This window comes from Protomyctophum parallelum (assembly GCF_964188405.1).
Source record: "Protomyctophum parallelum genome assembly, chromosome: 2".
NCBI lineage: Eukaryota > Metazoa > Chordata > Actinopteri > Myctophiformes > Myctophidae > Protomyctophum > Protomyctophum parallelum.
This window is the reverse complement of record NC_139699.1, coordinates 18056568-18188646: the sequence shown is the minus strand read 5'-3', so window position 1 is coordinate 18188646 and position 132079 is coordinate 18056568. Positions and strand designations below refer to the sequence as shown.

General features: G+C 40.9%; 1 protein-coding gene across 5 annotated transcripts; it reads left to right on the top strand.

Moving 5' to 3' along the window:
• The first annotated feature begins 13228 nt into the window (after positions 1-13228).
• Positions 13229-83806, top strand: LOC310854999 (inositol hexakisphosphate and diphosphoinositol-pentakisphosphate kinase 2-like). Of its 5 annotated transcripts, none has more exons than XM_083759810.1 (31): positions 13229-13347; positions 16211-16824; positions 18209-18404; positions 20174-20264; positions 20654-20739; positions 25195-25349; positions 33727-33828; positions 37685-37846; positions 38634-38755; positions 40525-40626; positions 42536-42622; positions 43060-43135; positions 43305-43414; positions 43938-44023; positions 44975-45100; positions 48786-48907; positions 49465-49647; positions 50542-50683; positions 53644-53867; positions 55064-55191; positions 58663-58777; positions 60433-60540; positions 61245-61361; positions 62013-62153; positions 62980-63073; positions 65267-65392; positions 70079-70141; positions 75552-75740; positions 78574-78711; positions 79042-79155; positions 80166-83806. In XM_083759810.1, exons 2-31 carry the CDS (start codon positions 16678-16680, stop codon positions 80783-80785), a joined length of 4272 nt encoding a protein of 1423 aa, XP_083615936.1. In that variant the 5' UTR covers positions 13229-13347; positions 16211-16677; the 3' UTR covers positions 80786-83806. The 5 variants fall into 5 exon arrangements, with proteins under 5 accessions (XP_083615936.1, XP_083615938.1, XP_083615937.1 ...); XM_083759812.1 differs by lacking the exon at positions 75552-75740 and adding an exon at positions 68925-69002; XM_083759811.1 differs by lacking the exon at positions 70079-70141.
• Positions 83807-132079: the final 48273 nt, after the last annotated feature.

The following is a 132079-nucleotide window of genomic DNA, read 5'->3' as shown; positions in this document are numbered from 1 at the left end:
TTAGCCTGTGATGTACTCTGTATACGCCCAAGACCATGACGTCTGCATGGATTCTGGGACGCTCCAGGAATGGAGAGAATGTTACATTTACAGGTTTGTGGTTTCGGCGTGTTGGTGCAGCCGCAGCCAGGTGTTTGATTTCGACGTGAATGGTGTAATTGAACTACATGAACTGAAGTTCACAGAGCTTTGGCCGCATGCACAAACAATTTCCACACTGCAAAGTGGTGGCAGAAAAGCACAGTCAAATCCTCAGTGGTAATTGAACTCGGAGAGTGTACTCTGTAATTATTACGACAAAGGGGAACACATGCAATCACCACCGGGGCAGGGGTTGATAGATCCGTGAGACACATGGATCGAAAGCATTTCAGAGCTCAACGACTTTTGTCGTCGCAGGCGCAGCATTATATGGTAGAAATTAGAATACAATGTCAGTCTCATAATGTTCTTCTTCACAGCATGATCAATTAAATTACCTTACCGGGTGGCACGCCCCAAAGGTTGTACACTGTCTGATCTCTCCCTCTACGTCTCCCTGCGACCGTGTGTGTGTGTGTGTGTGTGTGTGTGTGTGTGTGCGTGTGCGTGCGTGTGCGCATGTGTGCGTGTGTCACATAACACAAACACACACATTTACCAATTACCATACACAATTTTTTCATCCATCCATCCATCTTCAACCGCTTATCCGTAGTCGGGTCGCGGGGGCAACAGCTCCACCAGAGTGCTCCAGACTTCCCTCTCCAGAGCAACAGACTTCCTCCTGGGGGATTCCGAGATGTTCCCAGGCCGGAGTCGATGTGTTTCCTCCAACTGCGCCTTGGTCTGCTACACACACAGGCTAAACAATAATATGCCAAGGCTTACGACAGTTGTGGAAGGGGGTCTCCTCCCAGTGGGACGTGCGTCGAGGACCTCCCTAGGGAAGCGCCCGAGAGGCATCCTATCCAGATGTATCTGGATAGGATGCCTCTCGGGCAATATATATACAACAATACTCCAAAATGGTACACTAACAATAACCAGGTACAAGAGGGGACACAGAGGCCCATGCCTTTGGCCTGGCAGAGAAGAGGTTTCTTCACTGCACATCTCCATACTAAATGGTTTAGGATGTATTTACACGTTATAGAAGTCATACTGTATGAAGGGACGAGTAATGTCCAATACTCTACTTTAATTAAATCCCCTGCCACAGTGGCCGTGCACAGTCCATTTATGTGGAGTGTCCATTTATGTGTACCCTTTCAGAATTATAACTGTGTGGACTGGATTTAAACTGCACCTACTGTACAGTACAGTAACTCCACCATTTACAAAAGAAACTGCATTTCAACCTGAAGCTTGTTTCACTCAAAGCAACCACTTGTTTCCCACTATCTTAAGTATCCCACTTGACATAGTGATTGACATCCAGCTACTAATGTGCAGATGTCAGGGTTTCAGTTTGATCTCAGGGGATTCGTAGACATTTAACAGTATTCATATGCTCTTTGCACAACAAAGAGCACATTCAGTTCACATACTGGGCAGCCCTGCATTGGTTTGAACTTTGAAGTCTGTGCAATACGGTGAATCCTTCCCTTGTGCTGGCAGCTCTCCCTCTCTTTCTCTCTCTCTCTTTCTCTCTCTCTCTCTCTCTCTCTCTCTCTCTCTCTCTCTCTCTCTCTGGGGAGGGGCCTAGTATACTTTACAACAAAAAATAATCATGAATGCAGTATCCGATCTACCCCAAATTTGAATCACACATTGGAGGGCCTCTAAAACAAAACGGACACCACGGGTGCCACAAATGCTACAAATGTCTGTTCGTTTGTTGCGGAAACATGAGTTTATCACTAAGGTATACAAAATGATCTCGTGAGTCATTTGAAATTGACGGATAAACAGGGATATTGCTTGCATATTGTTTGCCTGTAATTTGATTTGCTTAAAAACATAGTGGGCAGGGTCCATTTCTTAGTTGCCGTGTGGGTGGACAGTGGGTGGATGTTGGGTCATCGGACATCTCAAATGGGACATGCACATGCGTTATAACTTATATGCAGCATGGGAAGCAGCCTGAAAAATGTCACCCTAAACCGAGGTGGACATCACGGCAAGATATGCCTATAGGGATACTATTGTGGAGACTGTACGTCGACGGAGGACAGCACAGTGGACGGTGAATATCACAAGCATAACATGCGCTGATGCCAGACACTTCAGAAACCGCTGCCTAACAACACATGCAATTTGCACTCGTGGCCCCTTGGGAGGCAATGGGAGCACCATAATTGGGACTTTTGGTCAAACCGGCGCCGGTGTGACGTGGATGCGAGGGTCGTGTTGCAGCCCGAAACTCTAGTATCTATTTATTTAGTATGAAAGCAACATCCAATGTCCAAATTGGAATGGCACGTTGAGGGGCCTCTATAGAGTGCACCTCCAAAAGTCCTCCTCTTCTCTTCGTCGTGTCTTGCTGGCTGCAACCCATGAATGACACAGGCCTGGGTAGGCCACCCAACCCGACAAAGACCTTCGCCCCGGCGATGAGCACCCTTTTTCTAGTTCAGTTTCCAGTTCAGCTGGGTACGGCACTTTGAGGGCTATTGTGTGGAGGTGTGCTGGTTCCACATTTGCATGTGTAGCGAAGCAGCTGTGTGGCCCTTTTTCTATTGTTAAGGTTAAGGTTAAGGTTTTAGTGCTTTCACAGCTCTCCTTTTCACACCTCGGGGTTACTCGGAGTTAAAGGCAAGTCTATTATCCTGGTGGCTCTGATTTCCAAGTCTTATAGTATCCAGTTTTAAAGGTTTATATGCCGTAACTACAATCGCAATATTGTTAAAGTGTTGGATTATGATGTACTGTAGGGCCAGGACTATAGGCTACCTGGTAATGTACCTACCGAATCCCAGGTGTAAACCCTGCTTCCCAGTGAAGGAACAATCCTTTAGTAGTTCAGTAGTTCCTGTGTGGAGCTGTGGGTCAGGATATCCTTTCAGTTAATTCTTTCTATGCCCGCTAGGTGATAGCATAAGCACAGCTAAGCCTTGCCACGATTCACTCCCCATTGTAAGGACCCGCTGTTTCATTTCCGGGTTATCAGTGAGGTGGGGGCTTTTGTCATGAGCAGTGATCAGCAACATTAGCGCATACTCCTTAGCTCTCATCAGAAAGTTCGGTCAGAACATTTTTCACTGTGATTACTCCTGCTTCACATTTCAATTGATTTATTTGACTGACTGGTTGTTCTGCATAAAGTTCCTTTGTAATTTATCCTGATTTATAATGTTGTGTTTGATGTATTGTTTTTGACTGTATTTTGTTTATTGTAACCTCGGTTACATTGAAAATGAGGGCTTGCCCTCATTTTCGCAAATCGCAAATTACGCAAATCGGCATACACTATGTCCATAGTCATGTGATCAACACGGATCTGTCCGCTTTCCCATATTCCATCCCGATTGGCTAAGATTGCCTTCCAAAGTTTACAGGATTTTCTATTTTGCTTCTGCTTCTCCCTCACGCTTTCACTCGTTCTCTGTCTCCATCACTCACTCTTACTCTTTTCCTATATCTCCCCAAACCGTCTCACTCTTAATTACGTCTGCCTCATTCTCTCTCTCACTCTTTCTGACCCTCTCATGCTCTCTGATTCATTCTGTCTCACTTACTTGGCCTATCACTCTTTCTCTCTCTCCCCCTCATTCTCTGCCTCACTCTTTGTCTCAAGTTGAATGTTTGCTTGGCTGTCTGAACAGCAATGTGCATAAACTTGCCTGAAAATATTATGGAACTAGAAAAAGTGCCCTTCTGGGCACAGGTCTCCACCAGGAGGATAGGAATATTTAGGAGTAATATAAACATGTTTTTTGTTTGTTTGTTCCAATCTTTGCCAATCAGGATGGAATATGGGAAATGGTGCAGATCCGTGTTGATGGCACGCATGCACAATCCACCTGTTGGTGGCGCTATAACAGGGCAATGTGAAATGGGTGGGCTATATTCCTCAGCCTAGTAGGAAAGTGCGTGAAAGATTTCACATGAAATTGCACGCTGCGTTCATGATTTGAGGTTTTTTGTTCAAAACAGGCCAATCCTGCAAAATTTGAAAGCCAATGTTAGCCAATTAGGATGGAATATGAAATATCAGACACATCCGTCTTGAGCACATGACTATGGAGATACTGTGTAACGATTTGCGGGATTTTTGGACAAAATCTGTAGGTGTACTGTGCAAAAACTTGTTTTGCACAAAGCGGCCTCCTGGTGGCGCTATAACAGGCCGTTCTGGAAATTTTGGGGCAGAGGTTCATCGTTGGCATCCAGGGAGTGTGTGTGCAAAATGTGGCATCGACCGGGTTAACGGTGGCCGAGATTAGCTTCTAACGGACGGACGGACGGACACACGGACGGACGGACGGAGTGCAAAACATACTCTCTCCCCATGCCTTCGGCCTGGTGGAGACAATTATAATGAGAGCATAACAGAAACACTGTCAAAAGGCAGACACAAGGCCCAGGCCGTAGCGTAACGGTCTGGGCACCGGACTGGTGATCCAGTCGCGGTGTGCCGCGGGTTCGACTCCCGGACCCGACACGGCCTTTACCGCATGTCATCCCCCCATCTCTCTCCCGTTTCCTGTCAGCCTACTTTCTATCCTTTAAAAAAATCAATAAAGGCGTAAGCCGCAAAAAAATATCTTAAAAAAAAAAAAAAAAGGCAGACACAATTGTTTTCTCAGTTTCACCGTATGACACCATAGTTTGAGACATTATAAAATAGGTCAGGACTTAAGTTAAGTTAATGAGAGCTTTTCTTGAGAGCATATTGAGTTTGTTTCCTCACAAGTGGAATTATATGACACTGTCTTTCTGTTGGTGATTTTTCATGCATACGCCAAAGAGTTCTATAAGCTTACTCACCTACTTCTGTATATTGAAACTTTTCATGGAAGTTACTTAATTCTCACTCTAAAAATAAATGCGTGAAAGTAGTTTCTGCTACTTACCTCATCATATTTATTTTGGAAAGGAGATTTTCACGCAAACTTGGAGGCGTCATGGAAAAACAAATAGTTGCATGAAGTGACGCTTTGAGAGTGTTTAGCCTACTTTATATTCAAGCTAACAGCATTATAAATCAGGCTTCTATCTTGGCCTGTATTTACGGGAACACGCCGGAAAGGCATGTTTTGCAAGAACACTGCAAACGTTACGTAATATTCAAGGTATATGATTGGTTGATGAATATAGCACAAGGTGTGTGTTACTTTTTGGGAAAAATAACATACAGCATGATATATTGTATCAGGACAGAATATAGTTAAAGGGGGTGTGAAGGCGGTCTCTTTAGTGATTGGAAAATACATCTTCGGGTCAGGATAGGATACCAGTTTCACCCAATCAGGAGAGAGAACACCATAAAGATTATTTATCAGCTTCAGATTTATAGTGTTCCAGGTCCAATTTTGTCTGTCTTTTCTTTTGTCCAATTGTTTGTTTGTTTGTTAGTTTGTTTGTTTTCGCTTACAAAACATTTAAAACAAATTCAAAGTCATTAAAACATGTGACCCCAGGGGCTTAAGAAGTGGCCTAATATGCCACTTTGAATATTATTCTATTCTCCAAGAACATCTAAGATTACATCAACATTGGAAATGCATATCTGTTACAAATAAAATAATAAAATTATATATGGACAAAATAACAAGAAAACATAAGCAGAAGAAAATCTATTACTACCAAATGCACTTGTTTATTCTGTATACCGTATGATTTCTCTAGCTCCTGATTGGATCAAATTGGCATTGTGACTTGAAAAAGTCATTTATAATTACTAAAGAGCTAGAGAAAGTCCCCACCTTTTTGAGTGGTGCAACCACTCCTACAACCAGCAATCTCCGTTTATATCATGAGCACGAGTGGTGTGCGCATGCGTGAAATTGGAACACGGGGTAATGCTGCGTGCGTGCATCTATTAATACCAGTAGGGGGTGCCAGAAACAGAGAGAGGGGTAGTGCTGAGAGAGAGAGCGAGAGAGAGAGAGAGAGAGAGAGAGAGAGAGAGAGAGAGAGGAATTGCACCACTCGGTTCACACAGGTGTGATTTTTTATTTTAGGCTGTGTATTTATCCATACTTTTGTATGTGAACATGAATGATCGAATTAATGTTTATCTATCTGAGCCTGTTTCAGGGGACGTGTTGCTGAAGGAACACTATTTCCTTATGTCAGAGCACAGAACAGACATTCTCCTACTTCAGCAGAGCTGTATAGCTCTGATAAAAGACCAATGTCTGCTACCCACCATGCAGCCAGACAACTGGCAGCCTGCCTTTACTAGAGCAATAGAATCATTAACCACTGCATGCACTATATGGGCATAACTCTATATAGGTGGTGTATTGTGGTGTGGCATGGTGCACAAACACAGGGAGTGCAGTGCCAGGTATCGAGTCGGTCAGACCCACGGTTCTCCAGAACCACCACAAAAGGCTCTGGTCAGGCTCTGCCAGTGGGCCTAATGAGGCCAACTCCTTTCACCTGTGCATTTTCCAGCTTCTGCCTCAGCCAATTGAGGCTCAACCAATCAGGCTCTGCCAGTTGGCCCAACTGATTGCCAAGTATACTTTTCACTTTGCAGTCTTCACACACACAGGCACATACACAGATATCCATGTGGGACACCGGCTGACAGTAAAAATGGGTGCTATGGCATTGGCAACGTATATCATTAGGTTCCCAAGTTGCATCGTTACCAAGTAGGCCGGTGGCCGACTGCGACGGGCACATACAGGTCTAGTAATACCAAAATTAGGGACATTTAATGCATTGAATGTAATGCTTGTTACCTGTGACATTATGTTTTATTTCATGATCAATAAAGATATAAATCAATCGTTCCATTTTGACAATGAGTTAAATAAACCCCCCACAATTGACTATCATAATGCGTGTATCTGTCAGGGGGCACTGCTCTGTCAGTTATTAGGACTAGGGTAGGATCACTACACACACTGCTCTGTCAGTTATTAGGACTAGGGTAGGATCACTACACACACTGCTCTGTCAGTTATTAGGACTAGGGTAGGATCACTACACACACTGCTCTGTCAGTTATTAGGACTAGGGTAGGATCACTACACACACTGCTCTGTCAGTTATTAGGACTAGGGTATATGATCTGAAGTGTCCCACAATGTCAAAGGGTCTTTCTACTGTACTGTCGCATGTGTTTCATATTATTGTGTGTGTGTGTGTGTGTGTGTGTGTGTGTGTGTGTGCGTGCACACGTGCGTGCGTGTCTGTTTCCATCAGCTGGACAGTTTGACATTTTGGTGGGAACTAAGCTCTGGGAACTTTTCTCTCCACATCCTTCAATATTTAACACGAGTATAGCCAGCCAATGGTCTTCTTAGAAAGCCAGTAGCCTACTGGGACAACTCCAAGACAGCGTTGTGCATGAACCAATCATTGCACCAGGGGCCAGGCATCAGATCAGCCAATCAGTGACTACGGTTGGTAGGGGTTACGGAGTTGGGGAAATCCATTATGCATAATGAGGCTCCTTGTCCTGGCCTAAACCCTGCTGTATGTTCCAGTCCAGAGTGTTGGAGCACTCCTGCTAGTGGCAAATGGAAGCCATATGTGAGCTGCTGCCTATAGAGGGCCTTTGTGAACTCAAGTTGTTAAGAGGAGAGAGAGAGAGAAGATATGAATCATATTAAAGAACTTTGGCGTAAAATAAACTCCCAAAGTGGGCAAGTGGCTGCTACCTCAAGCTCATTCCAGGGGTAAAACTACTAATGCACTAAATGCAGTACTATTCTGGACCAAATACGCATGTGTCTGACACTATGAAGCACTTTAATAAGTCGCCTCAACTAGATCATTCTTCAACAGGGGCCCAGGACCCCCTAGGGGTTCCTCAGAGTTACTACAGAGGGTACGCTGGAACCTAGCATCCCTATAGGAAGATCTGGCTCACAACACCTTGCGTTGGAAGCTTGGAGTAAACTAAACTAAAGTCTGAAATAAACAAAAAACATGAATTTAGCCTACTCAAGTCAACACTGATGATAGATACTGCTGTAAAAAACAAGAGGGTAAAACTCATTTTGCTCCTATGCCACTGAAATGTGGAATGTACGCCCTACCAACAGCCATTAAGAAATGTGAATCCCTAGAAGAACTTCCTATAAGACACAGACCAAGGTAGGTTGAAATGTGGTGAAGTAACCTTATACTGTATTTTCTACCAGAAAAGGAGTTGGAGTTCCTTGGAGTTCAGACAATTCAGCGTAGGGAGATATTTTTTACTTTTGAGGAATGTTTATGTTGAAATAAACTTAAATCGAATCTGAATGCCCAACCTTTTGTTCTAAAAACACAATGTGTTTTATTTCACAGCATAGGCTATATGTGTTGGATGATTTTACTTTTTTACATTTCTATCATATTGTTGTGGACTGAATTATGTGGTGGACTGGAGGCGAGTGGTAATGATGCCACAACAACAAGGTTTCCAGGATGGATTCACAGGATGTTTACTTGTCAGAACTCAGAACGTCTGCAGAGTTACAGAACTTGGCACAAATAACGGCAGGTATAGTTAAACTCACACTCTTTGCATAAGTCCTTCTTTGGTTGTCGGTCCGTGGTTCTCAGGCAGAGATGGAGGAGGAATCACTCAGACGTCCATACACATAGAAAACCGGAAAACAATACACTAAACTGGCGGGCTCAACCGAAACTACCCAGAACCCTCTGAGGCTAAGATCGGCCAATCAGAACACATTAGACTTAGTAACGACACACACGATAGGCTTACAGCCTTACAATAGCAAGGCACAGGATGGCAGTTCCCTCGTTACACCACCCCCCTTCTAGACTGCTGAGTCCCTTCAGCATCTTCAGGTCGACCAGCACAAATCAATACACTATGCAAAAATAGAACACAAGGCATGCAATGCAATACTTATAAGACTCTTTGCTTAATTCAACACAAATGTCTTCATTCAAAACCAATGTCCGTTACAGTGTCACTATAAAAAAACTCAAAAGGTCTATGACACAGTAGTTAACTCGAGCAGGCATGGTTGTCTCCTTGTCTGACGCAAAGCTCGAGTCAGAGGCGAACGCAGGCTGAGACGATCACTGGAAGGTACAGGCGGGGTCAATTCACTGGTGGCCACAGGCTGGGTTGATTCACTGGTGGCCACAGGCTGGGTTGATTCACTGGTGGCCACAGGCTGGGTTGATTCACTGGTGGCCGCAGGCTGGGTTGATTCACTGGTGGCCGCAGGCTGGGTTGATTCACTGGTGGCCGCAGGCTGGGTTGATTCACTGGTGGCCGCAGGCTGGGTTGATTCACTGGTGGATGACGACTTGATCTTGTCTCTCCGATGACGCCGACGCACAGCAGGTCTGGTGCGGCTCCATACTGCTGGGGTGGCAGGATCGGTGTCTTCACTGGATGTGAACAGTTCCCGAAGGCGAGTGAGCAAGTCTGGTGCACTTACTTGCTTCAGGTCAGGAGCCGTATGTTGCATAGGGAGCTCATCTGCTGACGATGATTGCCCAGTGGAGGTGTCTGGGTGTTCCTCCATGGTTTCTATGAGAATCTCCACACCGTTGCCGACCGACAGGTTGGCGATTCGGATGGGCACCGTTTGCCCACAATGGCACTGCCTGAGGATACGTCTGCAAGGCCAGCCGGCTCCAGCACTGCTGTTACCCCAGGTTTAGGGTTCTCCACAATGCACTCGCTATGTGGTGGGAGGGTCGAAGGTTCCATTAGAAACAATCTGGACCGCATAGCTGGGTGTACTTGCGAGTTGTAGCTGCCCAATTTGATCTCGGAGTTGTTTGATTTCATCTGCCATCTGTGCTTTATTATCCCTGAGTCGTTTAATTTCTTTAAGTACTCCCTCCTGCGGTGGTGTGGCTGCTGGTGGGGTTGCCATCATTTCAGGATTCTCGTCTGCCCAGGAAATGCGTTGGACCTTCCCTCTCCCTTCAGAATCTCGGCACAGGGTCGCCCTATAGCTGTGTTCAGGGCTTCCACTAGCGTTTGAGCTTCGATGAGTGTGGGGGGATCTTTGTTCATGACTTCATAGGCAACCCGCTGGTTTCCGAGTCCCTTCAGGAAAGCGTCAGCTGCCAGATGGTCCTGCATCACTAGGTCAACCCCAGGGTAGGCCAGAGTGACAAGTCGGCGGACTTATTCTGCAAATTCAGCAAAGGACTCCTTCTGCTGACGGAGTTCGCTGAGGCAGTGGCGAACAGTGGAGGACAGGTCAGATCGACCATAGCGTTGCTTTAGTTGTTCAGTGAGGAGTATATAGTCTTCTCTCTGATATTCTGGTAGGGAACAGATGAAACGCATCGCAGAGCCCCTCAGTCGTTCATGGAGCTTATCCAACCTCTCCATGGTGCTCCACCCTAGTTTCTGAGCCATTCTCTTAAATGGCATGAAGAATGAGCTCCAGTCATCAGTTCCATCAAAGGGGGCAAGGAGCTTTGTGTTGGAGCAGCATGACTGAGGTCTGGCATAGGGCTGGTTGCCACTGGGGCCACCTTGCTGTAGGCTGGGGGTTCCAGGGGTAAAGTCTGTTGTTGACTTGACTGGTGTGTGGAGTATTCCGGCTGACAGGAGATGTGGCTGTGTTTGGCTGCGCAGCACCACCTCCTCTGGGTGTACGTCGGCGGGCACCTTGATCAAGGCTGGTGTACTCCACATTCCACTGTCTATCAGGGGCTGAGTTGCGTGAGCGTTGACGGATGACCTCCAGTTCTGGAGCGAAGTCTGGGTTATCTCCAGTTGTCAGGTTTGATGCCTCATATCTATCGATGGTAATGAAAGAATCACCAGAGCGTGGAGTAGCAGAAAGGGAGGGAGTATGTCCTGTTGCTCCGAGGTCACTAAATTGGCGGGCTCAACCGAAACTACCCAGAACCCTCTGAGGCTAAGATCCAATGAGAACACATTAGACTTAGTAACTACACACACGATAGGCTTACAGCCTTACAGTAGCAAGGCACAGGATGGCAGTTCCCTCGTTACAATATGTTTATATGGTTATTAGTAACATGTCATACATACTGTAGGTGGGTTGGTGAGAAATCTAATTGAATAAAAACTACCTAAATGGGCAGAGAGATATTCAACCCAGGGTTACCCATGCAGCACCCCAGACTGTTTTCAAAGAATAAAGTACAACAATATACTATTTAGTATTTACATACCTTCTGGTATTCGCCTCTGGATGCCAGGGCCTGTTCTAGGTCAGGTGCAGAGAGTGTTAGAGAGACTTACTTAGACTTCGAGCCGATTTATACTCCTATTTTACCGCTGTTTCGGCGCTGTAGTGCCGAAATGATTTTGGCTCGTCAGAAATTTTCAGTAGTATCGAAGAGCCGACTTTAGGACGGTACCCGCCCCCCCCCCCCCCCCCCCCCCCCCCCGAACCGACTTTTATTCGGCTCTAAAATAGGAGTATGAATCGGCCCTTAGTGTTAGAGAGGCAGGGCCTGCACTTTTGGACAAAAATAGCAAAAATATCAGATCTACAAGATCACAACACGTTGCGCTGCGACCTGGTTCAAGAGTTATAAGGCGAAAAGGCATTAATTTTAATAATTATTATGAACCTCCCCTCCAATAAGTGTTGTGACTGTAGCTCCGACGGTTTCTGAGAGAAAAATACTTGTGGTGAGTTTTCACATTTTCCCATGTAAGTGGATGGGTATTTTGAATGCACTAATAAATAAATAATTAATCAATAATTTGTAAGAATGCCAGAATTGTACCTCTCAGTCCCGGCATAGTAGTTCCGGAGTGGTTCCAACGGATTGTGTGTCCCTGGTCTTTCCCTAGTGGGTCTGATTACTGGGACGTAATTCGGGACTTGATCACCCCGGCTGGGTCACCCGAGTGAGGGGTATGATGTTCGCGAGACCCTAAACCCCGATGACCTTGGGATACATCACTGAGGATACGTCCCAGGCCAATTGCATCCATGCGATGTATTTTCGTTCTGGGGTATTCTATTTATAGTGACTCATAGGAATAGACTATTATGTGACAACCAAGTCTGCATGGTGACCACCGGAGAGACGGGTGACAGCCTGAATGTAGACGGCACCCCGGGAGCAGTATGGGTTAGCGCCCCAGCCTGCATCCTCCGTGAGGAGGAAGCCCAAACCTTCGATGAGGCCTTTAGGAGGTCCATTCGAGCCAAGTGGTGGAGCCTGCAGAACCATTGCGGCTCAAGAATCCACCACTCCTGAATGAAGTGTCTGGTGCTGGGAGTCTGGTACAACGCACAGGTCCTCGCTGTACTCCTGGTGAGACCTTGGGATACATCACTGAGGATACGTCCCAGTTGCATGCCTGTCATTGTATTTTCTGTGAATTAACTCACAGTTTAACTAGGCCATTTCATTATCATTTTCATCTCTGGACTGGGACCCCAAAACATGGTTACAATATTTTACAACAGTAGCTACTTATATTTTGTTATTTAAAGCTGTGATTATTTATTTAAGAAGCACTGTTTTGAACCAATGTTCGCCAATGTTATCCTTAACCTTTAAGCTAAAATAATTATGACCGGGGACTTAAAATCATTTTTTAATTGATGGCCTTCATGCCCTGGCACTTGGCCTTGTGCCCTCAAAAAGTTGACCACACTAAAGGCCAAGTGGCCTTGCCCCTAAAAGGATGAAATTCCAGGCCTGGTTGCATCCATGCATGTATTTTCGTTCTGTAAAATTAAAAAAGGTCTTCGTTAAGACCTCCATATTATTATGGTCAATGCCTGTGTGAAAAGTGGGAGTGATTGGTGCAGGCAGTGAAGAGCTATGGAAGTGTTTCTGACAAAATTCAAAGCGAAAGGTTTCCCAGTTGATTTGATTATTATTAGGCCTATATTGTTCGAAAGTCCATGGTGTTGGCATGCCTGATTGTGAGCGGAAGAGGGCGCCAAAGATCTTTTACTTGCGGTGGTTGTCATTCAATTGTGGACATAATGTAGACATCGTTCCCCTATTGGCTTAAACGCTCTGAGGTCACGCCTTCTTGAACTAGATAGTCATTTTCAATTGGCTGAATTCCACAATGATCTTTTCAATTCGAACTTCAACTGGGGAAATAAAATAAAAAATAAAAACAAGGTTGGTTTCACAGCAAGCTGTCGAGAGAGAGAGAGAGAGAGAGAGAGAGAGAGAGAGAGAGAGAGAGAGAGAGAGAGAGAGAGAGAGAGAGAGAGAGAGAGAGAGAGAGAGAGAGAGAGAGAGAGAGAGAGAGAGAGAGAGAGAGCGCGAGAGAATGTCAACACAACAAGCAGCCGGCTCGCGGTAAGTTACAGTGATTTTTCCACATTCTTCTCATTTCAGGTCGTCTGTCAGTCATCCAGACCACACCATCTAGACTCAGCCTGTCCGACACAACATTATGCAGAGCAACACAAACTCCGAATGAGCTGCAAATACACATAAAATGGCTCTGACTGAAAGACTTGTTTACACAGCCGAGGCAGCAGCTCCACTCAATGCTAAGCTAACGTGAGGTGAGCTAATCTGGCATATCCTCTTCAATGTGTATAATATATTTATAAATATATTACTACACTTAACATTTCCCCCACATGCAAATTATGCTTTATATGGAATGATACCCAATGTTGGTAAAGATGCACGCACTCACACACACACACACACACACACACACACACACACACACACACACACACACACACACACACACACACACACACACACACACACACACACACACACACACACACACACACACACACACACAATTATGTAATTACCATCATTCTATTTTTCATGGGGAAATAAAATAATCTTCAACCTTACATCAACTGGGGACAAAATTGCAATCTGCTGTTTATTGAACAGAGCTGGTGTTTGTAGTTGATTTGATACTCTCTAATGCTGTCAGTTTATTGAACAGAGCTGGTGTTTATGTAGTTGATTTGAGAATCTCTAATGCTATCAGTTTATTTAACAGAGCTGGTGTTTGTAGTTGATTTGAGAATCTCTAATGCTATCAGTTGCAGTTCTGCAATCTACTATAACTACTCATATCACCTCAATCCGTCATGCATATCGTTCTCAATGGAAGAAAAAACAAAACAGCTGCAACTGCATGCATCCTTAAGGAGCAGTCTATATCATGCAGTAATTATTCCAAGTGTTTTAAAAGTACCAAATGCTTGAACTGTCTGCAGCGACAGCCGGTTTAATGGCTCATAAACAGAAGGTCACGCTTCACTCAGAGGGCCATGCTAGCCATAGTAAACAGGTGTAATAGAGGAGGGTAAGCTTCGGGCTGCAAAGCTGCCCAGTAATCCACTTAAGCATGTAAACAGTTTTACTTAAACCCATTTAGACCTAAGTTCGATTCTGCAAATGTCTTTCAGAAAAAAACCTGTTTTCTATATCAGTGGTTCTCAATAAACTATTTCATGTCAAGGACCCCCAAAATTGTACTCGACGCCCATCTGAAAATATGTTGTTCCAGGGACTCCCCAGAAGCAAAGATTTGAGCTAAAAACGTACGCTCTGAAAGAATATATATTCAAAGATTTCTGCCGCATTTTCTCGATTTAAAAAATAAATAGCAATTTACAATTTAGGCATTTAGCAGACGCTCTTGATCCAGAGCGACATACATAGCAGATCTACAAGCTGGTAACGCGGCACTCGGACTTGGTGCCGCGCTACGAGCTTGTAGATCTGCTATTTTTCAATAGCTAAAGTATAACATAATCCTTGAAACTCCAAAATGTGTTCCCGTCCAGAATGGGTTACATAAAGTCTCTACGCCGAGATGAGGGGGAGAGAGAAACTTTCATCACTGCACGAAAGTTTCAAGAGACATTTAATTATTGGAATTGTCAAACCCCATGTCGAGCATTTGGAAGCCGTGATGCCGCACTACGAGCTTGTAGGCTATTTTTGAAAAATCGTAAAATGTGGCCCAAATGTTTGAATATATTATTTTAGAGCGAACATTTTTAACTCAAATCTTTGCTATTTTTGAAAAATCTTAAAAATGTGGCGCAAATCTTTGAATATATATTCTTTCAAAGTGAATGTTTTTAAATCAGGTCTAAATGGATTAAGATGAAGAGCGTCTGCAGAGAGCTCTATGTTTAGGACGCTCTGAAACATTGTTTTTTCCACATTGTGACCTTTTGATGCCGTGTGTGTGTAGTGGTGTTATATTCCCCAATACTATTGCCGCTCTCTGTGTGAGTGTTTTGTTCAGCTGTTATTTGACCCATCCGTCGCATGATAGTACAACCAACTCTGTATTCATAGCGTGCGCTTCAAGTCAATGTTTAGCTAGCTTTTTATTTATTTATAATTTTTACACAATCAGGAATAGAAGAACAGTGCTGGTCACGTCATGTTATGTCAGAGAGCATGTCACAGCAAGCAACATTGATTTCACTGCACAGTACACACACACATAGATACTGTATGGCATGTTCCTCCACATGCCTTACTTACTGTACACACTCGTGATGAATCTCCTCGCTGTCATGTGTATGTTCATGCGTATCGGACGGACAGTGTTGATTTTGACAGGAAAATCTTGATTTAGTTTTAGTCATAGTCTTTTGCATACATTTTCATTTAGTTTTAGTCGACGGAAATGTTTTAGTTTTAGTTTTAGTCAACTAAATATAATATTTTAGTCAACTGTGGGCTCTGAGATCGACTATTTTCAATTTCAGCAAGTCTTCTCTTCTCCCTAACATTTTAGTCTAGTCTTTATTTGTTGACAAAAGTGTCAATATAATCATATACAGTATATAGTCATAGTTTTAGTCATCATAGCTTCATTTATATCTTTCGTTTTTATTCAGTTTTCATCAGTGAAAAAAGGTAATCAACGGATATTTTTCGTCTGTAGTTTTAGTCGGCAAAATCAACACTAGTATCGGAGGAGACGCGTGGCTGACCAGCTGTAGGCGTAGGCAGAGAATGTACAGTACATGATGGGGAATAAGCTTAACGACTACACTTGGAGAAGAGGGGGGGAAAATGTGAGGGGAAAATGACAATGAAACAGAATAAAACTGACAATGAAGCTTATTTATTTAGGAAGGGTCATCGAAACAACGAACCAGTGAAATTAAAACCTATTATTATAATGTTTTTCTGACGCTTGTGTCTTTTCTAGGACTGCTGTCATCAGATAGTTGGAGTCATTACACCTCTAGCTTGCTTCTGAAAGATGCCGTTGGAGTAACCCAAGCCCGTAATCTAAGATGGAACCTGACGACGAATGAGACACTGTAGGAGCGACGACAGCACCCCAGAGAGGCCTCACCGTTATCAGCACCGTCATCACTCCCTCTCTCATCTCATCTCCTGTGAAGTTTTTAACGTATAACCCCCTTGAATCCCCTGTCCGCCCGTGCATAAGCACTACTCTCCTCCCCCAAAAAGCCTTTATCGTTTTCCCTCCTCTGCTACTGGCCAACATCCACCTCCCTCGGATTTTTAAACCCAGCCCTGTCTCCCATGCAGGCCTTCTCCAAGTGAAAACCCCCTTAAACCGCCCTCCCCCCCCCCCCCCCGGCAGTGTGTTTGGTGGCGTGCCATGGAGCGGTGGGATCCTGAAGGCCGCTGTCGTCGGGGACTGTGATGTCAGAGGCCGACGGGCCGGGCGAGAGCCAGCGGCGTGGCGCTCCCAGATTCTTCGTGGGCTGCGAGGACGATGACAGCGAGGGTCTGGAGGACAGTATGAGGACGGACATGGAGGTGTACGAGGAGGAGGACGACACTGACTCGGTACGGCGGGACGGACTTTCTGTTTTTTCTTTTTTTATTGTTGCTTTCTTGCTATATACAGTGGTTCCCAAACTTTTTCATGTCAAGGACCCCCAAAATAATACTCATTAGCCTGCGGACCCCCCCATTTGAAAATACATGCCAAGGACCCCCTTGAGAGAAGATCTTTACGGCTCTAGGGCCCCCCGGTTTGACCTAGGGCCCCCTATTTATTAATGGCATTTCTATCTCTGGGACCCCCAATAATTACATGTTGTAAAATTAATGTTGATGTAACTCTGAGAGTTATTTGTACATTCTCTGAGTTACAGACCCATAAGGGTCCATTTGGTTCCTAATTATCATTTATTATCACCCTTGTCATTATCAAGGACCATCCTTTATTGTGCATTTGAGACACTGAACCACCATTTGATTAGTTTTAGCCTCTCTGACCCAAAACTTGCTGTATTGATGTTGGTACCATTAGTAGAGACAACAGGCAAACGTTGATCAAAATGACAATTATTCTACATTCTCTAAATTGTACAATAATGTAACTCTTGAGAGCGTAAAATGAAACCAAAGAGTCTATAAGGGTTAATTTGGTTACCAACTCCATCATTTAGCTGGGGACCACTTGGAACCCCCTCAAGGACCACTAGTTGAAAACCAATGAAATGTATCGCTGTTGTCAGGCAGAAACATGTTATCTCCATATTCTAACTTTTTGTTCATCTAAATTGCTTTTGCGATTTGCTAAACAACGTTAAACTAATGCCCTACGTGATCATACTACAGCGTCACACAAAAGCATCAAAAGTATCAAAAGTGCCTTGTAGATCTGCTACTTTTGAATTTTAATTTGAATCCAAACTGTTTTTGAATCTACACAGTATAGCATGGTGTTCTCTTTTAGCAGGCTGCAGATGTATCAAACTCCTGGCATGAGCAGCTGTAGATGGCACTTTTGTTGAGATTGCATTAGCTTGCCTCTCTCTCTCTCTCTCTCTCTCTCTCGAAGGCGACTCTCTCTCTCTCTCTCTCTCTCTCTCTCGAAGGCGACTCTTTCATAATACTGTAGTCCGGGAGTACACTAGGTCTGTCTGCACTCTGCTGTAATGCATTCACAAAAACATAGTAATAACATAGTTGTCATTGACGGATTGGGACAATATTCACTGTAATCCATTCCTGGCTGATTGCTGTAGCGGTTTGCAAGAGTGGCTTCACCCTAAAAAACGTCCTAACATTTTAAAATAGTTCAACTAGCCAGTCTACAGCGACACGTTGTGAGCTTGTTAGATCAGTTATTTGAACTATTTTAAAATGTCTTAGAATAGTAAAAGAATGGCAAATAAGTGTGTGTGTGTGTGTGTGTGTGTGTGTGTGTGTGTGTGTCCAGCCCCCAGAGCGGCAGATCGTCATGGGGATCTGCTGCATGATGAAGAAGTCCAAGTCCAAGCCGATGACCCAGATCCTGGAGAGGCTGTGCAGGTTTGAGTACATCACCGTGGTCATCTTCCCAGAGGACGTGATCCTCAACGAGCCTGTGGACAAATGGCCTCTGTGTGACTGCCTCATCTCCTTCCACTCCAAAGGTGGCACGCACGCACGCACGCACACACGCACGCACGCACGCACGCACGCACGCACGCACGCACGCACGCACGCACGCACGCACGCACACACACACACACACACACACACACACACACACACACACTCATTGCATAATCACAATACAAACAACTTATAAGTATTGTGCTGCCATGCGTTGGGAATGTGCAAAAAAGCACAGGCCAATGAACTGACATTGTCACAATGTAGTGTTTAACACAAAGAATGTGCCTCATGGAAGGCATTCAATTCATAATAAACAATTGCTTGGCCATGCATGCCATGCACGCATACACACAATGTAGTGTCTGTCTGATGACAGTTACATTCTGTCTGACTACAGAATGCCACTCTGTTTGCTTTGGGACTTTTTTTAAAATACTTTTAGTGTATGTGTATGAAAGTAAGAACGTTCTCACCCCTCCTTCTGTTGAGATCTAATTTAAATGTGATCCCCTTTTCGGGTATTTGTTGAGGCTTTAAGCTGCCATAAGCAATAATATGTCAACATTTGTATTACTTATTTTATTATTTTTTTTGGTATTCAGAGAGCCAGCAATGAGTAAAACGCTCCCAATTTTTTGAGTGGTGCAACCACTCCCTTACGGAGCTATGTGTGTGGCTGCCTGGGTCTGAGCACGAAAACAGCACGGTTGGTTTTCACCACCTGTGCGCAACCTAACACACACACACACACAAACACACACGCACATATTAACTGCATATATGATGATTTCGGGTGTGCCAGTACAGTACAGTGACAGTACAGTAGAGGGTACAGTAGATGGACCCCCAGGCGGTAACTCTGTCATTTCTCAACCGTTTGGGACGCGGGTCGGCACGCCGGAATCGGCCCGGCCCCCCGGCCGTGTTCCTGGGGGTCTGGATGTTCCGGGGACCACCAGGGACCCACACATGGTAACTCTGTCATTGCTCTACCGTTTGGGATGCGGGGTGGCTCACCGGAACTGGCCCGGCATCCTGGGTGCGTTCCTGGAACCCCCACATGGAGTTGCACCACTCACTTCACATGGGTGTGATTTTTGGTCTCTGACTCATCTAGGGGCTGCAATTTGCATTCAAAGATTTTCCTAGAAGCTTTAATTGTCATTGGTCGATTTGCCTGTCTACTTCCTGATTGGTTAGTCATTTCGACCAGGTTTATTCCGACCAATGACAAAGCTTCTAGGAAGATCTTTGAATGCAGATTGCGGCCCCTAGATTTTGGGAGCGTTTTACTCATTGCAGGCTGTCTGAATACCAAAAAATAAATATAAAAAAGGTCATAACATTTTTGACAGTATTGCTTATAGCTTATAGTGCTAAAAAACCCCGGCATGAAATGAAAAATGTTGTATTTAAAGGACAACTTTAGTTTTTTTCTACCAAGGTTCATGTTTTAGGTTGTTTTTGGAGAAAGTAAAAGATGAAAAAAAAAAACTGCATTTGCTGCTTTCTTTTGTTTTAGGGATTGTAGCTGTTTTTGACAGGGGGGCGGGGGAAGTCGAGCACTGGGCTAAATATGTATTTCTTTACAAAAAATTATAGCCATTTAGTTTTGTATTATTTACTATAGTCCTACTAGACCCCAATAAATTACATCTGGCCACAGAAGATCACGAAAAAAAACAAAAACAGCATGAAATAAAAATGTTTGTATTTAATTATTTAAATATCATATGGATGGTCAGGCTGGATTAGTTTTGAGTTTTTACTAAAACACTTGAATTGTTCTGCCACATTGTTCTAGGATTCCCGCTGGATAAGGCTGTGAGTTATGCCAAACTCCGAAACCCTCTACTCATCAATGACCTAAATATGCAGTATTTCATACAGGACAGGTACAGTATGACCATAATAACTATGTACAACAGCTGCTCTTGTTCTTTTTGTTTGACCTGTACCTAATTTATAATTGCACCTAATTGTACCTAATTTATACTTGATCTTAATTATATAACTAACTATTTATGAGTAAATAGTATAATGCACCAACCTGAGACCTATATCCTATACAAACATACAGAACCTGGCAATAACAATGCTTTAGTTTCTGATTGGGCCCCACAACAGGAGATACTTTGCTGTACATCAAAATGGGCGAAAATAGCACATCTACAAGCTGGGAACACAGCGGGGTCGCATTGCTGCACGTTGTGAGCTTGTAGATCTGCTTTCTTCGCACAGTCACAAACATTGCGGTGTGTGTGTGTGTGACTTTCTATTTTAGGAGGGAAGTGTATCGTATCCTGCAAGAAGAGGGGATTGATCTGCCACGCTATGCTGTGTTGAACCGTGACCCAGATAACCCAGACGGTCAGTCAATATGGCATTGTTTACCAGGCATGCTATTGTTTCGGCCTTTGGCACATAACTCACTCACTCAGCCATTTTGTTCACGCTGTTCATTTAAAAGGCAGTAGGTTAAAATGTGTGTGTTAATACTTTTTTTTTGCCGGGGAATTGGCGCTAGAGTGCCAGCAGATGTGGCAGATTTTACTCTGAAAAGCCCCTGCCTTCCGTCCCCCCCGTCCCCCCCCAAAATAAAAAAACGGGAGACATAATCTTCCGTTCTTACCTCACGCTGGCCACGCTAAAGTCTCTCTAGAAGCGTTCATATTCTAAACGAGAGGCATGTTGAAGTCAGAAATGAAGACCGAACATTGTTCCTTCTGGTCAAAATCTAGAGAGTTCTCTAGATTAGGAGATACGAGCCGATGTGGAGTTTGCTTTGGAGTTGCCCAAACTGCAAGTGCACATTTGAATGAGGAGTCTGCTATAAACACAGCATGAGATACAGTACATAGCTAGATAGCTATAAACACTATTCCCGGTCGGTGGACTTCAAAATAAGATATATATATTTTCTTTTATTAAATATTATTCTCTGGTATCGGTATTCGGTATCGGTATCGGCTAACACAGAAATTGTGGTATCGGGATCGGATCGGAAACGAAAAAGGTGTATCGGGACATCCCTACAAAAAACTAAAAAAAAAAAAAATTATATCAATAAAAAAAGACCTAAAGACACGTCCTTAGCACCCCGTGGTTTTGATTCTAAAGACGTGTAAACACGTCCAATGCATACTTAAGGTCATTACACACTGGCGAATTAGCGACGCGATGCGAATAAGCAATCTAAAAAATGCTAATTATTTCCCCTGGCGAATTTAGTCGCGTCTGTACACATATAAATGCGACGCGTATTGTGCGATTTATATTCGCCAGCCCTCCACTCCAATCTCCTCTCCTCTCCTCTCCTCCTCCTCTCCTCTCCTCCTCCACTCCACTCCTCTTCTCCTGCGTTATGTGACTTGTCTCCCGTCCCATGGTCAGCATGCACCTCGATCCTCACTATTGGTGTGCAGCGTGCGCTAATACCTCTTTTGTTTGTATTGGTATATCCTACTATCCTTTCCACCACTTCTTGTCTTCTTCACTACCGTGATGTGGAGTCCAGAGTCATTTGGGATCGACGGCCGGTCGGCTGCTCACCCTTGCCGTCGATAAAATAAAATTATAAATAGGGGGATTTGGGATAATTTGGGACACCTTTTGGTAATTTGGTAATTAAACTGAGAAAAAGCAATGCATGACACTAAATTGGGTTTATATGATTATTATTGACTGTTTAATATGTTTAAGTTAAATATATTTAATAACAAATAATAGTTTAGTCCCTACAGCTTCTGAAACAAGCTGTCACATATTTTTAAGATGTAGCATTTTCATGTAAAATAAGCCACCTGATCAGCTTGATCAGCTAAGATGGGCCACCGTTTTTTTTAGCCTTGCTTTTTAAAGTTGAACAGCCAATGGATGCACATGATTCTCGCTACAAGTGTACTTGACATAAAACAGCCTATGGTTGTTATGGCGGGAGATGCAATGCATCACATCTTATGACGCAACAGATGAAATAATATCAGTCATATATGACTACTCAGGGTAAATGCCAGTTGAAAGCAATCTCAGTTGTCAATAGCCGACTTATTTTTTTTATTTTCAGCTAAAATGGGCCACTCAAGCGGCAAAGAAAAACAGTCATTTCTGATTTAAAATAAATCACACCCATGTGAAGTGAGGGGTGCTCTTTTCATCGTACATTATCCATTCATTGTCAATGGGAATTTAGTCTTTGTGTAGGACAGAAATCGCCGATTTGCTCAGACACATGACGTAAATTCTCCATTCATTGTGAATGGCATTTCATGTTTGTGTTAGGACAAAAATCGACACTATAGCTGAATATAGGAGGGGCTACCCACAATAATGTCACTAGCCCTACATTGTAATAATAAAACCAGTAAGACACCCTGAGAGCAAGAAGCGAGCGTGCATGCATCCGCCTGGGTGACAGCAGACTGCTGGGTGAGCGCTGGCACTTTGGCATGGGGGGATCAGATCAACATATGGAATTAATTCTGTACTGGCCATAAATGGAGCGTGTCTTTCTTGAGCGTACAGATGAGGTCAGATCAACATAATGGAATGTCAGAACGGGTCAGCTCCATATATGGAGATCTACGGGTGGCAGCGGGGGCAGTGTCTTGAGTGTACATGGTGTGATGAGGGCCCAGGTAGGGCCGGCCCTTAATTTTTGGGCCCATTGAGGACTTTAGTTTTTGCTGGCTGCCGGGTGTGGCTGCACTAATAACTTACCCAGGGGGCAAAGGGGGTTGACCTGCATTTGTCATAACATACAAAGTTGTCCACCAGAAATAATATCTATGACCCAGTAGGATCACAACCTATATGGACAACCTGGTCAATTGTTGGGAGAAAGTCCAATATGGCGAGGTAGAAGGAAGCTTCTGGCCAATTCCAAAGTTCAAAATTTTAATTCTGGATCATAAAAAAATACTGATTTGACACCGAGATCACCCATATCAGACAATCATACAAGTGATGGCTGCCATCTTGAAAAATGGCGGCCATCTTGAATATTCAATGACAATTTTCAATTATGCAAAAGACACTTCAAAGTACTATACCGTATATGGTAAATTAGTCTGAAATATCATATTATATCCATCATTCATAAGAAAACAGTTGTTGCTGGTGGCCATTTTGAAAAATGGCTGCCATGGTCCCACCATAAAAAATAGACCAATCAAATCAATTGTTTTGTCAAGTACAGCTGTGTCAAGACATATGTGCTGTGTGCACATGATGTGCAGCATTGGCTGTTAAAACTCAAAGGTCTAGGAGGCAGAAACCTTATAGCTGGCTCATTTTACCTGATGGTCCACTTTACCTGAGACCACCCTACATACAGACCAAAGTTTGGCGGAGCCCGTTGCTCGCTGTTGCCGTTGCTCGCTGTTAGCACACGCACACCCATGTGCCATGTCCACGCACACGCACACGCACGCACACGCGAGCGCACGCACACGCGAGCGCACACACAACCAACAGAGGAGGGAGGTGTGCAACAGTGTGTGCTGCTGCGCTATCCCGACCTGCGTAGCCGGACCGGCTGCTGCTCTGTTGCACACCCATGTGCCATGTCCACGGCACGCACGCACACGCAAGCGCACACACACCCAACAGAGTTGTAGGAGGGGAGGTGTGCAACAGTGTGTGCTGCTGCGCTATCCCGAATGTCTGCAAAATTCGACACCAGAGCGAACAAATAAAGAGCGAAAACTGTCGCATTTTCGCACATTCGAACATTCGCCACTGATGTGGAAGCTTGCATTGACTTCAATTGGTTTAAAAAAAAATGCGAATTATTCGCACGAATAAATCGCGTCGCCAATTTGCCAGTGTGTAATGACCTTAAGTGTTAAATAGCACTGTATTCTGAAAGCCTATAGTCATAGTCACAGTTTTAGGTGATGAGGTAACCACCGAAACGGTATGACTAGGCTTTGAGTGTTGTTCAGTTACACAAGTCTCCCCATCTCTCCAGTTCTTTGGTAAACAAAAAATACATTTTCAGGTCAGGATTCCATTTCACCCTTTGCTAAAGCCCACCCGCTCGTCTGGCAAGCCGTGCTTCTTCTCACCCATTGACATGAATTGAATATGACTTTAGGAGCAAGAGCTTCAAAATCTCTTCTAAATCTATTCGACAAGGCCTGCAGTATAGGCTACTGAAGCCTGAAGCACATGAGCACATTATCTCCCATGGCCAAGTGGAGAGTACTGCTACTTGAATGAATGGTAGACATTTTGGTCTCCCATGCTGGAGACCCAAGTTATGATTTCCGGCTTTATTCCGGACTCTGGCTGACATTATCCAGACGAGAAAGACAATGTAAAGTTAGTCTTCTTCGTTTTAAAGAGTGTGACTGCGAAGGAAAGCAGCCTCATGCCAGCCTTTTGTCCCTGCAACTTCCTCTTGAAGTCCTGAAGCTATAATTTTAAGAAACCGTGGTTTATTCAGGTCTCGGTATAAATACAGTGTCTTAACCCATTTAGGAGTAGGACTGAAACCAGATTCTACAAAATGTCTTCTAAATCATCACCGTTTTCTGAAAATGATCTATTTCATGTCAAGGGCCCCAAACATTATATGTAATTGGCTGCCGACCCCCATCATCATGAAATAGAGAAATAAACCTGATGAAATAGAGAAATAAACCTGATGAAATAGAGAAATAAACCTGATGAAATAGAGAAATAAATCTGATGAAATAGAGACCGTTCTACCTTTTATGATGTTGATTTAAGCTGGTAACGTGTGTGTGTGTGTGTGTGTGTGTGTGTGTGTGTGTGTGTGTGTGTGTGTGTGTGTGTGCACATGCATGTGTGTGCTGTCAGAGTGTAACCTGGTGGAAGGAGAGGACCAGGTGGAGGTGAATGGAGAGGTGTTCCCCAAGCCTTTCGTGGAGAAGCCTGTGTGTGCAGAGGACCACAACGTCTACATCTACTATCCCACCTCAGCTGGAGGCGGCAGCCAGCGTCTCTTCAGAAAGGTCTGTGCGTGCTTCCCTACGTCGGCTTAGTGCTGGGTAGCCTGGCCCAGCCAGCGTGCTTTCTGGTCTAGAGGGGCCGGTAGCCTGGCCCAGCCAGCGTGCTTTCTGGTCTAGAGGGGCCGGTAGCCTGGCCCAGCCAATGTGCTTTCTTGTCTAGAGGGGCGGGTTAGCCTGGCCCAGCCAGCGTGCTTTCTGGTCTAGAGGGGCGGGTAGCCTGGCCCAGCCAAGCACGCTTTCTGTTCTAGAGGGGCGGGTTAGCCTGGTCCAGCCAAGTACGCTTTCTGGTCTAGAGGGGCGGGTTAGCCTGGCCCAGCCAGTGTGCTTTCTGGTCTAGAGGGGAGGGTAACCTGGCACAGCCAGTGTGCTTTCTGGTCTAGAGGGGCGGGTTAGCCTGGCCCAGCCAAGCGCGCTTTCTGGTCTAGAGGGGCGGGTAGCCTGGCCCAGCCAGCGTGCTTTCTGGTCTAGAGGGGTGGGTAGCCTGGCACAGCCAGTGTGCTTTCTGGTCTAGAGGGGCGGGTAGCCTGGCACAGCCAGTGTGCTTTCTGGTCTAGAGGGGCGGGTAGCCTGGCCCAGCCAGTGTGCTTTCTGGTCTAGAGGGGCGGGTAGCCTGGCCCAGCCAGCGTGCTTTCTGGTCTAGAGGGGCGGGTAGCCTGGCCCAGCCAGCGTGCTTTCTGGTCTAGAGGGGCGGGTTAGCTTGGCCCAGCCAGTGTGCTTTCTGGTCTAGAGGGGCGGGTAGCCTGGCCCAGCCAGTGTGCTTTCTGGTCTAGAGGGGCGGGTAGCCTGGCCCAGCCAGTGTGCTTTCTGGTCTAGAGGGGCGGGTAGCCTGGCCCAGCCAGTGTGCTTTCTGGTCTAGAGGGGTGGGTAGCCTGGCCCAGACAGTGTGCTTTCTGGTCTAGAGGGGTGGGCGTACATGGAGCGCCTGCTGGAGAATATTGGTTCACCAATCACCAAACTATGGCAGATGTACAAGCTCGCAGCGCAGTACGAAGTTCTCGTGTTAATAGAAAAGAATCCTATTCTCGTTTCTGAGCAGCCCTCATTTCTGAGCAGCCCTCCTTGTGACACAATTTAGACAATTTAGGCATTTAGCCAACGCAGAACAAATAAAGAAGATGGCATTTTATCATGAGCATTCAGGACCAATTATATGAAGATATATGTATGGCAAGAATGTGAAAATGAATGGTCCAGTAAAATGTCCCTGACGGTGACTGTCCTATCTATCCTTGCTTGCATGTGGCTTGGCCCCGCTGTCACTACAAGATAAGACAACAGAGAATGGACAGCCAATCAGCCCAGTAAATCACACAAGTTAACTGCTGCACAGCAGACGCTAAACAACGCCCTACTGCCACACTATTATGTTGAGATAAGAATAACTTGGGGGGGCAGGGTGCCGCCTCACAGCTAGAAGGTGCTGGGTTCGATTCCCGCTGGGGGGCGTGCTCTCCACAGGGGGGGTTGGAGCTACGTCCAACCTGTCAGGTGAAAAGACTCATGCTTGGACTCCTCATGCATTGAAGAAAGCATGAGGTCAGTCCATTGTTCTCCCAATGTTGGCAGAGGGAGTCTAGTGCCCTGGATTACATTGGATAATTGACACTGGGTGAAAGAAATGGGTTACAAAAATTGTGGGATAAAAATGCAGAGAGATAAGACTGAAGAATACCTTTTATTAATGTCCACTCACATGGAAATTGTGTCAAGTCTCACAGTAGCCAGTTAACCACTTCAAACCACTTCTACTGTATGTGGTTGAATGGAGTCGCTCAGGGCTCTGTACTAGTTTATTTTCTGTTTTCTGTCATTGTGGAGAAAGCTTGTGCTAAAAATAGCCACTGCCAGCTTTTCAATCTATTTTCTGCAAAAGCTCTCCCCACAATACGGATACTGGGGTTTAAGTGGTTATAAACAGGCAGCCTATATGCCTCTACCAATAAAATCCTAAAAATGTTACATTTTCATTACATATACCGGTAATGTAAATGTACTCTATTGTCTGCCTGTTTTTAGTTTTGTGGGGACTGGGGATGTAAATTAGTATCTTTGCTAAATCCGGTGTATTTGCATTACATTGATTGTATTGTTCATTAATATGCGGTGTTAGCTCACAACGCAGCGTGACACGTTGTGAGCTTGAAGCTTGTAAATCTGCTATTTTCAGCAAGTGTTTTTTTACTGTTTTTTTCTTTCTTTTTTTCACCAAATAATGAAAGAACAGAAATCAAATAAAAATAAATAAAAACAAAAAACATAACAAAAACAAAGACAACAAAAGAAACCCAAAGGTATTGAAATGCATTTTAGTCGACTAAATCAACTGTAGATTTAGTCAACTAAAGTTTTATGATATTTAGTCGACTAAAACTACACTAACACTAAAGCATTCCCGGTGACTAAAATGTGACTGAAACTAAATGAAAACTATTCAAGATACTATGACTAAAACTAAAAATCTGCTGCCAAAAACAACACTGGTGGGGAGGAAGGAGATTAATTAATACTGTCAATGATTCAAACGAGGGGACACAGCCTTTTGGTTGTGAATGTACACAGATTGTACACAGTGAATGTTAGCAGCCCAATAATAATACCTGAAGTTTGGAAGGCTCAGTCCACCCTCAGCTCTAATTCTCTGCAGTAAAGGCAATCTGATTCTTGGGGTTTTACCTTCCCAAATAAAGGATGAAATCATAGAGTCTAATTTAGTAAAAAACGATTTTGGGAGGAATATTGGGAGACATTGGAAAAGATACAAGTACCTAGGTAATATGTTCATTTTAACAGTCTGTACTCTGCCAGCCAGGGAAAGAGGCAGAGCATTCCACCTCTGGAGGTCAGTCTTGACCCTGGTTGTCAATGCAGTGAAATTTTGTTCAAGAAGAGAGCCAAAAGATTGGGTTATATTTATACCCAAATATTTGAAGCCATTGTTTGCCACATGGAAAGATTGGAGAGACTGGGAAACATCACGGGCCAGTTCATTAATCGGGAAACACTCACTTTTTTGTAAATTTAGTTTGTAACCAGAGAAGCTTCCAAATGTGTCAAGAAGGGATAAAATGTGTGGAATACTGGGAACAGGGTCAGATATGTAGAGTAACAAGTCGTCCGCATAGAGGGACACTCTGTGCTCAATACCCCCTCTCCTCACCCCAGAAAACAGAGTTTCAGCTTTTAACGCTCAATGGCAGCGGCAAACAGCAAAGGGGATAAGGGGCATCCCTGGCGTGTCCCACGTGTGAGTGAAAAAAATGTTGATCGACAGTTGTTTGTTGCGACACAGGCCTGCGGGTTAGTGTAAAGCAAGCGTATCCATGACAGGATCCTTTCCCCAAAGCCAAACCTCTCTAGAGTAAGGAACAAGTACCTTAATTCCACCCTGTCAAAGGCCTTTTCCGCGTCTAATGAGATTACCACTTCCGGTTCGATCTCTGAACTAGGGGAGTTGATGATGCTCAGTAGTCTACGGACATTAGCAAAAGAGTGGCGATTCTTTATGAAGCCCGTCTGATCTTCAGATATTACCGTGGGAAGAACCGTTTCCAGTCTACCCGCTAGCACTTTAGCCAATATTTTTACATCCACATTGAGAAGTGAAATTGGACGATACGAAGAGCAGCAAGTGGGATCTTTATCCTTTTTAAGAAGTAAAGAAATGGATGCCTGTGTAAGGGTCGGTGGTAGCACACCCTCTTGTAACGAGTCCTCAAACATTTCTAGAAGCAGAGGAGCCAGCTGGTCTGTGAATTTCTTAAAAAATTCTACCGAAAAGCCGTCAGGGCCCGGAGACTTCCCACTTTGCATCAGCCGGATAGCTGATATAATCTCTCCAAGCGCCAGAGGTCGATCTAGACCACGACAATCCTCTGAGGAAATCTTGGGAATAGTTTGTTTTGAGAAAAACTCTAGCATAGTCGAGTTGTCCTCCGGCGCCTGGGACGTATAGAGTTGGGAGTAAAATGTCTTAAAAGTGTCATTTATTAATTTGGGATCTGTAGTCAGTGATTCTGAACTGTCACGAATCTGGGAAATTGATTGTGAGGCCGATCTACTCTTTAACTGGTGAGCGAGAAGACGCCCCGCTTTGTCCCCATGCTCATACAAAGTACCACGAGATCTGAGGAGAAGCCGCTCTGCATCCCTAGTTGTTAAAAGGTTGTATTCTGTCTGGTACGCAACTCTGTCCTTGTAAAGCTCCGGGGTCGGACCAATGGCATAATGATAGTCAATATCAGTGATAAGAGCTAACAGTTCTCTTTGTCTAACGAGACGAAGCTTGTTGGCATGTGCCGTATACGAAATTATTACTCCCCTGATATTTGCCTTTAATGTCTCCCATAGTAATGAGGGTGAAGTTTCACTGTTCTTGTTAGTCATAAGGAAGACGTCTATAGCTTGTGAGATAGTACTGCAAAACTCATCAGACGAGAGTAGAGAAACATCCAACCTCCAAACCCGAGTCTCCTTGGGCCTAGACCTAAAGGTTAGATCGAGGATTACAGGGGCATGGTCAGAGACGGTTATAGCAGAGTAGTCTGCTGAGACCAGGGATGGCAGCAAAACCCTATCAAGAAAGAAATAGTCTATGCGTGTGTACGAATGGTGGACATGACTAAAAAAAAAGAACTTTTTTACCGTTGGGTGTAGAAATCTCCATGGATCGATGCAGCCACACTGGTTCATAAAGGTAGAAAAGGTTTTAGACATCTTTGAGGGCACGGCTACTCTGGTACTAGACCTGTCAAGAAGATTGTCTATAAAACAATTCAGATCACCGGCCAGTATCAGGTGGTGAGTGTTCAAATTTGGTAGGTTAGACAGAAATCTTTTCATAAAGACAACATCATCCCAATTAGGTGCATATACGTTAACAAGAACAACAGGGGTCTGATATAATGAGCCGGTTACAATGACAAAGCGACCAGACGAGTCTGAGACAACGTCAGTAGAAGTAAACTGTACATTCTTATTAATCAATATAGCTGTCCCACGTGTTTTGGTGTCAAATTTGGAATGAAAAATCTGACCAATCCATGGTCTAGAAAGCCTTATTTGATCCGCAGTACGTAAATGGGTTTCTTGTAGAAATATAATGTCAGCTTTAAATTTCTTGATGTGGTCGAAAACCTTAGCTCGTTTAACAGTTCCATTTATACCTCCAACATTCCAGGAAAAGAACCTGACTGCATTTCCTCAGTCAGTCAGTCATAGTGTAGTGTTATAAGGGTGTGCAGATCTCTCAACAGTGCCATACCACAATGAGTAACGGTGCGAAAAATTACATGTCAATGTAAAGGTCGATACAGGAGCCAAGCTAATACCATGAAAAAGAGAAAACATTAAATAAAAGACTAAATCAAAAACATTGTTGTTGGGCCCAGCCACGTTTTCCTCAAAGCCACCCACTCCCACCCCCCACCCACCCCTTTCCAAACTCAAAAACCCCTGAAAAAACAAACTCAAAAGGACCCCTTCCGGTCCTGTGGAGGCCATTCAGGATAGACCACCCTCTAACTACTTTCACCATAACCCACAAACATTAAACATTATATTATCCCTATATTAAGTGTATCCAGATTAAATAAATCAATGAGTTTAACCGAAATCCTATAGGCTTCCTATAAGGAAGCCAAAAGCTTGATAGCAAGGAATAAATAATAAAATAAAGAGAAACCAAAACCACCCAACAGCAAAACCTGTCAGTCTGTCAATCAACGAATTGAGACGAATTAAATCAAATCAAAGCCTCCTGCAAGGGAGATAAGTTTGTCACTTGTAACAAAATAAAGAAAGAAACTAAAAATACTGACAACAAAACTCGTCAGACTCGTTAATGAGTTGAGGCAAATTGAACCCGCCCGAAGGACAGACACAGGCATCAAATAATGATTGAGAACCATCAGGACAACCAGACAACAGGGCCAACGCACGATAGCAATAATATCAGCCCGATCAATAGCTCCAATAAACGCTCTATTCGTTCATAAGGTAATAAATAATAATATATAAAGATAAGTAGTGATTAAGTATACTGATAACTTAATCTATCAGAGAACAAACAAAAGAAAAAGAAGGGCGTTTCGTTATTAGGTTGAAAGCCGTCTGACCGACCGAGCCCACACACCAGCAACCCCAAGTACAAATGGCATCAATTATCTGCCAAAATTGCCAGTGATAGTATCATTAACCTGAAATAAACGATAAAATTATAAAAATAAATAAAATAAATAAAAAATAAGAAAGATGAACACACACACACACACATACCTTCGATAGAGTATACCTTGTAGATATATATATAAAAAAGATAAAACGAATAGCATATATATATATATAATATATTGACACTATTACAGCATGCATGCACAACCGAGTGCACACACATCAGGCCTAATTAGATTCAGTCAAACATCTTCAGTGAAGGTTTTAACATTGATCTATGCCGCCGCCCAGTGGAGACCAATTGGCATTGAAGAGCTAATGTAACGTGGGAGCCCAATGGTGTGCAATGGCTTCGTCTGAGTCTGTATAACGTTTTTACATTGATCTATGCCGCCGCCTAGTGGAAACCAATTGGCATTGAATGACTAATGTGCAGTGGGGGGTATAATGACGTACACGTTTAAACAAATTAATGATGTTGTTCGTTGTGCCAGATCGGTCATGCATGCACGCCACAAAACCAATAGAAACAATACAATCACAAAGAAAGAGAACAAAAGGGAGGTTTGACCCTAGCTAACAGCATGATCACTGATAGAAAATAAAATAAATAAACAATATGGTAGGAGGTTCATAGGTGGGAAAATAATAATAATAATAATACACAACGATTGAGAAGATGATGTAAAATAAAATTAAAAATATCTATCAGTACAAAATATATACATATACATACATACATGCACAAGCACATACACACACACACACACACACACACACACACACACACACACACACACACACACACACACACACACACACACACACACACACACACACACACACACACACACACACACACACACAAAAGTGCAAGCATACACAAGGACACATGCATACATATTATATGACAACAATAATAAGAGTCCATGAAAGAAAAAGAGAGAACAAATACAATGAAATAAGGAGGCTAACAAATATAATGTCCATCAGAGGTGGGGTGCATGTATATGCGCGACCAGTCTACCAGAATACTCTCGATCTACTCACGTCAAGACCCAGTGTTCCGGCGCGTCCCGATAACAAACGGCAGTGATATGTGACTAATCGTCAGATGCAGAGCCACCACAACCGGAGTCCTTTCTGTAGTTCTGGATGAAGCTTGTGGCCACCAGGGGGGATTGAAGCCACTTCTTCTCACCGCCCGGGAGGCTTATGCGTAGTCTTGCAGGGAATAATAGAGACGGACGGAGACCCATTTTGTAGAGAACAGCCATCTGGGTTTTGTATTCTCCGCGTTGCTGCAGCACGTCCGCTGTAAAATCCTCGTAGAATCTTATTTTGTGGCCGTTGTATTCCAAGGAGCCACGCTTACGTGCCTCTCGCATTACCAGTTCCTTGAGTTGGAAATGATGAAAGCAAACGAGGACGGTGCGAGGCCTATCCTTGGAGCCGGGTGTAGCAGCACCGGTGCGATGAGCTCTGCACAGCTCAGGGGGTTTTGGCAACACATCCGCTCCCAGAACATCCATAAACATTTGAGAGAAAAAGGTTGTTGGACGTGTCCCCTCCCCCAACGATTCTGGTAGTCCCACGACGCGGACATTGGACCTCCTGCTATGTCCCTCTAGACTGGACAGCTTTGTCTTCATCCATTGGTTGTCCTGTAGTAGCTTAGCATTAGCCGCTTCAAGCTGCTCAAAACGTTGTGCAATCGTCTCGGTGTTGGTTTCGAGACTCCTTATGCTCTCACCTTGGTTGACCACAGTGGCTTTCATACTGTCTATTTTCTTCTCCAGGGTGGTAAACGCTGATTTAATGTCCCCCGTGAGTGCTTCTCTGTGTTGGTCTAGCAATGCAGCTATTTGGGCCATAGTCACAGGACCCGAACGGGCCGGAACCGGCGTAGTAGTCATGGCGGCTGTGTTGTCGTCGTCACCCGCCGGCTTCTCACTCACGTTGGGGTGTTTGCTTCTCTTTTTCCCCGTTCCCGACATGTCGGCTATGTTAGAGGCTTCGATTTACTCACGAAAAAATAACTTTTGATGAGCGATATATAGGGCTAAAATAGGATAATAAACTGTGTTTGATGGGAGCGGTGAAACGTGCGTCTACTCCGACATCCTGCGCATGCGCTCTCACGCGTGTCATTCTTGTTTGTGCTTTTTTTCTCCCCCTTCTCTCGCTGGGCTAATGCTGGCCGCTTGCTCAGATTGGGAGCCGTAGCAGTGTGTACTCACCAGAGAGCAACGTGCGGAAGACGGGCTCCTACATCTATGAAGAGTTCATGCCCACCGACGGCACAGACGTCAAGGTACAGATAGAGGACATTATGACGGTTCTGATAGAAGGTACAGATAGAGGACATTATGAGGGTTCTGATAGAAGGTACAGAGGACATTATGAGGGTTCTGATAGAAGGTATAGAGGACATTAAGAGGGTTCTGATAGAAGGTACAGAGGACATTATGAGGGTTCTGATAGAAGGTACAGAGGACATTATGAGGGTTCTGATAGAAGGTACAGATAGAGGACATTATGAGGGTTCTGATAGAAGGTATAGATGACATTATGAGGGTTCTGATAGAAGGTACAGATAGAGGACATTATGAGGGTTCTGATAGAAGGTACAGAGGACATTATGAGGGTTCTGATAGAAGGTACAGAGGACATTATGAGGGTTCTGATAGAAGGTACAGAGGACATTATGAGGGTTCTGATAGAAGGTACAGAGGACATTATGAGGGTTCTGATAGAAGGTACAGAGGACATTATGAGGGTTCTGATAGAAGGTACAGAGGACATTATGAGGGTTTTTGCGAACGCAGTGAGCCACTTACTATGACAGCAAGGGCTGAATGTCTGTGTGTCTGTGTGTGTGTCTGTGTGTCTGTCCCGCTGTTACACCACCCGCCCGCCACCAGAGGGCGCAGCTGTAGCACACACACACACACACACACACACAGGGCGCAGCTGTAGCACACACACACACAAGAGCTGCGTTCGCTTCCCGCGTTTGCGCGTCTTACTTGTGATAGAAGGTACAGAGGACATTATGAGGGTTCTGATAGAAGGTACAGAGGACATTATGAGGGTTCTGATAGAAGGTACAGAGGACATTATGAGGGTTCTGATAGAAGGTACAGAGGACATTATGAGGGCCAAATCATACAAAAATCATAAAAAAAGCATATAAAAATAATCATACAAATATTTGTATATGATTTCTTTAATGATTTTTAATGATTTTTTATATGATTTTTTAATGCTTTTTTATGTGCTTTTTGCATGCTTATTACAGCCGTGCGTTGCTTATTGCAATCGTAGGTTGTTTATTGCAGCCGTGGGTTGCTTATTACAGCCATAGGTTTATATGATTTTCTTATGTGATCACTATATATATATATATATATATATATATATAAATATTAAAAATATGAAAATATAAAAAACATAAAAAACATAAAAAGCATACAAAAATCATATAACAAAATCATAAAACTATATTTATATGATTTCTTTTATGATTTTTTATGGTTTTTCATAAGATTTTTTATATGGCTTATTCCAGCCATAGGTTGCTTATTCTAGCCGTAGGTTGCTTATTACAGCCAGATGTTGCTTATTGTATCCCTGTGTTACTTATTACAGCCGTGGGTTGCTTATTCCATCCGTAGGTTGCTTATTACAGCCTTGGGTTGCTTATTACAGCTGTGGGTTGCGTATTACAGCTGTGGGTTGCTTATTACAGCCTTGGGTTGCTTATTACAGCCGTGCGTTGCTTATTGCAATCGTAGGTTGTTTATTGCAGCCGTGGGTTGCTTATTACAGCCGTAGGTTGCTTATTACAGCCTTGGGTTGCTTATTACAGCCTTGGGTTGCTTATTACAGCCTTGGGTTGCTTATTACAGCAGTGGGTTGCTTATTACAGCCTTGGGTTGCTTATTACAGCCTTGGGTTGCTTATTACAGCCTTGGGTTGCTTATTACAGCAGTGGGTTGCTTATTACAGCAGTGGGTTGCTTATTACAGCAGTGGGTTGCTTATTACAGCCTGGGGTTGCTTATTACAGCAGTGGGTTGCTTATTACAGCCTGGGGTTGCTTATTACAGCAGTGGGTTGCTTATTACAGCCTTGGGTTGCTTATTACAGCCTTGGGTTGCTTATTACAGCCTGGGGTTGCTTATTACAGCCTTGGGTTGCTTATTACAGCCTTGGGTTGCTTATTACAGCCGTAGGTTGCTTATTACAGCCTTGGGTTGCTTATTACAGCCTTGGGTTGCTTATTACAGCAGTGGGTTGCTTATTACAGCCTTGGGTTGCTTATTACAGCCTTGGGTTGCTTATTACAGCCGTAGGTTGCTTATTACAGCCTTGGGTTGCTTATTACAGCCTTGGGTTGCTTATTACAGCCGTAGGTTGCTTATTACAGCCTTGGGTTGCTTATTACAGCCGTAGGTTGCTTATTACAGCCTTGGGTTGCTTATTACAGCCGTAGGTTGCTTATTACAGCCTTGGGTTGCTTATTACAGCCTTGGGTTGCTTATTACAGCCGTAGGTTGCTTATTACAGCCTTGGGTTGCTTATTACAGCCGTAGGTTGCTTATTACAGCCGTAGGTTGCTTATTACAGCCTTGGGTTGCTTATTACAGCCTTGGGTTGCTTATTACAGCCGTAGGTTGCTTATTACAGCCTTGGGTTGCTTATTACAGCCTTGGGTTGCTTATTACAGCCTTGGGTTGCTTATTACAGCCGTAGGTTGCTTATTACAGCCGTAGGTTGCTTATTACAGCCTTGGGTTGCTTATTACAGCCGTAGGTTGCTTATTACAGCTGTAGGTTGCTTATTACAGCCTTGGGTTGTTTATTACAGCCGTAGGTTGCTTATTACAGCCGTAGGTTGCTTATTACAGCAGTGGGTTGCGTATTGCAGCTGTAGGTTGCTTATTACAGCCGTGCGTTGCTTATTACAGCCGTAGCTTGCTTATTACAGCTGTAGGTTGCTTATTGCAATCGTAGGTTGTTTATTGCAGCCGTGGGTTGCTTATTACAGCCGTAAGTTGCTTATTACAGCCATAGGTTTATATGATGATTATGTGATCACTATATATATATATATATATATATATATTAAGGCTGTCAAAAATAACGCGTTAATGGCATTAATCAATTGCGTTAAAATATTTAACGCAATTAACGCATGTTAGTGTTCCCCCTAACATGCGCCCGTGCGCGCGGCTCAGGAACGTCCAGAGCATAACAAATCTGTCACTGTGTACACAGCGGAGATAATGCACAACTCCAGGTACGAACCAAAACACTGACTGAAGCTGATTCACGACTAACTATCTCCAGACTAGTCCTGCAGTCCCGCAATGAAGGAGAGACAATCTCGCCTCTCACTACAGTCCACTACAATGCCATTCTAGCCTTAAAACCTACATTTATATGTTATTCAATAATTACTTTAGCGCAAAATATAGGCTTTTCTAAACCAAGCCCTGTTTCCAAAAATGCTTATGTGCCATTATTGTATTTTGTGAATTTCAATTAACTATAGTCTACAGTTTAACCCATTGCTTCTCAGCTATTTTAATTTCAAGGACCCCCAAATTAAATTGATAGAAAGTAGCCTAGGCCATTTTATTATGATTTTCATCTCTGGACTGGGACCCCAGTCTCCATTCATCCATCCATCCATCTTCAACCGCTTATCCCTAGTCGGGTCGCGGGGGCAACAGCTCCACCAGAGTGTTCCAGACTTCCCTCTCCAGAGCAACATTAGTGACTTCCTCCTGGGGGACCGCAGTCTACATGGCCAAAAGCCAGTGTTGATTTAACTCAAAGTGTAGGCTAGGCCTACAAATGCTCACATCACATCATGTCTATACTAAATGCATTAGAAAACAAAAAACATTCAAAAACGAATGTATATCCGCTTTCTGTCATTTATATTTCCATTTCCACAACAATAAACAGGAAAACATGGCATATTTTGGACATAGTTCGAATGGTGATTAATCATGATTAAATTAATTTTGAAGCTGTGATTAATCTGATTACATTTTTTAATAATTTGACAGCCCTAATATATATATATATATATATATATAGATATTATAGATATCATTGATTACATAAAACATGGTGTGTGTGCGTGCGTGACCTCCAGGTGTACACTGTGGGTCCTGACTATGCCCATGCCGAGGCCAGGAAGTCTCCTGCGTTGGACGGGAAGGTGGAACGGGACAGCGAGGGGAAGGAGATCCGCTACCCAGTCATGTTGACGGCCATGGAGAAACTGGTGGCCCGCAAGGTCTGCATGGCCTTTAAGGTAAGATCCATTTTATTTTTACCCTATAAACTATTTAATATACGGTAGGTAGGGTTTTGCACACTCATAATTCGTAATTCACGTTCCAATTTTGGAGCTCTGGCTCATGGACTAAAAACCGGGCCGGTTCAACAATGGTGGGGAAAAGGGCTGTGAGCTTGTAGATCTGCTGTTTTGGAATATCCAAAGTTGGTCAAATGATTGTGATGATGCTATATTAATGTTTGGAGTCATTTTAAATTCGACTTAGGCTTTTGTGTTTCACCCCCGTTTTTAAGTTGCTTAATTTAATATTTCAATGTTTGATATTTATTTTATCTGACAAACCCAGACTCCATTTTAACCCCTGGAACCTGGATGTTTTTTTGTTTGTTTTATGTAGGCTGGCAGTCTTTGGTTAAGCATTATGTTATACTTTAGCTATTGAAACATAGCAGATCTACAAGCTCATAGCATGCCACCGAGTGCCGCGCTACGAGCTTGTAGGTCTGCTATTTTTGAAAAATGAGTGCATCATAAGTAAAAAAGAAAATTAGTGCAGATCTTTTAATATATTCGTTCACAGCAAACGTTTTTAACTCATATCTTTGCTTCTGGGGGGTCCCTGGAACAACATATTTTCAGATGGTGGTCGGCGGCCGATTGTATATAATGTTTGGGGGTCCTTGACAGGAAATAGTAGATAGATAGAAACCACTGACATAGAAACAGGTTTTTCAGAAAAATACATTTTGTAGAGGTCTAATGGGTTAATACTAAAAGAAGTCATCACCTGTCCTCACCGCAGCAAACTGTGTGTGGATTTGACCTCCTTCGAGCCAACGGACACTCCTACGTGTGTGATGTCAACGGCTTCAGTTTTGTGAAGAACTCCATGAAGTACTACGACGACTGCGCCAAGATCTTGGGGTACCTTTATCTATCCTTGCTCTATGTTCTACACTGGGGGATCTATAGCCCTGTCTCTATAATCCTGGGACAGGCATTTCATTGACAAATCATCTTCACCCTTTTTGGGGGTCTTTATGTGTGTAATATGTGGTTTTAGATATTTTATATTTTGGCAGTGAGCCCAGTGTCTCTGATGTCATGGACACTGGGCTCACTTACTTCCTGGACTACAGCAAGGACTGTATAAAGAGGACAGGAAGCGAAGACCGTAAGGGCGCCGCCATGTTGCTCACATGGTGCTCCATGGAAGGAAAGAAACATGCGCAATGGGCTTTATGCAGCCAACACTTCCGCGTTCAGCTTCCTTGGTCTGCAACTGCGCATGTTTCTTTCCTTCCATGGAGCACCATGTGAGCGCCCGTACGGTCTTCGCTTCTTGTCCTCTTTAGACAGTCCTTGGACTACAGCAAGGAAGCTCTTAGAAGGAAGTGAAGTGGTCACGTGACTGGGCTGCGCCATGACACTTTCATGGACACTTTCATGGGAGCCAAACTCACACCGGTAGTGCAATGAATACATGGCAGTGAATGGAGCCGGCTGGACCAGCTCATAACAAACATTATTCATGAACGATTGCAAGCTTTGTCATATAATTGGTTCAGGAATATGAAAGAAGACATAAGTGATATCACACGTTTTTTCCGAGTGGTTGTTTTTCGACTTAATAACTATTTATTTTTATTGAGGTATTTATAGAAGAGCACATAGTAAGTTTTCTGCCTGGGCTGCTCTCTGCTCTTTGAAAAAATAAATCACATTAAGTAGTATGCACATCAAAAAATAAGACAGCCTAAAATAACGTGTTATATATACAAGTAAGACGCGCAAACGCGTGAAGCGAACGCAGCTTGTGTGTGTGTGGTTGTGTGTGCGTGTGTGTGTGTGTGTGTGTGTGTGTGTGTGTGTGTGTGTGTGCTACAGCTGCGCCCTGTGTGTGTGTGTGTGCTACAGCTGCGCCCTCTGGTGGCGGGCGGGTGGTGTAACAGTGGGACAGACACACACACAGACATTCAGCCCTTGCTGTCATAGTAAGTGGCTCACTGCGTTCGCAATTATTTTATTTTCCAGAAGCGATCACTTTACAAAAGGTCTCAGTCATTCATAAATAATGTTTGTTCATGAGCTGGTCACTGAGCTCTCATTGACTCCAGTGCATTCTGCCGAACTTCCGGGTGTAGTTTGGCTCCCGTGAAAGTGTCCATGAAAGTGTCATGGCGCAGCCCAGTCACGTGACCACTTCACTTCCTTCTAAGAGCTTCCTTGGGACTACAGGTCTCAGTAAGACAGCCCTCCCCCTGTCAGGGAGGAGCAGTGCACCAAAGCATTATGGGAATTGTAGTCCAGGAAGTAAGTGAACGTCATTAACATATATTTTTTGTCCCTTTAATCTGTATAAAAACAGCTGGGTGAAATTCAATGAAATATTATTTCTATGTCCCTGCCCATGCTCTTTTAACCACTTTCGTTGTGAGCTTGTACGTATATCTGCAACGTATAACATTATTAAATATACAGGCATGTCCTGTTTTGGACTTTTGACCATTTTTTTTACAAAGCCTAAAAGGAAACCAGAAATGTAAATGTTTCAATGTCCATTGCCACAAAAAAAACTGAATTAAATCATGGCAACCCCTATCTGCATGCATGCATGGTGTTTGGTCTTTCTTGCCGAACGGAACATACAAGGTTCTATTTATTTGGCTCCATTGTTTTTCTGTGTTCATTAGTAACATCGTGATGCGAGAGCTGGCCCCTCAGTTCCAGATTCCCTGGTCCATCCCTACAGAGGCCGAAGACATCCCCATCGTCCCCACAACCTCTGGGACAATGTGAGTAGAGCAGTGTTGATTTCGTCGACTAAAACTAAAACGAAAAATGTTCGTCGACTACCTTTTTTCACTGACCAAAACTTAATGGAAACTAAATGAAAACTAAGCTATGATATACTGACAATTTCCTCAACAAATATCAACTAGAATAAAATGTTAGGAAGGGACTAGTCGACAAGAAATCCAGTATAAGTCATTTTACACTTAGTTGCATGCTGAAAATATCCGATCTATAAGATCACAACGCGTCGCAGTGCGGTAAAAACGGTCATTTCGACGGCATCAAGGCCCGCCAAAATACATTTAGTCGACTAAATCAACTGTAGATTTAGTCGACTAAAGTCTTATGATATTTAGTCGATTAAAACTAGACTAACACTAAAACATTCCAGGTGACTAAAATGTGACTGAAACTAAATGAAAACTATTGAGACTATGACTAAAACTAAAATCTAACAACACTGGAGTAGAGGTAGAGAAAGAGAGACATACATAAGAGGAGGATCATTGAGACCATGTTTCACTGTGGTCGGTGACGGATACCGAACTTGGTGACAATAATTTGAAACTGTGGTGATTGTGTATTGGCCAGGGCATAGCAGTAGGCACAGTGTTCTGGTTACACAGAAAAATCGGCCATTCATTTTTCCCCATAGAGATTTACAAAAATATTATATATCAATTATTTTAAGCCTAGAATCTTTGATTCTGTGGGAAAATGAATACCGCTAAACAAAGGGTATTTATTAAATGTAGTCTATCATATAATTAAATATTCATTTTTTTTCACAGAATCAAAGGTTTTATGGCCATGATTCACCAGGATCCTGGATGGCTTGATTCTAGTCGTAAAATGATTTATATAATTATTTTAATAAATCTCTATGGGAAAAATGAATGGCCTATTTTTCAGTGGTAGGGCCCCGCACACCATTCTTTAGGAAAAGGAATACTTTATTGCAAGGAAGACAACGTTTCGATCTCAATAGATATAGTATAAAATGGTTCATTTTATTGGCCCTGTACCCACTGTGGAGGTGCGTGTAAATAGGTATGCTCTATTTTTCAGTGGAACCAGAAATCCACGCCCGCTCCTATACCTTATATATCTACTGCGCTGCTGGTTTAAGCCTGTATTCTGTAGCTTGTTTGCAGAAACGTCCTCCATTTTAAGCATTGTCTACTGTCATGGCTCTTGGGGACTTTTCTCTTCTATCACAACGAGCCTTATTATGGGCCAAGCATGTGAACAAACCCATACATCTCAATGAAGTTACACACTAATGTCTGTAAATACACCAGAACAAGCACAACAAAGTGAAGTCAAATTCAGTCCCAAGTTTGTATTCATTTTGGCAGTTGTATGAGTTCACCCCCTTCACTTCCTTTACCTGCTTGTTGATGACCAGTACAGGGGAGGGGGAGGGGGCCCATCCTGTTCCTCTGGCTGGGTCACCACAGCTGATACCGATCTTCATGTGGTTATCTCGGCATCATGTGATGAAGCCCTCCCAACGGTCTTCTGTACTCCTCTGTACACACAAAATAATGTCTCTAAGTGAAGACAACATGATTCTCGCTGGAAATTGGTCATTGAAAATACATAAACAAGTGTTACACATCAGTAGCTTTACATTTTGCCTAAAACTACACTTGGATTGTTAGAGCGGCGCGATTACATACAAAGTCAATGCAAAGACGAGAATTGCGCGAACGGGCGCAATTATTATTTGCCAAATAAGTAATAAATGTGGCCTTGAGCCCAAATTCAGAAATTGCGAGGAGAGCGGTCCATTCATTCTTTTTTTCCATGACGTTAAATATAGACAATCCAATTAACAATCTCTTGTTGATTAGATTTCTTCAGTTAAATCTTGCTCTGGCATACTTTGTGGTTCTTCCCTTTTAGGATGGAGCTGCGTTGTGTCATCGCTATAATCCGACATGGAGACAGGACGCCCAAACAGAAGATGAAGATGGAAGTGCGGAACCCCATGTAAGGCTCTTCCCCAGACATGAGTCCATCATTCAGTGTTTTAACCCATTTTGGGCGGGAACCCCTTTTGGTGTTTTAAACATATGTTATAATTTAGCTATTGAAAAATAGCAGATCTACAATGTCATAGCGGGTCACCAAGTGGTGTGCTACGAGCTTGTAGGTCTGCTATTTTTTTACTTGAATCTTTTTTAACGTTTTAACTCAAATCTTTGCTTCTGGGGGGTCCCTGGAACATCATATTTTGAGATTGGGGAATGTCAATACCCACAGAATTATATGTAATTCTGTGGGTATTGACATGAAATAGTTTGAGAACCGCTGATATAGAAACACAGGTTTTTTTGAAAACTGTCAAGATTTAGAAGCCATTTTGTAGAATCAGTTCTCAGGTCTAAATGGGGTGTGATTTTGAACCCTGTCTCTCTTTCAATCAGGTTCTTTGATCTGTTCGAAAAATACGGCGGATACAAAACGGGGAAGTTGAAGCTTAAGAAGCCAAAGCAACTACAGGTACCTGCAAGGGACATAAATGTTGATACTTCGTAATAGTATAGCATATTATCCTCCGATAAATGATACAACTGACATAGAAACACATTCGTGATTTAGAAAGCATTTTGTAGAATAATGACTCGGGTCTAAATGGGTGAAACGTGTGCCATGTGTTTGTTCTCACCAGGAGGTGCTGGACATTACTCGGCTGCTGTTGGCAGAACTGGGGCAGCACAACGACTGTGAGATCGAGGAGAAGAAGTCCAAACTGGAGCAGTTGAAAACGGTTCTGGAGATGTGAGTGACGGCCGGGTGAACCTCTGCCTTCTGACCCATTTCAAGATCTGTCAGAGATTCAGTGTTGCAGATGGATTGAAAGATAAACTAGAAACAAGATGTTGGACTGTTTGACTTGATTTCTATATTGAAGTAGCTATAAGCTTTAAGGGGGTATTCAGACAGCCAGCAATGAGTAAAACACATCTAGGAGCCACAATCTGCATTCAAGGATTTTCCTAGAAGCTTTGTCATTGGTCGAAAAATAAACCCTGCAGAAAGTTTCTAGGAATATCTTTGAATGCAGATTGCGGCCCCTAGATGTGTCACAGAGAGTCTGAATACTGTCCGAATACCCCAAAAAATAAAAAGGTCATTACATTTTTGAGAAATACTGAAAAAATATTGCTTATAGAAGCTTTTTAGAAAACTTTCAGGATTTAGAAGACATTTTGTAGAATCTAGTGTCAGCTCTAAATGTATTAAAGCCAGCCCTGTGTGTGTCTGTACTAATGGCTTCGTACTGTATGTCATTTAAATGCAGGTATGGTCACTTCTCCGGGATCAACAGGAAAGTGCAGCTCACCTACCTGCCCCATGGGCAGCCCAAAACATCCAGCGAGGAGGAAGGTAGAATGAAATCAACTTGACATTAATGACATTAACACATTGAGTGTCGCCTGGTGGACAAAAGTGGCGGTGCTTGGGTGTCGGGTGTTTTCAGGCTATAGAGAGTATGCACATGCATGCTTTTCCCATCAGGACACGCCCCCCTCATCTAGACTGAGTGGCAAAACATTGAGCAGCATGGAGTGTTGGAGTTTGGAAGCGCTCGTTGGAAATGACTCAACCGTCCTGCGTATCACCTGTTTCTAAATGTCACATAATGCAGGAGGCAGCAAAATGTTGTTATTGAAAACAAGCACTTTCAAACTCTGACACTTAGAAAAATAATCAAATGCAGGGCATTTCTTGACAGAAAGTAGCTCATAACGTTTCTATGGTGGATTTTTATGAAACACAAACTTTGCAGATAGAAAGAGAATAATTCAAGCTTTTCGTACAGCTGCAATGTTGGTGAGTTTAACATTGTTTAATGCAATCAGACAGGACTTTTCTGTTTGGATGAATGGGCTGTCAATGCCAGAAAGTAGTTTTTTGCGTTCCCGCATTACTTCCAGGTACGATGATGTCACGCGCATACCCTCAATTCCACTGTAACTCACGTCCGGTTTTGGCTTCCATCTTTAATGCTAAAGTATTAGCGTTATTGCTACCGAGCTAAAATAAGGCCAATCCTTGCTCTAGAAAATGCCAATGTTCCCATCGCGCTCACCGGATAATCAGAAAATGTGTGTGTGTGTGTGTGTGTGTGTGTGTGTGTGTGTGTGTGTGTGTGTGTGTGTGTGTGTGTGTGTGTGTGTGTGTGTGTGTGTGTGTGTGTGTGTGTGTGTGTGTGTGTGTGTGTGTGTGTGTGTGTGTGTGTGTGTGTGTGTGTGTGTGTGTGTGTGTGTGTGTGTGTGTGTGTGTGTGTGTGTGTGTGTGTGTGTGTGTGTGTGTGTGTGTGTGTGTGTGTGTCAGACACGCGTAAGGAGGAGCCGTCCCTGCTGCTGGTGCTGAAGTGGGGTGGTGAGCTCACTCCTGCTGGGAGAGTACAGGCCGAAGAGCTGGGGAGAGCCTTCCGCTGTATGTACCCTGGAGGACAAGGTGAGGCTCGCTTCCACGCACGCACGCTTCCACGCACACATCAACGCACGCACACGCCCCTGGATTCAGCTTTGGGCGCAGCACGCCCCACCACTGTTGAAATAATATGACCGCCGTCCGCCATTATTATCTTATTATCTTAACGATGGAAGACCGTTCCATCTCATGTCTTTTAGAAGCTAGTTATTATTTTGCTCTATGAGTATGGACACGCACGCACACACACTGGTATTACTATAGTTGTGAGGTCAGCAATGTTTTCGGCTATTTTTATACATTTATTTTTATCTCATAGGGTCCAGAAAAGTTGTTATCACAAGGTAGATTTCTCAAGTTCTGCTATAATTGTGGCGACAACATGGCCCTCATAATATATTATAGTAAAACCATCGTGCACGCACACACGCACACACACACGCACACACACACACACACACACACACACACACACGCACACACACACACACACACACACACACACTCACCACGTATGTGGCCAGCAATGAAAATATAAGTAATTCTGTACTGTAATAATGGAGTGAGATGACATTGTGATGTATGCTCCTAACCGCTGTTAGAAGTACACCATAATCCCAGTACAAAAACATCCTCCAGGCTGTTTATTATCACTGTTATGTAATAGTTACTGTAGCAGCTGTGGGCTCCAGCTGGACCTGTTTTTAGAAATATGCGTAATACTTAACTAACAGGAGAACACCAAATTGCTGACTATAGCTCCCCAGTTAGCAATCCAGAGTTGGCATAATATATTATACAGACAGTGAAGCTTGGATGAACCTGCTTAAAAAAAAGCAGTGTCATGATGTTGTGTTTTTCTAAAGCGCTGATGTGATTAAAATGCGCAAGTAGGCCTGTGTTTTGTCGCGCTGTTCCAGCTGCAAGCTTCTCTGCCAAAATGGGACATCCGCTGTATCAGGACCATGTGCCTCCCATCACGTCCCACCACTTCATATTGAATTGTGTCGCAGTCGCATCCAATTGCAATTCAAGGGATTTAAAAATAATCTCATATCAGTGTTGTTTTTGACAGCAATTTTTATTTTATTTTTTAGTCATAGTCTCTTGGAATAGTTTTCCATCTAGTTTTAGTCACATCTTAGTCACCTGGAATGTGTTAGGGTTTAGTCTAGTTTTAGTCGACTGAATCTACAGTTGATTTAGTCGACTAAAATTCATTTTGGCATGCCTTGATGCCGTCGTAAGGACCCCTGGGGGTCCCCGGACCCCACTTTGGGAACCACTGGACTAGAGGTTTTAAGTGGCTACCCCAAAACCCAGTGCATGCATTCCTTTGGAGTGAGCCCATGGTTGTGTGTTGGACTGGCAGCTTGCCTGTTGTACTGTATTATGTATCATTCCTTTGGAGTGAGCCCATGGTTGTGTGTTGGACTGGCAGCTTGCCTGTTGTACTGTATTATGTATCATTCCTTTGGAGTGAGCCCATGGTTGTGTGTTGGACTGGCAGCTAGCCTGTTGTACTGTATTATGTATCATTCCTTTGGAGTGAGCCCATGGTTGTGTGTTGGACTGGCAGCTTGCCTGTTGTACTGTATTATGTATCATTCCTTTGGAGTGAGCCCATGGTTGTGTGTTGGACTGGCAGCTTGCCTGTTGTACTGTATTATGTATCATTCCTTTGGAGTGAGCCCATGGTTGTGTGGTGGACTGGCAGCTTGCCTGTTGTACTGTATTATGCCACCACACTCGGTGCTGAGAGCAGCCACTCATCCATATAAGGTCAAACTCATCAGTAGGAACTTGAGCACGACGGGAGGCAGTGGAGGGAGAACGTCGGGGACTTGGGCCAAAAAATGATCTTCTGTTCGGTCATAATGCACTTCTATTACAGTAGATCCACAGAAGGAAATGTTGTTGAGATGGTTTATGAATTGGCAGCAAAGTGAGGCTGCAGTTATTGATTATTTTCTTAGTTACCGGTATTCTTAGATGTCTTAGTTATTCCATCGATAACCTTTTCGATTAATCAAACAATGGAGAACGAGAAGCACATTGTTTGATATTCTTTTTTTTTTGCAGCAAATAGATGGTAAATGATGCATTCTCATGATGTATATAGCAGCACCTTTATTCAAAAATGCTCTAGAGAATATGCATTTCATTCACCCACACACACACACACACACACACACACACTCCAACGGCAGAGGAAACTATGCAAGGCACCGACCTGCTCATCGGAAGCAATTAGGGGTCTTGCTCAAGGACACTTCGATACTAACTCTGGGAGAGACAGTGGGACAGGGGAAGAACCGCTTGTAGATCGGCTATTCTTTAGTGAAGAGACTGTACTGGTCTGTACTGTACTGGTCCGTAAAATCGACTGGTTCAGTTGTTGCACACTTAGAGCAAAAGCATCCCTCATGTGTTTCATATCAGGTTCCAGGGTGTGTTTTGATCTCCAGCCGAGACATTTACAGTATACACACAAACAACAAAGCTGTTCTGATCATCCTCTCACACAAACAACAAAGCTCCCTCTGCACTGCTGTTCTGATCATCCTCTCACACAAACACACACACCTCCCTTTGTAGCACCGCTGTTAGAATTCTCTCACGGACGTCCACTTAACTTCCCACCGCACAGCATACTGACTCACCCGAGAGCTGGCCTGATCTGAGTTGCCGTAGCAACAAGGCAAAAGACAAAAAGCACGTTCCTGTGTTCAGTGGTGGAAACTAACTGGGCAATTTATGCTACAGCAGATATTAGAGAACTAAAACACATTAAACACACATAAACAAGAACGGTCGTACAGTAGACTTAGACATGGTCACAAGCAGTGTTGATTTCGTTGGCTAAAACTAAGACGAAAAATGTTCGTCGACTACCTTTTTTCACTGACGAAAACTAAATGGAAACGAAATAAAAACTAAACTATGATGACTAAAACTAAGACTAAATATACTGACAATTTCGTCAAAAATTTTTTTAGGAAGGAACTAGTGGACAAGAGATCCAGTATAAGTCATTTTACACTTGGTTGCATGGTGAAAATAGCCGATCTACAAGCTCACAACGAGTTTTGCTGCGACACGTTGTGAGCTTGTAGATCGGCTAAGTGTAAAAACAGTCATTACGACGGCATCAAGGCCCGCCAAAATACATTTTAGTCGACTAAATCAACCGTAGATTTTGTCGACTAAAATCTTATGATATTTAGTCGACTAAATCTAGACTAACACTAAAACATTCCAGGTGACTAAAATGTGACTGAAACTAAATGAAAACTATTGAAGATACTATGACTAAAACTAAAGTTATAATGATAACTATAGTATAGTAATAATTAGCAGAAGTGTCCCCAGCAGCAAGGCTACAACAACCACCCACCCACCTCCATAATCATAGACAGCAGACCACCACCATACCTAAGTACATTTACTCAAATACTGTACTTAAAAGCACATTTTTTAGATATTATTTTACTTGAGTATGTCCATTTTGTCATTGCTTTATACTTTTACTCTGCTACATCACCAAGGCACATATTGTATCGTTTTACTCCCCTACAGTATTATTGGAAAGCCTTCATTCCAAATCACTGTGTAGATTTGGATTATTATTACAAAACATACGTTAACCAATTAAGCCCTATTTTATATTTGGTCTATTAACACATGTCCTGCCTGTCCTCCCTCGCAGGAGACTATGCTGGCTTCCCTGGCTGCGGGCTGCTACGACTACACAGCACCTACAGACACGACCTCAAGATCTACGCCTCAGAGGAAGGCAGGGTGCAGATGACCGCGGCAGCCTTCGCCAAGGTAGACTGACACGGCACCCATCAGTCAGTCAGTCAGTCAGTCGTGTGTGTGTGTGTGTGTGTGTGTGTGTGTGTGTGTGTGTGTGTGCGTGTGCGTGTGCGTGTGCGTGTGCGTGTGCGCGTGCGCGCGTGCGTGCGCGTGCGTGCGCGTGTTTGTGGGTGTGCTATTTGGAAGCCTGGGCCATGCACATAACCGGCCATGAGTGACCTAACAATAGCTGGCATGACAAAGAGCAAAGCCCAAACAACTTGCCAAATTATGCTCTGTTTCGGCTGTAATTTGCGGATTCAAATAAAGTGTGTGTGTGCGTGCGTGCGTGTGATACAGGGTTTGCTGGCAAAGCCAAACAACTTGCCAAATTGTGCTCTGTTTGGGCTGTTCTAGGCAGTGTGTCTGTGTGGAGGAGAAGAATGACGGGAGGTGCCATGTGTATTCTTAGGTGCCCATGAACTGTCAACCCTGTTATATTGGTTTCCTTGTGAAATTAATTGTAATTTGCGGATTCAAATAAAGAATGTGTGTGTCCGTTGCGCGTGCGTCTGCGTGTGCGTGTACAGGGTCTGCTGGCTCTGGAGGGCGAGCTGACTCCCATCCTGGTCCAGATGGTGAAGAGTGCCAACATGAACGGCCTGCTGGACAACGACTCTGACTCTCTGACCAGCACCCAGCACCGCGTCAAGGCCCAGCTCCACGACATAATGCAGAGAGACCGCCCCTTCACAGAGGACGACTATGACAGGGTAAGGCTCAGCTGCATGAGGAGGACTATGACAGGGTAAGGCCCAGCTGCATGAGGAGGACTATGACAGGGTAAGGCCGTGTGTGTGTGTGTGTGTGTGTGTGTGTGTGTGTGTGTGCGCGCGCGCATGTGCGTGTGCGTGCTGGTGTTTGTGCAGAAGGCTCTGTCAGGTTGTTGGTGTAAATAGGAATGTGTCCTCAGTCAACACGAGGTTGAATGTTGTCCAGAAAGTGACAGGTCGATTGAGGTCTGGGTGATAATATTATGCTCTATAACAGCAGCAAATTTTAGTTTTAGTCATAGTCTCTTGAATAGTTTTCATTTAGTTTTAGTCACCTGGAATGTTTAGTGTTAGTCTAGTTTCAGTCCACTAAATGTCATAAGATTTTAGTCGACTAAATCTACAGTTAATTTAGTCGACAAAAATGTGTTTTGGTGGGCCATGATGCCGTTGCACTCTGTTGCACTCTCTCCTTTTCTCACTCCTCTGGATGCCTGCTTTGATGGCAAGCCTCCATTTGTCAACAGCTAGAGCTTCCCCCTTGGAACCCCCTCTAGGACCCCTGGGGGTCACCACACTCGGGAAGGGGGGAGGGGGGGGATCAATCATGACCATTATGTGTTTTAGTAGGTGGCCACGAATAGGCCAAAACATGGCAATTAACCTCAAAAGACCGCAAAAATAAATAAATAAAAGAATCACAAAAATGTCACCTGTGCATGTGTGACAGCTCTCCCCACAGTATCAGCTTCTGGCTAGAGGAAAGACTGTGTGCGTGCCTGCGTGTATATATTCATATATATACTGTATATATCTCTCAGTTTGAATGGGTCAATGTTCAGTTCATTATGATGAGTTATCCTGTTTTGTCGTGTTGTCTTCCTTCCCTCCCAGCTGGCGCCGACCTGCTGTGCATCTCTGGTGAACTCCATGAAGATAGTCCAGAACCCAGTGGCCACGTGTGACCAGGTCTACACCCTCATTCAGAGCCTCACCTCCCAGATACGCAAAAGAATGGAGGACCCCAAATCTGCTGGTGGGGAAAATTCCTCTCTCACACTCTTTAAAACGGGATTAGTAATGTACCGGTAATGCTAACCACATGAACCCTGCGTATAGCGTCAATCACAATCAGCGCCGGGATTCCTTCAATCCGGGAAAAAAACGGAGAAATATTTTTGCTAGCTTACCTTGCTCTCGATTTCATTTATACGATAAATGATCCAAAAAGCGTTCATATTTTGAACGAGAGGTGGATGAGGAGCAGAAATGATGCGCATAGTATATCCATCAGATCAAAACCACGGAGATGAGCAGATGCGAGGCATTCTTTCTTTCTGCCTCGCTAACAGCTAAGTGAACGGGACGCTAATATGAAGGAAGAGCAAAGCGTATGGTGGCCTGGCTTAAGCCCAACACACACCGGCTCCGTCCGACGCGACGCGGCGCGACACGTTGTCGCGCGGCGACGCCTGGAAAATAGAACTGGTTCTATCGGCGCGTCAGGCGAGGCGGCTGTTTTGACGCGCGGTGTTCGCAGACGGTGTGGGAGGCCCTTTAGAGGCTCACTCAAAAATAAAAAAGGAAGAAATTCAGAATATTCTTCTCTCGCCTGATATCATTGAGGATTCGTACACACGTCCATAGCATCCGTTGATTGGATTCCCTATGACGTTTCCAGACGTCCTACGGATGGAATGTGTTAAGGCAAGACATGGCAGGTGAAATCATGACTTTTCAATTTTTAGATTTTGTGCTATTTTGCTTACTATACATTTTTTCTTTCAAACTAAAGCAACATAAACATCCACCCTCTCTATTTTCCTGATTGGTTGTGGCTTCAAATAAAACGTTTTGGAATATTACAATACAAATCTTTAAAGGCCGTTTTCTCAAAATGAGTTTTCCTCATACGTGGGACAAATAATCTACACTTCAGTTGCACTCACATACACCAAACTTTCCATTATTCATAACTATATTCTGCAGGAATTTACAGAAGGGTTTGTTGATATTAGCCTGATTTCCATCACATTTTATTCTTAAAAACATGGCGAAAATGGTGCTTTTTATGCCTGTTGACACTATTTTCTGATTTGTGGAGTGATAATTAGAGATATCTAAAATCCTCTCTGTAATTAGTTTTTTTCTCATTATGTCAACAAAATGAAACAATACTTTTGCACCTGGCTTTATCCGATCTTCAGATTTATCGTCCCGATGCAAATTGGAGATGTTTCATTCAGTTATTAGTTAACTTTTTTCCCCTATTCACCTGTAGTGTCTCACCTTAAAATAGTTCAAATAGCCGATCTACAAGCTCACAACGTGTAGATGTAGATCGGCTAGTCGAACTATTTTGAAAGGATTTTCAAAATAGTAAAAAATGGCAAATAAGTTTAGGGATAAGGGTGGTGCAAGATAGAGCCCTAAATGTGCAATGGATAAAAGGGGAAATGGTCAGCAGTGAATGACTCCTCCTGAAATTGCATTTACCTCCTGATAGATGATTTTTCAGGCTAGTTTAGAAAGAAACCAGTGATTTGCAGGTGTCAGGGCAGCAGAGTAGTAGAATGAGAATGTCCCCATGTTTCATGGTTTAAGTCAGTGGTTTTCAACCCTTTTCATGTCGAGGCCCATTATTTGAGCCACAGACGGACCACCATTTGATGAGATTTAGCCTCTCAGACCCCAAACTAAACAATATGTTCACATGTATTGATGTTGGTACCATTAGGAGAGAAAACAGGCAAACGATCAAAACAACAATTCCTCTGCATTTTCTAATTGTGTAGAATTAACTTAAGTCATGCAGATGTTGAACAATAATGTAACTCTTGAGAGCGTAAAATGTAATGTTTAACTCTCAAGAGTTAAAGATGGTCCCCGGACCACTGGTTGAAAACCACTGCTTTAAGTGGTTAAGCTTGCCTCAGAGAGTCTGTGTGTTGTAAGTAGCTTACATGTACACATAGTATTGTATCATTAACTAATTTACCAGCAACAGCACCATCTGCTGGTGGCTCAGGGCACCATCCAGTCATTTAATAGGCAGAAGGCAGAATCTATTCTGAAAGCCATTTCACTCGGAAACCGAGAATCAGGAAGTGAAAATCAGCTACGTAACATGTCCCGTGATTGTCATTTTAATCCACCCAAAACATACTTTTTGTAACCGAGGATCATAATCGTTTTGAGAAATGAGTTGCAAATCAAGCTCGTTTTGACCCAAAAATCCATCAGTGTCCTTTATGTCACTGGTTCCCAAACACTGGGTCACGGACCAAGCATTTTTATGGGTCCCTTTATTTTTTTGTGGTTTCTTATTATTACTAGAGCGGGGTTCCCGTGGGAGCCTGAGCCTGAGCTTTTGTGGCGGTTCTGTACAACCGTGCTTATCACCTACTCAACACCGACATGCACTTATATCGTGATGTCAGAAGTTATGTCAGCGGTATCCCCTTTTATACCCATATATGGAGTTCTTTGTCAGGCATGCCCAAAGATGTCAGAATGATGTTGGAAGTCGGTGGACGAACCCGTATTTAGGCATGCCCAAATATGGAGTCTGGCCCGGGCAAAGGCCTTGTGATGTCATCTATGGCCCGGGCAGAGGCCTTTTGTGGCGGTTGTTCTGGACAACTGTGTGCCTGACCGACTCAACACCGGGCACTGCACTCCCTGTGGGGAACACGTGTGTCGAATTTGAAGTTGGTGGGACGAACTGTTCTCGAGTTATGTGGATTACAGACGTACACACAGAGACTTTTTCCCCCAGTAATTTCATGAAGAAATCAACGAGAAATCAAATAAATTCCATAAATTAGAAAACAAAAATGTTTAAGAAGTAGTGGAAATAGCCGAGCTTGTTATTTTCACTAGTTTGGGTCCCAGGGAGAGAGAGATCTGTCTCTTTTCGGGTCCCGCCAGGGTAAAAAAGTTTGGGAACCGCCGCTTTACGGTTGTCCGTGTTGTGTTTTGTTCCTGTGCTTGCAGACATCCAGCTGTACCACAGCGAGACCCTGGAGCTGATGCTGCAGCGCTGGTCCAAGCTGGAGAGGGACTTCCGCATGAAGAGCGGCCGCTACGACATCAGCAAGGTCCCCGACATCTACGACTGCGTGAAGTACGACGTCATCCACAACTCCACCCTGGGCCTGGAGGACACGATGGAGCTGTTCCGACTGTCCCACGCTCTGGCCGACATCGTCATCCCACAGGTATTAGTCAGGGGATATTTAACACTTTTTCTGCCCGCTAGGTGGTAGCATAAGCACAGCTGAGCTGTGTCAGAGCATTAGATATAGACAGAGTTACGCAAACTGCGTTCACTTCATGGAGCTTCAGTCCAATGGCGGCTCTCCTACATAGACTTCTATTGAGAATGGCGACAACCAACTGGGTCCTGGACCGGAAGTAGACAGACATGCATTAGACTCAGGCAACAGCCCAGCTTAAATCCCTTTATTTTAGATTGTTTTTTAGTAATAGTACAACATAAACATTAAAGAGACTTTAGTTGTTACTGTACAGTACTTTAAAACAGTTATCATGTTGCACACATGCTTAAAATAGCTCTTATTTGCGCCACCCTCGTTGAAAACAATGTATTTCCAACTCCAGCTTGTCTCAGTTTTGGCCGCATGAACAGCGCTCGAGCGCTCTGTTTCCGCTCCCTCAATATCGTAACTCTTCTATTAGATGGCTCTGAGCTGTGCCAGGCATATAGGCTCCCATTCTAATGAGACTCTGTTTAATTTCCGGGTTATCAGGGAGGTGTGGGGCTGTTGTTGTGAGGAGCTGTGATCATTAGCATTACCTCAAACTGTGTTTACCTCTCGTCAGAAACGGTTAGTTGTCCGGAGCGATGCGAGACAAAGTCACGAATTAAATCCGATCATCTGCTCAACATGGACAGCACTTGAAGCATTTCAGGGGTGAACCCTAGATACATGTCAGTGATCACAACAGCTGAAACGGTCCAGCGAGGTCGCCAATTTTTCTTATTGAGCTCCAAAAACATTGATGTTTTGTATGATCAACTGAATTTGAGCTCAATTCCAATGCAATGAGTTTTTTCCAGGTCCCGGCTCTATGCCGGGACCTGGACTATAACCGGTGTGTTCACATTTTTACAAAAAAAAGATAAGTTACAAAAATAATAATAATCAGTATAAAAGTACATTTTCGTCCAATGTCGTGTCAAACTATAGGGTTTTTATGCTTCTGAACCCATTCCAAGCATTAGTTTTGCACACAAAAAAAACTCCTTGGGCTAAATTCGGCCATATCCAAATGTGCTGACCTCATCACATTTGTGGCTGTATGGCCACAACGTCTATGTCCGTTATGATACAGAGACCGCCTTTTTAATGTTCCTTCCAGCGTGTCTCACAAGCTTTCTAATTCTCTCCAGGAATATGGCATCAACACGGTGGAGAAGCTGGACATAGCGTACGCCTACTGTCTCCCGCTGGTCAGGAAGATCCAACTGGACCTCCAGAGGACCCACGAGGACGAGTCTGTCAACAAACTGCACCCTCTGTGAGTCACCGAACACCGCTCAAAAATAAATGAGTGAATGAATAGGTTATGTGATAACTATATTTCCACACTCACTACCATAGGGCCACATTGCATATTACTGTCGTAGCAAAAATAGCCGATCTAAAAGTTTTAGATCAGCTATATTTGAATTGAAATCCTGAATAATTTAGCTACCCGTATATTACCAAATAGTAGCCCGGGCTGTTAATATGCAAAATCGATTCGGACCCCGGGCGTTTATAAGGAGCCGGGCCGTTATTTGCAGAAGGCTGTTATTTATTTTTGCACCGGCCTGCACAAGGCCATTATTTGGTTTCAGTATAAACATACAGTAACATGTAGTGCAAATATTGTCTGGAACTGGTATTACCGTAATCATAATAAAAAAAAACAAAGCTACAGTACATACAGTAAAGCATAGTATACTGTATAGGGGAACCCTGACTGTACCAATCTCAATGCTACCAATACTCATCATCCTCCTCCAATTTAGTGCAACAATATTGTCTATACAATATTGTCAACGCGTCGAGCCTCGGCGCGTTGTGAGGTTGTAACTTGTAGGTCTGCTATTTCTTTGCACACCAGCCACAGCTTTTTGCACCGGTCTGCACCTGGCCATCATTTGGTTACATACAGCTCCATGCAGTCATCTTATTTTAGTATGGTAAACAATAAAAATGGCAGGCAATGCATTTTGATTTAATTGTAAGAGGGAGCGTATCAACACACAGGTGTAACCACTACATGTTCTGATTGAGCATGGGGAAGCAGCGGACAAATAAATGATTTAATTATAAACTAGGCCTACGTACCGGTAGATTGCAATTGAATTATTATAGGCCATAATTTATAGGCCTACACTACACATAGCCTACTGTAGTACTGTGTGTAGTCAAGTGTCTAAACCCCACAGGTTACTGTTACAGGCGATAGAAAATGTAATGTCAAGCAGAGCCATGCAGTGCACGTGAACTGGCTTGAGCATATGCCGATGTTGACATCTCACTCCATATAATTTAATAAAAGCAAATTTACACTTCACGGATTATAGGCCATTTGGAATTAGAACAATCGGTTGAAGATTGCCCGAGAATAGCACGATTTAAATATCAACTATTTTGTTGCGCTATGAGGACTTCATGGTGGCGGTGTTTTATAGTACTATACTTGTGAGGACCTGGCTGGCTCCGCTTGAATTCATGAGTGGCGCTGGCGCACGCTGCGCACCGAAAATGGATGATCTTCAAGCTCACAAAGCGCTGTCATGCAACAACAGCTTGTAGATACACAGATGTCAATAAACATTTCACAGAATATATACCACTTTGAATTAAAACAATTGGTTGTGCATAGGCTGCAGGGCGGCACTTATAGCCTAGATAAGAAACTATAGCCTAGATTTGTTTTATGGATGTGGAGGACTGGTGTTGCTGTTGTGAGGTATGTGGCGTGCGGAGATCTGCAAACTCAACACGGTGAACACGCATATAATAATATAAACTAGAAAAAGTGCCCTTCCGGGAACAGGTCTCCACCAGGTTATCCACAGATCCGTGCAGTTAGAGGTAAAAACACTTTTCGGCCAGTTATAGCGCCACCTTGAGGCTGAGTTGAAATTGTTCATGTGGCATTTCGTCCTCGGCCTAGTGGGAATGTGGGTGCACAATTTCACGGAAATCACGCGATGTGTTCATGATTTGCAGCATTTTGTTTGAAACTGAGCACTCCTGTGAACTTTGGAAGCCAATCTTAACCAATCAGGATGGAGTCTGATAAATCTGAAAGACCCGTTTCGTTGAATGGCTCTAGAGAGACTGTGTACCAATTTGCGTGATGTTTGGACAAAATCTGTAGGTGTACTGTGCAAAAACGTGTTTTTCACAAAGCGGCCTCCTGGTGGCGCTATAACAGGCCGTTCTGGAAAGTTTGGGGCAGAGGTTCATGGTTGGCATCCAGGGAGTGTGTGTGCAAAATATGGCATTGAAAAACTTGTTTTGCACAAAGCGGCCTCCTGGTGGCGCTATAACAGGCCGTTCTGGAAAGTTTGGGGCAGAGGTTCATGGTTGGCATCCAGGGAGTGTGTGTGCAAAATATGGCATCGACCGGGTTAATGGTGGCCGAGATTAGCTGTTCACGGACACACACACGGACACACACACGGACACACACGCGGACGGACGGAGTGCAAAACATACTCTCCCCACATGCCTTCGGCCTGGTGGAGACAATGAGGGCTGAGGCTGATTAAATTAGCAAATAACAGCCCATGGGCCGTTATATGGAGTTATTACGCAAAATGGTGTCAGAACCTGGGCCGTTATTAGGTAGTGGGCGGCTATTTGAGCATGGACTGTTATTTGGTAATATACGGTATTTCTTTATTGGAATCCTTAAAAGTAATATTTTCATTTAATTTCAATGACTTTCAAATGCCTTTGAATACAGTTATGTTAACTTTATGAACTAAATACAAATACATTGGACATAAAAAGGACAATAAAATTTTAATACTACTCATTAAGCTACTAATTTAGAGTACTAAGTAATTAAAGCGGGTCATGTTTGCATGCTTCAAATTGTAACAGCTGAAATCAATAATATATAAGTTTCCCGATATTAACTTGAAGGCCACATTAAGTGAAGGTGGGGGCTGCATGTGGCCCCCGGGCCGCCAGTTGTCCATGTATTCAGTATTTTAGCTGTGACGTGAGCGCCCCCTCCTGAGATACTTCCGGGTCCTACTTTTGTGTCGCTTTTGTGTCCCCATGGAGTTATACTGTGACGCTCCGTCTGACTAAATCTGAGATGAAAACAACCACGAAAGTCTCATTTTACCGCTTTCCTCGCAACAACAAAGCTGCGCTGCTCTCCAAAATCTGGCTGTGACAGGCCGTCTGCCCCACATGGAATACTATCGCCATTTTATTTGATTGTGTCAACTAAATCCTCATTAATGCAAACTAGATTCAACATACTCAAGCCTGCACACATTGTAAATATCCCCCGAAATATTTTACCGAGCAAATGGACTCAATAATAATGATAATAATAGTCTTTATTGTCTCCACATCATATATTTTTGTTGTCATGGACACTTGTACAAAACATTAATAATTCTACTCGAGTTGGAAGCATTAAGACCCATTTTAACCCTCTATGGCTTCCTTTCTGAAAAATAACGTCAATTTAAAAAGATTCACGCGTTTAGATATTCTATTTACAATGGGATGCGGACGGGAGCTGGTGCCACTTGGACCCGGACGTAACGTAGCACTACAAAATGACGTCGGACTTAAATACTGAATTGTCTAGGACCTGGCTAAGATATGCATGCATTAACTTCATGGCAAGATGACAGCCGTATGCATTTGGTCTATTGAATATTCAAACATGAGTATTCTGAACATTTTGCCCAACATCAACGATGAACGTTTTAGTTTTTTTTCTTTTTTTCTCTGTGGTCAGATATTCTCGTGGAGTGATGTCCCCTGGACGCCACGTCAGGACACGCCTCTATTTCACCAGCGAGAGCCACGTCCACTCACTGCTCAGCATCTTCCGCTACGGAGGCCTTCTAGACGTGAGGACTCGCCACACACTGTCCCACACAGGACTGACCACACACTGTCCCACACAGGACTGACCACACACTGTCCCACACAGGACTGACCACACACTGTCCCACACAGGACTGACCACACACTGTCCCACACAGGACTGACCACACACTGTCCCACACACTGTCCCACACAGGACTGACCACACACTGTCCCACACACTGTCCCACACAGGACTGACAACACTGTCCCACACAGGACTGACCACACACTGTCCCACACAGGACTGACAACACTGTCCCACACAGGACTGACCACACACTGTCCCACACACTGTCCCACACAGGACTGACCACACACTGTCCCACACAGGACTGACCACGCACTGTCCCACACACTGTCCCACACTGGACTGACCACGCACTGTCCCACACACTGTCCCACACTGGACTGACCACACACTGTCCCACACACTGTCCCACACACTGTCCCACACTGGACTGACCACACACTGTCCCACACACTGTCCCACACACTGTCCCACACTGGACTGACCACACACTGTCCCACACAGGACTGACCACACACTGTCCCACACAGGACTGACCACACACTGTCCCACACACTGTCCTAAACAGGACTGACCACACACTGTCCCACACAGGACTGACCACACACTGTCCCACACACTGTCCTAAACAGGACTGACCACACACTGTCCCACACAGGACTGACCACACACTGTCCCACACAGGACTGACCACACACTGTCCCACACAGGACTGACCACACACTGTCCCACACAGGACTGACCACACACTGTCCCACACAGGACTGACCACACAGGACTGACCACACACTGTCCCACACAGGACTGACCACACACTGTCCCACACAGGACTGACCACACACTGTCCCACACACTGTCCTAAACAGGACTGACCACACACTGTCCCACACAGGACTGACCACACACTGTCCCACACAGGACTGACCACACACTGTCCCACACAGGACTGACCACACACTGTCCCACACACTGTCCCACACAGGACTGACCACACACTGTCCCACACACTGTCCCACACAGGACTGACCACACACTGTCCCACACAGGACTGACCACACACTGTCCCACACAGGACTGACCACACACTGTCCCACACAGGACTGACCACACACTGTCCCACACAGGACTGACCACACACTGTCCCACACAGCCATGGATGGATAGATGGATAGATAGATCTGCAGACCCCCATTTGTACAACTCTAGCAGTGATTTTATTTGATTCATTTATATTGTAAAATCATTGTTAATTTAACTCTGAGTCTGAGAGTGTACACAAGGAATCTGGTTCCACTCTCAGAGTTACAGTCCCACAAGGGTCCATTTGATTCCCAACTATAATTTTGCTGTGGGGGGCCCCCTGTAACCTTCTCAAGGATGGGTCCATTTGGTTCCATTTGTACACTCTCAGAGTTACAGACGTCCCACAAGGGTCCATTTGGTTCCTCCTAACTACAGTATAACTCCCTCAAGGACCCCTGGGGGTCCCCGGACCCCACTTTGAGAACCACGGCTGTAGATCATGTGTGCCCACACATTTTTTACGTGTGTGTGTGTGTGTGTGTGTGTGTGTGTGTGTGTGTGTGTGTGCGCGTGCGCACGCGTCAGGAGGAGAAGGACCAGCAGTGGAAGCGTGCCATGGATTACCTCAGCGCCGTGTCCGAACTCAACTACATGACTCAGATAGTAATCATGTTGTATGAGGACAACAATAAGGTAGTTGTTTTCGCCAGATATTTGTACCGTGTGTGTGTGTGTGTGTGTGCATTGACCTAGAGTGATCGTGTACCACACACACAAGTCCTGAGTAGAACTGGTACCAAGAGCATGGAGGCCACACCCCGTTATTCCGACCAGTTCCTTTCCCCTCCCATCAGCCTGATGGATTTTCACTTTTCCGATTACAATTTCTGTGTTAGCCGATACCGAATACCGATACCAGAGAATAATATATATAATAATAAAAATATATAAATATCTTATTTTGAAGTCCACCGACTGGGAATAGTGTTTGCTATCTACAGTAGCTATATATCTTGTGTTGTGTTTATAGCAGACTCCTCACTCAAATGTGCACTTGCAGTTTGGGCAACTCCAAAGCAAACTCCACATGCCCCAACATTTTATTTACCTGCCATAGTGTCAACCTCTTACCCCTGTGTCGGATCGGTGGTTAGACTGGCATATTCACCGATAGGGGCCGATCCGACATCTCTAAATTTCAAATAAAAGAAATAGCAAAAGTCCCACCAGCGTTACTTTAGCTGCTTTCATGTGACGCCGAGTATGATCCAGTAGGGAGTTAACTTAGTGGGGGGACACACACCAAAAGTTTAAATATAGAGATACATGATTTCTGGCCCGGCGGCGAGGATATTTCCAGCTGATTGCCCAGCCCTCCATTGTCTTTGTCCCCTCAGGAAGTGTCCTCGGAGGAACGTTTCCACGTGGAGCTGCACTTCAGCCCTGGTGTTAAAGGTGTGGAAGACGAGGACAACGCTCCCACTGGCTTTGGATTCAGGCCTGCTTCTTCTGAGGTAACGCTTCACATAGGAAATACATTCATACATGTCTATACATTAGAACAGTGGAGTAAAGTGGATTCAGGCCTGCTTCTTCTGAGGTAACACTTTCAATCACATAGGAAATACATTCATACATGTCTATGCATTAGTACACTGGAGTGGAGTAAAGTGGATTCAGGCCTGCTTCTTCTGAGGTAACACTTTGAATCACATAGAAATACAGTCATTCATGTATACATTTGATGAGGTCAGTGTCGTGATCTTCAGCTTGACGGACTGACTGACATGAGGCGTTACTGACTGACATGCAGGTTTTCATAGTAAACTGCGACCTGTGGTCTTTTTGTTAAAGGGGAGCAACGTTATTTAGGGCATAGAGCACCAAAGTCTGACATCACTGCCATTATTTCGTCTTAGTTTTTGTCATCATAGCTTAGTTTTCATTTAGTGTCCATGTAGTTTTCCTCAGTGAAAAAAGGTAGTCGACGAACATTTCTCTTCTTGGTTTTAGTCGAGGGAATCAACACTGGGTAGGATCTGGTAGAATCTGACATGGGTAGGTACAGCAGCGTATGACCTACTGTATGCTGTCCTATGGTTTATTCATGAACGCTTATTGTCATATTAGCCCTGCACTATTGTGTTTGTCGTTGTTGTCTTTAGAACGGGCAGAAGCAGACTGATCGCGGCAGCCTGGAGAACCTGTCGTGTGACGAAACAGACAGGGCCGTTCCACTGTCTGAACCCATCGGCATACAGAGGCGCTCCCCGCTCGTACGCAACCGCAAGACCGGTTCTATGGAGGTAAGGCCGAATGGCACCGCCGTTCACAGTAATGTAAGACCGGTTCTATGGAGGTAAGGCCGAATGGCACCGCCGTTCACAGTAATGTAAGACTGGTTCTATGGAGGTAAGGCCGAATGGCACCGCCGTTCACAGTAATGTAAGACCGGTTCTATGGAGGTAAGGCCGAATGGCACCGCCGTTCACAGTAATGTAAGACCGGTTCTATGGAGGTAAGGCCGAATGGCACCGCTGTTCACAGTAATGTAAGACCGGTTCTATGGAGGTAAGGCCGAATGGCACCGCCGTTCACAGTAATGTAAGACTGGTTCTATGGAGGTAAGGCCGAATGGCACCGCCGTTCACAGTAATGTAAGACCGGTTCTATGGAGGTAAGGCCGAATGGCACCGCCGTTCACAGTAATGTAAGACCGGTTCTATGGAGGTAAGGCCGAATGGCACCGCCGTTCACAGTAAGGTATACGTAAGCCATCATTCACACTCTGCTTCTCACGACATGAATTATAATCATTCAATTTTGAACGTTTAGTTACTGGTATGATGTCATGATTTGACGGCACGGCGTGCTGTCATGGACATTTAAATCTCCACGAGGAGATCTGTCGATTATGTTTTCCTTGACCTTGATCGTCTTTTCACAGCAGCCTCCTGATCATTCATATAAATAATTACCTGTCCGTCCATTCAACAACAACAACACATTGCCCAGCCCTAGTTTGAATGTATTTTGCATCTCTTGTTCGTTCGTTCTTTCTTTCTTTCTTTCTTTCTTTCTTTCTTTCTTTCTTTCTTTCTTTCTTTCTGCGTGCGTGCGTGTGTGTGTCAGGTCCTGTCAGAGATATCGTCCTCCAAGACGGCCAGTTACCGTCTCTTCCCCTCCTGCCCACGTCAGTCCCCTGAGATGAAGCAGAGTGGTCTAGGTATGTAATCTGTGTTGTTTTTGGCAGCAAAATGTGATTTTAGTTTTAGTCATAGTTCTCATTTAGTTTCAGTCACATTTTAGTCACCTGGCATGTTTTAGTGTTAGTCTAGTTTTAGTCGACTAAAATGTCACACGATTTTAGTCGACTAAATCTACAGTTGATTTAGTCGACTAAAATGTATTTTGGCGGGCCTTGATGCCGTCGTAATGGCTGATTTTACACTTGCTGAAAATTGTCGATCTACAAGCTCACAACGCGTCGCGCTGCGATGCGTTGTGAAAAAAGGTAGTCGACGAACATTTTTCGTCATAGTATTAGTCGACGAAAACAACACTGCATGCAATCTGTAGTCTGTGCTGTCGACCCCAGCAAGCCCCAAATAACAGCAACTAATCTTTAGAAACAAGACCCTTTTTCTTCTTTTCTTTTTTTTTGCAGAAAAAGAAGCCCAAAGTCGCTTATAATAACAGAGATGGCAACAGTGCCAGAGCATTGTTTGGATGACTGCATGCTGTGTGGCATGCACACTTAACCCTTCCCTCTCCCTCCCACAGTGCGCACACACACTGGCCTCAGTTACATGCACAAAATGTATTCAGAATGAATGAATCCATTCCAAACAGAGATTCATACCCGACTGTTTACATGGAACCTGAATAAGTATTCCTATTCCTCAATTGTTTACATGACCAAAGCATTCATTCGGAATATAACTTTGGACTATAGAGATGGCCAACCCATAACCGTTATCCCTTAAGAAATGAATAACACTATTACAACTACTATCTGATCAAATAAAATAAAAATATATTTTGAAGCGCAGTCCCTGCAACCACACGCAACCTCGACTCCACCCAAAACAGCCCAGAACAAAAAAACACACATGAAGCGGGTGAGATAAGTGGTGTTTGGGAAAGTTGCGCAACGTTGGATGGTCTAAAAGGATATATATGCGATATATCAGCGTGGTCAATGGCGAGGGTTTTCAGGAGTTGCTGCCTTCCAAAGGTTCTGGGTTCCATCCCTAGTATAACCCTGATCAGTCGAGTACGAGTCCGACCTACTGTTGGACGGCACTCGTCAGTCACCACAGAGAGCTATTTGATAATTACGTGCCACTATATTGACGAAGAGTGCACGTTAATTCATCCGTCAGTCAGCCGTCACACAGAATTTGCCCGACAGACACAGACAATTCCTGGTAGGTAAACTCAACGATGCAGTGGAGGCTTGGGGACTACTGGGAAAGTGTGCATGTGTTCACAACAACTCACGCCAATTCCCCCGCCTAGGTGGACTGGGACACAGTTACATGTTTCACCCATACACTGCAATTGGCAATGGCACTGTAATTCGCAGATGGGTTTGTAAATAGCGCATTTTATTATGGGGGGCAAAAAACTGGTGTATTTGTCTTTTTTTAATGGGTAAAACTTTCTGCACGCATAAAATTTCTCCAAATGGCCATCCCTCCTTGGACATGGGCAAAAAACACTATAGTCTACTAAGGGCAGACATTTGTAAAATATTTCATGTTTTCCACACTCCCAGTAGCATTCGGAATAAAGTGTTTATATGGTAGATCTATACCGATTCAAACGGTATATACCACCCCTCCAGACCGGAATGAAAGTTGGGATATTCTTCTATTCTAATTGAGGTGTTTACATCAGCATTTTTATTATGATGTCTGGAATGAATCCATTCATTCCGAATGAATTTCTGCATGTAAATGGGGCCACTGTAGCATCAAAAAGATGCCAAATGCCACCACGAGTGGTAGTCGTCTCTTCCTGGTTTTATAGACAGCTGGTGGATGGAAAATGAAGCTTGCGTGCAGCTTCCACTTGCCACGGCGGGGGCAAGTGGTAGCTGTCTAAAAACCAGGTGGAGACTCCTGAAAATAGCCGATCTACAAGCTCACAACTCGTCGCAGCGTGACGCATTGTGATCTGGTAGATCGGCTATTTTCAGCATGCAATTTTAGTCTAGTTTACATCTCTCGACGAAATTGTCAATACATTTGGTCTTAGTTTTAGTCACCATAGCCTAGTTTTCATGTAGTTTCCATTTTGTTTTCGTCAGTGGAAAAAAGGTAGTCGACGAACATTTTTCGTCATAGTTTTAGACAACGAAATTGACACTTGCTTAGTTGACGCCCATATCTGTCTTGTATTGCACCCTCAACAGGCTCCCAGTGTGCCGGCCTCTTCAGCACCACTGTCCTCGGGGGCTCCTCCAGCGCCCCCAACCTGCAGGACTACGCACGCACACACCGCAAAAAGTTCTCCTCCGGAAATCTGTCCTATCGAGACGGTATGTCGTTTTGAGATCCTAGTTTGCTCACCATTTATTAGCCCATAGAGACTCACAAGACATTTTGCTTTTGAGTGTTCCATTTTTTAGGCAGCTATTTGTATGTTTATTTTAATCATTTTTTTGGGGGGCCTTTTTCACTAAGGAAGTGTTTATCTCTCTGTGTAAATGTGTTGTCGCAAACCATTTCAGCCGAATGAATACTCATAGTCTTTTGAATAGTTTTCAATTTAGTTTTTGTCACATTTTAGTCACCTGGAATGTGTTAGTGTTAGTCTAGTTTTAGTCGACTAAATGTCATGAGATTTTAGTCGACTAAATCTACAGTTATACAGTCGACTAAAATGTATTTTGGCGGCCCTTGATGTCGTCGAAATGACTGATTTTACACTTGCTGAAAATAGCCGATCTACAAGCCGATCTACAAGCTGATCTACAAGCGCCATGTTGTGAGCTTGTAGATCTGCTATTTTCAGCATGTAACCAAGCGTAAAAAGACTTATACTGGATCTCTTGTCCACTAGTCCCTTCCTAACATTTTAGTCTAGTGTTTATTTGTCAACAAAATCGTAAATATATTTACTCTTAGTTTTAGTCATTGCAGCTTAGTTTTCATGTAGTTTCCATTTAGTTTTCGGCAGTGAAAAAAGGTAGTCGACGAACATTTTTCGTCATAGTTTTAGTCAACGAAATCAACACTGCTGGCCCGCAACAGGCCTTCTAAAATGTTCCAGAGTCCAGACATTCTGACTAATCCCTGTGTGCCTGTGTCTGGGAGGATCATGCGCTACTATCAGACAGGACTGCATTGGAGAAGAGAAGAGGAAGATACTGTTCACTTGTTCAGAGATGGAAGATATTAAATTATGCTCCACTACTTTAAAGTTATTTTCAGAATGCAGTGTAATATTATGTCGTTGGTTACCGTCGGGGGGGGGGGGGGGGGGGGGGGGGGGGGGGGGGGGGGGGGACACCCTTGTATGTCCAAAACGGTTGCTTTTCAGGATTAAAATTAAACAAAAAAAAAACATAAAAAGGGGAAATATGGACATGTCAGGTTTCTGCTCGACAGCAGTGTGTGTGTGTGTGTGTGTGTGTGTACTGTACACATCGTTGCTGTGTATGTTTGTGTGTATATATATTACTGTATACAGTAAATTATCAAATCAATCTATGATTATCGATATATTGTGTTTCATGACCTTTATAAAATGAACGTAACGTAACTGTTATTGTCATAACGTTCATTTTAAATCCATACAATTCATCGACAGTGGTTTTCTCTTCTATGTTGAATGAAGATGAATTGACCTCGTAGTGCTCAAGAGCCCAATCATCTCTACTTCTAACGTCAGAGAATCCTGTACCATATTCTAGCGTTTAAAATCAGAATGTAGAGACGCGTCCCCATTTTTCCTACCCGATTTCTCACCAGTGAGGGGTGGGAGGGCGAGGACCCTGTATGCAGATTCAAATACACTGCCTTATTTACTACAACACAAACAACCTTTACAACTGTTTTAGTTGCCTAAAGGTTCAAGATTCATAACTTGTAATATGGCTGTTTGTATTCTTTTAGGAAAAATATAAAAAGATACTCATGGAAAGGCTATATTATTTCATATTGACCCTATAAGCAATTTAGTATCATTTATGTAAGGTTTTGCCCACTGAAATGGTACCTCGTCAGATAATCCCCACACTACAACAACTTCCGTGAACTGTCCGATTTCACTGTAGTAGCCAAAGTAACACCAAAGTAGTAGTAGTTGTTTTGAATTAGCAAACTGGACTTTTGTACTGAATGTTTCCTTTATCCTCGTGCTGCACTTCTGTTTTCCCGTCCCGTTGTCCTTCCAAGTTCCAAGCCGTCATGGCGTCCAGACGACCCCTTCAGCCCCTCACTGTCACTGGTGTGAAATTGGGTAGGCAAAACTGTAGTGGATAAGGGCCTTGAGGTTTTCTACCCAGGTTTTGCTGCTCTGATGGCATCATAGCACACAGTTAACACTCATGGCGCCAAATTCGCTTCGGAAACCCGTCAGTTGACGGGTTAAGTTTTAACCCCAAAGGTCGCCATACCCGTCAGATGGCGGGTTGTAAGGTTTATATCAATTCCAAGCAGTCGAAGCTCAACACTAACCTTTCGTGTCACCCAGGCTCCCATCACAATGATCAATGCGCGCCCACTCCATAAGGATCCACTCATTGTCGTTTCTTTGCGGCTCGTTTTCTCAGAAGAATACTCCAAAGTTGTTTTAAGTCCAATCCGCCCAACGTTCAGATGTAAATAGTGATTTCTGATCGCATCGTGCCCGACATATTACTGCTTGTGGTGAAAACTAAGACATGTCGGCTGCTGCTCGTATTACTTTTTCCTCCTCCTCTCGCTGTGCAGGGCTGTGTGCCCCAGAAGTAGTTCCGGAAGTAGTACACCAGGAAAGTGTTAGAAACTCTTCTGTTGCCTGATCTTCTCCATCGTTAGGTTAATTTCTCATGTCTGTTGCATCATCCAGTGTTAATGTGCCACTTTGTGTTCAGAATGTGTTCGCCACCAGACTATCCCATACACATCCCGATACGTTGTGTGAGTTAAGCTCTGTTCAAAAAGAAAAGTAAAAGGGCAGGTACAAAAGCAGATGCATTGCAAAGAAAAGCAAGGCACCTTTGTACCACAATTTAAAACGGTAAACGGTATCCGTGAAGTGTCAGCCTTCATAAATATTCTATCAAATGACTTTTTGCCAGCCAGTGGCAGCAAATTTTGATTTTAGTTTTAGTCATAGTCTCTTGAATAGTTTTCCATTTAGTTTTAGTCACATTTTAGTTACCTGGAATGTCTTAGTGTTAGTCTAGTTTTAGTCGACTAAATATCATAGGATTCTAAATCTACAGTTGATTAGACTAAATCTACAGTTGATTTAGTCGACTAAAATGTATTTTGGCGGGCCTTGATGCCGTCGTAATGACTGTTTTTACACTTGCTGAAAATAGCCGATCTACTTGTAATAGCCCATCTGAAAATAGCTACACACGAGTCCGCGACGCGTTGTGAGCTTGTAGATCGGCTATTTTCAGCATGCAACTAAGTGTAAAATGACTTATGCTGGATTTCTTGTCCACTAGTCCCTTCCTAACATTTTAGTCTAGTTTTTATCTGTTGACCAAATTGTCAGTATAATATACTGACAATTTTGTCAACAAATAAAAAATCGTAGTCTTAGTTTTAGTCATAATAGCTTTCATTTAGTTTCCATTTAGTTTTCGTCAGTGTAAAATTTGAGTCGACGAACATCTTTCGTCATGGTTTTAGTCGACAAAAACAACACTGTTGCCAGCAGATAGCTGAGCTATATTCACACCCACAGTTTAATTTCCGGTAACGATACACACTCCTAGTACTGTTTTTCATTTGAATCTTTCTGCATTTAGAAACCATTCATAAAACTGAAATATTCAGTTAAGCATTAAATGTAACAGAAACATCCTACAGTAGTTTTAACATTTTGTCTGTTGTCATGTTGTCCACTAGGTGTCAGTGTGGTATCATGCAGACATTTTGAGCCGCCTGTTGGTCGTCATCGTCCATCATTTCAAATGTGTCCCTCTGGTACTGTAGTCCCTCTGGTACTGTAGTCCCTCTGGTACTGTAGTCCCTGTAGTGACATTAGTATGATGATATGTTTGTGTTTGAATGCGTTCTGGTCTGTGAATGTATATTGTTTGGCCATGTGTTTGTCTGCTAGAAGCTATCTAGTCTATCTTGATGTCATTTCCAGTTTAAAGTCTAGACCACTGGTGGAAGTTAGTGACTGAATAGTCTACGGTACTTTTGTGCAAGTCGGTAGTGGTTAAGACCCATGTGGGGAACAGATGCAACCATGGTAATCACACTTGTTTTTTTTTGTTGCTTTTGTTTTTGTTTTTGTTTTTACCTGTATCTCCAAAATCAAAATCATCACCAAAACCTCAATATCATTGTCATTTCATTTTGTCAATGAGTCAGATTTAAAGTAAACTCATCTGGGAGAGTTGGTGCCAGAAATGCCGGTCAGCCTCTCTCCTCTAAAGCCCGATGTATAGTTTCATGCCAGAAATAGCAGCTCACAATGTCTTGTGTGCTGCTGTGACGCTAATTGCGTACCCATTTTCGGTGTGCGGCTCCTCGCTCTTCACAACGTATAACTCTGGCCTTAACCCACTCTGTGGATCTGCAAAAAAAAAAAAAATGAAAATGTGTCGCAAATTTGGAATATATATTATTTCAGAGCGAACATTTTTAACTTGAATGTTTGCTTCTGGGGGTGCGAGGGGGCTCCATGGAACAACATCTGTTCAGATGGGGGTCCGCGGCCAAATACAGACCATTCTGGGGGTCCTTGACATGAAATATTCAGCACCACTCTCATATTGAAACATAGGTGTTGACGTCAGGGCTAAATGGGGCAACTCTTGCTGCCTCCAGGCCAAACAGTCCCAGTTGTTTTGTAGCTACACACAACGGAACGCCACACACAGTCATATCTTCCTCTTTAGATCACCCGCTTTGTTGAATGTACCTTTCTGATCTTAGCACTGTTGCGTGCGTTTCATAACGTAGGAATAGCGGGCAGGAGAGACAGTTTTACTGGTCCAGCAGCCACTGTGACACATGGTAACACAAGTGAACTTTTTTTATTTCCTCAGAGTTGTTGTCTATGCCGGCAGTAAAACGATTTTCTGTGTCGTTTGCAAACCATCCGACTAATGGTACGTCTGCTTCTTTCAAGTATCTTTCCTCCTCTTTCACCTCCCTCTGTCTTGTATGTCTTAACACTTTATATATTATTTCTCGTGGTTACACTACCATGGCCCCTCGAGCATTCCTGGTTTTCAGTCTCTTAATTTTTTGTCTTTATTTCCCCCCCATTAAACTTGGACTCTTAAGGCTAATTCATATTTCATCGCACGACACGTTGTGCCGCTAAACAAAAATGGCATATTTTAATGTAAACTGATTGTGTACAGTACGTCGCTGTTGTTGGCGTCTGGCCTTATAGTCGTTTAAGTCGGGAATCATTTTTTTGTCGAGCCACGCTCATCAGAAGTGTTGTGTGACGAAATACCAATTAGCCTTCACTTGTCTTAACACTGCCTGGCATTCTGTTTGTAACCAGGGTTCCCACCGCTCATGGAATAGGATGGAGTTTATAGACGGCACCTTTACAAAGCCTTCACTTTATCAGGAATCTGCTTGGAATGGTTTTTTTTGTTTCGTCCATTTTGTTTTACGCATTGCATTTCCTTAGCTGCTTGGTGCACAGTGGCTACTTCCCATAACAAGGCGATTCAAGTTTACTACATAATTCTGAATGTTTTCTTTTTTGGTGTTTTCAAAGTACTGCTTAAGAATGAGCTCTATATATACTGTATATCAAGTAGGAGGAAATAAATCTAAATGTTTTGCTTTGGCGTAAGCTGAGGCTGTGATCCCAGTTTGGACTTGGAATTAGATTTCCCCTAAAAACTATTTTGGTCTTTTAAAAAAAATGGATGGGATAAATTTATCAGTATGCAATTTCATTATTGGGTGAAGGGTGGGAACCCTGTGTAACATACTGGCATAAATTAGTAAATTTATCTCCATCACCCACTAATGGAGTATTCTTGGGTGGATAGATGTGCATACATAATATCATCTCAGATGTATGCATATGAACCATCTTTACTGCATATGTGAATGAAATCCATCGGTGAGAACACCACCACAGCAGCACACCCATGTTAACCCTTACCCTGTTTATTCCCTGTTTTAGATCAATCCTAATCTATTAGAACAGTGGTTTGCAACCCTTTTTGTGTCAAGGCCCACTATTTATTGGGCATTTGAGCCACGGACCACCATTCGATTAGATCTAGCCTCTCAGACTTTGAACTTTGAATATTTTGTTGGCAAACGATCAAAATAACAATTATTCTACATTCTCTAACCGTGTAGACTTATTGTAAATTAAGTAATGCAGATGTTTAACGCTCTCTCACTCTTGAGAGCTTGAAATGAAACCAAATGGACCCGTACAGGGTTTCATTGTACGCAAGAGCAAAAAAATCTCTAGGGGTCCATTTGGTTACCAACTCTGTGTCATTTAGCTGGGGACCACCTGGAACCCCCTCAAGGACCACTGGTTGAGAACCACTGTATTAGAAGGACAACAGCCGTGCTGACCGAGGACTCTCACCGTATAGAACTGTTTGATCATTTGAACCACTTCAGACCTATTAGCTCTATGCTTTTATGAGGAATAGCATAACTAGCTTATTTACAAGCTCACACAACAACACATCGCATAACATTGTGAGCTTTTAGATTGATTGTTTTCGCTATTATTTTTGGTAGATAAAAAAAAAAGAAGTTTGGCTACGATGGCATGTCCAAAGTAGGGACACCAGGTCAAAGTGGCTAATAACTGAATACTGTCATACTGTAGTCTTGATAAAACACCAGGTCAAAGTGGCTAATAACTGAATACTGTCATACTGTAGTATTGATAAAACAAAGTGGCTTATAACTGAATAAACGTTTTCTGTCATACTGTAGTCTTGATAAAACAAAGTGGCTAATAACTGAATAATATAATAACTGAATAAACGCTTTCTGTCATACTGTAGTCTTGACAAAACAAAGTGGCTAATAACTGAATAAACGCTTTCTGTCATACTGTAGTCTTGATAAAACAGGGAAAGGGTTAAAGCATCGTTTGTCCATTCCCCTACAGTAGGCTCTGTCTGTCATGAACTGGAATGAATGTGAAAAAATATTTCCTTTTCTTTGTAAAAGGCATATATATATATTATGCTTTAATGCTCTTCAACATTTTCAGTTCAAACAAAGGGCAATTGTTGAAGTTAGTAAATGATTAACTTCAACACAGGATGTTTCTAATAGCAATGCTTTTATTGATTCCATAATATGTATAGTTGGAGGGTTTTTATAGTTGTGTGGTGAACCTAAAGGTTATTAGGCTCATTTATACTTTGACACATTTTTCTTTTTCTCAGGAAAAAAAGTTATTTTCAGAAAGGATCCCTGTCGTACCACAAAAAGTTGAAATTAGGCTTGAGGCAACACCCGTTTCTTTGCTTCCATCTTCTTTCAAGTTCTCCTGGAAGGTTGGCCGGCGCTTCCTTAGCCTTGGAGTCAAATGGAATGGTTCCAAAAGGCATGCATGAGCGATGATGGCTGATCCCATGATGGTGCATTTTGTGGATTGAATGAGACACGGGCAGTTCTTTTACCGATATTATGGAAACACCTGTTGCTTTCTTTGTTCTTTGCTGTGTTGGGATTTGTGTGTGTGTGTGTGTGTGTGTGTGTGTGTGTGTGTGTGTGTGTGTGTGTGTGTGTGTGTGTGTGTGTGTGTGTGTGTGTGTGTGTGTGTGTGTGTGTGTGTGTGTGTGTGTGTGTGTGTGTGTGTGTGTGTGTGTGTGTGTGTGTGTGTGTGTGTGTGTGTGTGTGTGTGTGTGTGTGTGTGTGTGCGTGCGTGCGTTTTTCTTTTTTTCACCCAGCATTCCAGTTGAATGCAACTGTGAGAGCTGTCATAATGAGCAGAGTGAGGAAATATAAAAGCCAATACCCCCAAAATGCTTTAAGCAGATTATTAACCCTGTTATATATTTTTCCCCATTAATATTAGGAATAGTACCACAAGTCACATGGTCTTAAATGATATGACGCAAAGCATCCTCATTGTGATTCATATCATTCATTCTAGTAGATGATGTATTTCCATCTAGCTGGTGGACTTTGACAGCTATAAAGGTCATGTGTCTAAAGCGCCCCAACGCCACCTGAAACGCTCCACGTGGCAACAAGCATCCTGTGAACGACTAACGCAGTCTGTCGCTGTTTTTGGATTGGAGAGTATGGCGCAGCGATACTCTGCGTTACAGACAGTACGTAGTGTACTGTACTGCAGTATATGTACAGTAGTATGCGCGTGGTCGACACGTGTACTGTACCGGCCTCACAATCTGGTGTATTGCCACGTTTTTGGAGAATGTGTTCACATATCTCACACTCACTCCTCTGCAGAGTCTCTCTGTATCACGTCGTACAAAGTGTTGTCCTGGGAACATTTTGAGGCTCCAACCTTTTGTTTCGTTTAGCCCTAGATACTGTGGAGGAGCGACGTGTCATGGTCTGTACCACAGTGGCTCTGGCTTTAGGAGAGACGTGTCATGGTCTGTACCACAGTGTGGCTCTGGCTTTAGGAGAGACGTGTCATGGTCTGTACCACAGTGTGGCTCTGGCTTTAGGAGGACGTGTCATGGTCTGTACCACAGTGTGGCTCTGGCTTTAGGAGAGACGTGTCATGGTCTGTACCACAGTGTGGCTCTGGCTTTAGGAGGACGTGTCATGGTCTGTACCACAGTGTGGCTCTGGCTTTAGGAGGATGTGTCATGGTCTGTACCACAGTGGCTCTGGCTTTAGGAGGACGTGTCATGGTCTGTACCACAGTGTGGCTCTGGCTTTAGGAGGATGTGTCATGGTCTGTACCACAGTGGCTCTGGCTTTAGGAGGACGTGTCATGGTCTGTACCACAGTGTGGCTCTGGCTTTAGGAGGACGTGTCATGGTCTGTACCACAGTGGCTCTGGCTTTAGGAGGACGTGTCATGGTCTTTACCACAGTGGCTCTGGCTTTAGGAGGATGTGTCATGGTCTGTACCACAGTGTGGCTCTGGCTTTAGGAGGACGTGTCATGGTCTGTACCACAGTGTGGCTCTGGCTTTAGGAGAGACGTGTCATGGTCTGTACCACAGTGGCTCTGGCTTTAGGAGGACGTGTCATGGTCTGTACCACAGTGTGGCTCTGGCTTTAGGAGGATGTGTCATGGTCTGTACCACAGTGTGGCTCTGGCTTTAGGAGGACGTGTCATGGTCTGTACCACAGTGTGGCTCTGGCTTTAGGAGGACGTGTCATCGTCTGTACCACAGTGTGTCTCTAGCTTTAGGAGGATGTGTCATGGTCTGTACCACAGTGTGGCTCTGGCTTTAGGAGGACGTGTCATGGTCTGTACCACAGTGTGGCTCTGGCTTTAGGAGGACGTGTCATGGTCTGTACCACAGTGTGGCTCTAGCTTTAGGAGGACGTAACATGGTCTGTAACTCTGTACCACAGTGTGGCTCTGGCTTTAGGAGGACGTGTCATGGTCTGTACCACAGTGTGGCTCTAGCTTTAGGAGGACGTAACATGGTCTGTAACTCTGTACCACAGTGTGGCTCTGGCTTTAGGAGAGACGTGTCATGGTCTGTACCACAGTGTGGCTCTGGCTTTAGGAGAGACGTGTCATGGTCTGTACCACAGTGTGGCTCTGGCTTTTTGCTTGTGGCAGAGAATGTGTTGCAGGGAGTGCTGGTTGTTGTTGTTGTTGGGGGGGGGGGGGGGATTGCAGTGAACAGTGTTTTCTTTGAATGTGTCCATTTATTTTTTTATTCGGCATCTGGGTGGTTTGGCCTGAACGTATTGGAACATGCTGTTTGATAGCTGGGGATGGGGATTAGCTGTGGGCTGCTTTTCTTGACTTTCCCTCCTCCCGCCTCTCACTCACACACACACACACACACACACACACACCGACCCCCCTGCTCTGTCCAAAATGACAGGTCCTCTCCTGCTACCCCACCCCACACCTCTTCCCCTCGTCTCTATCATACCTTGTCTCAACAAGTTCCCTCCCACCTTGCCATCAGCTTATAATAATCTATTGCAGTGGTTCTCAAACATTAAAGAAATAATAATAATTCAAAGACCCCCCCCCCCCCCATAACTCGTGAGTGTGTACAACAGGAACCAAAATATGGACCAGAGTCCATTTTTGGTTCAATGTGTACACTTCTCAGTGACCGACCCTGTAAAGATGATCCATTTATAGACCCTCAATGAACCATGAGAGGGTCCCTGGAGGCCCCCACTTTGAGAACCACTGATCTACTGGCCCCTCACATCATCATCATCATCATCATCATCATCATCATCATCATCATCATCATCATCATCCTATTTCTCCAGCCAGCGTATGTCTTCTATCTCTTCATCTCTTTTGCACCTCCTCTCTTCCTCCATCACCTCCTCCTCCACTGCTCTGTCCTTCCTTCCTCGCTCTCCCTCTTCTCCCCCAGAGCCCCTGGAGGAGCACCACGTGGCCCAGCTGTTGAGGCGTTTCTCCACAGACCTCAGCCTGGGCGGGGGGCACGGGCAGCTCTCGCTGGACGGGGCGCTGGCCCACCACCTCCACCAGTGCTCCTACCACCTCCGCCTCTTCCGAAACTGGCTCATCTCCGGCCAGGACCCTCTAGAGTACCTCTACGGTCAGCCCCCCCCCCCCCCCCCCCCCCCTCACCCCACCCCACCCCCCCCTGGCCCTCCCTCCCGCCGCTCCCTCCATAACCGCCTTGCCTTCAAGCGCCTTTTCAGAAAAAAAAGAGCACTGCTGCTCCTGGTTTTTATAGTTTGGACTGTGCTTCTGCTGCGGGTTGATTCCTATATCTGCTTTGCATTTGATATTTCTGCATGCTTGCCTTGCCTGATACTTTGGTTATACAGGTTGGAGTTTCATTTTCTTTTTAGCTTTTCGGAGCAGTTGCGTAGCTCTAGTTTGACGTTCGTTCCAACACTACGGTGTCTGCCCCCCATACTACTAATATTTAACACTTTATGTGTTTTATTCATAAATGTACGTGTAACCGAGGCTCAGTCTAAATCAAGAGCCTGATATGGTCTGGGAATTACAGCCGAGAGGTCCCACCTTAGTTCAGTAGTAAGGGATAGAAATGGGAGCTCTTGAGGCAGGCTATATGGGTTCAATAGTCAAAGGTGAGTAAGTCACAACTAAAGTTCCAAAGCTTAATTCTACTGGTAAACCTGCTAGGCGTATATTTATAATGTTGCGATGTTAGAGGTGATTTATAATGTCGCGATGTCAGAGGTGACATCACCTCTGACACCACGGTTGTGATGTCGGAGCGACACTTCGTTCCTTCGTAACAGTACGCCCTACTTTAATCGATCATACTAAACTACAGCATCACAAAAGCATCCAAAGTAGCAGATCCGCAAGCTCCAAGTGTGGCGTAAAGAGACACATTTTGAGCTTGTAGATTTGTACTATTTATGAATCTGAGGAACAGCTGGACACCGACAGACGATTTAAACCTTCACTGGCGTTGTAGGTAATTAGTTATTAGTTAGGCAATTTCCCAGGGGATATTGAAACTGACTTTCCTAGAAAAGCACAGCATTTTTTATTTATTTTATTTTATTTTGTACTTTTGCGAGTCATCCATTCACCTGGGGCTGTAATCTGCCCGCATGCACCTTTTCTCCTCTTTCTTTCTGTCATAAACACTCATACTCATTACTACTCAGTACCCCCACAGCTCTATGACCATGCCATATACGGTAGCTGCTAAATTCTGTGTTCCCCTGCGCACTCTTTTCTCATGGGTTCATACTGCGAAAACAGATAGATAGATAGATGGATACAGTAGTTGATTGTCGTGGAAGATACTGAGTTTTTTCCCACACTGACAATTCCTAGTCTTGATGATGGAACCTTTTGTTGGATGTAAAATCAGTATGCGGTAATTCAGATGGAAACCATTCGTCTCGGCGACCTTCCAATCCTTTCATTTATGGTCGCTCGTGTCTCACTCCTACTGTAACATAGCAGATCTGCAAGGTCATCCACGACACATTTGGGATCGGTTAGATTAGGCATTTTCAGTGCGTCGGTCTTAAAAACGCTCTCATGACAAATGTTTGGTCTGAACTAGGCTTTAGCCTGCAGGGAAGATGGACATGTCTCTATACAGTACAGAGTGCTCCTAATAGTGTGAATGTGGTTTGCTCTCCTAACATACCCTAACTGGCATGTGATGTTTGCTTGTGTTTTTGTAACCCACTACTCGCATCTTGAGTGGCTTTGCAAAGTATAATCCGCTTCTAATTTCTTTATTTTTGAATATAATTTGGCTCCGAAATAGGGCTGCACAATTATGGCTAAATGATTTTCACGTTTCATGATTATTAATACCATCTACTGTTAACAAAGACTTTTGTTGGAAAAAAATATAACATTATTTTCTTAATGTCTTTGTAGTTCATTATGCTTATCGTTGTAATATCTTTGGTTCAATTATATAGTATGTAAAGGCCGCTGTGATTTTATTGTAACTGGGAGCCTGGTGAATGAGGAGATGGGTTTGTAGTTCTGGTTATTAACCTCTTAAACCCAGACCTGAGTTGGCTCTGTACTTCTACGCTAAATCTCTTAACCGATCAACCCTCAGGCGTTGTGAGCGTCTGTAGATCGGCTATTTGTGGTGAATGTTCCACCCAGAGCAGGGGGTTCAACCCTTGAGTACTGGTGGTGAGGAGACAACAATGTTTGAAGGAATCGCCATGTTTCACGATTACGTCATTGTGAAACATAAAAATTGATTAATTGTGCAGCCCTACACCGAGGCATGGTTTGATGTTTTGTGGCCGTAAAAACAGCTCTTGGTGGTACATGTGACATTTGCATGTACAGTAATATTTAACTAACAGGAGGAAGAACTGCCTTTCAGTAAACCTATTGGACCTTTGCTGTGGGCAGAGACGAGCTTTGACTGCATTATGGTGCTGTTACAGCCCGCCGTGTGTGATGGTGTTTGGTTTGACTAGAAAGGGCTGCTTGAAAGACAAAACGGTATGTTTGGGAGATCTGCTTGCCTTTGCAAATACCGAAGCTTGACGTGTTCGAGGCTTTAGACTTACTGGAGTGAGATGTGCACACCCGCTAGCCTTTGATAATATGGTTTTAAGAGGGGACATCTAGTGTGCTTTTGTGCTTTTGTGCCTGTGTGTAGTTGAAACCATAGCAGGGGCTGGCAGGGATCCACAAATGCGGCTAGCAATTTTGTGAAAGTCTTGTCATGTTTTTTTTGTTTTTTTTCAGCAGTTCCCAAGTGGTCCCAAGGTGAGATTGTAGATGGGGGGGGGGGGGGGGACTACTGTAAAGAGGTCCTTCTGTACAGGATCAGACGCCGCACTGTGTGATGGGTGGCATTTGGGCATAAGATTCTTCCTGTTTCTCCATGCTGTATAAAGACCAGTCTTAACTGAGGGCTGTTGGGCCTGTGGCTTTCTCCTCTGCTGCAGGCTTCGAGGGCTGTTCCATGGTGCCCTCCATCTATCCCCTGGAGACCCTGCACAACTCGCTATCGCTCAAAAAGGTCTCCGACTTCCTCACCGACGTGTGCGCCAACGCAGGCGACGCACACGCCAGGACGACACGAGGTAGGGAGCTGGCACCAAAAAATAAAGTGAACCTTGGAGCGCCGATCAAGCAATGCCCGATTGTTGGATCCGATTGCTAGACCACCCATTACCAATGTTTTTTGACCAATGTTTTTGCCAAATAGCTCACAGTGTGACACAATGCAACGCGTTGTGAACTTTTATATTGCCTAATTATCGATCTACAAGCTTTATAATGACATGTTATGTTATAATCAGATTGAAGGTGTCTAAAGTCGGGACACATTGGCTGCATAATATCCATTACCCACCATTACAGCACTCGATGAGCTCTGTATTTTAACGAGTGTTTCCTGGTCTTCCCTACAGCTCTCTCTGCCATGTTTGACAGCCAGAACCAGCCGTCCGTGGACTCGTTCATCCCCCAGAGAATCCTCTCATCCTCCTGCTCCCTCCGATCGCGCACCGATAGACCACCTTGGTGTAAGTCTCATCACAGGCATCTCCAGACTCACCTCAATAGTATGTATTAGTTGCCTAAAGGGCCTTGCAAACGTGAAGCGAGGAACGCAGGTGTTGTTGCCTGGGTCAACACAGGTCTCCTCCAGGTCTGTTGAAGAGGGGCGCAACAACGCAAGCGTAAAAAAAAGCTAAACAGAATCCAGGTCTGGTGAGTCGCGTGAGTCGCATGCAACAAATTCACGGGACCTTCTCCGCGCAAAAACGCAGGTCTCATTGGAAATGAACTATAGGCACGTTTTATCGCTCCCCGTTTGCAAGGCCCTTAATGCCTCGATCTGTCACTGATATGTTGTCACGTCATCTCATAATCTACCTCACTTCAGTAGCACCCAGATATAGCACACACACACAGTATCTATCCATTCTCTGTGTCAGCGGTCCCCAAACATTTTTGGCCGTGCAACCCCTGTTATCTCCTGACCTAGCTGACACACCCCCCGGCCCCAACCCTCGGTCTTGTTGTATTTGGCCAAAAATGATTTAAAAGAAAATATATGATTATGACAAATAATCACAGAATGTCACTGCACTGAGAGACATGCAGCTGCTGTACTGTATACTTCCACAGCTGCTCTATACATCTCGTTACAACAGTGTTTTACTGGATTTTGTGTTAAATAACACCATACTGTAAAACCACCATTACCCTTTTCCATGTAACGCACCCCCTAGCACTAGCATGACTGAAGTAAAATGAGACACAAGTAACATGTGCTTAAATTCATATTTATAAAATGTTTTAGATGTCAAACATGTCTGAGATGACAGAATGATGATGATGGTCATGGAACGGGAACCTTCTGAAAGCTTCATGGGCAAAGATAATAAACTTCAAAATCTAAAGAAACTGTCAAAATGACCTCTCAGACATGCTAGTGCTAGAGGGTGTTCACGCACCACAAGGGGAGCACGCACGCGCCACAGTTTGGGAACCCCTTGCTCTGTGTGACCATGTGTTCCTGTCCCTGCAGACAGCAGCGGTCCGTCCAGCACAGTGTCCAGTGCAGGGCCGTCCTCTCCCACCACCACCGCCGACACGTCGCCGCGTTTCAGCTTCACCCCGCAGAGCAGCGAAGACCACGGCTGCTCCTCCTCCCAACCGGCGCTTCCTCCTGCCTCTTCGCACGCGCCCGATCCGTCGTACTGCTGCCCTGACGTCTCTGCCCCGAGCAGCCCCTTCGGAAACACGCAGGCTCCCGAGGGCCGCGAGGACCCCGCAGCCTGCCGATGGCCCGCCAGCTATAGACGTGGGCAGGAGGAGCCCGAGAACGGCAGCGCGACGATGGAGGCCCGCTGTGTGGAGGCCAGTCTGCGGATACCCTGCTCCACGCTGGCCGAGCTGTCCCTGGGCCGCATGGAGGGCTACTGCGGCCCGCCCAGCTCTCTCCCCGTGCTGCTGGAGCTCAGGGAGAGCGGCAGCGAGGCGGGCTCCAGCTCTCAGACCCCCCAGTCGCCCGAGGGGCCCGACGAGTTGTTCTTTGACACACAGGAGTTTGTGGAGCTGTGCGGGGAGGAGGGCAGCCCGGACAGCCCGCCGCCCAATTCCGGAACGCCACTGGATATTGGAGCCAATCACAGGGCAGAGCTCTAGGTCCTATAATAGGGCCTGTGGACGTGCACTGCCCGCAGTGCCCGGGAACCTGGAACTAACAGAGAATCGAAGGCAAGCACTTTCTACAAGTCTACATATTTCACGGCAAAAATGGTCCTCTGGTTAATTGGTTCCTCGTGACACAAAGAACTTTTTTTCTGCGCTGAATTGTGGGCCGCGAGGCGCTGCGGTGCCAGGAAGTGGACTGGACAGGGTCTTTTGGTACCGAGTCACGGTTCGGCGCCTCAAAGCTCATGCTTTCTCTAGCGTACAGCTCGGTGTAAGTCAGCTCTGGTGTAGAACAGTAGTTCTTCTGAAGTGATTCCATACATAGTGCACCAGTGACACCACTAGAGACCCTAGAGCCAGTTCAGCAGCCCTGTCCACTTTTGTTACGCAGAGTGAGAGCCACTTGTTATAAAGTGATGCTTTACCGTTATATTTTCTTTTAGATTATTGTATGTCGCTAATGCTCCTCTGCTATTTTTGCACCTTGACGTCCAGTGCAGTTGGACAGTAACCTCCGGTGTCTTTCTAGGCTAATGCCCTCTCATGGACTTCTAACCCTGAAAAAAAGCTCCATGCCGTGTAGAATAGATTACATTAGTGGTGTGTGGCAGTAAACGATTTATCCCATCATCAACACGAGGGCAGACCATCTTGAATCCTGTGCTTTATAGTGGGAGACAATGACTTGTAAACTTTTATGCTGCTTTTGTGCGATTAGGAAGTGACTGCAAAAACAAGTCAGAATTAAGTGATGCGAGTCCGTTTATGGAATGTACTGATTGGCCTTTCGTTTGATTTATTTTGCTTTGCCGTTGCAAGCATGTGGTTTAGAGAGTGCTTCTGTGGTGCTGCATGTTTACAATCTGCCATGGCCATGTTTTAATTTGGTAAGTGTAAGAACTGTTGAATCACAACAGGTCAAGCCCTAGTACTGCCAGTAAAGAAAAGAAAAGAGAGACAAAAATTAAGAAATATTGGTATTCCCAGGTGAACCATTATGTGCACTGCTTACTGCCAAAGTCCTTAAGTCTCATCTATATTTTAACAGAAAGAAGCATTAGGAAGATAGAAGTATAATATTTAATGTGAAATTGCCTCTGGGAAATGCTTGGTCATATTTAGTTTTTCTTTTTGATGCTGTCAATCAGGTAGGTCTGACATTGTATCATAGCTACTGTACTGTATATTTTTTCTAAAAGGTCATGTGATTGTTGTGTTAGGCGAAAAAGATGATCAACACTTTTATGACTAAACAAGACGACTGGGGCATTTTATTTATTTATTTTACTAAATTTTTATCCCACGATTTTGTAACCCAGTTTTTTCTTTTCACCCAGTGCCAATTGTCTAATGTAATCCTGGGCGCTACACTTCCTCTGCCAACCTGGGGGGGCAGCGGACTGACCTCATGCCTCCCTCTATGCATGAGGAGTCCAAGCTGCTTCTTTTTACCTGACAGAGGGGAATTTCCCCGGCCGGACGTAGCGCGTGGAAGGGACACGTTATTCCGACCAGTTCCTTTCCCCTCCATCAGGCGCCCCGGCTGGCCAGGGGGAGGTAGTTTTAGAGACCAGGATTACGGCATGTTTTTGTGAGGGTATCTACCCTAGGGGACATGGGGAGAACATGCAAACTCCACACAGAAAGGCCCTTTCGCCAACGACTGGGGCATTTTAGATCATTTTCATGGAGTTTTATTGTGGCGAAACACAATAGCAAATACCACAGTTTTGTAGCAACGGCCATGTGAGTGGGCAGTCAGTCACACTGAAAACTCTTCAGTGCTTATTTAACCAAGAGAGTGTAAAATACTCCCTAGAAGGTAGGTCCGGGCAATATATGATATATCTATATTATTTTTATATGGTTATATAAGACTCGATATTGTGGGAATTTGCACATCGTAATATTATGATAAGTGTTTCCCTGGTTTTAATCACTTAAGCCCTATTTTACAACATTTCCAAAAATCTATTGCTATTTTAGCTGTTAGAGAGAGAGGTAGAGAGTGTTTATTTTATTTTATATTATTGTCCCAATATTGATAGTTTATTTGGTCAAACATACTGTGACATTAGATTTTGTCCATGTCACTCAGCCCTACTATAAGGGAGAAAGAGTTACATTAAAGTCATACTGTGTAACTTTTCTCACAACTTATTTTTGATATTATCTTTCAATGGTATTTTTGACAACGCTTCACGCTCTTGTGTAACGAGTATCTGCCCCCGAATCGACACTCGCACCAAATGACAACACCAGGAATGTATTTACTTATTTATTTCAACTTGAATAAATACTGTTTCTGACGCTGTTGTTTCACCAAATATTTGTGGGAATCACAGTTGGGAATCACAGTTGTAGACGGACCAGAGGTGTTGCCAAAAAGACCACTAAACTGATTGTTACTCAGTATGACTTTAACATGTTAGGCTATAGGTGTGTACTGTGTGCACAATGAACCGCTGAAATGAGATTATTTTATTTAATCACCGTTTTTGCTTTCTTGTGTCCCATCTGTGAAAATCCACAGTATTGAAGTTAACCGCTGTTGATGTTGCTGTAATCGATGACAACTCGGATACCCTGTCTGTCACCCCCGTCATTGAAATTGTATCTGTACCGAGTCGTGTGTCAAATGTCTTGATTCCATGTCTACTGTGACGTGTGGGTTTGTGTAGTGGTGGGGCATGCTGTGCAACAATATGCTCAAAACAAAAAGCTATTTTGATTTGTGAGACCCACCCTCGTATAAAGAACAAGAGGGAAATCAATAGATAGGCTTCTTAGTATTCTAATAAATGCCTCCCTACTGGTCTGCTGCAGTAGCAATTGAAAGCTTTGTGAATTGAAATGCACTTGGGAGTACTTTTGGAAATGTCGATTTTATTTCAGCCCCACTAAAACAGAAAATTGAATTAGCATAAAACACGTCCTTGCTTCACTGTATGCGTATTCAACCATTCTATGCAGTTCTCTATAACTTTATGATGATATTAATAAAAATGTCCTCTGGAATTATCTGATTGTATGTTTTATTCTAGGGTCATTAACTCATTCAGTACTGGAACCAGTTTTGGTGTTTTAGTTATACTTTAGCTATTGAAAATAACGAAAATGCTTTGAATATATTCTTTCAGAGCGAACGTTTTTAACTTAAATCTTTGCTTCTGGGGGGGGGGGGGGGGGGGGGGGGGTCCCTGGAACAACATATTTTCAGACTGGGGTCGGCGGCCAATTGCATATAGTTTTTGGGGGTCCTTCACATGAAAATGTTTGAGCACCACTGACATAGAACATGGAATCATTGGACTTGCTGTATCCTTATCTCTTCCTTTTCTCTTGTGTCTGTTTGTCTCTCTGGCGTTGCCGTCATATTAGTTGAGACACCTGAGTCCCCAGATATACAGAATGAGATCCCAAACCCCAAGTCGGTGCATCATCGATGTCTGTCACTCGTCGACAATCTTCTCTTACGACAGCTAAGAGTTGTCACCAGAATAATTAGGAAGGCAAATAAAATCATTGCAGACAACTCCCATCCTGCACATCACCTCTTCAATCTCCTCCCATCAGGCAGGAGATATAGTATCCAGAGTATCCAGAGCTCTACATGTAGCTTCAGGGATAGCACTAGCCATGGTTCATGACTCTCGTATTCATACGAGAGTCATGAAGTAACTGCATCCTGTTTTTGGCGATCGCTACATTTACAACGTTTCCGTATATATAAACATTCGGAATTCAAATATAAAGTACTCACAATTTGTCCCACGGGTGTTAGTTAGTTGCAGCTCCAGCGATTAGAATTTCTGCATCCTGCGTTGTTTAATAAAAAGCATTTTTATCCGAGCTGTTATTTTGCCATTGGCTTTCAACTACACGCCCCTATCGATCGGGAGGAGGGTGGCACTCGGTGTGTTCGATATAGGTACGCTGACCGCCCTGCCAATACAGACTAATAGGCGAGTGCGCTCCCGGTGTGCAACTGTGGATTTCCCAAACGAACCCCGTTTGAAAAAAGTAGCCGGGGCGCTCGGACAAAAATGCTTTTTATTAAACAACGCGGGATGCAGCAATTCTAATCGCTGGTGCTGCAACTAACTAACACCCGTGGGACAAATTGTGAGTACTTTATATTTGAATTCTGAATGTTTATATATACGTAAACGTTGTAAATGTAGCGAACGCCAAAAACAGGATGCAGTTACTTCATGACTGTCATGATAATCATCATGTTTCAGGGCTAGGATAGCACTTACCCTGTAGCCATTAGACATCTGAACTCATAGTATATGCATATAGCACTTTAAAAAAAAGAGAACTGGATGTAATTTCCTATGCTGCTGGTTTTTGTTTTTGTATTGTACTGTCCTTCTTGTTGTGTATCTATGGTTGTCTGTATATGTTGAGTATGAACCAAGACAAATTCCTATCAACTTGTTGACATGGCAAATAAATTATTGAATTGAATTGAATTGTAGGAGTGATCTACTCCTGGGGTGCCTGCTGGCCTAGACGGTCCAGGCGCATATCACGTATAGGCGCATGTCTGACAGCGTGTCGCGGTTTTGAGTCCCGACACGACAACCTTTGCTGCGTGTCATTCCCTGTCTCTCTCTCCCTGTTTCCTGGCTCTCTCCAAGGAAGAATAGAGGAGGAAGTGACATGGTCACGTGACTGTGCTGCTTTCATGGGAGCCAGATCTCGCACAGGAAGTTACATGACTATAAAGCAGTAAATGGAGCAAGCTTGACCAGCTCATAATAAATATTATTTATGAACCATTGAGACCTGTCATATAATTGGCTCAGGCATATAAAAGAAGACATATCACAGTTTGTTTTCTAATCACTTCCTTTCCCATGTGCACAGTAGCCTACATCATTTTATTTGAGGATTTAAACAGCAGCATGGTATCGTTTCTGTTCCGGGGGTATAGCAAGATTTGCTGCCAGACAGGAAACGGTGGACAGTCTCGCGATACTTGGCACATTCAGAAATGTACTTTTTGCTCTTTAGATACCTCTATAAAATTACACACTGTACATATCAAAAAGCAACACAGCAGACAATAATGTGTTATGTCTTCTGTTATTTGCCAGAAGCGATTACTTGTCTTTACAAAATATCTCAGTCATTCAGAAATATTGTTTGTGTAGCTCATGTTCATGATCTGTCAAGTGGCGGAAGAAGAAGACAGAAAAAAATACATACAAATACAATAAGGGACCATAGGCCCTTTGGGCTTGGTCCCTTAAATATGTAATTATATTAGCTAGCCAGCGTTGTGATATTCTGAGATAACTGCTTGATCAGTACTTAAAAGACGTGATATCATAACCTTACTGTATCTTTGTATCTTAATTTCGCTGGAATACATGAAAAGCAACAGACATACAGTCCTTCCTGTTCATATCCCATTTTTAGACTCACGTCTAATAGCCGGCTATTGTTTAGTGGGATGGTCAAAAATTATGAAAAACGAGGATTACAAAAAAACAAAACGATGGGCTATAACCCATCGTTTTTTTTCTTTCAAATCCTCAAAAATGATGAAAAACGGCGTGCTATAGTATGCCGTACGGTATGGGCTATAGCCCATGGTCAAAAATTAAAAAGACGATGGGCTATAACCCATCGTTTTCTTTTTTTTCATTCTTTTCAAATCCTCAAAAATGATGAAAAACGGCGTGCTATAGTATGCCGTACGATATGGGCTATTAGACGAGCGTCTAAAAATGGGATAAAAACGTCTAAAAATAAACGTCTAAAACACGTCTAAAAATAGCCGTGTTTTAGACGTCTATTTTTAGACGTTTTTTAGACATCTATTTTTAGACGTTTTTTATCCCATTTTTAGACGCACGTCTAAAAGCCGGCTATTGCTCAGTGGGATGGTCAAAAATGATGAAAAACGAGGATGAAAAAAATTCAAAATTCAAAAAACGATGGGCTATAACCCATCGTTTTTTTTTCCATTCTTTTCAAATCCTCAAAAATGATGAAAAACGGCGTGCTACAGTATGCCGTATATGGGCTATTCGACGAGCGTTTAAAAATGGGATAAAAAACGTCTGAAAATAGACGTATAAAACACGTCTAAAAATAGACGTGTTTTAGACGTCTATTTTTCGACGTTTTTCTACGTCTATTTTTCGACGTTTTTCATCCCATTTTTAGACGCACGTCTAATAGCCGGCTATTGCTCAGTGGGATGGTCAAACGAGGATTAAATTTTTTTTCTAAAAATCTAAAAATCTAAAAACGATGGGCTATAGAGCACCGAAGTCCTGACGTAACTCGCTCATCCCGACGATTCCCCTGGTTCGCGGAAGTAATTTCTCTATGGAGAATAACATGGGGTGATCTTAATATCGTCTACTATAAGCGTTGTGGTCCAAAAATAAACAAGCTGTCTCAGCGTTATTGTCAGGGAGGTGTCTCTGTATCATTTGCAACAGTCAGTCACTCATATATGATACAGTCTGCTTCTAGCGAAAATCTAACTAATTCAGCAGCAGTAACATTAGCGTTTTCTCTCAGTCAGTTGATTCTTCATATCCATATGAGTGAAGCGGCCGGGATGACATGTTTATTTTTCAAACACAGTTGTTATATGAGGCGATCTCAAATCGCCTCAATGGGATTTCAATGCAACTAAACAAATACATGAACCTGGGGACTGACGCCCTCTACTGAAAGTGACGTCAGACTTCGGTGCTCTATAACCCATCGTTATCCTCAAAAATGATGGGCTATATAGCCCATGGTCAAAAATGGGATAAAAAACGTCAAAAAATAGACGTCTAAAATACGTCTATTTTTAGACGTGTTTTAGACGTCTATTTTTAGACGTTTTTATCCCATTTTTAGACGCTCGTCTAATAGCCCATACCGTACGGCATACTATAGCACGCCGTTTTTCATCATTTTTGAGGATTTGAAAAAAATGGGAAAAAAAATAACGATGGGTTACAGCCCATCGTTTTTTTTTTTTTTTTTTTTTTTAATCCTCAAAAATGATAAAAAACGGCGTGCTATAGTATGCCGTAGGGTATGGGCTATAGCCCATGGTCAAAAATGGGATAAAAAACGTCTAAAAATAGACGTCTAACATACGTCTATTTTTAGACGTGTTTTAGACGTCTATTTTTAGACGTTTTTATCCCACTTTTAGACGCTCGTCTAATAGCCCATACCGTACGGCATACTATAGCACGCCGTTTTTCATCATTTTTGAGGATTTGAAAAAAATTGAATAAAAAATAACGATGGGTTATAGCCCATAATTTTTTTATTTTTATTTTTTTTCAAATCCTCAAAAATGATAGAAAACGGCGTGCTATAGTATGCCGTAGGGTATGGGCTATAGCCCATGGTCAAAAATGGGATAAAAAACATCTAAAAATAGACGTCTAAAATACGTCTATTTTTAGACGTGTTTTAGACGTCTATTTTTTGACGTTTTTATCCCATTTTTAGACGCTCGTCTAATAGCCCATACCGTACGGCATACTATAGCACGCCGTTTTTCATCATTTTTGAGGATTTGAAAAAAATGGAGAAAAAAAATAACGATGGGTTATAGCCCATCGTTTTTTTTTTTTTTTTTTTTTTTTAATCCTCAAAAATGATAAAAAAAACGGCGTGCTATAGTATGCCGTAGGGTATGGGCTATAGCCCATGGTCAAAAATGGGATAAAAAACGTCTAAGAATAGACGTCTAAAATACGTCTATTTTTAGACGTGTTTTAGACGTCTATTTTTAGACGTTTTTATCCCATTTTTAGACGCTCGTCTAATAGCCCATACCGTACGGCATACTGTAGCACGCAGTTTTTCATCATTTTTGAGGATTTGAAAAAATGGAAAAAAAAGAAACGATGGGTTATAGCCCATCGTTTTTTGATTTTTTGATTTTTTTTTAAATCCTCAAAAATGATGAAAAACTGCGTGCTATAGTATGCCGTAGGGTATGGGCTATAGCCCATGGTCAAAAATGGGATAAAAACGTCTAAAAATAGACGTCTAAAATACGTCTATTTTCAGCCGTGTTTTAGACGTCTATTTTTAGACGGCGTGCTATAGTATGCCGTAGGGTATGGGGTATAGCCCATGGTCAAAAATGGGATAAAAAACGTCTAAAAATAGACGTCTAAAATACGTCTATTTTTAGACGTGTTTTAGACGTCTATTTTTAGACGTCTATTTTTAGACGTTTTTATCCCATTTTTAGACGCTCGTCTAATAGCCCATACCGTACGGCATACTATAGCACGCGGTTTTTCATCATTTTTGAGGATTTTTAAAAAATGGAAAAAAAAATAACGATGGGTTACAGCCCATCGTTTTTTTTTTTTTTTTTTTTTTTTTTAATCCTCAAAAATGATAAAAAACGGCGTGCTATAGTATGTCGTAGGGTATGGGCTATAGCCCATGGTCAAAAATGGGATAAAAAACGTCTAAAAATAGACGTCTAAAATACATTTTTAGACGCTCGTCTAATAGCCCATACCGTACGGCATACTATAGCACGCCGTTTTTCATCATTTTTGAGGATTTGAAAAAAAATAAAAAATAAAGAAACGATGGGTTATAGCCCATAGTTTTTTGATTTTTAGATTTTTTTTTCAAATCCTCAAAAATGATAAAAAACGGCGTGCTATAGTATGCCGTAGGGTATGGGCTATAGCCCATGGTCAAAAATGGGATAAAAAACGTCTAAAAATAGACGTCTAAAATACGTCTATTTTTAGACGTGTTTTAGACGTCTATCTTTAGACGTTTTTATCCCATTTTTAGACGCTCGTCTAATAGCCCATACAGTACGGCATACTATAGCACGCAGTTTTTCATCATTTTTGAGGATTTGAAAAAATGGAAAAAAAAGAAACGATGGGTTATAGCACATCGTTTTTTGATTTTTTGATTTTTTTTCAAATCCTCAAAAATGATGAAAAACGGCGTGCTATAGTATGCCGTAGGGTATGGGCTATAGCCCATGGTCAAAAATGGGATAAAAACGTCTAAAAATAGACGTCTAAAATACGTCTATTTTTAGACGTGTTTTAGACGTCTATTTTTAGACGTTTTTATCCCATTTTTTGACGCTCGTCTAATAGCCCATACCGTACGGCATACTATAGCACGCCGTTTTTCATCATTTTTGAGGATTTGAAAAAAAAGAAAAAAAAAAGAAACGATGGGTTATAGCCCATAGTTTTTTGATTTTTTGATTTTTTTTTCAAATCCTCAAAAATGATAAAAAACGGCGTGCTATAGTATGCCGTAGGCCCTACGGCATACTATAGCACGCCGTTTTTTATCATCAGTATAGAGTGTGTTCAGTAACAGTGTTAAATAGCTCTATATTGTGACAGTAATCATTGCTATAGTGTGTTCAGTAACAGTGTTAAATAGCTCTACATTGTGACAGTAATCGTGGGTAGCTACTTGGATGTACATCAGGACTCGATCACCCCGGCTGGGTCACCTCAGTGATGGGTCTGATGTTGCGAGACCCGAAACCCCAATGACCTTTGACCTTGGGATACATTACTACGTCCCAGGTGATGACCTTTGACCTTGGGATATATTACTACGTCCCCGGTGACCTTTGACCTTGTCCCAGGTGCATCCATGCAAGGTTTTTTTTTAGCAGGGCTTCTCTCCTTTTTATTTTATTTTTTTAGCAGGGCTTCTCTCCTTTTTTTTTTTCTTTTTTTTTATTCTAGTAAGTCAACAACTGTGCTTGACTCCAAAACCCTTCACATTATGGTGTGATTATTATTATTATTATTATTATATGTATTATTGAGAGCTTAGATCTGTATATAGCCATAGATCTGCTATTTGTCTATGTTTTTGTTTTTATTTGTCCAACAAACTCCATACTGTTCTTCTTCATGGTGACCCAGCAGCATGGACCAGGAGGTTATCTGGTGACAGGAGAGATGATCAGAGGAGCACCGTTTATACCACCATCATTAACCCGTGGACTGAAGAATGGAAAGAGTCTCTCAGTGAAGGAGCAGCCAGTGAAGGAGTAGAGGAGAACTCTGGTCTCCACGTCATAAAAGGAGACCAGACCCTCCTCATAGTCCACAAACACTCCCACTGTCTGGAGCTTCTCTCTTACAGGGAGGTCGACATCAGGGTCAGCAGCAGCATAGTACTGTCCATAACACAACCCTATAGACCAGTAACCATTGTTGGGACTCAGTCTGATGTATCCCTTCCTGTTGATGGACTCTCTGGCCACTCCTACATCCCACACAGTCTTCCCTCCAACCTGAACCTCATAGTAAAACCTTCCTGAGGAGAATCCTTGTTTTCCTAAGACATAGGACCAGTGTTGGGCAGTAGCTAGCTACAAGTAGCGAAGCTACATAGCTTAACTACATTTATCAGTAGCTTGATGGTAGCTTCACTCCTTTTGAACCAAGTAGCGTTTTTTGTAGTGTAGCTATTTTTAGACCCAAGTAGTGACGTAGCTTTCAACAAAAGCTATACATTACAAATTGACTGTTAAATAAAGCTTTGTGGGGGGAAAAAATCCCTGGAAAAAAAATCCATGATTGGTTGGTTTAGATAAGAAGAGTCTGACACAGTTATGTTGTTAAGCAAGAGGATCCCACACAGCAGCTGTCCTATTATCTCTAGCACAACACAATGAATTACTCACCTAATGCTGCCTGCAGGTTCCATGTTTAATTCCAGCGTGTGTAACCTACATTATTGTCTAAGTGAAAGTTTTCATATTGAAAAATTTGATCGCTAACGTGGTTTAGCGACTATAGTACTTTGACAGCTCATTCATCGTAGCTTGTTTACAAGTCAAACGGACTTCTTGTGCAGAAACTGCGCCATCAAAATAAGAGCCACTTGTATTGATTAGTCAACACTAGTTTTATATCTAAGTCTACCTACAGGACATTAACATCTAATTTAAGTGCCTGTCAGCATTCTCTCAATTTGAGTATCCCATCCTCAAATATTCGGTAAAACAGTGCCTATCGAGGCAACAGTCTGTCTTGAGAGACTAGCATTCTCTAGTCTAAATGATGTCTCTCAGCTGGTGTGCAAATGGCTAGGCTGTGGCAATAATAATAATTTTAAAAAAATAACAAAAATCGTTCATTTTTTGGAACCTTTAGTTCAAAATGTTGAATTATGAACTGAATTAGTTCCTTTAAAAAAAATTAACTGTGAACTCAACTATAGTTAATAAAAAAACAAACTTTCCCAACACTGAACACATGAATCAGCCGGCTACTGACACCGCAAGGTACATTAATACAAGTAAATGTGAAAATGTTGACACCAAAAGCCAGACAGAGGGCTTGTTTCCGGTTTGTTTTTGAGTGGTGCAACCACTCCTACAACCAGCTTGCAATGTCCTCGTACGTGTTTGTGTGTCTGTGTGTGTGTCTGTCTCGTACTTGTTTGTGTGTCTGTGTGAGCATGAGTATGTGACTTAAAAATAGCAGTAGGGGGCGCCAGAAACAGTGAGAGGGGTAGTGACTCTAATGAGAGAGAGTGAGAGAGGTAGTGACTCTAATGAGAGAGAGAGATAGAGAGAGAGAGAGAGGGGGGGCGGGGGGGGGGGGGGAATTGCACCACTCAGTTCACACGTGTGTGATTTTTAATAAACAATCAAACTCAGCATTTTTGCCTGCCTATTAGGCTATTTGTTCGGTGGAAACTTGATCATTAAGTTGATAAAAAATATATTTTTTAAAAGTAGTGTCCATGTAGCTAGCTACTTTTGCCATGTAGCTTATAGTGTAGCTTGCTACAATTATCTGGGGATAGCTTCGTTGTAGTTGAGCTATATTTAATAGAGAATAACTGGTAGTGTAGCTTACTACATTTTCCAAGTAGCTTGCCCATCACTGCATAGGACCATTCAGAGAATCTCTTAGTGTTGTCAGGGAGATCCTTCCTTACGTCTCCATAACTCCCTTGTTTTCCATCCTCAGACAGGATGAGGAGGGGATGTGCTGTATCAGGGTCCAGAGTTACATCCACCTCATATTGCTGCATCCTCCTCAGCTCAGCGTCACACAGCTGCTTCTTCATCTCCTGGCCTGTCTTCTCCAGCTGAGACACAGCTGCCCTCAATGTGTCCACATGTGAAGACTGATGGACTTTGACCTTTGTCCAGTCATTGGTGGGTCTCCACTCTGTGTTGATGGATTTGGAGTTCTGAAGGAGGTGGAGGTGGTCTTCAGAGTGTGAGAGCTGTTTCAGCTCAGAGATTCTCTTCTCCAACTGAGTGACTTCCTGTTGCAGATCTTCAATGAAGCCTTCAGCCTGTTTCTCTGTTGTTTTCTGCTTCTCTTCAACCACACCAATGAGCTCAGCCTGGCTTCTCTCAACACAGCTGATCAGATCGCTGTAGACCTGCACACTGACGGCTATGACTGCATCTGCATCTTTCCTGCTGAGCTCTACTGAGCGTTTGACTTCCTGAATCTTCTCTCGTCTCTCCTGGATCATCTGCTGAACTTCAGCCTGTGTCTTTGCTTCATATCCTTCTTTCAACTTGTGGTTCCTGAACTGTTGAACCATCTCAGAAACAAAAGTATTGACAGATAGTTCTGGTCTGTTATTATATGAAGGTTTCTTGACACAGTGGACACTTGAGCACATCCTTAGTGTCCCAGTAAGGTGTGATACAGGCTTTGCAGTAGTTGTGTCCACATGGAGTGCTGACCGGATCAGTGAACACCTCCATACAGATGGAACACAGGAAGTGATCTTCAGACAGGAGACCGCTGCAGACGCCATTTCTGCTCGTCGCTGAGAAGATAGACGTGACTTCAACGACGCTCACAGAGGGACGCTGAATAGCCAATTAGAGGCAAGGAGAGGACTGTGGTTCCAGCCAATCAGAGGCAAGGAGAGGTCTGTGGTTCCAGCCAATCAGAGACAAGGGGAGGACCGTGGCACTGAGAGAGAATGGACTGATGTTCTGAGCTTCAGTTGGTAGTCTGCAGTATCTGTAAACTGATTGGTTGGTAGTCTCCAGTATCTGTAAACTGATTGGTTGGTAGTCTCCAGTATCTGTAAACTGATTGGTTGGTAGAGTCCAGTATCTGTAAACTGATTGGTTGGTAGAGTCCAGTATCTGTAAACTGATTGGTTGGTAGTCTCCAGTATCTGTAAACTGATTGGTTGGTAGTCTCCAGTATCTGTAAACTGATTGGTTGGTAGTCTCCAGTATCTGTAAACTGATTGGTTGGTAGTCTCCAGTATCTGTAAACTGATTGGTTGGTAGAGTCCAGTATCTGTAAACTGATTGGTTGGTAGTCTCCAGTATCTGTAAACTGATTGGTTGGTAGTCTCCAGTATCTGTAAACTGATTCTGCGTCGTCTTATATCTCCCGTCTGGTAAGATGATGTCATCCCTCTGATGTCACTATATGCCCCAGCATGTCCATATAAGGAGTTTCCACCGTAGCTATGCCCAAATATGGTGCATGTACAGTACACAGGTGGCAAGGAATATCAGCTGGATTTGAAGCCCACTTTCTGAACACCTTAAGTTCCCATTGGAGGGAATACCACTCATTTAGCCCACTTTCTGAACACCTTAAGTTCCCATTGGAGGGAATACCACTCATTTAGCCCACTTTCTGAACACCTTAAGTTGGAGGGGAATACTAGTGGTGTCAAAAAAGATCGATATGGATCGATAATCGATTAAAACTCCGTCTGTTGCAATGCTCACAGCGCGACTCCAGTCGACCTCAAGTCTGTCCAGTGCAGCGACCAGGCTGTTGAACACGTCAGTCGCTGTTGTAGTGTCTGTCATAGCGACCAACTCCACAAATTCCTCTGTGACGGTCAAAGATGCATCAACACCACGAATAAATATTGCCAACTGAGCGACATCCGTCACGTCAGTGCTCTCATCAATTGCAAGAGAGAAGGCAATAAATGACTTGACTTTGTCCTTTAGTTGACTGTGCAAATCTTCTGCAATGTCTCCAATTCTGTCTGCAATAGTATTCCTTGACAAACTGACGTTAGCAAACAACTGTCGCTTCTCGGGTGTCAGCTGTTCAACGGCGGTCAGCAAGCACTCTCTGATAAATTCCCCAGCAGAATACGGCATTGATGCGGCAGCAATCTTTTGGGCAAGCATGTAACTGACCTTCACACCCTCGTCATGAACAACACGGGTTTTGCAGAAGAGCGCTTGCTGCTTTTTCACAGCTTCTTCAAGTTCGTTACACTTTTTCATTCTGGATTCTCCTGTAAACTTCTCAAATGTTTCTTTGTGCCTTGTATCATAGTGCCGAGTGACGTTGTATTCCTTTCCTAAAACTCCCGTATTGCATATCAGACATGTAGGCTTGCCTTTGTATTCGTAGAAGAAAAAGCGTTCTCTCCAAGTAGAGTTGAATACACGGCGTTCGTCGTCAAACTTTCTCTTCTTGTTGTTCGGCAGCATATTGAATCTGAATCACAGCAGCAGTGTCTTCTCAGCAGTTGTGAATCACAGCAGCAGTGTCTTCTCAGCAGTTGTCACTGTCAGCTTTCAGGTGAATGAATGCTGAAACTGTATTACCTGGGACTCTTATTTATGGTGCATGGGGCCATTATAATGTTAATGAGGCATGATCATGGATGGCTTCAAATGGCTCACTTTGTTTTTCTTCCCACAATAGGCATATATATAAAATTATAAATTGTGTGTTAGTTAAATAGTAGCTACTATCATTATTGATTTTCAATATTATATTATTATAATTTGAGAGATGCTAGTTTTGTTTAAGAATCAAAAATCTGTATTTATAGCACGTTTAAAACAGAAGCTGACCAAAGTGTTGTAGCCTCAGGCATATAGCATATATAAAACCCATGACACAATCAGAAGCACCAATAAACCATTTGAATATAGAATAATTCAATCATCAGAATCATCTTTATTGTCACATCACAGTTTTACAAGTAAAACAGTAGGTGAAATTCGTTTTTGTGCATTGTTACCGTCATGTTATTTTTTTCAATAAACAAAGAGGGATGAAGAGAGGGGGGGTTTGGGTTGAGTGATACAGGCAATAACATAAAAATAAGATACATTAAGCTTGTTCCACACACCACAATGCCAAATACTTTAATTTGTAAATGGCTACTACAACCTTTTATTTTTATGCAGTAATACAGGCCGTTTTTAGACCTGCATTACTGTCTTTTCTTTGGCGCCCCCTAAAGTTTGTTTTAATGTCTTATGAAGCGCAGCTGAAGAGGATGATTGTTGTGGTTATGCAAGCAAAAGAGTGAATTGAGACGCTAGTTTGACACGTGGAACACACATGGTGTTTTTTGATGTCCCCTCTTGTTTTTTGGAATCTAAATCACTAAACTCCATTATCTTCATCATCGCTGTCTGTGAGTACTGTGTAGCCTACTGTGGTCCAACTCCAAGCTGCTTGAACGTTTTCCTACAACGCATATCATGGAACTCGTGTGTGTGAGAGAGAGAGAGAGAGAGAGAGAGAGAGAGAGAGAGAGAGGGAGGGGGAGAGAGAGAGGGAGGGAGGGAGGGGGGTGTCTTAACTTCACAGCTCTGCCGATCGATGCTGTAGCAATGAGAGAGAGAGAGAGAGAGGGGTGTGTCTTTTGGTACTTCACAGCTGAAGTAGCAGAGAACTGCATTCCACAAATTCTTGATACTTAACACCCAACAGCTGGAGCAATTAAGGCACACGGGAAGGGAGGGGAGGTGCGCTCCCTCCTCCCTCTCCCCCTCCCTTCTGTAGCTGCTGCTCGCCTCAGAGCACTGGCTCAGAGGTAGTGTTAAATCAGGTTTTAGACACCAACCCCCGGGCCGCAGAAGACGACGTCGCGGGCCGCATGCGGCCCGCGGATCACCAGTTTGACACCTCTGCCGTAGGGTATGGGCTATAGCCCATTGTCAAAAATGGGATAAAAAACGTCTAAGAATAGACGTCTAAAATACGTCTATTTTTAGACGTGTTTTAGACGTCTATTTTTAGACGTTTTTATCCCATTTTTTGACGCTCGTCTAATAGCCCATACCGTAACGGCATACTATAGCACGCCGTTTTTCATCATTTTTGAGGATTTGAAAAAAAATGGGAAAAAAAATAACGATGGGTTATAGCCCATCATTTCTTTTTTTTTTTTTTTTTTCAAATCCTCAAAAATGATAAAAAACGGCGTGCTATAGTATGCCGTAGGGTATGGGCTATAGCCCATGGTCAAAAATGGGATAAAAAACGTCTAAGAATAGACGTCTAAAATACGTCTATTTTTAGACGTGTTTTAGACGTCTATTTTTAGACGTTTTTATCCCATTTTTAGACGCTCGTCTAATAGCCCATACCGTACGGCATACTATAGCACGCCGTTTTTCATCATTTTTGAGGATTTGAAAAAATGGGAAAAAAAATAACGATGGGTTATAGCCCATCATTTTTTTTTTTTTTTTTTTTTTTCAAATCCTCCAAAATGATAAAAAACGGCGTGCTATAGTATGCCGTAGGGTATGGGCTATAGCCCATGGTCAAAAATGGGATAAAAAACGTCTAAAAATAGACGTCTAAAATACGTCTATTTTTAGACGTGTTTTAGACGTCTATTTTTAGACGTTTTTATCCCATTTTTAGACGCTCGTCTAATAGCCCATACCGTACGGCATACTATAGCACGCCGTTTTTCATCATTTTTGAGGATTTGAAAAAAAAGAAAAAAAAAAGAAACGATGGGTTATAGCCCATAGTTTTTTGATTTTTTGATTTTTTTTTCAAATCCTCAAAAATGATAAAAAACGGCGTGCTATAGTATGCCGTAGGGTATGGGCTATAGCCCATGGTCAAAAATGGGATAAAAAACGTCTAAGAATAGACGTCTAAAATACGTCTATTTTTAGACGTGTTTTAGACGTCTATTTTTAGACGTTTTTATCCCATTTTTAGACGCTCGTCTAATAGCCCATACCGTAACGGCATACTATAGCACGCCGTTTTTCATCATTTTTGAGGATTTGAAAAAAATGGAAAAAAAAATAACGATGGGTTATAGCCCATCATTTCTTTTTTTTTTTTTTTTTTCAAATCCTCAAAAATGATAAAAAACGGCGTGCTATAGTATGCCGTACGGTATGAGCTATATAGCCCATGGTCAAAAATGGGATAAAAAACGTCTAAAAATAGACATCTAAAATACGTCTATTTTTAGACGTGTTTTAGACGTCTATTTTTAGACGTTTTTATCCCATTTTTAGACGCTCGTCTAATAGCCCATACCGTACGGCATACTATAACACGCCGTTTTTCATCATTTTTGAGGATTTGAAAAAAAAGAAAAAAAAAAGAAACGATGGGTTATAGCCCATCGTTTTTTGATTTTTTGATTTTTTTTCAAATCCTCAAAAATGATGAAAAACGGCGTGCTATAGTATGCCGTAGGGTATGGACTATAGCCCATGGTCAAAAATGGGATAAAAACGTCAAAAAATAGACGTCTAAAATACGTCTATTTTTAGCCGTGTTTTAGACGTCTATTTTTAGACGGCGTGCTATAGTATGCCGTAGGGTATGGGCTATAGCCCATGGTCAAAAATGGGATAAAAAACATCTAAAAATAGACGTCTAAAATACGTCTATTTTTAGACGTGTTTTAGACGTCTATTTTGTGACGTTTTTATCCCATTTTTAGACGCTCGTCTAATAGCCCATACCGTACGGCATACTATAGCACGCCGTTTTTCATCATTTTTGAGGATTTGAAAAAAATGGAGAAAAAAATAACGATGGGTTATAGCCCATCGTTTTTTTTTTTTTTTTTTTTTTTAATCCTCAAAAATGATAAAAAAACGGCGTGCTATAGTATGCCGTAGGGTATGGGCTATAGCCCATGGTCAAAAATGGGATAAAAAACGTCTAAGAATAGACGTCTAAAATACGTCTATTTTTAGACGTGTTTTAGACGTCTATCTTTAGACGTTTTTATCCCATTTTTTGACGCTCGTCTAATAGCCCATACCGTACGGCATACTGTAGCACGCAGTTTTTCATCATTTTTGAGGATTTGAAAAAATGGAAAAAAAAGAAACGATGGGTTATAGCCCATCGTTTTTAGATTTTTAGATTTTTTTTCAAATCCTCAAAAATGATGAAAAACGGCGTGCTATAGTATGCCGTAGGGTATGGGCTATAGCCCATGGTCAAAAATGGGATAAAAACGTCTAAAAATAGACGTCTAAAATACGTCTATTTTTAGCCGTGTTTTAGACGTCTATTTTTAGACGGCGTGCTATAGTATGCCGTAGGGTATGGGCTATAGCCCATGGTCAAAAATGGGATGAAAAACGTCTAAAAATAGACGTCTAAAATACGTCTATTTTTAGACGTGTTTTAGACGTCTATTTTTAGACGTGTTTTAGACGTCTATTTTTAGACGTTTTTATCCCATTTTTAGACGCTCGTCTAATAGCCCATACCGTACGGCATACTATAGCACGCCGTTTTTCATCATTTTTGAGGATTTGAAAAAAATGGAAAAAAAAATTACGATGGGTTACAGCCCATCGTTTTTTTTTTTTTTTTTTTTTGTAATCCTCAAAAATGATTAAAAAACGGCGTGCTATAGTATGTCGTAGGGTAAGGGCTATAGCCCATGGTCAAAAATGGGATAAAAAACGTCTAAAAATAGACGTCTAAAATACGTCTATTTTTAGACGTGTTTTAGACGTCTATTTTTAGACGTTTTTATCCCATTTTTAGACGCTCGTCTAATAGCCCATACCGTACGGCATACTATAGCACGCCGTTTTTCATCATTTTTGAGGATTTGAAAAAAAATACAAAATAAAGAAACGATGGGTTATAGCCCATAGTTTTTTGATTTTTAGATTTTTTTTTCAAATCCTCAAAAATGATAAAAAACGGCGTGCTATAGTATGCCGTAGGGTATGGGCTATAGCCCATGGTCAAAAATGGGATAAAAAACGTCTAAGAATAGACGTCTAAAATACGTCTATTTTTAGACGTGTTTTAGACGTCTATTTTTAGACGTTTTTATCCCATTTTTAGACGCTCGTCTAATAGCCCATACCGTACGGCATACTATAGCACGCCGTTTTTCATCATTTTTGAGGATTTAAAAAAAATGGAAAAAAAATCACGATGGGTTATAGCCCATCATTTATTTATTTTGATTTTTTTTCATATCCTCAAAAATGATAAAAAACGGCGTGCTATAGTATGCCGTAGGGTATGGGCTATAGCCCATGGTCAAAAATGGGATAAAAAACGTCTAAGAATAGACGTCTAAAATACGTCTATTTTTAGACGTGTTTTAGACGTCTATTTTTAGACGTTTTTATCCCATTTTTAGACGCTCGTCTAATAGCCCATACCGTAACGGCATACTATAGCACGCCGTTTTTCATCATTTTTGAGGATTTGAAAAAAAGGGAAAAAAAATAACGATGGGTTATAGCCCATCATTTCTTTTTTTTTTTTTTTTTTTCAAATCCTCAAAAATGATAAAAAACGGCGTGCTATAGTATGCCGTAGGGTATGGGCTATAGCCCATGGTCAAAAATGGGATAAAAAACGTCCAAGAATAGACGTCTAAAATACGTCTATTTTTAGACGTGTTTTAGACGTCTATTTTTAGACGTTTTTATCCCATTTTTAGACGCTCGTCTAATAGCCCATACCGTACGGCATACTATAGCGCGCCGTTTTTCATCATTTTTGAGGATTTGAAAAAAATGGAAAAAAAATAACGATGGGTTACAGCCCATCGTTTCTTTTTTTTTTTTCTTTTTTTTTTAAATCCTCAAAAATGATAAAAAACGGCGTGCTATAGTATGTCGTAGGGTATGGGCTATAGCCCATGGTCAAAAATGGGATAAAAAACGTCAAAAAATAGACGTCTAAAATACGTCTATTTTAGACGTGTTTTAGACGTCTATTTTTAGACGTTTTTATCCCATTTTTAGACGCTCGTCTAATAGCCCATACCGTACGGCATACTATAGCACGCCGTTTTTCATCATTTTTGAGGATTTGAAAAAAAAGAAAAAAAAAAGAAACGATGGGTTATAGCCCATAGTTTTTTGATTTTTTGATTTTTTTTTCAAATCCTCAAAAATGATAAAAAACGGCGTGCTATAGTATGCCGTAGGGTATGGGCTATAGCCCATGGTCAAAAATGGGATAAAAAACGTCTAAGAATAGACGTCTAAAATACGTCTATTTTTAGAAGTGTTTTAGACGTCTATTTTTAGACGTTTTTATCCCATTTTTAGACGCTCGTCTAATAGCCCATACCGTACGGCATACTATAGCACGCCGTTTTTCATCATTTTTGAGGATTGGAAAAAAATGGGGAAAAAAAGAAACGATGGGTTATAGCCCATCTTTTTTTTTTTTTTTTTTTTTTCAAATCCTCAAAAATGATAAAAAACGGCGTGCTATAGTATGCCGTAGGGTATGGGCTATAGCCCATGGTCAAAAATGGGATAAAAAACGTCTAAAAATAGACATCTAAAATACGTCTATTTTTAGACGTGTTTTAGACGTCTATTTTTAGACGTTTTTATCCCATTTTTAGACGCTCGTCTAATAGCCCATACCGTACGGCATACTATAACACGCCGTTTTTCATCATTTTTGAGGATTTGAAAAAAAAGAAAAAAAAAGAAACGATGGGTTATAGCCCATCGTTTTTTGATATATATTTTTTTTTTCAAATCCTCAAAAATGATGAAAAACGGCGTGCTATAGTATGCCGTAGGGTATGGGCTATAGCCCATGGTCAAAAATGGGATAAAAACGTCAAAAAATAGACGTCTAAAATACGTCTATTTTTAGCCGTGTTTTAGACGTCTATTTTTAGACGGCGTGCTATAGTATGCCGTAGGGTATGGGCTATAGCCCATGGTCAAAAATGGGATAAAAAACATCTAAAAATAGACGTCTAAAATACGTCTATTTTCAGACGTGTTTTAGACGTCTATTTTTTGACGTTTATATCCCATTTTTAGACGCTCGTCTAATAGCCCATACCGTACGGCATACTATAGCACGCCGTTTTTCATCATTTTTGAGGATTTGAAAAAAATGGAGAAAAAAAATAACGATGGGTTATAGCCCATCTTTTTTTTTTTTTTTTTTTTTTTTTAATCCTCAAAAATGATAAAAAAACGGCGTGCTATAGTATGCCGTAGGGTATGGGCTATAGCCCATGGTCAAAAATGGGATAAAAAACGTCTAAGAATAGACGTCTAAAATACGTCTATTTTTAGACGTGTTTTAGACGTCTATCTTTAGACGTTTTTATCCCATTTTTTGACGCTCGTCTAATAGCCCATACCGTACGGCATACTGTAGCACGCAGTTTTTCATCATTTTTGAGGATTGGAAAAAATGGAAAAAAAAGAAACGATGGGTTATAGCCCATCGTTTTTAGATTTTTAGATTTTTTTTCAAATCCTCAAAAATGATGAAAAACGGCGTGCTATAGTATGCCGTAGGGTATGGGCTATAGCCCATGGTCAAAAATGGGATAAAAACGTCTAAAAATAGACGTCTAAAATACGTCTATTTTTAGACGTGTTTTAGACGTCTATTTTTAGACGTTTTTATCCCATTTTTAGACGCTCGTCTAATAGCCCATACCGTACGGCATACTATAGCACTCCGTTTTTCATCATTTTTGAGGATTTAAAAAAAATGGAAAAAAAATCACGATGGGTTATAGCCCATCATTTATTTATTTTGATTTTTTTTCATATCCTCAAAAATGATAAAAAACGGCGTGCTATAGTATGCCGTAGGGTATGGGCTATAGCCCATGGTCAAAAATGGGATAAAAAACGTCTAAGAATAGACGTCTAAAATACGTCTATTTTTAGACGTGTTTTAGACGTCTATTTTTAGACGTTTTTATCCCATTTTTAGACGCTCGTCTAATAGCCCATACCGTAACGGCATACTATAGCACGCCGTTTTTCATCATTTTTGAGGATTTGAAAAAAAGGGAAAAAAAATAACGATGGGTTATAGCCCATCATTTCTTTTTTTTTTTTTTTTTTTCAAATCCTCAAAAATGATAAAAAACGGCGTGCTATAGTATGCCGTAGGGTATGGGCTATAGCCCATGGTCAAAAATGGGATAAAAAACGTCCAAGAATAGACGTCTAAAATACGTCTATTTTTAGACGTGTTTTAGACGTCTATTTTTAGACGTTTTTATCCCATTTTTAGACGCTCGTCTAATAGCCCATACCGTACGGCATACTATAGCACGCCGTTTTTCATCATTTTTGAGGATTGGAAAGAAATGGAAAAAAAAAGAAACGATGGGTTATAGCCCATCATTTTTTTTTCTTTTTTTTTTTCAAAACCTCAAAAATGATAAAAAACGGCGTGCTATAGTATGCCGTAGGGTATGGGCTATAGCCCATGGTCAAAAATGGGATAAAAAACGTCTAAGAATAGACGTCTAAAATACGTCTATTTTTAGAAGTGTTTTAGACGTCTATTTTTAGACGTTTTTATCCCATTTTTAGACGCTCGTCTAATAGCCCATACCGTACGGCATACTATAGCACGCCGTTTTTCATCATTTTTGAGGATTGGAAAAAAATGGGAAAAAAAAGAAACGATGGGTTATAGCCCATCTTTTTTTTTTTTTTTCTTTTTTCAAATCCTCAAAAATGATAAAAAACGGCGTGCTATAGTATGCCGTAGGGTATGGGCTATAGCCCATGGTCAAAAATGGGATAAAAAACGTCTAAAAATAGACATCTAAAATACGTCTATTTTTAGACGTGTTTTAGACGTCTATTTTTAGACGTTTTTATCCCATTTTTAGACGCTCGTCTAATAGCCCATACCGTACGGCATACTATAACACGCCGTTTTTCATCATTTTTGAGGATTTGAAAAAAAAGAAAAAAAAAGAAACGATGGGTTATAGCCCATCGTTTTTTGATATTTTTTTTTTTTTTCAAATCCTCAAAAATGATGAAAAACGGCGTGCTATAGTATGCCGTAGGGTATGGGCTATAGCCCATGGTCAAAAATGGGATAAAAACGTCAAAAAATAGACGTCTAAAATACGTCTATTTTTAGCCGTGTTTTAGACGTCTATTTTTAGACGGCGTGCTATAGTATGCCGTAGGGTATGGGCTATAGCCCATGGTCAAAAATGGGATAAAAAACATCTAAAAATAGACGTCTAAAATACGTCTATTTTCAGACGTGTTTTAGACGTCTATTTTTTGACGTTTATATCCCATTTTTAGACGCTCGTCTAATAGCCCATACCGTACGGCATACTATAGCACGCCGTTTTTCATCATTTTTGAGGATTTGAAAAAAATGGAGAAAAAAAATAACGATGGGTTATAGCCCATCTTTTTTTTTTTTTTTTTTTTTTTTTAATCCTCAAAAATGATAAAAAAACGGCGTGCTATAGTATGCCGTAGGGTATGGGCTATAGCCCATGGTCAAAAATGGGATAAAAAACGTCTAAGAATAGACGTCTAAAATACGTCTATTTTTAGACGTGTTTTAGACGTCTATCTTTAGACGTTTTTATCCCATTTTTTGACGCTCGTCTAATAGCCCATACCGTACGGCATACTGTAGCACGCAGTTTTTCATCATTTTTGAGGATTGGAAAAAATGGAAAAAAAAGAAACGATGGGTTATAGCCCATCGTTTTTAGATTTTTAGATTTTTTTTCAAATCCTCAAAAATGATGAAAAACGGCGTGCTATAGTATGCCGTAGGGTATGGGCTATAGCCCATGGTCAAAAATGGGATAAAAACGTCTAAAAATAGACGTCTAAAATACGTCTATTTTTAGACGTGTTTTAGACGTCTATTTTTAGACGTTTTTATCCCATTTTTAGACGCTCGTCTAATAGCCCATACCGTACGGCATACTATAGCACGCCGTTTTTCATCATTTTTGAGGATTTAAAAAAAATGGAAAAAAAATCACGATGGGTTATAGCCCATCATTTATTTATTTTGATTTTTTTTCATATCCTCAAAAATGATAAAAAACGGCGTGCTATAGTATGCCGTAGGGTATGGGCTATAGCCCATGGTCAAAAATGGGATAAAAAACGTCTAAGAATAGACGTCTAAAATACGTCTATTTTTAGACGTGTTTTAGACGTCTATTTTTAGACGTTTTTATCCCATTTTTAGACGCTCGTCTAATAGCCCATACCGTAACGGCATACTATAGCACGCCGTTTTTCATCATTTTTGAGGATTTGAAAAAAAGGGAAAAAAAATAACGATGGGTTATAGCCCATCATTTCTTTTTTTTTTTTTTTTTTTCAAATCCTCAAAAATGATAAAAAACGGCGTGCTATAGTATGCCGTAGGGTATGGGCTATAGCCCATGGTCAAAAATGGGATAAAAAACGTCCAAGAATAGACGTCTAAAATACGTCTATTTTTAGACGTGTTTTAGACGTCTATTTTTAGACGTTTTTATCCCATTTTTAGACGCTCGTCTAATAGCCCATACCGTACGGCATACTATAGCACGCCGTTTTTCATCATTTTTGAGGATTGGAAAGAAATGGAAAAAAAAAGAAACGATGGGTTATAGCCCATCATTTTTTTTTCTTTTTTTTTTTCAAAACCTCAAAAATGATAAAAAACGGCGTGCTATAGTATGCCGTAGGGTATGGGCTATAGCCCATGGTCAAAAATGGGATAAAAAACGTCTAAGAATAGACGTCTAAAATACGTCTATTTTTAGAAGTGTTTTAGACGTCTATTTTTAGACGTTTTTATCCCATTTTTAGACGCTCGTCTAATAGCCCATACCGTACGGCATACTATAGCACGCCGTTTTTCATCATTTTTGAGGATTGGAAAAAAATGGGAAAAAAAAGAAACGATGGGTTATAGCCCATCTTTTTTTTTTTTTTTTTTTTTTCAAATCCTCAAAAATGATAAAAAACGGCGTGCTATAGTATGCCGTAGGGTATGGGCTATAGCCCATGGTCAAAAATGGGATAAAAAACGTCTAAAAATAGACATCTAAAATACGTCTATTTTTAGACGTGTTTTAGACGTCTATTTTTAGACGTTTTTATCCCATTTTTAGACGCTCGTCTAATAGCCCATACCGTACGGCATACTATAACACGCCGTTTTTCATCATTTTTGAGGATTTGAAAAAAAAGAAAAAAAAAGAAACGATGGGTTATAGCCCATCGTTTTTTGATATATATTTTTTTTTTCAAATCCTCAAAAATGATGAAAAACGGCGTGCTATAGTATGCCGTAGGGTATGGGCTATAGCCCATGGTCAAAAATGGGATAAAAACGTCAAAAAATAGACGTCTAAAATACGTCTATTTTTAGCCGTGTTTTAGACGTCTATTTTTAGACGGCGTGCTATAGTATGCCGTAGGGTATGGGCTATAGCCCATGGTCAAAAATGGGATAAAAAACATCTAAAAATAGACGTCTAAAATACGTCTATTTTCAGACGTGTTTTAGACGTCTATTTTTTGACGTTTATATCCCATTTTTAGACGCTCGTCTAATAGCCCATACCGTACGGCATACTATAGCACGCCGTTTTTCATCATTTTTGAGGATTTGAAAAAAATGGAGAAAAAAAATAACGATGGGTTATAGCCCATCTTTTTTTTTTTTTTTTTTTTTTTTTAATCCTCAAAAATGATAAAAAAACGGCGTGCTATAGTATGCCGTAGGGTATGGGCTATAGCCCATGGTCAAAAATGGGATAAAAAACGTCTAAGAATAGACGTCTAAAATACGTCTATTTTTAGACGTGTTTTAGACGTCTATCTTTAGACGTTTTTATCCCATTTTTTGACGCTCGTCTAATAGCCCATACCGTACGGCATACTGTAGCACGCAGTTTTTCATCATTTTTGAGGATTGGAAAAAATGGAAAAAAAAGAAACGATGGGTTATAGCCCATCGTTTTTAGATTTTTAGATTTTTTTTCAAATCCTCAAAAATGATGAAAAACGGCGTGCTATAGTATGCCGTAGGGTATGGGCTATAGCCCATGGTCAAAAATGGGATAAAAACGTCTAAAAATAGACGTCTAAAATACGTCTATTTTTAGACGTGTTTTAGACGTCTATTTTTAGACGTTTTTATCCCATTTTTAGACGCTCGTCTAATAGCCCATACCGTACGGCATACTATAGCACGCCGTTTTTCATCATTTTTGAGGATTTAAAAAAAATGGAAAAAAAATCACGATGGGTTATAGCCCATCATTTATTTATTTTGATTTTTTTTCATATCCTCAAAAATGATAAAAAACGGCGTGCTATAGTATGCCGTAGGGTATGGGCTATAGCCCATGGTCAAAAATGGGATAAAAAACGTCTAAGAATAGACGTCTAAAATACGTCTATTTTTAGACGTGTTTTAGACGTCTATTTTTAGACGTTTTTATCCCATTTTTAGACGCTCGTCTAATAGCCCATACCGTAACGGCATACTATAGCACGCCGTTTTTCATCATTTTTGAGGATTTGAAAAAAAGGGAAAAAAAATAACGATGGGTTATAGCCCATCATTTCTTTTTTTTTTTTTTTTTTTCAAATCCTCAAAAATGATAAAAAACGGCGTGCTATAGTATGCCGTAGGGTATGGGCTATAGCCCATGGTCAAAAATGGGATAAAAAACGTCCAAGAATAGACGTCTAAAATACGTCTATTTTTAGACGTGTTTTAGACGTCTATTTTTAGACGTTTTTATCCCATTTTTAGACGCTCGTCTAATAGCCCATACCGTACGGCATACTATAGCACGCCGTTTTTCATCATTTTTGAGGATTTGAAAAAAAAGAAAAAAAAAAGAAACGATGGGTTATAGCCCATAGTTTTTTGATTTTTTGATTTTTTTTTCAAATCCTCAAAAATGATAAAAAACGGCGTGCTATAGTATGCCGTAGGGTATGGGCTATAGCCCATGGTCAAAAATGGGATAATAAACGTCTAAAAATAGACATCTAAAATACGTCTATTTTTAGACGTGTTTTAGACGTCTATTTTTAGACGTTTTTATCCCATTTTTAGACGCTCGTCTAATAGCCCATACCGTACGGCATACTATAGCACGCCGTTTTTCATCATTTTTGAGGATTGGAAAAAAATGGGAAAAAAAAGAAACGATGGGTTATAGCCCATCTTTTTTTTTTTTTTTTTTTTTTCAAATCCTCAAAAATGATAAAAAACGGCGTGCTATAGTATGCCGTAGGGTATGGGCTATAGCCCATGGTCAAAAATGGGATAAAAAACGTCTAAAAATAGACATCTAAAATACGTCTATTTTTAGACGTGTTTTAGACGTCTATTTTTAGACGTTTTTATCCCATTTTTAGACGCTCGTCTAATAGCCCATACCGTACGGCATACTATAACACGCCGTTTTTCATCATTTTTGAGGATTTGAAAAAAAAGAAAAAAAAAGAAACGATGGGTTATAGCCCATCGTTTTTTGATTTTTTTTTTTTTTTTCAAATCCTCAAAAATGATGAAAAACGGCGTGCTATAGTATGCCGTAGGGTATGGGCTATAGCCCATGGTCAAAAATGGGATAAAAACGTCAAAAAATAGACGTCTAAAATACGTCTATTTTTAGCCGTGTTTTAGACGTCTATTTTTAGACGGCGTGCTATAGTATGCCGTAGGGTATGGGCTATAGCCCATGGTCAAAAATGGGATAAAAAACATCTAAAAATAGACGTCTAAAATACGTCTATTTTCAGACGTGTTTTAGACGTCTATTTTTTGACGTTTATATCCCATTTTTAGACGCTCGTCTAATAGCCCATACCGTACGGCATACTATAGCACGCCGTTTTTCATCATTTTTGAGGATTTGAAAAAAATGGAGAAAAAAAATAACGATGGGTTATAGCCCATCTTTTTTTTTTTTTTTTTTTTTTTTTTAATCCTCAAAAATGATAAAAAAACGGCGTGCTATAGTATGCCGTAGGGTATGGGCTATAGCCCATGGTCAAAAATGGGATAAAAAACGTCTAAGAATAGACGTCTAAAATACGTCTATTTTTAGACGTGTTTTAGACGTCTATCTTTAGACGTTTTTATCCCATTTTTTGACGCTCGTCTAATAGCCCATACCGTACGGCATACTGTAGCACGCAGTTTTTCATCATTTTTGAGGATTGGAAAAAATGGAAAAAAAAGAAACGATGGGTTATAGCCCATCGTTTTTAGATTTTTAGATTTTTTTTCAAATCCTCAAAAATGATGAAAAACGGCGTGCTATAGTATGCCGTAGGGTATGGGCTATAGCCCATGGTCAAAAATGGGATAAAAACGTCTAAAAATAGACGTCTAAAATACGTCTATTTTTAGCCGTGTTTTAGACGTCTATTTTTAGACGGCGTGCTATAGTATGCCGTAGGGTATGGGCTATAGCCCATGGTCAAAAATGGGATGACAAACGTCTAAAAATAGACGTCTAAAATACGTCTATTTTTAGACGTGTTTTAGACGTCTATTTTTAGACGTGTTTTAGACGTCTATTTTTTGACGTTTTTATCCCATTTTTAGACGCTCGTCTAATAGCCCATACCGTACGGCATACTATAGCACGCCGTTTTTCATCATTTTTGAGGATTTGAAAAAAAATGGAAAAAAAAATAACGATGGGTTACAGCCCATCGTTTTTTTTTTTTTTTTTTTTTTTAATCCTCAAAAAATGATAAAAAACGGCGTGCTATAGTATGTCGTAGGGTATGGGCTATAGCCCATGGTCAAAAATGGGATAAAAAACGTCTAAAAATAGACGTCTAAAATACGTCTATTTTTAGACGTGTTTTAGACGTCTATTTTTAGACGTTTTTATCCCATTTTTAGACGCTCGTCTAATAGCCCATACCGTACGGCATACTATAGCACGCCGTTTTTCATCATTTTTGAGGATTTGAAAAAAAATAAAAAATAAAGAAACGATGGGTTATAGCCCATAGTTTTTTGATTTTAGATTTTTTTTTCAAATCCTCAAAAATGATAAAAAACGGCGTGCTATAGTATGCCGTAGGGTATGGGCTATAGCCCATGGTCAAAAATGGGATAAAAAACGTCTAAGAATAGACGTCTAAAATACGTCTATTTTTAGACGTGTTTTAGACGTCTATTTTTAGACGTTTTTATCCCATTTTTAGACGCTCGTCTAATAGCCCATACCGTACGGCATACTATAGCACGCCGTTTTTCATCATTTTTGAGGATTTAAAAAAAATGGAAAAAAAATAACGATGGGTTACAGCCCATCGTTTCTTTTTTTTTTTTTTTTTTTTTAAATCCTCAAAAATGATAAAAAACGGCGTGCTATAGTATGTCGTAGGGTATGGGCTATAGCCCATGGTCAAAAATGGGATAAAAAACGTCAAAAAATAGACGTCTAAAATACGTCTATTTTTAGACGTGTTTTAGACGTCTATTTTTAGACGTTTTTATCCCATTTTTAGACGCTCGTCTAATAGCCCATACCGTACGGCATACTATAGCACGCCGTTTTTCATCATTTTTGAGGATTTGAATAAAAAGAAAAAAAAAAGAAACGATGGGTTATAGCCCATAGTTTTTTGATTTTTTGATTTTTTTTTCAAATCCTCAAAAATGATAAAAAACGGCGTGCTATAGTATGCCGTAGGGTATGGGCTATAGCCCATGGTCAAAAATGGGATAAAAAACGTCTAAGAATAGACGTCTAAAATACGTCTATTTTTAGACGTGTTTTAGACGTCTATTTTTAGACGTTTTTATCCCATTTTTAGACGCTCGTCTAATAGCCCATACCGTAACGGCATACTATAGCACGCCGTTTTTCATCATTTTTGAGGATTTAAAAAAAAAGGGAAAAAAAATAACGATGGGTTATAGCCCATCATTTCTTTTTTTTTTTTTTTTTTTCAAATCCTCAAAAATGATAAAAAACGGCGTGCTATAGTATGCCGTAGGGTATGGGCTATAGCCCATGGTCAAAAATGGGATAAAAAACGTCTAAGAATAGACGTCTAAAATACGTCTATTTTTAGACTTGTTTTAGACGTCTATTTTTAGACGTTTTTATCCCATTTTTAGACGCTCGTCTAATAGCCCATACCGTACGGCATACTATAGCACGCCGTTTTTAATCATTTTTGAGGATTTGAAAAAAAAGAAAAAAAAAAGAAACGATGGGTTATAGCCCATAATTTTTTGATTTTTTTTTCAAATCCTGAAAAATGATAAAAAACGGCGTGCTATAGTATGCCGTATGGTATGAGCTATATAGCCCATGGTCAAAAATGGGATAAAAAACGTCTAAAAATAGACGTCTAAAATACGTCTATTTTTAGACGTGTTTTAGACGTCTATTTTTAGACGTTTTTATCCCATTTTTAGACGCTCGTCTAATAGCCCATACCGTACGGCATACTATAACACGCCGTTTTTCATCATTTTTGAGGATTTGAAAAAAAAGGAAAAAAAAAGAAACGATAGGTTATAGCCCATCGTTTTTAGATTTTTAGATTTGTTTTTCAAATCCTCAAAAATGATAAAAAACGGCGTGCTATAGTATGCCGTAGGGTATGGGCTATAGCCCATGGTCAAAAATGGGATAAAAAAACGTCTAAGAATAGACGTCTAAAATACGTCTATTTTTAGACGTGTTTTAGACGTCTATTTTTAGACGTTTTTATCCCATTTTTAGATGCTCGTCTAATAGCCCATACCGTACGGCATACTATAGCACGCCGTTTTTCATCATTTTTGAGGATTGGAAAGAAATGGAAAAAAAAAGAAACGATGGGTTATAGCCCATCATTTTTTTTTTTTTTTTTTTTCAAAACCTCAAAAATGATAAAAAACGGCGTGCTATAGTATGCCGTAGGGTATGGGCTATAGCCCATGGTCAAAAATGGGATAAAAAACGTCTAAAAATAGACGTCTAAAATACGTCTATTTTTAGACGTGTTTTAGACGTCTATTTTTAGACGTTTTTATCCCATTTTTAGACGCTCGTCTAATAGCCCATACCGTACGGCATACTATAGCACGCCGGTTTTAATCATTTTTGAGGATTTGAAAAAAAAGAAAAAAAAAAGAAACGATGGGTTATAGCCCATAGTTTTTTGATTTTTTTTTTTTTTTTTCAAATCCTCAAAAATGATAAAAAACGGCGTGCTATAGTATGCCGTATGGTATGAGCTATATAGCCCATGGTCAAAAATGGGATAAAAAACGTCTAAGAATAGACGTCTAAAATACGTCTATTTTTAGACGTGTTTTAGACGTCTATTTTTAGACGTTTTTATCCCATTTTTAGACGCTCGTCTAATAGCCCATACCGTAACGGCATACTATAGCACGCCGTTTTTAATCATTTTTGAGGATTTGAAAAAAAAGAAAAAAAAAAGAAACGATGGGTTATAGCCCATAATTTTTTGATTTTTTTTTTTTTTTTTCAAATCCTGAAAAATGATAAAAAACGGCGTGCTATAGTATGCCGTATGGTATGAGCTATATAGCCCATGGTCAAAAATGGGATAAAAAACGTCTAAAAATAGACGTCTAAAATACGTCTATTTTTAGACGTGTTTTAGACGTCTATTTTTAGACGTTTTTATCCCATTTTTAGACGCTCGTCTAATAGCCCATACCGTACGGCATACTATAACACGCCGTTTTTCATCATTTTTGAGGATTTGAAAAAAAAGGAAAAAAAAAGAAACGATAGGTTATAGCCCATCGTTTTTAGATTTTTAGATTTGTTTTTCAAATCCTCAAAAATGATAAAAAACGGCGTGCTATAGTATGCCGTAGGGTATGGGCTATAGCCCATGGTCAAAAATGGGATAAAAAAACGTCTAAGAATAGACGTCTAAAATACGTCTATTTTTAGACGTGTTTTAGACGTCTATTTTTAGACGTTTTTATCCCATTTTTAGATGCTCGTCTAATAGCCCATACCGTACGGCATACTATAGCACGCCGTTTTTCATCATTTTTGAGGATTGGAAAGAAATGGAAAAAAAAAGAAACGATGGGTTATAGCCCATCATTTCTTTTTTTTTTTTTTTTCAAAACCTCAAAAATGATAAAAAACGGCGTGCTATAGTATGCCGTAGGGTATGGGCTATAGCCCATGGTCAAAAATGGGATAAAAAACGTCTAAAAATAGACGTCTAAAATACGTCTATTTTTAGACGTGTTTTAGACGTCTATTTTTAGACGTTTTTATCCCATTTTTAGACGCTCGTCTAATAGCCCATACCGTACGGCATACTATAGCACGCCGGTTTTAATCATTTTTGAGGATTTGAAAAAAAAGAAAAAAAAAAGAAACGATGGGTTATAGCCCATAGTTTTTTGATTTTTTTTTTTTTTTTTCAAATCCTCAAAAATGATAAAAAACGGCGTGCTATAGTATGCCGTATGGTATGAGCTATATAGCCCATGGTCAAAAATGGGATAAAAAACGTCTAAGAATAGACGTCTAAAATACGTCTATTTTTAGACGTGTTTTAGACGTCTATTTTTAGACGTTTTTATCCCATTTTTAGACGCTCGTCTAATAGCCCATACCGTAACGGCATACTATAGCACGCCGTTTTTAATCATTTTTGAGGATTTGAAAAAAAAGAAAAAAAAAAGAAACGATGGGTTATAGCCCATAATTTTTTGATTTTTTTTTTTTTTTTTCAAATCCTGAAAAATGATAAAAAACGGCGTGCTATAGTATGCCGTATGGTATGAGCTATATAGCCCATGGTCAAAAATGGGATAAAAAACGTCTAAAAATAGACGTCTAAAATACGTCTATTTTTAGACGTGTTTTAGACGTCTATTTTTAGACGTTTTTATCCCATTTTTAGACGCTCGTCTAATAGCCCATACCGTACGGCATACTATAACACGCCGTTTTTCATCATTTTTGAGGATTTGAAAAAAAAGAAAAAAAAAAGAAACGATAGGTTATAGCCCATCGTTTTTAGATTTTTAGATTTGTTTTTCAAATCCTCAAAAATGATAAAAAACGGCGTGCTATAGTATGCCGTAGGGTATGGGCTATAGCCCATGGTCAAAAATGGGATAAAAAAACGTCTAAGAATAGACGTCTAAAATACGTCTATTTTTAGACGTGTTTTAGACGTCTATTTTTAGACGTTTTTATCCCATTTTTAGATGCTCGTCTAATAGCCCATACCGTACGGCATACTATAGCACGCCGTTTTTCATCATTTTTGAGGATTGGAAAGAAATGGAAAAAAAAAGAAACGATGGGTTATAGCCCATCATTTCTTTTTTTTTTTTTTTTTTAAACCTCAAAAATGATAAAAAACGGCGTGCTATAGTATGCCGTAGGGTATGGGCTATAGCCCATGGTCAAAAATGGGATAAAAAACGTCTAAAAATAGACGTCTAAAATACGTCTATTTTTAGACGTGTTTTAGACGTCTATTTTTAGACGTTTTTATCCCATTTTTAGACGCTCGTCTAATAGCCCATACCGTACGGCATACTATAGCACGCCGGTTTTAATCATTTTTGAGGATTTGAAAAAAAAGAAAAAAAAAAGAAACGATGGGTTATAGCCCATAGTTTTTTGATTTTTTTTTTTTTTTTTCAAATCCTCAAAAATGATAAAAAACGGCGTGCTATAGTATGCCGTATGGTATGAGCTATATAGCCCATGGTCAAAAATGGGATAAAAAACGTCTAAGAATAGACGTCTAAAATACGTCTATTTTTAGACGTGTTTTAGACGTCTATTTTTAGACGTTTTTATCCCATTTTTAGACGCTCGTCTAATAGCCCATACCGTAACGGCATACTATAGCACGCCGTTTTTAATCATTTTTGAGGATTTGAAAAAAAAGAAAAAAAAAAGAAACGATGGGTTATAGCCCATAATTTTTTGATTTTTTTTTTTTTTTTTCAAATCCTGAAAAATGATAAAAAACTGCGTGCTATAGTATGCCGTATGGTATGAGCTATATAGCCCATGGTCAAAAATGGGATAAAAAACGTCTAAAAATAGACGTCTAAAATACGTCTATTTTTAGACGTGTTTTAGACGTCTATTTTTAGACGTTTTTATCCCATTTTTAGACGCTCGTCTAATAGCCCATACCGTACGGCATACTATAACACGCCGTTTTTCATCATTTTTGAGGATTTGAAAAAAAAGGAAAAAAAAAGAAACGATAGGTTATAGCCCATCGTTTTTAGATTTTTAGATTTGTTTTTCAAATCCTCAAAAATGATAAAAAACGGCGTGCTATAGTATGCCGTAGGGTATGGGCTATAGCCCATGGTCAAAAATGGGATAAAAAAACGTCTAAGAATAGACGTCTAAAATACGTCTATTTTTAGACGTGTTTTAGACGTCTATTTTTAGACGTTTTTATCCCATTTTTAGATGCTCGTCTAATAGCCCATACCGTACGGCATACTATAGCACGCCGTTTTTCATCATTTTTGAGGATTGGAAAGAAATGGAAAAAAAAAGAAACGATGGGTTATAGCCCATCATTTCTTTTTTTTTTTTTTTTCAAAACCTCAAAAATGATAAAAAACGGCGTGCTATAGTATGCCGTAGGGTATGGGCTATAGCCCATGGTCAAAAATGGGATAAAAAACGTCTAAAAATAGACGTCTAAAATACGTCTATTTTTAGACGTGTTTTAGACGTCTATTTTTAGACGTTTTTATCCCATTTTTAGACGCTCGTCTAATAGCCCATACCGTACGGCATACTATAGCACGCCGGTTTTAATCATTTTTGAGGATTTGAAAAAAAAGAAAAAAAAAAGAAACGATGGGTTATAGCCCATAGTTTTTTGATTTTTTTTTTTTTTTTTCAAATCCTCAAAAATGATAAAAAACGGCGTGCTATAGTATGCCGTATGGTATGAGCTATATAGCCCATGGTCAAAAATGGGATAAAAAACGTCTAAGAATAGACGTCTAAAATACGTCTATTTTTAGACGTGTTTTAGACGTCTATTTTTAGACGTTTTTATCCCATTTTTAGACGCTCGTCTAATAGCCCATACCGTAACGGCATACTATAGCACGCCGTTTTTAATCATTTTTGAGGATTTGAAAAAAAAGAAAAAAAAAAGAAACGATGGGTTATAGCCCATAATTTTTTGATTTTTTTTTTTTTTTTTCAAATCCTGAAAAATGATAAAAAACGGCGTGCTATAGTATGCCGTATGGTATGAGCTATATAGCCCATGGTCAAAAATGGGATAAAAAACGTCTAAAAATAGACGTCTAAAATACGTCTATTTTTAGACGTGTTTTAGACGTCTATTTTTAGACGTTTTTATCCCATTTTTAGACGCTCGTCTAATAGCCCATACCGTACGGCATACTATAACACGCCGTTTTTCATCATTTTTGAGGATTTGAAAAAAAAGGAAAAAAAAAGAAACGATAGGTTATAGCCCATCGTTTTTAGATTTTTAGATTTGTTTTTCAAATCCTCAAAAATGATAAAAAACGGCGTGCTATAGTATGCCGTAGGGTATGGGCTATAGCCCATGGTCAAAAATGGGATAAAAAAACGTCTAAGAATAGACGTCTAAAATACGTCTATTTTTAGACGTGTTTTAGACGTCTATTTTTAGACGTTTTTATCCCATTTTTAGATGCTCGTCTAATAGCCCATACCGTACGGCATACTATAGCACGCCGTTTTTCATCATTTTTGAGGATTGGAAAGAAATGGAAAAAAAAAGAAACGATGGGTTATAGCCCATCATTTTTTTTTTTTTTTTTTTTCAAAACCTCAAAAATGATAAAAAACGGCGTGCTATAGTATGCCGTAGGGTATGGGCTATAGCCCATGGTCAAAAATGGGATAAAAAACGTCTAAAAATAGACGTCTAAAATACGTCTATTTTTAGACGTGTTTTAGACGTCTATTTTTAGACGTTTTTATCCCATTTTTAGACGCTCGTCTAATAGCCCATACCGTACGGCATACTATAGCACGCCGGTTTTAATCATTTTTGAGGATTTGAAAAAAAAGAAAAAAAAAAGAAACGATGGGTTATAGCCCATAGTTTTTTGATTTTTTTTTTTTTTTTTCAAATCCTCAAAAATGATAAAAAACGGCGTGCTATAGTATGCCGTATGGTATGAGCTATATAGCCCATGGTCAAAAATGGGATAAAAAACGTCTAAGAATAGACGTCTAAAATACGTCTATTTTTAGACGTGTTTTAGACGTCTATTTTTAGACGTTTTTATCCCATTTTTAGACGCTCGTCTAATAGCCCATACCGTAACGGCATACTATAGCACGCCGTTTTTCATCATTTTTGAGGATTTGAAAAAAATGGAAAAAAAAATAACGATGGGTTATAGCCCATAATTTCTTTTTTTTTTTTTTTTTTCAAATCCTCAAAAATGATAAAAAACGGCGTGCTATAGTATGCCGTAGGGTATGGGCTATAGCCCATGGTCAAAAATGGGATAAAAAACGTCAAAAAATAGACGTCTAAAATACGTCTATTTTTAGACGTGTTTTAGACGTCTATTTTTAGACGTTTTTATCCCATTTTTAGACGCTCGTCTAATAGCCCATACCGTACGGCATACTATAGCACGCCGTTTTTCATCATTTTAGAGGATTTGAAAAAAAAGAAACGATGGGTTATAGCCCATAGTTTTTTGATTTTTTTATTTTTTTTTCAAATCCTCAAAAATGATAAAAAACGGCGTGCTATAGTATGCCGTAGGGTATGGGCTATAGCCCATGGTCAAAAATGGGATAAAAAACGTCTATGAATAGATGTCTAAAATACGTCTATTTTTAGACGTGTTTTAGACGTCTATTTTTAGACGTTTTTATCCCATTTTTAGACGCTCGTCTAATAGCCCATACCGTAACGGCATACTATAGCACGCCGTTTTTCATCATTTTTGAGGATTTGAAAAAAAAGGAAAAAATAATAACGATGGGTTATAGCCCATCATTTCTTTTTTTTTTTTTTTTTTCAAATCCTCAAAAATGATAAAAAAACGGCGTGCTATAGTATGCCGTAGGGTATGGGCTATAGCCCATGGTCAAAAATGGGATAAAAAACGTCTAAGAATAGACGTCTAAAATACGTCTATTTTTAGACTTGTTTTAGACGTCTATTTTTAGACGTTTTTATCCCATTTTTAGACGCTCGTCTAATAGCCCATACCGTACGGCATACTATAGCACGCCGTTTTTCATCATTTTTGAGGATTGGAAAAAAAAGAAAAAAAAAAGAAACGATGGGTTATAGCCCATCTTTTTTTTTTTTTTTTTTTTTTCAAATCCTCAAAAATGATAAAAAACGGCGTGCTATAGTATGCCGTAGGGTATGGGCTATAGCCCATGGTCAAAAATGGGATAAAAAACGTCTAAAAATAGACGTCTAAAATACGTCTATTTTTAGACGTGTTTTATCCCATTTTTAGACGCTCGTCTAATAGCCCATACCGTACGGCATACTATAGCACGCCGTTTTTAATCATTTTTGAGGATTTGAAAAAAAAGAAAAAAAAAGAAACGATGGGTTATAGCCCATATATTTTAGACGTGTTTTAGACGTCTATTTTTAGACGTTTTTATCCCATTTTTAGATGCTCGTCTAATAGCCCATACCGTACGGCATACTATAGCACGCCGTTTTTCATCATTTTTGAGGATTTGAAAAAAATGGAAAAAAAAATAACGATGGGTTATAGCCCATCATTTTATTTATTTTTTATTTTTTTAATCCTCAAAAATTATAAAAAACGGCGTGCTATAGTATGCCGTACGGTATGGGCTATAGCCCATGGTCAAAAATGGGATAAAAAACGTCTAAAAATAGACGTCTAAAATACGTCTATTTTTAGACGTGTTTTAGACGTCTATTTTTAGACGTTTTTATCCCATTTTTAGACGCTCGTCTAATAGCCCATACCGTACGGCATACTATAGCACGCCGTTTTTCATCATTTTTGAGGATTTGAAAAAATGGAAAAAAAATAACGATGGGTTACAGCCCATCGTTTTTTTTTTTTTAATCCTCAAAAATGATAAAAAACGGCGTGCTATAGTATGTCGTAGGGTATGGGCTATAGCCCATGGTCAAAAATGGGATAAAAGACGTCTAAAAATAGACGTCTAAAATACGTCTATTTTTAGACGTGTTTTAGACGTCTATTTTTTGACGTTTTTATCCCATTTTTAGATGCTCGTCTAATAGCCCATACCGTACGGCATACTATAGCACGCCGTTTTTCATCATTTTTGAGGATTTGAAAAAAAAGAAAAAAAAAAGAAACGATGGGTTATAGCCCATAGTTTTTTGATTTTTTTTTTTTTTTTCAAATCCTCAAAAATGATAAAAAACGGCGTGCTATAGTATGCCGTATGGTATGAGCTATATAGCCCATGGTCAAAAATGGGATAAAAAACGTCTAAAAATAGACGTCTAAAATACGTCTATTTTTAGACGTGTTTTAGACGTCTATTTTTAGACGTTTTTATCCCATTTTTAGACGCTCGTCTAATAGCCCATACCGTACGGCATACTATAACACGCCGTTTTTCATCATTTTTGAGGATTTGAAAAAAAAGAAAAAAAAAAGAAACGATGGGTTATAGCCCATCGTTTTTAGATTTTTAGATTTTTTTTTCAAATCCTCAAAAATGATAAAAAACGGCGTGCTATAGTATGCCGTAGGGTATGGGCTATAGCCCATGGTCAAAAATGGGATAAAAAACGTCTAAGAATAGACGTCTAAAATACGTCTATTTTTAGACGTGTTTTAGACATCTATTTTTAGACGTTTTTATCCCATTTTTAGATGCTCGTCTAATAGCCCATACCGTACGGCATACTATAGCACGCCGTTTTTCATCATTTTTGAGGATTTGAAAAAAATGGAAAAAAAAATAACGATGGGTTATAGCCCATCATTTTTTTTTTTTTTTTTTTTTTTAATCCTCAAAAATGATAAAAAACGGCGTGCTATAGTATGCCGTACGGTATGGGCTATAGCCCATGGTCAAAAATGGGATAAAAAACGTCTAAAAATAGACGTCTAAAATACGTCTATTTTTAGACGTGTTTTAGACGTCTATTTTTAGACGTTTTTATCCCATTTTTAGACGCTCGTCTAATAGCCCATACCGTACGGCATACTATAGCACGCCGTTTTTCATCATTTTTGAGGATTTGAAAAAATGGAAAAAAAATAACGATGGGTTACAGCCCATCGTTTTTTTTTTTTTAATCCTCAAAAATGATAAAAAACGGCGTGCTATAGTATGTCGTAGGGTATGGGCTATAGCCCATGGTCAAAAATGGGATAAAAGACGTCTAAAAATAGACGTCTAAAATACGTCTATTTTTAGACGTGTTTTAGACGTCTATTTTTTGACGTTTTTATCCCATTTTTAGATGCTCGTCTAATAGCCCATACCGTACGGCATACTATAGCACGCCGTTTTTCATCATTTTTGAGGATTTGAAAAAAAAGAAAAAAAAAAGAAACGATGGGTTATAGCCCATAGTTTTTTGATTTTTTTTTTTTTTTTCAAATCCTCAAAAATGATAAAAAACGGCGTGCTATAGTATGCCGTATGGTATGAGCTATATAGCCCATGGTCAAAAATGGGATAAAAAACGTCTAAAAATAGACGTCTAAAATACGTCTATTTTTAGACGTGTTTTAGACGTCTATTTTTAGACGTTTTTATCCCATTTTTAGACGCTCGTCTAATAGCCCATACCGTACGGCATACTATAACACGCCGTTTTTCATCATTTTTGAGGATTTGAAAAAAAAGAAAAAAAAAAGAAACGATGGGTTATAGCCCATCGTTTTTAGATTTTTAGATTTTTTTTTCAAATCCTCAAAAATGATAAAAAACGGCGTGCTATAGTATGCCGTAGGGTATGGGCTATAGCCCATGGTCAAAAATGGGATAAAAAACGTCTAAGAATAGACGTCTAAAATACGTCTATTTTTAGACGTGTTTTAGACATCTATTTTTAGACGTTTTTATCCCATTTTTAGATGCTCGTCTAATAGCCCATACCGTACGGCATACTATAGCACGCCGTTTTTCATCATTTTTGAGGATTTGAAAAAAATGGAAAAAAAAATAACGATGGGTTATAGCCCATCATTTTTTTTTTTTTTTTTTTTTTTAATCCTCAAAAATGATAAAAAACGGCGTGCTATAGTATGCCGTACGGTATGGGCTATAGCCCATGGTCAAAAATGGGATAAAAAACGTCTAAAAATAGACGTCTAAAATACGTCTATTTTTAGACGTGTTTTAGACGTCTATTTTTAGACGTTTTTATCCCATTTTTAGACGCTCGTCTAATAGCCCATACCGTACGGCATACTATAGCACGCCGTTTTTCATCATTTTTGAGGATTTGAAAAAATGGAAAAAAAATAACGATGGGTTACAGCCCATCGTTTTTTTTTTTTTAATCCTCAAAAATGATAAAAAACGGCGTGCTATAGTATGTCGTAGGGTATGGGCTATAGCCCATGGTCAAAAATGGGATAAAAGACGTCTAAAAATAGACGTCTAAAATACGTCTATTTTTAGACGTGTTTTAGACGTCTATTTTTTGACGTTTTTATCCCATTTTTAGATGCTCGTCTAATAGCCCATACCGTACGGCATACTATAGCACGCCGTTTTTCATCATTTTTGAGGATTTGAAAAAAAAGAAAAAAAGAAACGATGGGTTATAGCCCATAGTTTTTTGATTTTTTGATTTTTTTTTTCAAATCCTCAAAAATGATAAAAAACGGCGTGCTATAGTATGCCGTAGGGTATGGGCTATAGCCCATGGTCAAAAATGGGATAAAAAACGTCTAAGAATAGACGTCTAAAATACGTCTATTTTTAGACGTGTTTTAGACGTCTATTTTTCGACGTTTTTATCCCATTTTTAGACGCTCGTCTAATAGCCCATACCGTACGGCATACTATAGCACGCCGTTTTTCATCATTTTTGAGGATTTGAAAAAAATGGAAAAAAAAATAACGATGGGTTATAGCCCATCATTTCTTTTTTTTATTTTTTTTTCAAATCCTCAAAAATGATAAAAAACGGCGTGCTATAGTATGCCGTAGGGTATGGGCTATAGCCCATGGTCAAAAATGGGATAAAAAACGTCTAAGAATAGACGTCTAAAATACGTCTATTTTTAGACGTGTTTTAGACGTCTATTTTTTGACGTTTTTATCCCATTTTTAGATGCTCGTCTAATAGCCCATACCGTACGGCATACTATAGCACGCCGTTTTTCATCATTTTTGAGGATTTGAAAAAAAAGAAAAAAAAAAGAAACGATGGGTTATAGCCCATAGTTTTTTGATTTTTTGATTTTTTTTTCAAATCCTCAAAAATGATAAAAAACGGCGTGCTATAGTATGCCGTAGGGTATGGGCTATAGCCCATGGTCAAAAATGGGATAAAAAACGTCTAAGAATAGACGTCTAAAATACGTCTATTTTTAGACGTGTTTTAGACGTCTATTTTTCGACGTTTTTATCCCATTTTTAGACGCTCGTCTAATAGCCCATACCGTACGGCATACTATAGCACGCCGTTTTTCATCATTTTTGAGGATTTGAAAAAAATGGAAAAAAAAATAACGATGGGTTATAGCCCATCATTTCTTTTTTTTCTTTTTTTTTCAAATCCTCAAAAATGATAAAAAACGGCGTGCTATAGTATGCCGTAGGGTATGGGCTATAGCCCATGGTCAAAAATGGGATAAAAAACGTCTAAGAATAGACGTCTAAAATACGTCTATTTTTAGACGTGTTTTAGACGTCTATTTTTAGACGTTTTTATCCCATTTTTAGACGCTCGTCTAATAGCCCATACCGTACGGCATACTATAGCACGCCGTTTTTCATCATTTTTGAGGATTTGAAAAAAATGGAAAAAAAAATAACGATGGGTTATAGCCCATAGTTTTTTGATTTTTTGATTTTTTTTTCAAATCCTCAAAAATGATAAAAAACGGCGTGCTATAGTATGCCGTAGGGTATGGGCTATAGCCCATGGTCAAAAATGGGATAAAAAACGTCTAAGAATAGACGTCTAAAATACGTCTATTTTTAGACGTGTTTTAGACGTCTATTTTTAGACGTTTTTATCCCATTTTTAGACGCTCGTCTAATAGCCCATACCGTACGGCATACTATAGCACGCCGTTTTTCATCATTTTTGAGGATTTGAAAAAAAAGAAAAAAAAATAACGATGGGTTATAGCCCATAGTTTTTTGATTTTTTTTCTTTTTTTTCAAATCCTCAAAAATGATGAAAAACGGCGTGCTATAGTATGCCCTACGGTAGGGGCTATAGCCCATGTTCAAAAATGATGAAAAATGAGGTTAAAAAAAAAAGTTTAAAATTTCAAAAAACAATGGGCTATAACCCATGTTTTTGGAAATTTTTATTTTTTCAAATCCTCAAAAATGATGAAAAACGGCGTGCTATAGTATGCCCTACGGTAGGGGCTATAGCCCATGTTCAAAAATGATGAAAAATGAGGTTAAAAAAAAAGTTCACCATTTCAAAAAACGATGGGCTATAACCCATGTTTTTGGAAATTTAATTTTTTTTCAAATCCTCAAAAATGATGAAAAACGGCGTGCTATAGTATGCCCTACGGTAGGGGCTATAGCCCATGTTCAAAAATGATGAAAAATGAGGTTAAAAAAAAAGTTCAAAATTAAAAAAAATGATGGGCTATAACCCATGTTTTTGAAATTTTGATTTTTTTTCAAATCCTCAAAAATGATGAAAAACGGCGTGCCATAGTATGCCCTACGGTAGGGGCTATAGCCCATGTTCAAAAATGATGAAAAATGAGGTTAAAAAAAAATCAAAATTTCAAAAAACGATGGGGTATAACCCATGTTTTTGGATTTTTTAAATTTTTTTCAAATCCTCAAAGATGATGAAAAACGGCGTGCTATAGTATGCCCTACGGTAGGGGCTATAGCCCATGTTCAAAAATGATGAAAAATTAGGTTAAAAAAAAAAGTTCAAAATTTCAAAAAACGATGGGCTATAACCCATGTTTTTGGATTTTTTTATTTTTTTCAAATCCTCAAAAATGATGAAAAACGGCGTGCTATAGTATGCCCTACGGTAGAGGCTATAGCCCATGTTCAAAAATGATGAAAAACGAGGTTAAAAAAAAAGTTCAAAATTTAAAAAAATGATGGGCTATAACCCATGTTTTTGAAATTTTGAATTTTTTTCATATCCTCAAAAATGATGAAAAACGGCGTGCTATAGTATGCCCTACGGTAGGGGCTATAGCCCATGTTCAAAAATGATGAAAAATGAGGTTAAAAAAAAAGTTCAAAATTTCAAAAAACGATGGGCTATAACCCATGTTTTGGGAAATTTTTATTTTTTTCAAATCCTCAAAAATGATGAAAAACGGCGTGCTATAGTATGCCCTACGGTAGGGGCTATAGCCCATGTTCAAAAATGATGAAAAATGAGGTTAAAAAAAAAGTTCACAATTTCAAAAAACGATGGGCTATAACCCATGTTTTTGGAAATTTTTATTTTTTTCAAATCCTCAAAAATGATGAAAAACGGCGTGCCATAGTATGCCCTACGGTAGGGGCTATAGCCCATGTTCAAAAATGATGAAAAATGAGGTTAAAAAAAATCAAAATTTCAAAAAACGATGGGGTATAACCCATGTTTTTGAAAATTTTTAATTTTTTTCAAATCCTCAAAGATGATGAAAAACGGCGTGCTATAGTATGCCCTACGGTAGGGGCTATAGCCCATGTTCAAAAATGATGAAAAATGAGGTTAAAAAAAAATCAAAATTTCAAAAAACGATGGGGTATAACCCATGTTTTTGGAATTTTTTAATTTTTTTCAAATCCTCAAAGATGATGAAAAACGGCGTGCTATAGTATGCCCTACGGTAGGGGCTATAGCCCATGTTCAAAAATGATGAAAAATTAGGTTAAAAAAAAAAGTTCAAAATTTCAAAAAACGATGGGCTATAACCCATGTTTTTGGATTTTTTTATTTTTTTCAAATCCTCAAAAATGATGAAAAACGGCGTGCTATAGTATGCCCTACGGTAGAGGCTATAGCCCATGTTCAAAAATGATGAAAAACGAGGTTAAAAAAAAAGTTCAAAATTTAAAAAAATGATGGGCTATAACCCATGTTTTTGAAATTTTGAATTTTTTTCAAATCCTCAAAAATGATGAAAAACGGCGTGCTATAGTATGCCCTACGGTAGGGGCTATAGCCCATGTTCAAAAATGATGAAAAATGAGGTTAAAAAAAAAAGTTCACAATTTCAAAAAACGATGGGCTATAACCCATGTTTTTGGAAATTTTTATTTTTTTCAAATCCTCAAAAATGATGAAAAACGGCGTGCCATAGTATGCCCTACGGTAGGGGCTATAGCCCATGTTCAAAAATGATGAAAAATGAGGTTAAAAAAAATCAAAATTTCAAAAAACGATGGGGTATAACCCATGTTTTTGGAATTTTTTAATTTTTTTCAAATCCTCAAAGATGATGAAAAACGGCGTGCTATAGTATGCCCTACGGTAGGGGCTATAGCCCATGTTCAAAAATGATGAAAAATTAGGTTAAAAAAAAAAGTTCAAAATTTCAAAAAACGATGGGCTATAACCCATGTTTTTGGATTTTTTTATTTTTTTCAAATCCTCAAAAATGATGAAAAACGGCGTGCTATAGTATGCCCTACGGTAGAGGCTATAGCCCATGTTCAAAAATGATGAAAAACGAGGTTAAAAAAAAAGTTCAAAATTTAAAAAAACGATGGGCTATAACCCATGTTTTGGGAAATTTTTATTTTTTTCAAATCCTCAAAAATGATGAAAAACGGCGTGCTATAGTATGCCCTACGGTAGGGGCTATAGCCCATGTTCAAAAATGATGAAAAATGAGGTTAAAAAAAAAGTTCACAATTTCAAAAAACGATGGGCTATAACCCATGTTTTTGGAAATTTTTATTTTTTTCAAATCTTCAAAAATGATGAAAAACGGCGTGCCATAGTATGCCCTACGGTAGGGGCTATAGCCCATGTTCAAAAATGATGAAAAATGAGGTTAAAAAAAATCAAAATTTCAAAAAACGATGGGGTATAACCCATGTTTTTGAAATTTTTTAATTTTTTTCAAATCCTCAAAGATGATGAAAAACGGCGTGCTATAGTATGCCCTACGGTAGGGGCTATAGCCCATGTTCAAAAATGATGAAAAATGAGGTTAAAAAAAAGAGTTCAAAATTTCAAAAAACGATGGGCTATAACCCATGTTTTTGGAATTTTTTATTTTTTTCAAATCCTCAAAAATGATGAAAAACGGCGTGCTATAGTATGCCCTATGGTAGAGGCTATAGCCCATGTTCAAAAATGATGAAAAATGAGGTTAAAAAAAAAGTTCACAATTTCAAAAAACGATGGGCTATAACCCATGTTTTTGGAAATTTTTATTTTTTTCAAATCCTCAAAAATGATGAAAAACGGCGTGCTATAGTATGCCCTACGGTAGGGGCTATAGCCCATGTTCAAAAATGATGAAAAATGAGGTTAAAAAAAAAGTTCACAATTTCAAAAAACGATGGGCTATAACCCATGTTTTTGGAAATTTTTATTTTTTTCAAATCCTCAAAAATGATGAAAAACGGCGTGCTATAGTATGCCCTACGGTAGGGGCTATAGCCCATGTTCAAAAATGATGAAAAATGAGGTTAAAAAAAAAGTTCAAAATTTCAAAAAACGATGGGCTATAACCCATGTTTTTGGATTTTTTTATTTTTTTCAAATCCTCAAAAATGATGAAAAACGGCGTGCTATAGTATGCCCTACGGTAGGGGCTATAGCCCATGTTCAAAAATGATGAAAAAGGAGGTTAAAAAAAAATCAAAATTTCAAAAAACGATGGGCTATAACCCATGTTTTTGGAAATTTTTAATTTTTTTCAAATCCTCAAAAATGATGAAAAACGGCGTGCTATAGTATGCCCTACGATAGGGGCTATAGCCCATGTTCAAAAATGATGAAAAATGAGGTTAAAAAAAATCAAATTTTCAAAAAACGATGGGGTATAACCCATGTTTTTGGAAAATTTTAATTTTTTTCAAATCCTCAAAAATGATGAAAAACGGCGTGCTATAGTATGCCCTACGGTAGGGGCTATAGCCCATGTTCAAAAATGATGAAAAATTAGGTTAAAAAAAAAAGTTCAAAATTTAAAAAAAATTATGGGCTATAACCCATGTTTTTGAAAATTTGAATTTTTTTCAAATCCTCAAAAATGATGAAAAACGGCGTGCTATAGTATGCCCTACGGTAGGGGCTATAGCCCATGTTCAAAAATGATGAAAAGCGAGGTTAAAAAAAAAAGTTCAAAATTTCAAAAAACGATGGGGTATAACCCATGTTTTTGGAAATTTTTAATTTTTTTCAAATCCTCAAAAATGATGAAAAACGGCGTGCTATAGTATGCCCTACGGTAGGGGCTATAGCCCATGTTCAAAAATGATGAAAAATGAGGTTAAAAAAAAAAGTTCAAAATTTCAAAAAACGATGGGCTATAACCCATGTTTTTGGAAATTTTTATTTTTTTCAAATCCTCAAAAATGATGAAAAACGGCGTGCTATAGTATGCCCTACGGTAGGGGCTATAGCCCATGTTCAAAAATGATGAAAAATGAGGTTAAAAAAAAAGTTCACAATTTCAAAAAACGATGGGCTATAACCCATGTTTTTGGAAATTTTTATTTTTTTCAAATCCTCAAAAATGATGAAAAACGGCGTGCTATAGTATGCCCTACGGTAGGGGCTATAGCCCATGTTCAAAAATGATGAAAAATGAGGTTACAAAAAAAGTTCAAAATTTCAAAAAACGATGGGCTATAACCCATGTTTTTGGATTTTTTTATTTTTTTCAAATCCTCAAAAATGATGAAAAACGGCGTGCTATAGTATGCCCTACGGTAGGGGCTATAGCCCATGTTCAAAAATGATGAAAAATGAGGTTAAAAAAAAAAGTTCAAAATTTCAAAAAACGATGGGCTATAACCCATGTTTTTGGAAATTTTTATTTTTTTCAAATCCTCAAAAATGATGAAAAACGGCGTGCTATAGTATGCCCTACGGTAGGGGCTATAGCCCATGTTCAAAAATGATGAAAAATGAGGTTAAAAAAAAAGTTCACAATTTCAAAAAACGATGGGCTATAACCCATGTTTTTGGAAATTTTTATTTTTTTCAAATCCTCAAAAATGATGAAAAACGGCGTGCTATAGTATGCCCTACGGTAGGGGCTATAGCCCATGTTCAAAAATGATGAAAAATGAGGTTACAAAAAAAGTTCAAAATTTCAAAAAACGATGGGCTATAACCCATGTTTTTGGATTTTTTTATTTTTTTCAAATCCTCAAAAATGATGAAAAACGGCGTGCTATAGTATGCCCTACGGTAGGGGCTATAGCCCATGTTCAAAAATGATGAAAAAGGAGGTTAAAAAAAAATCAAAATTTCAAAAAACGATGGGCTATAACCCATGTTTTTGGAAATTTTTATTTTTTTTCAAATCCTCAAAAATGATGAAAAACGGCGTGCTATAGTATGCCCTACGGTAGGGGCTATAGCCCATGTTCAAAAATGATGAAAAATGAGGTTAAAAAAAAAAAGTTCAAAATTTCAAAAAACGATGGGCTATAACCCATGTGTTTGGAAATTTTTATTTTTTTTCAAATCCTCAAAAATGATGAAAAACGGCGTGCTATAGTATGCCCTACGGTAGGGGCTATAGCCCATGTTCAAAAATGATGAAAAATGAGGTTAAAAAAAAAGTTCACAATTTCAAAAAACGATGGGCTATAACCCATGTTTTTGGAAATTTTTATTTTTTTCAAATCCTCAAAAATGATGAAAAACGGCGTGCTATAGTATGCCCTACGGTAGAGGCTATAGCCCATGTTCAAAAATGATGAAAAAAATGAGGTTAAAAAAAAAGTTCAAAATTTCAAAAAACGATGGGCTATAACCCATGTTTTTGGAATTTTTTATTTCTTCAAATCCTCAAAAATGATGAAAAACGGCGTGCTATAGTATGTCCTACGGTAGGGGCTATAGCCCATGTTCAAAAATGATGAAAAATGAGGTTAAAAAAAAATCAAAATTTCAAAAAACGATGGGGTATAACCCATGTTTTTGAAATTTTTTAATTTTTTTCAAATCCTCAAAGATGATGAAAAACGGCGTGCTATAGTATGCCCTACGGTAGGGGCTATAGCCCATGTTCAAAAATGATGAAAAATGATGTTAAAAAAAAGAGTTCAAAATTTCAAAAAACGATGGGCTATAACCCATGTTTTTGGAATTTTTTATTTTTTTCAAATCCTCAAAAATGATGAAAAACGGCGTGCTATAGTATGCCCTACGGTAGAGGCTATAGCCCATGTTCAAAAATGATGAAAAACGAGGTTAAAAAAAAAGTTCAACATTTTAAAAAATTATGGGCTATAACCCATGTTTTTGAAAATTTGAATTTTTTTCAAATCCTCAAAAATGATGAAAAACGGCGTGCTATAGTATGCCCTGCGGTAGGGGCTATAGCCCATGTTCAAAAATGATGAAAAGCGAGGTTAAAAAAAAAAGTTCAAAATTTCAAAAAACGATGGGGTATAACCCATGTTTTTGGAAATTTTTAATTTTTTTCAAATCCTCAAAAATGATGAAAAACGGCGTGCTATAGTATGCCCTACGGTAGGGGCTATAGCCCATGTTCAAAAATGATGAAAAATGAGGTTAAAAAAAAAGTTCACAATTTCAAAAAACGATGGGCTATAACCCATGTTTTTGGAATTTTTTATTTTTTTCAAATCCTCAAAAATGATGAAAAACGGCGTGCTATAGTATGCCCTACGGTAGGGGCTATAGCCCATGTTCAAAAATGATGAAAAATGAGGTTAAAAAAAAAGTTCACAATTTCAAAAAACGATGGGCTATAACCCATGTTTTTGGAAATTTTTATTTTTTTCAAATCCTCAAAAATGATGAAAAACGGCGTGCTATAGTATGCCCTACGGTAGGGGCTATAGCCCATGTTCAAAAATGATGAAAAATGAGGTTACAAAAAAAGTTCAAAATTTCAAAAAACGATGGGCTATAACCCATGTTTTTGGATTTTTTTATTTTTTTCAAATCCTCAAAAATGATGAAAAACGGCGTGCTATAGTATGCCCTACGGTAGGGGCTATAGCCCATGTTCAAAAATGATGAAAAAGGAGGTTAAAAAAAAATCAAAATTTCAAAAAACGATGGGCTATAACCCATGTTTTTGGAAATTTTTATTTTTTTTCAAATCCTCAAAAATGATGAAAAACGGCGTGCTATAGTATGCCCTACGGTAGGGGCTATAGCCCATGTTCAAAAATGATGAAAAATGAGGTTAAAAAAAATCTAATTTTCAAAAAACGATGGGGTATAACCCATGTTTTTGGAAATTTTTATTTTTTTTCAAATCCTCAAAAATGATGAAAAACGGCGTGCTATAGTATGCCCTACGGTAGGGGCTATAGCCCATGTTCAAAAATGATGAAAAATGAGGTTAAAAAAAATCAAAATTTCAAAAAACGATGGGGTATAACCCATGTTTTTGAAATTTTTTAATTTTTTTCAAATCCTCAAAGATGATGAAAAACGGCGTGCTATAGTATGCCCTACGGTAGGGGCTATAGCCCATGTTCAAAAATGATGAAAAATGAGGTTAAAAAAAAGAGTTCAAAATTTCAAAAAACGATGGGCTATAACCCATGTTTTTGGAATTTTTTATTTTTTTCAAATCCTCAAAAATGATGAAAAACGGCGTGCTATAGTATGCCCTATGGTAGAGGCTATAGCCCATGTTCAAAAATGATGACAAATGAGGTTAAAAAAAAAGTTCACAATTTCAAAAAACGATGGGCTATAACCCATGTTTTTGGAAATTTTTATTTTTTTCAAATCCTCAAAAATGATGAAAAACGGCGTGCTATAGTATGCCCTACGGTAGGGGCTATAGCCCATGTTCAAAAATGATGAAAAATGAGGTTAAAAAAAAAGTTCACAATTTCAAAAAACGATGGGCTATAACCCATGTTTTTGGAAATTTTTATTTTTTTCAAATCCTCAAAAATGATGAAAAACGGCGTGCTATAGTATGCCCTACGGTAGGGGCTATAGCCCATGTTCAAAAATGATGAAAAATGAGGTTAAAAAAAAAGTTCAAAATTTCAAAAAACGATGGGCTATAACCCATGTTTTTGGATTTTTTTATTTTTTTCAAATCCTCAAAAATGATGAAAAACGGCGTGCTATAGTATGCCCTACGGTAGGGGCTATAGCCCATGTTCAAAAATGATGAAAAAGGAGGTTAAAAAAAAATCAAAATTTCAAAAAACGATGGGCTATAACCCATGTTTTTGGAAATTTTTAATTTTTTTCAAATCCTCAAAAATGATGAAAAATGGCGTGCTATAGTATGCCCTACGGTAGGGGCTATAGCCCATGTTCAAAAATGATGAAAAATGAGGTTAAAAAAAATCAAATTTTCAAAAAACGATGGGGTATAACCCATGTTTTTGGAAAATTTTAATTTTTTTCAAATCCTCAAAAATGATGAAAAACGGCGTGCTATAGTATGCCCTACGGTAGGGGCTATAGCCCATGTTCAAAAATGATGAAAAATTAGGTTAAAAAAAAAAGTTCAAAATTTAAAAAAAATTATGGGCTATAACCCATGTTTTTGAAAATTTGAATTTTTTTCAAATCCTCAAAAATGATGAAAAACGGCGTGCTATAGTATGCCCTACGGTAGGGGCTATAGCCCATGTTCAAAAATGATGAAAAGCGAGGTTAAAAAAAAAAGTTCAAAATTTCAAAAAACGATGGGGTATAACCCATGTTTTTGGAAATTTTTAATTTTTTTCAAATCCTCAAAAATGATGAAAAACGGCGTGCTATAGTATGCCCTACGGTAGGGGCTATAGCCCATGTTCAAAAATGATGAAAAATGAGGTTAAAAAAAAAAGTTCAAAATTTCAAAAAACGATGGGCTATAACCCATGTTTTTGGAATTTTTTATTTTTTTCAAATCCTCAAAAATGATGAAAAACGGCGTGCTATAGTATGCCCTACGGTAGAGGCTATAG

Coding starts and splice junctions, on each gene's coding strand:
- LOC310854999 (XM_083759810.1), top strand. CDS start 16,678: ATGTCAGAGGCCGACGGGCCGGGCGAGAGCCAGCGGCGTGGCGCTCCC. Junction 18,405..20,173: donor CATCTCCTTCCACTCCAAAG/GTGGCACGCACG, acceptor ACATTGTTCTAG/GATTCCCGCTGGATAAGGCT. Junction 62,154..62,979: donor GCAAGACCGGTTCTATGGAG/GTAAGGCCGAAT, acceptor TGTGTGTGTCAG/GTCCTGTCAGAGATATCGTC.